This window comes from Natrix helvetica, assembly GCF_964273705.1.
Source record: "Natrix helvetica genome assembly, chromosome: 10".
Taxonomy (NCBI): Eukaryota; Metazoa; Chordata; class Lepidosauria; order Squamata; family Natricidae; genus Natrix; species Natrix helvetica.
The window spans coordinates 19833389-19953650 of NC_138561.1; the positions used below are offsets into that span (position 1 = coordinate 19833389).

At 42.9% G+C, this 120262-nt stretch overlaps 4 protein-coding genes across 4 annotated transcripts in view; all 4 read left to right on the forward strand.

Annotated features, from left to right (window-relative positions):
* Positions 1 to 9981, forward strand: part of MMP2 (matrix metallopeptidase 2) — a 21889-nt gene extending 11908 nt beyond the window's left edge. The window contains exons 7-13 of the mRNA XM_081963470.1: positions 1 to 67; positions 1544 to 1699; positions 2063 to 2192; positions 3942 to 4078; positions 5553 to 5712; positions 6715 to 6824; positions 7806 to 9981. The exon at positions 1 to 67 is cut by the window's left edge and continues 107 nt beyond it. Of these exons, the coding sequence (XP_081819596.1) occupies positions 1 to 67; positions 1544 to 1699; positions 2063 to 2192; positions 3942 to 4078; positions 5553 to 5712; positions 6715 to 6824; positions 7806 to 7909 (864 nt within the window). The 3' untranslated portion in view covers positions 7910 to 9981. The remainder of the gene's footprint in view (positions 68 to 1543; positions 1700 to 2062; positions 2193 to 3941; positions 4079 to 5552; positions 5713 to 6714; positions 6825 to 7805) is intronic.
* An 8163-nt stretch (positions 9982 to 18144) lies between these two features.
* LPCAT2 (lysophosphatidylcholine acyltransferase 2) lies at positions 18145 to 50649 on the forward strand. Its single transcript, XM_081963471.1, has 14 exons — positions 18145 to 18423; positions 29064 to 29203; positions 32124 to 32341; positions 32806 to 32918; positions 35185 to 35245; positions 35644 to 35702; positions 36803 to 36837; positions 37619 to 37673; positions 38194 to 38276; positions 38930 to 39055; positions 41308 to 41461; positions 48263 to 48361; positions 48985 to 49126; positions 50289 to 50649. Exons 1-14 carry the CDS (start codon positions 18211 to 18213, stop codon positions 50522 to 50524), a joined length of 1734 nt encoding a protein of 577 aa, XP_081819597.1. The 5' UTR covers positions 18145 to 18210; the 3' UTR covers positions 50525 to 50649.
* On the forward strand, positions 41588 to 44195 carry CAPNS2 (calpain small subunit 2). The gene has a single exon (XM_081963497.1). The coding sequence runs from the start codon at positions 42127 to 42129 to the stop codon at positions 43168 to 43170; it is 1044 nt and encodes a 347-aa protein (XP_081819623.1). The 5' UTR covers positions 41588 to 42126; the 3' UTR covers positions 43171 to 44195.
* Positions 50650 to 62608: 11959 nt separating the features above from the next.
* Positions 62609 to 96175, forward strand: SLC6A2 (solute carrier family 6 member 2; the record flags this gene model as incomplete). The annotated part of the gene is made up of 14 exons (XM_081963666.1): positions 62609 to 62885; positions 70562 to 70693; positions 72226 to 72457; positions 74961 to 75093; positions 76220 to 76354; positions 79758 to 79861; positions 82951 to 83075; positions 83634 to 83746; positions 84629 to 84757; positions 86869 to 86968; positions 88805 to 88905; positions 91820 to 91987; positions 94236 to 94307; positions 96101 to 96175. 14 exons carry the CDS (start codon positions 62609 to 62611, stop codon positions 96122 to 96124), a joined length of 1845 nt encoding a protein of 614 aa, XP_081819792.1. The 3' UTR covers positions 96125 to 96175.
* Positions 96176 to 120262: the final 24087 nt, after the last annotated feature.

The window sequence follows — 120262 nt, forward strand, 5'->3', positions numbered from 1 at the left end:
AAGATGTGGTGCTCTACCACTAGTAACTATGATGAAGATCGCAAATGGGGATTTTGTCCGGATGCAGGTAGAGATTTTTCTCCTCCTCTTCCTTCTCCTTATAAATGTTACAGCATTACTTCCAGTTCTCCGAAGTATCAAAAAACAAGGAATACACCACGGTTTTAATGGACCAAAATAAAGGTCAAAGAATTTTTTTAAAAAACCCTAGTTCTTACAAAACAGCTCACTCTTGTGTCATTTTCTATGTTTTCTTATGTTTCAAAGCTAGAAAAATAGGCTAAAGTTTTAGATTGCATCTCAAGATGTCCTTTGTGAATCAAAACATTTCTCTTACAAGCTTCCCTCATTCTCAGAACTATAACTGAGATCATCAAATGTCCATAAATGATTGCAAAACCCACTCTCCCTCAAAACATCCTAAGAAACTCACAAATGAGTCACCTGTGGAGTTAACTGTAAATCATTCCTTCTCACAAAGTTTCCCAACAGCTGGATCAGGGATGTTTGAACATGGCTGAAAAGTAGAGTTTAGATACCAGATGCCTTTTGTCTTTGTAGTTAATTTGGATTTTACAGTACTCTGTATATTTCATGAGTCCAGCTTTAGACACCTCTGAGTCTTGGTTTCTGACTTCGTACAAGTGACACCAACTATGGTTTATCAGCAAAACATGGCTTAACATACAAGTTGTTTGGTGGTTACACCCTTTTTTTTAGGGGCTTAGGTGGGCTTGGTTGAAAATGAACCAAAAAGCATGAAGTAGAGTCCTGGTCCTGACAAAACCCCTTTTATTAAATGAATGTGACTTCTCCTCATTCACATTCAGCAAGGCCTGGCAAACTGTCTTTCAAAGGTGAATTTATGATGACAGACTTATCTATCTTGGAAAGCTGCCATTTAAATATTTTCCAAATGAGGTGCTGGGCAAGGAAAGGCTGGGCACAGAGTCTCTGAGATTCATGGACAGATCTTCACACTCCTGAAACAAATCTTTGCCATTGCCTCTTGTTGCCTCTGTGCACCACATTTTCAGTCTCAGCATCCCATTTTTTGCCTCTGTGCGCCCCATTTTCGCTTTTCACGTCCCTGATTTTCTGCCTATTCCGATTCCCACTGCCTGGAACGGGCGGAAAATGGGGTACATGGAGGAGGCAATAGGCTATGGCAATCCCTGCAGCCTGAAACAGCTGATTGTTGGGAGGCCAATCCAACCGACAATCAGCTGCTTTGGCTAATCAGGCTGTGCTGAAACTGAAACTAAAATGGGCTGTTTGCTGTTTGCTGCAAGGAGGCAAATTGCTGGGAGGCAGAAGCAGATTTTCCCCCCTTGTTTTCCTCCCCAAAAGCTAGGTGCATCTTATACTTCAGAGTGTCTTATACTCTGAAAAATAAGGTATGTCCTTTTCTTTAGTGGTTACATCTTCTGTCTTAGATGCCTTCAAAGCCCCAGAAACTGCTCTTGCGAAATGGTTAGATTGACTTCACAAAGAAGTCAATGCCCATCAAGCATCCCTAAGGAGCTGATTTGTTTTCTTCCAGGGTACAGCCTGTTCTTGGTTGCTGCTCATGAATTTGGCCACGCAATGGGACTCGAACATTCTGAAGACCCTGGCGCACTGATGGCCCCCATCTACACCTATACCAAGCACTTCCGCCTTTCTCAAGATGACATTCAAGGGATCCAAGAACTTTATGGTGAAGTTTCCAGTTGGTTCAAACCTATCTGAAACATTTGAGTCCGTATCCTTATTAATCTTGGGGTTCAAGCTTTTCCAGGAGAACCTAAAATAATGGAATTGTTGTGGCGAACCATTTGAAGAAAACCAGATGCCCCATTCACTTTCTTTCCCCCTTCTATGTTATCTAATGCTTTTTTTTTTTTTTGCGTTACCAGGAAAAAAAAAGCAGAACAAGGATTCTTGATATTGCTTCTCTTTCAGATTTCTAGGCTTAAAAACAGATTGTCCAGATCACTGTTGACTTTTTTTTTAACCGATTTGGTTGTATTTAAGTACAATGACAATAAAGATTATGCTTATACTTTTTCTTGATTTGTAGGGGGTTCGACTGATGTTGGACCAGGACCAAAGCCAACCCTTGGACCTGTCACTCCTGAACTTTGTGGTCAAGAGCTTGTCTTTGATGCTGTGGCTCAAATGAGAGGCGAGATCTTTTTCTTCAAAGACAGGTGAGTCGGGGTCAGAGAAGGATCAATTCCAGCAATGGAATAATGCAATGCAACCCATAATCCAATGCATGTGCAACACCACTACCACCCATGCATGGCTCATCCCACTGTGCATGATCTCCACACTCCCCTCAGTCATGCTCACATGAACCCCCCAAAATGGGCTGTGGGGGCCCCCACCTGCCCCTGCACTCCCCTCTCCATGCACGGTAGAGACCCAAAAATCAGCTGCCCAGCAACAGGCGCATGTGCATGTGCGGTGGAGGTGAGCTGGGGTGACAGCTCATGTGCCCGCAGAGAAGGTTCTGCAGGCCACCTGTGGCAAATGTGCCATCAGTTCACCATCACTAACAGTGGTGGGATTCAAAACATTTTACTACTGGTTCTGTGGGCGTGGCTTGGTGGGCATGGCAGAAGGATACTGAAAAATCTCCATTCCCTCCCCACTCCAGGGGAAGGATACTGCAAAATATCTGCTGAACAAAACTCCACATTGGGGACAGGAAGGGCAACCGGCCATTAAAACACTCTGCTAGCTCCATTCAGGTGTCCAGACTCCAACCCGCAAGGGATTATGGGGTCTTTAAATGAAGATGACGAGTTTAGTTTTGGATTCAAGGCAGATAACAACATGCACAATGAAAAAAGTGCTTACAAGTAACAACCAAGTTTAACGTGTGACAATCGGACCGACGGGCTGAAAATGACAACTGAGCTTGTGTCACTGTTACAAGCTATAAAGCTGGGTTGGTTGGTTTGTTGCCCCCCACACAACAGAGAGCCAGCTCCCGTTTAAAAACAGGGTGAAAAAAAGAAAGATTATGCAGCTCAAAAGACTAATCTGACAAGCATTTTGCTCAACATTATCAAAGGGCAGCCTTGTCTGACTTATTATACGGCATTTCCAGATTTGTTGCTTGAGGAATGGGCCAGCTGGTTTCAGCTATTAGTTTTGGAGTTCTTTAAACGAAAGGAACTGCTCACCAGAGATGGAGGGAGAGGGGAAAAAAGATTACACAATAACGTTTTTATTAACATCCTGTCCCATAATTTCCTACATACTGCCGCTGAAATCAAAGCAGAGTTAAGGTGGTTGTTTTTTTTCCTCCCCAATGTTCATAAATCGAAAGAGGATATCAGCTCAACAGCTTCCAAATTGCTCCTTTCATCCCTCTAATGAACAGTTTTAATGTCCCTGGGTTTCATTTACAGCCAAGCTGTTTGATCGATGATTATTAGATTTGATCTTTTTTTTAGTTGCTGCGATCATAATCACCCGGAGTAATGGAATCCAATACAAAGGCTGCCTTTTGCCGAATGCGTATCCATCTGTTCGGCGTACTGCACAAGAGAAGGCTGAAAGAGTTTTAAGTGCCTTGTAAATCAGTTTATTTGCTAGGATAATTGAACCAGCCGCTATTTCGTCTCTCTTGCTTGCTTGATTTTATTTCATTTATTTATTTTTGTTCTTTGCTAAGAATGATTGCGAGTGCTGGAGAAAATTGTTATGAATGGCAAAACGTCTGGGCATCACACGGTAAAAAAATTCATGGGGCAACTCCCACCAATAAAAGATTGACGCACTGAATAATAACAGAGGCCCCTATAATTTAATGTTTATGTTGCTAGTAGAATACGAGCATTGTTGCGTGTATGTGTTTGCGCGTTTGTGTACACATGAATGCACTTGGCTCAGTTTGTTTAAAAAGCACATCTGCCGATAAAGTTTCTTGTCATTTTTGTTGCTAGATTCTTCTGGAGAACTGCGAATGAACGGAGCCGACCAACTGGACCATTGCTGGTGGCTGTTTTTTGGCCTGACCTTCCAGAAAAAATCGATGCTGTCTATGAAGCTCCTCAAGAAGAAAAATCGGTATTTTTTTCAGGTAAGATTTGGGCTGAAATCCACACACACATACGCAATGATTTGGATTTCTGTAATGTCAACTGCGCCAACTAGATGTTCTTCAGAAGATTTGGCCTCCAAGAACCAGAACTTGTAGCCAGGAAGATGTTCTTATGTCACTTTGTTGCTTTGTCCATGTTTATGTTATGTTAGGAAGAAAGAAGCAATTCATTTATTTAGTATTTAGCCAATGCAAATTTTTCATTCAATTGCCCTGTTTTTGAAAAAGTTGGAATGGATTTCCAGACGTTGTGGGTGATTCATCACTGGAGGTTTTAAAGAAGAGATTGGACAGCCATTTATTCCGAATAGCATAGGTTCTGCTATTGAGCAGGAGGTTGGACTAGAAGACCTCCAAAGTCTCTTCCAACTCTATTATTTTGTATTCTGCTTTGACCAAAACATGGTTATCTTTCAAAATTTGCCACAAGGGGCTGTCACCAAGAAGAGGGGTTTAGCCTATTCTCCAAAGCACCAGAAGCCAACACGAGAAACAATGGATGGAAACTAATCAAGAAGAGAAGCAACCTAGAACTAAGGAGACACTTCCTAATAGTGAGAACCATTAGCCAGAGTGTCAGGGTTCCAAATAGCATCCAAAAGTAAATCAGAGTCTAAGGCAAAGTATTCCTCAAAGTTCCAATTTTTAAGCAAGCCATGTTGGCACCTATGGGAAAACCTGAATCTGAAGCTTCTCAGTTTCCCCCTCCTAGTTGAAAGTTCAAGATCTTGCCCCCACACCCACAAGTCCATCACATGGTCCAATCTTCCACTGCCATGCTGGCAGCCTCTACCTATCCAGTTCCGGTCAGGTGCAGAGGTTCAAAGACGAAGGATGACCTTGGCTTTCTAGAAAGAATTTTGTTATGGCTACATCGCATCTCACTTTCTTACAATCCCCCCTCCCATTTTCCCACATTAGAAAATGCACAGCAGAATAATAGAAAGTGTGGCAGGCCAAAGAGCCAAAAGGAAAGATGGCTGCAGGCCTGATATAGAGGTTAAGAGGATTGTCCCTTCCTTGTGGCAGTTCCTCAAACATTGGAACACTGCTATCATGTCACCCTTAGATCTTTTCATTGGATGAGTTACACACACACACACACACACACACACACACACACTCGGCTTGGTCACTTCCTACAGCCCAATCTGAACAAGGCTTCTTGTCATCTTCTAGTCAAACCTAATTACACAAAACAGGCAACAACAGAAAGGAACAAACCAAGTAGGAGAACACTTTCATACGTGATGTACAATTTTGTCACCTGCAGAGGCAAAGTTAAAGAGTAGGGAGTTAATTTTGAAATGAAGTGCTTGGCCTGTCCTAGTTTACCTCCCTAATTTACTTAATTTTGCTTCACTGCCTGAAATCCAAGACCCTTGGAAAACCTCTTTCTCCTTCCTCTTAATCTCAACAAAGATCATGAAAACTTGATGCTTTCTTTTCCTAGGAAACGAATACTGGATTTACACAGCCAGCACCTTGGAAAGAGGGTATCCAAAGAGACTTACCACTCTCGGGCTACCTCCTGACGTGCAACGTGTCAATGCTGTATTTAACTGGAGCAAAAACAAGAAGACTTACATTTTTGCAGGGGACAAATTTTGGAGGTAAGGAATCCTGCAACCCCAACGCTGGGATACCACAGCGCTAGGCGGTTAGGAATGTTGCCCAGATTCACCCACACTTAACACCTGTTTGCATGTCCAAGTAAGTTCAGAAGGTAGAAGGTAGAGTTCTTTATTGGCCAAGGATGATTGGAGACACAAGAAATTTGTCTCTTCCAGTGCATAAGCTCTCAGGGTACATACAAGCAACAAATGACAAATCATGATCATCATCATAACATACAATCATAATATATCATAAGACCCAACAGTCGGTGCTAGCCATAGTGTTCTGATCAAGGCTTCCCAAGAGCATGAAGCAAACTCCTTATCCTGATAAAAACCCTTTTTATTAATTGACTGTGAATTCTGCTCATTCACATCCAGCGAAGTCTTTCAAGGGAGGATTTACAGTCACAGACCTTATCCAGCTTGGAGAGCTGCCAGGCTGATATCTGCAAAACTTGGCAAGGAGTCTCAGAGACTCACGAGCCAATTAAGTGAACTAATGGTCTCCTGCAAACTCCACTCCCCTTTTGCTCCTCTTTTATTTCCTCTGGGAGGGCCCATTCATCGTCCACTGTGGCCTTACTCCCAAGTTGACCCCTGTTCTTTAGCTGTTCCCTTCGTCGGGCAACTCTGCGCATGCGCACACTAGGAACAGGCTCCAGCTGTTCTTCTGCCTCACTGATGTCTGACTCTGAAGGCAGCTGATAACTGGCATACGTCTCTGGCTGCCTCTCTGCCTCCGACACAGAGCCCTCATCAGAGCCTTCCCCAGACTCCAGCATTGGGCCAGGTTCCTCCCCAACCTCCTCACTGTCCGAATCACAGGACACTAACTAAGCAATCAAGATTAATCATAATAGGATACTAACTAAAGGCAATCAGCATAAATCACGAGATACAAAGATAGTCATAAGAAGCTAAGAAAATAGGAAAGATGAGAAGGATATCAAGTGAGGAAGGTATATATGTTTTTTTTTGTTCCTGTGTGTTTTACAGATACAATGAAGTGAAGAAGAAAATGGACCCTGGCTTCCCTAAATTAATCTCAGATGCTTGGAACGGCGTCCCAGACAATTTAGATGCTGCCCTGGGAGTGAGCGGAAGTGGTAAGCTGCTATTTGTTTTCTAAGATTTTTTATATTGATATATATATATATATATATATATATAATCGGGAAGGGGGGAGATTGATTGCTGTACTTCAGCCTGCTACTGCATTATTTTTTGGAGATGTTATCTGCTGCCGTGGTCACTGAACAGGCCGACAGCTTTGGCAATCTGCCAGCTGCCACAGCAAATTTCTCTCTTCAGTGAAAATCTCCCACTGCTGTAAGGAAATTTAGGAAGGGTGACCTTTGCTGAACTCTGCCTGGCTGTCTGAATAACTCGTCTCCAGCAGAGTAATCCTAACCCCTCTTTTTTTTTTTTATGCAGCCCAGATTCTGCTTAAGGAATTCTGGCTTTATTCATAGACCTGGGGTGGGGGGGGGGAGAGAAACCTTCCTTTGAACTGAATCTTCTAAACTGCTGAGAACTTTTCACAGGGGTTGAGTTGGGGAGGAAGAGTGGAAGCTGAAATTGAAGCTTTTAACCAGTGGTGAAATCTAATCCCCCCACCCTTACCAGTTCTGTGGGCATAGATTAGGGGGAAGGGGGTTGTCATGTGACTGGGTGGGCATGGCCAACTTTTTTTCCCACTTTCAGCTATTTTTAAATAGCTTTTTAAAGCATTTTCCCCTGCCGTTTCGGGTGAACCGGCAGAGGGAAAATGCTTTTAAAAGCTTTTTAAAAAGCTTTTAAAATGCTTTAAAAAGCTTTTCAAAAAGCTTCCAACAGCTGTGAGTCACGTGATCGTCGGAAACTTTTTAAAAAGCTGTTTAAAGCATTTCCCCCTGCCGGTTTGCCTAAACCACTAGGGGAAAATGCTTTAAAAAGCTAAAATACACGAGAATGGTGGGTGGTAGCGTGGCTGATGGTTTTTGTGCTACTCCCATTGAACCCAACCACTGAGCTGACCCCCAGGTTATACAGACACCTGCTCTAGTGATTCCCAGAACTGCGGTTAAGGGTTTGTTTTCTCCTTTCAGGCCACAGCTACTTTTTCAAGGACTGGTACTACCTGAAATTGGAAGATCAAAGCTTAAAGATTGTGAAAGTCGGCAACGTGAAATCAGACTGGCTGGCTTGCTGAGCAAAGCGCCCCCCCCTCCCCTTTTCCTAACCAACCATTTATTCTCTGTTTTGATGTGTAAGAGTCCTATGTCTTACCCCACCATTAGAAATAGAGCTATATCCTAATTCAGGGGCTCGTCTGGCACCAGCCCAACCTACTCAATACCACTACTCGATACAACGGTTTCAGACCTGAGAAAGCAAGTGACTTGGAAGCAAGTCCCACCCAATCCTTCCTTCCTTCTCAAAGCCTTCAGAATTCCTAGATCTGACATTTCTTCTCTTCTTTGGTTTCAAAATTTAAGCGATCTAGACCTGACCTTATTGCCAAGTGTTCCAGATTGGCAAGGCTACTGCTAAGATGCCGTAACGGCCATCTTGTTCCCATTTTGGAAAGCAATCATTAGCCAACCTCACGCCCAGATGAAAATATATCCCAAAATGTAGAACGTTAGCATGCCAGAAAGTCGGTGGCTTCGACACGGACTCCCCACATGCCGCTCTTCTAAATTTAGAGAGAAGAAAACATGGAGAGTTTAGACTTTTTTTTTACAGCCTGGAAGTCCAGCAATATACAGATTTTGTTCTTTCAAGTCAGGTTGGACATGAAATGAAATTATACCAGCAACCCCAATCTCAAGAAAGGTCCAATTACAGAAAAGCCTTCAGGCCTTCCAACCTACCTGTAAGTCAACTTTGGAAAGGAAAACTTATTCTCAATAATATTCTGAATTTGCCCTCTGAACTTTCCACATTTCCTCAAGGGAGTCTTATCAGTTTCAGTTCAGATTCGCCCAAAGGGCCCTGCTTTTTGCACGAAGAGCTTTAAACTCTGCCGTTCCTCAGCGGTTCATTTGTGATTCCCGTTTCTTTACACGCCATTGTAAGAAAGGCCGATTGCAAGGCATAGGTTGCCTGGGGATATTGTGTGAAGCGCTGAAACGCGATGAAGTCACGCCGAAGAAACTCGCTTTTAAGATACAGGTAACCCTCGACTTGAAGGGTTGCGGTGGCTCAGTGGCTAAGATGCTGAGCTTGTCGATCAGAAAGGTCGGCCGTTTGGCAGTTTGAATCCCTAGCGCCACGTAACAGAGTGAGCTCCCGTGACTTGTCCCAGCTTCTGCCAACCTAGCAGTTCGAGAGCACATTAAAAATGCACGTAGAAAAATAGGAACCATCTTTGGTGGGAAGGTAACAGCATTCCATGCACCTTTGGCGTTGAGTCATGCCAGCCACATGACCACGGAGACGTCTTCGGACAGTGCTGGCTCTTCAGCTTTGAAACAGAGATGAGCACCTCTCCCTAGAGTCGGGAACAACTAGCACATATGTCTGAGGGGAACCTTTACCTTTAGCCCACGGCTTATGACCTGAATTGAGCCCCAAAATTTACATTGCTAAACAAGATGGTTGTGAAGTGAGCTTTGTCCCATTCTATGATCTTTCTTGCCACTGTTGTTAAAAGAATCATCGCCATGGTTTAGTAACATGGTTGTTAAATGAATCCGGTTTTCCCCTGGACTACGCTTGTCACAAAGCATGATTGTGTCATCCTGGGACATTACAGCGGTCATAAATACCTGCTGGTTTCCAAGCAGCTGAATTCTGATCAGGTGGACCATGGGAATGCTGCAACAATGGTGCAAAAAGTGGTCATAAGTCACTTTTTTTCAGCTCCTTTTAAACTTCCAATGGCACTAAATGAATGCTTGTAAATCAAGGACTGACTTTTTTAAAAAATAAGAAAGGCATATCTTTACATTTGCTTCACGTACTTTGCCACCGACAGATCATAAAAAGAAACACCGATGGAGTGACCCATGAATTTGAAGTTGACATGTTATATAAGAAAGGTCAAGTTTGAACGCTTCGTGTTTTACTCTTCTTGTCTTCATTGTACCGAGATGGCTTCCTCTTTCTTCCTCTCTCTCGTCCACTCATTTCTTCATGGTTAGATTTAAAGCATCAGGCAATGCAAACCTTCCACTGTAGACCCCCCATGGAAGAATGATGTTCATAGAAAGGATTTTTAAGTAAAAAAAAAAGTGTACATACCAAACATCAGTGTTACCAATAAAGGAAGAAAACCAATCTTCTGTCCGTGTCCAGTTCCTTAAGTGAGTTGAGAGCAGTGGTGGGATTCATGCGTCTCCTTCATGTGCCATTCCCCCTGCACATGCCCCAGAATCAGCTGGCCAGCGGAAGGCATACACACATGTGCGGTGGGACTGAGCTGGGGCGACGGCTCGCATGCCTGCAGAGAGGCTTCTGTGTGCCACCTGTGGCACCTGTGCTATAGGTTGGCTATCATGGTTCTACATGAAGCAGGTCTGTTGCCAATGACTCACTTCATTTGCCATCTCCATCTTCAGGCCAGTCCATTTGCATGGATGCAAATGTTCCACTGTGCTCTTCACTCCACAAATTGAAAAATGCAATGATGGAACGGAGTGGATGCAGTCTTGGAGTCCTAGTGGACAACCATTGAAATAGGAGCCAGCTGTGTGCAGCAGCTGCCAAAAAAGCCAACACAGTTCTAGGTTGTGTAAACAGAGGGAGAGAATCAAGATCACGTGAAGGGTTAATACCACTGTATAAGGCCTTGGTAAGGCCACATTTGGAATACGGCATTCAGTTTGGGTCACCACGATGTAGAAAAGTTGTGGAGACTCTAGAAAGAGTGCAGAGAAGAGCAACAGAGAGGATTAGGGGACTGGAGGCTAAAACATATGAAGAACGGTTGCAGGAACTGGGTATGTCTAGTTTAATGAAAAGAAGGACTAGGGGAGACATGATTGCAGTGTTCCAATATCTCAGGGGTTGCCACAAAGAAGAGGGAGTCAAACTATTCTCCAAGGCACCTGAGGGCAGAACAAGAAGCAATGGGTGGAAACTAATCAAGAGAAGCAACTTAGAACTGAGGAGAAATTTCCTGACAGTTAGAACAATGAATCAGTGGAACAGAAATTGCCTCCAGAAGTTGTGAATGCCCCAACACTGGAAGTCTTTAAGAAGATGTTGGATAGCCATTTGTCTGAAACAGTATAGGGTTTCCTGCCTAGGCAGGGGGTTGGACTAGAAGACCTCCAAGGTCCCTCCCAACTCTGTTATTGTATTATATTGTACAGTCTACCTTACTGCTTCCCGTCAAGGTGCATATACTGGCCATGCCTTCTGCTTAACTGTCACCGGGATACTGAAACAGCTATGAATTGATCTGTTTCTTTTTTGATGTCTTGATTTAAAAGGGAAGAGTGTTGTTCCTGTCCCCCCATCATCTTTTATGCAGTGCTCTGGGTGTGTAAAGAGATTAGAAGTCTCGTCTGATTACTTTCACAGCTCATTATTAGTAGTTTAACCGGTCCTTCTCCTGTGTGGCTCTCTGTTTTTATCATTCCCAAAGGTTTTCCAGTATTTATGAAGTTACTTAAAGTACATCTCTTTTGCCAAGCTTTTCATTGTTAATTACCTTAATGACCAATGTTAACACTGGCTTTGATTTTTGTGGGTCTTAATTATCCCTCATTTATAGTTGGCATTATTATTTTATTGCTAGAAGAGTGAATGTTGGAATAAATCAAAAGGCGGAATTATCCATTCCATAATCAATACATAATCATTGATCCAATTAATCCAATTAATTCATTTTGAAAGAGGGGGAAGACATCTTGGTCAAGGACACCCAAATAGAAACACAACTAACTCAGCAGTCTCTAAACTTGTCAACTTTAAGACTTCGACTCTCAGAAATCACCAGTCAACATGGAATGCCAGGAGTTGAGGTCCACAAGTCTTAAAGATAACTTAAGGTACAGAAGGACCTTGACAAACTTGAACATTGGGCGCTACCTAACAAAATTTTATTTATTTATTTATTTATTCTTAGCTCTTATAGACCGCCCCCTCTCCCGAAAGGGACTCGGGGCGGTGTACAGTCCATACAGAAATACATCATAAATAGCCATAAAATTAGACAATTAAAATTATTAAGTAGATAGATAAATAGATAAATAAGAGGAGGAAATGACATTCAATGACATTCAATGATGAAAAAAGTAAGGTTCTACATTTAGACAAGGAAAACAAAATGCGCAAATACAGTATATGTGGTACATTGCTCAATAGTAGTAACTGTGAGAGGGATCTTGGAGTCCTAGTGGACAACCATTGAAATAGGAGCCAGCCATGTGCAGCAGCTGCCAAAAAAGTCAACATGAACAAAAAGTCATGTAGTTCTAGGCTACATAAACGGAGGGACAGAATCAAGATCACTTGAAGTGTTAATACCACTTTATAAGGCCTTGGTAAGGCCACACTTGGAATACTGCATCCAGTTTTGGTCGCCACGATGTAGAAAAGATGTGGAGACTCTAGAAAGAGTGAAGAGAAGAGCAACAAAGATGATTGAGGGACTGGAGACTAAAACATATGAAGAACGGTTGCAGGAACTGGGTATGTCTAATTTAATAGAAAAAAGGACTAGGGGAGACATGATAGCAGTCTTCCAATATTTCAGGAGTTGCCACAAAGAAGAGAAGGTCAATCTATTCTCCAAGGCACTTGAGGGTAGGACAAGAAGCAATGGGTGGAAACTAATCAAGGAGAGAAGCAATCTAGAACTAAGGAGAAATTTCCTGACAGTTAGAACAATTAATCAGTGGAACAGAAATTGCCTCCAGAAGTTGTGAATGCCCCAACACTGGACCTTTTTAAGAAGATATTGGATAATCATTTGTCTGAAGTGGTGTAGGGTTTTCTGCCTAGGCAGGGGGTTGGGCTAGAAGACCTCCAAGGTCCCTTCCAACTCTGTTCTTCTATTCTATTCTACAACAAGTTTGGAGACCCCTGATCTAACTGAATGTAATTTTCTAGTCCTCAAGCCAAAATTCTTCCCCATGAATTCCCAATTTTTTGCCGACACTTTCCCTACCTTTACTTCATGCCAGCCAGGAGAAAGCATATCTAGGAGAGCAGGATGAAGAAGCCAACAACTTTCCTACCCTCCTCCAAGAAGTCCAATAAAATGGGGCATTGTTTCCAGGAATTCTCTTAAAAGCTTCTCATTGTCCAATTCCATGCCTCAATGATGTGTTTCCAGAGGGTAGGAAAACTGGCTCGTTCCAAATGATGACTAACCTGTTTGGCTACAAAGAGCCTATTGCTGGCGCCAACATAAACCTCAACTTTGAAAGAATAATTAATGATAATAAAGGCCCGGTTAAGAATTTGGCAACGGGGCAGACATCGTTCTAACTTACGTGGCTCTTTCCTTTAGCTATTTCAGATCTTCTGGATTGTTGCAGTAGGTAAATTCTTAAATTTCAGATTGTGTAACTTTGGCCCAAACAGAAATGAACAAGAGCATCCAACCTGGCTGATTTTTCTTTGAGGAAGAAGTCATAGTTTCGCTTCTCATCCAAGAAGCTTCATTAGTTCTGGTTTATAGCTTTCCAATCCCCCTGCCATCAGAACTGATGAAGCTTCTTGGATGAGAAGCGAAACTACTTCTTCTTCCTCAAAGAAAAAAACAGTCCAATTGCCTTTTGAAAAATAAAGCACCTTTGAGACACTCACTTTCACATCCTATTCACATTTCATTCTGTACCTAGCTGCACAAGTATATAAAACTCGGTTAACCTTGCAAAGCCTGAATGCACTGAACAGCGCCCCCCTCTGGTATTGTGAGTTATTTTTCAGATATTTTCTGAAGTCTGCAAATTATCACCTCCCACCTCTTGGGGATGCTTGAATTTGGATTCCTGCTCTGAGCCTATGTCATGGAAAGTCCCTATCCATTTTAAGATTCTTCCATCCTACTTGTATATTTCAACGTCGTATTTCAAGCACAGGAGGCTTGAACTCTGCAACAAAGACTTTCTAAACCCGCCTTCCCTAATCCAGGATCTTGCAGGAAAGAGGAAAACTACATCTCCCAGAATCCTCCAGTTGCTTTCAGATCAGTTTGACATCCTCTTATTCCATTGTTTGCAGCTCGCCTCACTGGCAAGTAAAATGAGCAAACAGTGACATCTGGAGGATGGATGTAAGATTGCAGCTTCCTGGCAACTTGTGCTTTGTTGTCCACTGGGGGGCAGTGTTTCTCAACCTTGGCGATTTCAAGATAGGCCGAATTCATACCTTAAGCCAGGGAATTCTGGGAGTTGAAGTCCACAAACCTTAAAATCACCGAAGTTCAGAAACACGGGGATAGGGCTATGCAAAGATCATCCCAGTCATTTTGAGAACTGGAAATAAAGTCAAGTCAAGATAACGTCTATAAGCCAAAGGTCACCAACCTTGGCAACTGTAAGACTTCTGGACTTCAACTTCACAGAATTCCTCAGCCAGCAAGAGACATTATTTTACACATTTAAGACCAAGATCCAACTGACAAAGTCTTTGGTTTCTAAACACCAATCATATGAAGGATCACTTTCCATGACATTATTTTGCATATTTAATTGAGTTGCTTGGGCTGGAAATAACATTTTAGCTTTTAATGTATTGTTTGTTTGTCTAATGTTTAAATATTATTATTTAATGGCTGAAATGGAAGGTTTCAAGGTTTTCAAATGCTGTTGCTTCTCCCCCTTCCCATCTCTAGTTAGCTGGAAATCTGAAGATTCATTTTTAATTCTCTAAGTTTCTTTATTTTCGCCCTGTTATAGTTGAAGGTGGATGACCGGAGGCTGGCTAGAACTAACTGAGAAAGAAATGTTGAGGTTGAGGTTGACGATTTAATTATAGTATCAAATGCGAGTCCATGGTGTCAAAACTGCAAAGTTACGATGCTTCACTCTCTACATAAGGTATTCCATCCACTCTTGTAAAAGGGCTTTCATACAGGTTCATCAGCCTGAAGATATATATGTAACCTTGAGTCACTCCATCCATCCGCTCCAAGAGTATGATTTTTAACATGATAAAAAGGATGCATCATTAAATCTATTGGAAGTGATCCTACTGAATGATTTAGGGAATTGGAAGCATATTAAAAAAAAAAAAAACAGAAGTTGACCTAAGTCACATGTATTTTCTCAGACCCAATTCTATCCATTCTTTCTCCCTTTTGGGGGGAGAATGGCTACCAGAGTGTCTGAAGGTTGCATGAAGCAGGTTAACCCCATGAGATGAAGAGTCTACCAAGCAAAACTCAAGTAGCACCCTGGACAGCACCTCTGAAGTTCAGCAGGTGGATTTTCAGAGAAGAAGTCCACTCCTTCTCCATCAAGGCAAACTCAAACCTGAAAGTTGCTCCTAACTCTGGTGGGACGACTGGGCCTTTAAAGGATTTTCTTATTTATTTATTTTATTTATTTAAACTTATTAGTCGCCCCCTCTCCCCACAGGGACTTCTCTTCCTCCTCACTTAAAGGAATCAGAAGGTTGCACTCCTATTACTGTCAAGACACTCATCAGGAAACTGAGGCTTTTGGCAGTACTGTGCATTTATCCTTTTCTAATACAATCTAAGAGAACAATGGCCAGCACTTGAAGTTGAAGCGCAAAGACAGAATAGAACAGAATAGAATAACAGAGTAGGAAGGGACCTTGGAGGTCTTCTAGTCCAACCCCCTGCTCAAGCAGGAAACCCTACACCATTTCAGACACCTATGGCTGCCCAATCTCTTCTTGAAAACCTCCAGTGATGAAGCACCCACAACTTCTGGAGGCAAGGTGTTCCACTGTCAGGAAATTTTCTCCTTGGTTCTAGGTTGCTTCTCTCTTTGATTTGTTTCCATCTGTTGCTTCTTATTCTGCCTTCTGGTGCTTTGGGGAATAGCTCGTCCCCCTCTTCTTTGTGGCAGCCTCTGAAATGCCAAGCTGGTTTTGGACCAGTGATTTTGGACAAGCTATTCATCCCTTTCCTTCTGAATCTAGATAAATCAAGGAGTGATGGAGGCATACCTTTTTTATCGATTGCATTACATATAAGGCCACGGCTATAGTTTTGGACCTATGGAGCATTGTTGTCAAGTCAATAACTTTCACTGCAATATATCCTGGGGTCAAATTGTACATTTCCAGTGAATCCATATGTGAACTGAAGCTGGGCCAATTGCTTAAATTAATAAATTTCTGTGAATTTAAAGAGCTGTGCAATTGTTTGCAGATCCTAAATAGGAAAACAATGAATATGGCAGTGCAGATTTTTCAACATCTTTGGGGTCGATGGTTTGACAGAAGCAACTCCTTTTTTTGAGTAGGTTTAATAGACTTTCTGAGGGACACAGTGGCTCAGTGGCTAAGACGCTGAGCTTGTCAATCAGAAAGGTCGGCAGTTCGAATCCCTAGCACCGCGTAATAGAGTGAGTTCTTGTTCCTTGTCCCAGCAGTTCAAAAGTAAGTAAAAATGCAAGTAGAAAAATTGGGACCACCTTTGGTGGGAAGATAACAGCGTTCTGTGCACCTTCGGCATTTAGTCATGCCGGCCACATGACCATGGAGATGTCTTCAGACAGCGCTGGCTCTTCGATTTTGAAACGGAGATGAGCACTGCCCCCTAGAGTCAGGAACGACTAGCACGCATGTATGAAGGGAACCTTTACCTTTACCTTTAATAGACTTTCTAGTTTAGCTTTTGAAGATTTTTCTCACTCTTCCTTGCAGAACTAAGGCCAGATGGCAGCAAAGAGTTACTTTTTTTTTTTTTACCCATCCAGATATATATCAGCTCTTAAGAGAAACACAAGGGACTTTAATTTGCTGAGCCAAAAAAAATATTATTTATTTCCTTTGGCTGATTTAATTACTAAGCATTATTTTTTTAAAAAAAAAACCCTTAGAACTATATCCTTAACCCAAGATTACTTTTTTTTAAAAAAAAAAAAAAACCAAAACTTTGCTGTTTTCTGCTTTTTGCTCTTGGAGGGCTTTATATGGGTATTTGTTACCTGCTGAAATGCAGGTGATCAAGGTAACGACTCTATTAATATCACACAAGGCCATTTCTCCCTCCCTGAGAAAGAAAAAAAGAAAACCTCCAGAGACCCAGATGTTACAATTGCCAACTCATCTAAAAAAGAAAGTTTTTTTAAAGGCCTAGACTGCTGAAACTGCTATTTTTAGGACTTGAGCATGATGTGCCTGAATCAGCAGAGAAACAAATATCCCGAAAAAGTGAACAACCCTTTCCCACTTCCTTTTCCTGTTCACACCTAAGGATGAATCTTCCAGAGCTTGGAGTTGTGATTCTTAGCAGCAGCTCAATCCAAACACAAAGTTGCTGCTTTCAGTCTCCTTCTTTGCTCCTCTGACAGTCTCCTGAACTGGATTAGAAAAATCCCAATAAATGAGAGCAGGCAAAAGAACAACCCACTCCTTCGCTCTTATCTTAAAAATGGGGGTGGGGGGGTTACTAGTACTCTTCCCAACTAACCCAAAGCACCAGATACAAACTGGGCGGATATGACCTCGTAGATGACACACTCTCTCTCAAGGACCTTGGAGTACTCATCTCAAATGATCTAAGCTCCAGAGCTCACTGTAACACCATTGACGAAAAGGCATTAAGAGTTGTTAACCTAATTTTGCAAAGCTGCTTCTCCCGTAACACTATACTGCTAACCAGGTCATACAAAACCTTCGCCAGACCAATTCTCGAATACAGCTCGTCTGCCTAGAATCCACACTGTATATCAGACATTAATACAATTGAGTGAGTCCAGAGGTATTTCACGAGAAGAGTCCTCCACTCCACTGCTCACAACAGAATCCCTTACGCCACCAGGCTCAAAATTTTGGGCTTGGACAATCTGGAACTATGCTGCCTACGGTCTGACCTAAGCCTAGTACATAAAATTGTCTGCTACAACATCCTATCTGTCAATGACTACTTCAGCTTCAACCTCAATAATATACAGGCAAACAATCAATACAAACTCAAGGTAAACTGGTCCAAACTCAATTGCAGAAAATACAACTTCAGCAACAGAGTGGTCAACGCCTGGATTGCTCTACCTGTCTCTGTTGTTACATCCTCAAACCCTCACAGCTTCCGCCTCAAACTGTCTGCCATAGACCTCACCCCATTCTTAAGACGCCCATAAAGGGGGCATACATAAGCACACCAGCCTGCCTACCATCCCTCTCCTACTGTCCCCATTTATTTGTGTTCATTTCTTTCATTTATATCCATGTTTGTATTTCTACCTGCTATCTTGTACGCGGTTGAGAGGCTTTCCTCGCTCCACCTTTACCTTTCGTCTCTCCCCCGCCCTCCCTCCAGGGCCAGGTCAGGTCGAGGTGTGTCGCGCAAGCGCCTGGGAGCCCCGGGAGGGGCGCTGCCGGCGCCGGGCTGCGCCTTTCTTCAAGCACCCGATGCTGCTTTGCACAGAAGCGGCGGCGGTGGCGACTTTGGAAAGCGCCCTGCCAGCTGGCGACATGGGGAAGCTGCCTTCGGCCACGCCGCCGGAGCAACAACAGCAGCAGCAGCGGCTCTTCCTCCTGCCCAGGCAAAAGTCGCTGGCCTCCCCCTTGGTGCTCAACCCCTTCGTGCAAGAGACGCGTCTGGACGCCAAGGAAAAAACCTGGGTAGTTTTGGAGACCGCGGGTGGATCGGGAGGGAAGAGAGCTTGGGCAGCTGCGTAAAGGAAAGCGCACGGGGGGATCGGGGGGGGGGGAAGGAAGGGGGGAGAAGTGGGGTGGGGGAGAAGCTGGTGCCCCCCTCCCCCAAGCTGGAGCAAGGCTAGAGGAAGGGCCAAAGATATAAAAGGCGGCACCTGGTCACTTCGTCCGTTTTATTTCTGGATTTGGTGGCTCTTCGGGGCTCTGTGAGCTGGGTGGGTTTTCTTGCAGACGTTTCATGACCCAACTAGGTAACCTCATCAGTACTAGAAGGGCGAGGGGTGTGAGGAGAGGAGGAGGAGGAGGACTGTGGGGTCCTTGGTGCTCTCTGAGCTGGGTAGTTTTCTTCCAGATATTTTATGACCCAACTAGGTAACATTATCAATACTGGAAGGGAGTGGGGTGTGAAGAGTGGAGGAGGAGGAGGATTGTGGGGTCCTTGGTGCTCTCTGAGCTGGGTGGGTTTTCTTGCAGACGTTTCATGACCCAAACGTAGATAACTTCATCGCTGCTGATCACCTTTCCTAGTTTGGGGCATGCAACCTCTTCCCAGAAAACCAGCCAGCTCAGAGAGTACCAAGAGGCCGCTCATTCCAACGTTTACAAACGTTCTTCTTCATTTCAGGGATTTCTTGCCATGTTCTGCGTTTTATTCCTCCGGGCCTTAGAAGTTGGGCTGAAAAAGAGGGATAGAAGGGTGAAAATCCCATCTCTGGAAATGGGGCCAAGACTGGGGGAAACACTTCTCTCTTTGCTTGTTCGTGGCTTTCCTTGGAATGCCCTAAATCTATCCTGGGGATGGCTCTGCGTCTCCTGGAAGCCAGAAACGCAGCTGGAAAGGCGGAGAGGTGGGCTATGGGGAGAGAGTCCCTGGAAGGCGCCGTGCTGGCATCTTCTTGGCAACTTCGGTCAAGAAGTTTCCGTCGAAGTTTCACAGCCCCCTTAAATCGGATGGAGGGTTGGCGTTGCAATGTGGGCGGTGTGTAATTGAGTTAGGGGAGTTTAAAGGGGAGTGAGAGAGGAAGACCTTTTCGACTTGCAGGAGGAGTTTTTTTATTGCTTTGAATTAGGATAATTCCTTTTTTGGGGGGAGGGGAGAAAAGCTTTTAGTGTAAAGTTGAAGCAGGAGGTTGTATACTCCTTGGGGGGGGGTCTGCTTAGAAGCGCCCCCTCCCCTCTCAATGGGTCCCATGATTTCTCTCCCCAAACTTCTTTACAGAGCACAGAGTTGGGTGGGGTTCTAAAGGTCATTTAGTCCATCCCCTAGCTCTGATCAGCAAATTGAAGTGGGGAGGGCAGCCCCAGCTTAGAGGGGGCGTGGTCTCTTCTTGAATGTATTAATGGTGAGAGTTTTAACATCCATTGCTGTGAGAAACTACAAAGACCGTAAAATGGAAAGAAATAGAGGGAAAAAACTGATCTGCAATAAAAAAGCAGAAAAAAAGAGAGAAAGATGTAGTGAAAATGATACAAAGACATCAAAAATTATTTTCTCTGTTTTAGCACCTCATTTAAGTCTCTTCTGTTGTTCTAAGCCAGAATAACTTTTCATATACAGGTATTTATTAAATTTGTAGCTCCCGCTGACTCTGGACAGAGAGAGAGAGAGAGAGAGAGAGAGAGAGAGAGAGAGAGAGAGAGAGAGAGAGAGAGAGAGAGAGAGAGAGAGAGAGAGAGAGAGAGAGAGAGAGAGAGGAGGGGAGAGAGAGGAGGGGGAGAGAGAGAGAGAGAGAGAGAGAGAGAGAGAGAGAGAGAGAGAGAGAGAGAGAGAGAGAGAGAGAGAGAGAAATCATAGTTAGCTTTTTCTCCCCATCTTGTTCAGTCGGTCTTTATTTGTCAGTCCTACCTCACAGGGTTGGAGTTCCACTTTTGTAGCTGCATATGGCAACTTTTCATTTGCAAAGCATATCTATTTTCAAAAATATGTCTTTTGTGCAAGAATCTGCCAAGAAGATTTGCTAGAATTTGGTGCAAAGTTCTGGTTTTTTTTAAACAAACAAACAAACCCAAAGGTGTCTAACCGATAGACTGCTTCGGCATGTAGAGGTTACATATCACAATGATTAACAGCCTTTTGATGGATGTTCCTGCTGACTTGCTCCATTCTTTAAAAAGAAAAAAGTTGATTAAACCAACATTCTTTCTGCAGCTTGTCCACGAGGAGGGCTGCACCTGTTGCACTTCTGCCTGAGGAAAGTGCAGGCTTTTTATCTCCAAATTGCTCTCCCCTCCTGCTTACAGTTCTTGCAACCCTCTTATGAAATAAGTTGCCTTTTCCCACAATTTCATAGGTGCGGAAGTGAATGTGAAAAATGTCCTTGGTTCGGTGAAGAACAGACAGGAAGGAGACAAACCCCAGATGCTTAGAAGTACAAGATCTGAATTCCAGAAGTCCTGAATTCAATATTTAACACCTTATTTTTTTAAAAAAAAATTCTGATAGAACAAGTAGATTGAACAGTAGATTGAACAGTATAGCCTGCTCAGTCATTGTCTCTAATGATTGGCCTCTGACCTTGGGTTTTATCGTGGTCTTAGTTTCCCCATTTCTCAGTTACAAATGTTTTTTAGAACTTCCCTTTTTGCAAATGTTTATACCAAGGGGACAGGATGTTCCTCGTTTAGTAGCAAGCAGAACTTCTTATGAAACAGGAATTGCTGGGGGAGTTGGACGGGTCTACCTCTTTTAAAGGGACACGGTGGCTCAGCGGTTAAGATGCTGAGCTTGTCGATCAGAAAGGTTGGCAGTTCGGCGGTTCGAATCCCTAACGCCGCCTAAATGGAGTAAGCTCCTGTTACTTAGCTTCTGGCACCTGGGATCAAATTGTACATTTCCAGTGAATTCATAAGTGAACTGAAGCTGGCCCAATTGCTTAAATTAAGATTTTTTTTTGCAAATTTAAAAAGCTGTGCAATTATTTGAGATCCTAAATAAGAAAACAATGAACATGGCAGTACAGATGTTTCAACATTTTTGGGGGGGATCAATGGTTTGACTCCTTTTTTTGAGTAGGTTTAAAAGACTTTTTGAGGGACGCGGTGGCTCAGTGGCTAAGACGCTGAACTTGTCGATCAGAAAGGTCGGCAGTTCGAATCCCTAGCACCGCATAATAAAGTGAGTTCCCGTTTCTTGTCCCAGCTTCTGCCAACCCAGCAGTTCAAAAGCAAGTAAAAATGCAAGTAGAAAAAATAGGAACCAGCTTTGGTGGGAAAGTAACAGCGTTCTGTGCGCCTTTGGCTTTTAGTCATGCCGGCCACATGACCACGGAGAAGTCTTTGGACATCGCTGGCTCTTCGACTTTGAAACAGCGATGAGCACCGCCTCCTAGAGTCGGGAACGACTAGCACATATGTGCGAGGGGAACTTTTACCTTACCTCTTTTAAAGCAACTCACTCAGTATTGCAAGTCGGGCATCAAACCCTGAGTTGTTTTAGTTGTAATCAGTTGCTATGAAGATGGTTTCCTTTGCTGTGTTGACAGCTGAAATTTATTGGCTTAGTAATCTCTGAAGTCAGGATTTCCCTTGCTTGTGTTGAGATTTATCTCGTTTGAGGTCTTGGTTCACGGCTGAGCTATACAAATACTGGCCTTAAACAGAGTTTACAGAAAGGGGGAATAATTTCTGCCCTGTTATTTCCTTTCCATGTCATTCCAAACTCGGTTGACTCAGCCTAAATCCCGGCAGGAAAGTTTTCGAAAACAAAGCTGGATGAGAATCCAGTCCTCGGATTATGACCACAATGGAGCCTGATTTTTTTTAACGTTGTTAAGTGAGACGGTTCAGTGAGTTTTGCCCCGTTTGACGACCTTTCCTGCTACAGTCGTTAAGTGAATCACTGCAGGGGTTAAGCTAGTAATGCGGTTATTAAGTGAATCTGGCTTCCCCATTGACTTTGCTTGTCAGAAGGTCGCAAAAGGGGATCACGTGACCCTGGGATACGGCAACCGTCAGCTGCCGGGCATCTGGATTTTGATCATGTGACCAAGGAAATGGTGCAACAGTCATAAGTGTGAAAAATGGTCTTAAGTTCCTTTTTCACTACTCTTGTATCTTTGAAGAGTCACTAAATGAACTGTCGTAAATCGAGGTCGACCTGTACAATGAATGCATAGCAAAAACAAAGTTCATGAAAACGCTGCTAGTTTTATTGGTAACTAGCTGTTAATCCGGCATTGCCCGGGTATTTGTTTACCCCAATCCTGTAGTAGACATTCACAAATGTCCGGAACAAACGTAATTTCTAATGTTGGATTTTCCCCCTTACCAGAGGGAGCCCCCTTGGGGAGTACCGTGAAGCCGCTACCATGGCAACTCCACCGCACTGTACAGTAGAAGCCATTTTATGGCAGTAGAGTAGAAGTCATTTGAAGGCACAACAGGCTGTATCTTAACAGAACACGGACATCGAGGGGGATTAGGGAGGGTCTTACTCCCACAGTATTTGTCTCCAGAGAGTAAGTCATCTGTGTACCAAGTTTGGTTGAAATTGCTCGAGGCGTTCCCGAGTTATGCTGGAACACACACACACACACACACACACACACACACACACACAGATAGAGGGGGGGGAGGGAGGGAAAGAGAGAGAGAGAGAGAGAGATTTAGGTAGGTAGGTAGGTAGGTAGGTAGGTAGGTGATGATAGATGATAGATAGATAGATGATAGATAGATGATTGATAGATAGATAGATAGATAGATAGATAGATAGATAGATAGATAGATAGATAGATAGATGATAGATAGATGATAGATAGATAGATAGATAGATGATAGATGGATGAATAGATAGATAGATAGCTATAGATAGATAGATGATAGATAGATAGATGATAGATGATTGATAGATAGATAGATAGATAGATAGATAGATAGATAGATGATAGATAGATAGATCGATGATAGATAGATAGATAGATAGATAGATAGATAGATAGATAGATAGATAGATAGATAGATGATAGATAGATAGATAATTCACTATATATTGCAGGGACCACTCAAAACTCTAGTTGGCTACTTTTATAACACAGATTTAATTCTAATGAAGCTGTAGTTTCCTCCTCCATTTCATAGCTTGTGGCTTTTTTTCAGAAAGCAGGAATAACCTGATATTCTAAGAAAGTAAGTCCGCATTCTTGAATGCGTTCAGATAAGACTTTCCCATTTTCTCCCAGAAAGTTTAAAATTCTTAAAATCTTGCCAGCCACCTAACCACAAAGTCCTTGCACCAAGTTAAATGTCTCACATTGAAGAAAAAAGAAAAATGAAAAATGAAAGATAAATAAATGCAAAGAAGAAGAAAGTTTTCTCTTGAATATATTTATTAAATAATATAGACCAAAAATTGCTGGTAATTTTTGTCTGCTTGTATGCTTATAAAATACATTATTGCAATCCAAAGATGGCCAATAGATGCCTTTTCACTTTTTGAATTTTTATTATTAGTGGTTTGCTTTCCCATTTCCTTTTCGATTCTCAATAGCAAATGTAAATTATTAAGATTTTTTAAAAAAAGAATAAGCATTGCAATTATATGACACCAGAGATATTGTCTAAGAGAGAGAGGTACTTCTAATGACTGGAAATATGGAAACCATGAAGGGATAGTTTATCATTCATGGGGAACTTGCGAAAAAAGGAAGAAAATACTGGATACATATGGCTATTGCTGCTTACTTCCTTAGATATCTTTCTTTCTGTCCTTTTTGTTATTTGTCTTTTTTTTTTCTTTGACCCTTTCATAATCTTTACATTCTTCTCAGTTTCGGTAGGTTTTTAAATCTTTGCAATATCGGAACAGCAGAGGGAATTCTCGGAGTTGAAATCCAGATATCTTGCTAAGTTTGATAAACTCAGAATTAGATGATTCCTGTATTGCTTAAAGGAAGTGTTGTGGTCTGCCACTGAAGCTGGCAGCAGATTCGGGCAGTGAGGAGGGTTGGGGAGGAACCTGGGCCAGTCTTGCAGTCTGGGGAAGGCTCTGACAGGGGCTCTGTGTCAGAGGCAGAGAGGGGGTCAGGGCCGTCCGACAGTTACCATCTGCCTTCAGAGTCGGACATCAGTGAGGCAGAAGAACAGCTGGAGCCAGTGTGCGCTTGTGCAGAATGGCCAGACAAAGAGAACAGCTAAAGAACAGGGGTCGACTTGGGAGTAAGGCCACAGGTGGACAATGAATGGCCCCTCCCAGAGGAAATAAAAAAAGGAGCGAAAGGGGGGTGGAGTTTGCAGGAGACAATTAGTTTGCTTCATTGGTTCTTGACTCTCCGAGACTCCTTGCCAAGTTTTGCAGATATCGGCCTGTCAGCTCTCCAAGCCAGATAAGGTCTGTGACTGTAAATCCTCCCTTGAAAGACTTTGCTGGATGTGAATGAGCAGAATTCACAGCAAAGTAATAAAAGGGGCTTTTGTCGGGACAAGGAGTTGCTTCATGCTCTTGGGAAGGCTCGGTCAGAACAGGAAGAGTGCAATAAATAAATAAATAAATAAATATGAACAGGTCAAAACCCGCCACAAGCAGCTGTTTTTAAAAATGCCTTCTGGACATTTTCAGGTGCAATGCAAATCAAAACCTGTCTTTTGTACTCTAAGAAATGGTATTTTCTTACCGCAAATTTGTCATTGTCTCGGGACACACCCTTTGGCATCCTGCAATCCTCCTGCCTTGGATCTGAAGTTTGCTTTGGACAGAAGATTGGGCAGGTCTGCAATCTGCCAGCCAGAAGGACATTTCATAATTTCCCTTCTAAGCAATCTGCATTCCACTTAGCGATATCATCAGAGAGATATTATCCTTGAAGGAAGAGATACACAGCTGTTGCTTTAGCTGCAGGTTACATATAGATATGGTGCACCTCACAAGCTCTCCAAGCATTTACAAAGTCTGAGAGTTGAAGGCCACACTGTTTCATAATAACTTGCAAATTCTGGGAGTTGACGGTCACACCTCTTCATAATAATTTGAAAATTATTTCAAATAATGAAGAGCCAGCGTCTCTGTGGTCATGTGGCTGGCATGACTAAATGCCAAAGGCGCATGGAACGCTGTTACCTTCCCACCAAAGGTGGTCCCTATTTTTCTGCATGCATTTTTACATGCTTTCGAACTGCTAGGTTGACAGAAGCTGAGACAAGTAACGGGAGCTCACTCTGTACGTGGTGCTAGGGATTCGAACTGCCGACCTTTCTGATCAACAAGCTCAGCGTCTTAGCCACTGAGCCACTGCGTCCCTCTGTGACAGTGGTACACCTTGTAAGAATTGTTCTATTTTGTAAAGAAAGCTTCAGTTTACCTTTCCTTTTGCAACGGTAGCTGTTTTGAACCTGGTTTGTAGGAAGGCAACGGTATGATTTAATTTCCTTTTTTAAAAACAGAAGAAAACCTTAGTCATTACTTCCCGTATCTGATATTTTAAAACTTGAAAATATGGAACATCAAGGTCTTTTCTTTACATTCGGCTTGCCATGGTGACCTCTTCATTTAACCCCAACACTGAACTTAACTTTGGACGATCAAATCACATCTGACATTTCAAAGAATATTTTCTCCTTTCTTCTCTCTGCTTCTTCCTTTTAACAATTACCAATATATGGTCTGCCTTAAGCATTTGAAGAATAATCTGTCATTTTTGTGAAGGTGCTGGGCTGCATATTAGTATACCGTTAAATTAATATTTAACTATTTCTGACATCTGCCAGGTGAAAACATATCCTGAAACAAAGCATCTTACTATTGAGAAGGTTTCTGAAATTTACATTAAACCTGCTTTGCTAGTGTTGGTTGAACATTAAATTACTCTTAATGGGACATTGTTTTCTATATCTCTCTGCTGTTGATTAATGGTCTATGACCTAACCCAAGCCATTAAAAAGTTACTTAACTTTTCCAAGTCTTTGTCCAATCAATATTTGCCAGTAAGTTATTTACTGTTGTTGGGGCCCACCGGCAGTCTGCAAAGCTGGCAGCAGAGTCGGACAGTGAGGAGGTTGGGGAGGAACATGGACCAGTCCTGGAGTCTGGGGAAGGCTCGGATGAGGGCTCTGCGTCAGAGGCAGAGAGGGGGCCAGAGCCATCTGGGAGTTATGTGCTGCCTCCGGAGACTGACATCAGCAAGGCAGAGGAACAGGGGGAGCCTGTTCTCAGTGCACGCATGCGCAGAGCTGCCAAAAGACAAGAGCAGTTAAGACAAAAGGGGTGACTTGGGAGTAAGGTTTGGAGATGATTGGCCCCTCCCATAAGACATAAAAGAGGAGTGAATGGGACGTGAGCTTTTGCAGGAAGCAACTTTTTTCGTTCTGGTCAGTTTAAACTCTGAAGCTCTGTTTTGACTCTGTGCTCCATTTGGCCTTGCAAAACTAATTGGCAATTAGGTTTTTGGCAGCGTTTCAAGGGTGATAAAGGTGGGTGCTTTTCAGCTTTATCCCAAAAGACTGTCACAGACTTCTGTCAGACTATTCACAAACTGTGACTCATTACGGGCTGTGAAGGAATGTAATTCACAGCCGTTTAACTAAGGGTTTTTGGGGACTAAGCATGTGATTTTTACTGTCTCAGGAAGCCTAGGTCAGAATAACTGTATTCAACGTTCATTGATGACAAATCTCTCCTTTATAAATGTAAAACTCTGGTTTTAAGCTAAGGATATTCACAGAATCTTATGGCAAAGAGTTCCATCTGCAATGCCTTTTGAGCTATAGCAATTTAACTTTCTCATCCCAGACTTCTGCTGGTTGTTGCGTCACCCACATTGAAATGTGTGGGGACCTGATTGTCCTTTTCACCAGTTTCTGAACTCAGTTCTCAATCTCTCACATACCGTTCCAGGAACATCGCTTTTTAGGAAAAATAAACCAGCCCTGTGGATTTGTTTTTGAAAGGCTCTTGAGAGAGAGAGAAAAAAATGTGTTTAGAAATATTTGGTGGCCAATTACTCCGGCTGAACTGAATGGATGGCTCTCAGCCCAGAGGAATGAGTAGAAGATGAGTTTGCAAAAACATTTAATCGTTTAAAGGACCCGTCATCTCCATTTTTACAACATGCAAAGCTTGTTAACTTTAACTTGAGTTATTTTATGATCCAGTGCAGAATTCCCGGCTTTAATCCAGCAAACAAGTTGAAATAAGTTTTGAGAAGAGAACGCTAAATGGGAATATTAGAAAGGTGGCTGGATCTGGGGTTTGAGTTTAACAGAATAACAGAGTTGGAAGGGATCTTGGAGATCTTCTAGTCCAACCCTTCTGAAGCAGGAGATCCTGTACAATTCCAGACAAAGGGCTGTTCTGTATCTTCTTAACAACAGCTACTGGAGGCAAATTGTTCCACTTATTAATTCTTCTAACTGTCAGGAAATTTCTCCTTAATTCTAGGTTGTTCCTCTTCTTGATTAGTTTCCACCCATTGCTTCTTGTCCAGCCTAGGTGCTTTGGAGAATAGGTTGACCCCCTCTTCTTTGGGCAGCCCCTCGGATATTGGAAGACTGCTATCTAGTTCTTCTTTTCATTAAACGAAAAATACCCAATTCTTGCGACCGTTCTTCATAGGGATGGGGAGGGGAGGCAAGAGGAGGGGAGGAGAGGAGACACAATCTGTCATCTTGTCAGTGGACTGCTTTTCCATCTGAAAATATTTTTTTTCAAAATGATAAGAACAAAAAATAAGGAGAAAATAAGTTATCTCCTTGATTAGCTTCCATCCATTGCTTCATTGCTTCAGGTGCTTTGGAGAATAGGTTGGCTGCCTCTTCTTGGTGGCAGCCCCTGAGATATTGGGAGGCTGCTATCATGTCACCTCTAGTCATTAAACTAGACATGCCCAATGCCTGCAACCGTTGATATATTTTAGCCTCCAGTCCCCTCATCCTCTTTGTTGCTCTCCTTTGCTTGTTGGAACGATGCCCCAATAGAACTTGTAGTAAGTGATGCCTTCCTACAGATATTGAGAGCAAGAGATAGCAAAGCAGGGAGCAGATGTTGGCTAAAGGCCCACTGACCATGGCCTCATTCTCTTGGGAATGGATGTAAAGTTTGAGTGAATGTGTTGACTGGATCTTGATGAAGGACATAAGCATCATATAATGCAAAATTTGTACTGCCTGAAGAGAAACCAAACCTAGTTGTTTGCCTCAGCTGTGAACTCCTCTGTTTGGACTTCAACTCCCAGAATCCCCTAGCCAGCATGAAGGCTGGAGGATTCTGGGAGTTGAAGTCCTCGCCCCTTAAAGTTGCCAAAGATGAGAAGCCTTAGAAATACAGAGTATAGAGTATTTTTTGATATATTGACTCGAGTGCACCAATCGGTACCAAAACTGGGTCTTTGAGAAGAGAAAACCTATTCCTGAAAGGTCATTAAACAAACTATTGTAAGTTGATGACTCTCTGTACTGAGGCAAGCAACTCTCACATTTCTCTGAATTGCAGAAGTTGAGCAGATCGAGTTGGCCCTCATTTTGATCTGATCTAACTTGGATCTCATCACTGGATCCGCAGGAAGTGGTGGAGTTGAGATTGTTCCCCGATGCACAAATTTAACCCCAGACTTCATGCTTCTGAAGTCAAGAATTCCAGAAGTTGTCCAGATGTCTCTTTAACGTTGTCCCTTCTTTCTCAGGTGTTCTTCTTGGGCCTTATCCTCCTCCCTCTACGCGTTGCGTTCATCATACTCCTTCTGTTGCTGGCATGGCCTTTTGTACTTCTCGCGACATCCTGCACCAATGAAAAAGGCTCGGCGCCCCTCCGAGGGTGGAAAAGGTAATATGGGACATATCGAAAGACTGTTGTTTGTACTTTTCATGGAAGCATCACCTGGTTTGTAAAGAGGAGAGAATGTCGAAACAGTTGAGATCACTGCGGCGTGGAGGTCATTTATTATGGGCAACACCTTAATTTTTCATTCTGCCTTGAAATACGTGTTGACTCTATACAAATCACCTCCCGTTTCTGTTTGTAAATGTAGCTTAGGAACCCAACTGGTGCTCCTATAACAGGAAATTTGGACCGATTGCCAACATTTTGGAGCAGAAGTGGATGAAAAGCTCACACATATGCAACCTTGGACTTAATTTTGTTCTTTTTCTCCTTTTGCAAAAATGAATAAATGACTCTAAGCTTCTTGTTTTAAGATTGGAAGACGTGTCTTTCAGTGTTAGCTGACCTGTACTGTTATGGGGTTAATGATAACAATGTTTATTTGATAAACTGTGTTTATTTCCTGCAGCATTCAGAAATCTCATCCAAAACTCTATCCTTCTGCCTAGCCACCCTTTTCTTTTGATTTTGCTAACTGATCTCTTGTGATAATGCATAAATATTAATGCTCTCCCTTGCATTTTTTCCCCAACGTCTCAACATCTTTTTGGGTAATGGGGTGACCCAAAATTTTACTTTCTTTTTTAATGCTTTTAATTGCAAGCTGTACACTTTTCATAAGGGACGTGGTGGCTCAGTGGCTAAGACACTGAGCCTGTCGATCAGAAAGGTCGGCAGTTCGAATCCCTAGTGCTGTGTAATGGAGTGAGCTCCCGTTACTTGTCCCAGCTTCTGCCAGCCTAGCAGTTCGAAATCAAATAGGCAATCTGTTCAGCAAAGATATCCTATCATGCATAGGATGCGTGGCTCAGTGGCTAAGATGCTGAGCTTGTCAATCAGAAAGGTTGGCAGTTCGGCGGTTTGAATCCCTAGCGCCACATAACGGAGTGAACACCCATTACTTGTCCCAGCTTCTGCCAACCTAGCAGTTTGAAAGCATGTAAAAATGCAAGCAGAAAAATAGGGACCACTTTGGTGGGAAGGTCACAGCATTCTGTGCCCCTTTGGCCTTTAGTCATGCTGGCCCCACGACCATGGAGGCATCTTCGGACAGCGCTGGCTCTTTGGCTTTGAAACGGAGATGAGCACTGCCTCCTAGAGTCAGGAACGACTAGCACATATGTGCAAGGAGAACGTTTACCTTTACCTTACACTTTTCACTTTGTATGTGCATAGCTTTGTGGGTTTTTGTTGTTTGTGTTGTACGTTTTGGTAATACTGTAATAGGCTGTTCTTTTCCCCTCACCCACCCACCCACCCCCATCCCACCAACTAATGAAAAGGGCTGGAAGTCGATAAATAAAGTTGCAAATGAATAATTAGGACAAATATTGATTCACTGGGTGGGAATTGCAATGGTTGAAGAAGCCAGCTGAGCTTATGTACATGTTGGAAATAGCTCCAGCATTTGCTTTGTAGAAACGAGGAGAGGAATTCTGCATGGAGCCATGTCTTAAAGAACTGGGGAAATAGGTGAACTGTGTGTGTGTGTGTGTGTGCGTGTGTGTGTGTGTGTGTGTGTGAACAACTCATATTTACATTTGAGTCAGTGTTGACTCTTAGCACAACTTCCTGGATCAGTTTTCTTGGCCAGATTTCAGAAGCGATTTGTCATTGCCTGCCTTCTAGGGTGGTGAGAGATGGACTGGCTTTGTGCCTAAGGCAAGACTAGAACTCACAGTCTCCTGGTTTCTGGCCTGAGTCCCTAAACCAGGGGATGGGCCTCTTCTTTACAACCTGTGGATTTCAACTCCCAGAATTCCTGAGCCAGCAGGTCCATAAGTCACAAAGGGGGCCATAATTGCTTGTCCGCTTCATCCACTGGCTTCAGGTTGTACTTGCGTATCTTTAATTACAGATAAAGCTTCCATCACTAAACAATGAGGTCATTAAATGAGTCATCATGTGTCAGTGACTGATTTTACCATTTTCGTCATGGTAATCAAGCGCATGTTAAGTTTGCTGATTCTTCCTATTGATTTTGCTGGTTGGGACACACAAACACAGAGAGAGAGAGGCAGAGAGAGGCAGACAGACAGACAGACACATACACACAGAGAGAGAGAAACACACATACACATACAGAGAGAAAGAGACACACACAGGCAGAGAGAGAGAGAGACAGAGAGACTCAGAGAAAAAGACAGAGAGAGGGAGGCAGAGAGGGGGGGCAGAGAGAGAGAGAGAGACAGAGAGACGCAGAGAGAAAGACAGAGAGACAGGGAGGCAGAGAGAGGGAAGCGGAGAGAGGGGGGGCAGAGAGAGAGAGAGAGGCAGAGAAAGAGACAGAGAGACACACACGAAAGAGATATCACGTGACCCTGAGATGCTGCATCCATTGTAAGGAACTGCCAGTCGCCAAGCTCTTGAATTGTAGCCCCAAGGACGCTGCAATAGTTGTGAAGGCTATTTGTACTTTGTCAGTGCCATTGTTAATTTCAGACGGTTGCTAAAGGTTTAGATTATAATTCAAGGACTAGCCTCAGTCAATATCAATACCAACATTAATATTAGCTTATCCATTTTAACAAACCTCCCTTGTATCATTAGTCCTTTTTTTTTGTATCTACATCTTCCTAACATTTGTTTTTAATTAGCTGGTCGTTGATAAAATATGCCCCACGTGAAAAAGTATCCCGTTTCTTCCTTTTCCTTGATTGTAGGTGTCCCTCTATCCATTTCTGCACATTCTAATATTTTTTAAATCACCTTTTCATCTGCAGGGATCTCTCCACTCTTCTATTGTTGTGCAAATGCAGTCCTGGCTACAGGCAATACATGTAAAATAAAATACGTATTCCCCTTGTTATACTTTATCTGGTAAAATGCCCAACAAAAACATCTCTCTTTATTTCTTTGCAAGGAGAATATCCAACATCGGCCTGCTCATCTTCGGCCGAGCCTTGTTCTTTGCGATGGGCTTCCAAGTCAAAGTCAAAGGGAAAGTCGCTAGTCCTCAAGAGGCGCCCATCTTGGTGGTCGCTCCGCACTCGAGCTTCTTTGACAGCATCGTTTGTGCCGTGGCGGGCTTGCCCTCGGTGGTGTCCAAGGAAGAGAATGTCTGGGTGCCCATTTTTGGCAGTAAGTGTCCTGGCAAAACTCGAGCAAACCGACATTTTTCCCACCTTCCTTTCTCTTCACAAATTTATTTGCCACTAGGTGATTACCTAGCATTGTCTGGGTATTTATTTACAGGGGGAAAATGTCCGGACGAAACGTAATTTCTAATGTTGGATTTTTCCCCTTGCCAGAGGGAGCCCCCTTGTGGAGTACCGTGAAGCTGTGGCAACTGTACAGTAGAAGCCATTTATGGTAGTACAGTAGAAGCCATTTTAAAGCACAACAGGCTGCATCTTAACAGAACACACACCCTGAGGGGGTTTAGGGGTGTCTTACCCCCACAGTATTTGTTTCCAGAGAGTAAGTCATCTGTATACCAAGTTTGGTTGAAATTGCTCAAGGCGTTATGCTGGAACACAGACATACACACACACACACACACACACAGCCATTTATATATAAATATATATAATTTTTTTTAATAGGGTTCATTGGTGCACTTCAGCCTGTACTGGTTTCACGGAATGACCCAGATTCACGGAAGCATACCATCCACGAAATAACGAAAAGGGCGACCTCAGGGGAACAATGGCCTCAGGTACTGTTTCTATAGCTCTGCCCTTCTTCATGTTCTCGGGAGTGTGAAGCCTGGAAGCCATCTTTTACATTTGGGCCTGCCACATTTTCTGCTGTGGGAAAATGGGAGGGGGGGATTACCATATTTTTCAGAGTATAAGACGCACCTTTTTCCCTCAAAAAAACTGGCTGAAAATCTGGGTGTGTCTTATACACTGAGTATGGCATTTTTTGCCTCCTGAAACCCCACCTCCTTCACCAAAATGGCCGTGCATAGCCTTTAGGAGGCTTATAGAGTGCTCCTGGGGGCTGGGGAGGGCAGAAATGAGCAGAAAACGGGCCGTTTTTTGCTCAGTTTTGCCTCCCAGCCCCCAGGAGCATTCTATAAGCCTCCTAAAGGCTATGCCTGTCCTTTTTTGGACAAAAAACAGGCCCTTCTTCACCAAAACGGGGGCGTTTTTGGGAGGTCTGCAAAGTGCAAAACCTTTTTTAAAAAATTTGCCTCTTCAAAATCTTGGTGAGTCTTATACTCCGGTGTATCTTATACTCAAAAAATATGGTATATGGAATATGTGAGATAGATAATCAAATATTCCTTTCTCAGAGAGTCAAGGCCACCTTGCCCTGCACCTGGAGGGGTGTGACTGGGAGGCATCTCCAGTTTTGGATGGTGCCTGATTGGACCATGTGATGGACATGTGGGTGCTGTGCAGGGACTTGAACTTTCATTTGAGTGGGAACAACCTGGGAGCTTTCAGATTCGGGTTTTCACAGATGTGCCAATATGACATCTCTAATAAAATGAAAGTTTGAGGAACTTCAAGCCTCGGGGTCTTAATTAGAACCCTGACTGGGATCTTCGGGAACCTTCAAGTGTCGGAAGAGTTGCTTTCCATACCGAAAATTGCTGAAACTATTTTTTTCTCGGGGAAGAAATGGTTTGTGGCATTGTTGCAAATCCTCTATGGCTTGGATTTAGCTCAATCTGCCCTTTTGGTTTTCTCTAAGCTTGCAAATCCTTCTACCCTGTTTGCAAAAATAAGGACAAATTTAGCGTAGGGGGAAAAAAAAGCAAAATAAATGGTCTTGAGTCATGGTCGGCATTGCATTCAGAACAGAACAGAGTTGGAAGGTACCTTGGAGGTCTTCTAGTCCAACCCCCTGCCCAAGCAAGAAAGCTTATACCACTTCAGACAAGTGACTGTCCCTTCTCTTATTAGAAAGCCTCCAGTCATGGAGCACCAGCAATCTCTAGAAGCAAGTCATTCCACTGAATAATTGTTCTCATGTTAGGAAAATTTTCCTTAGTTCTGGGTCGCTTCTCTCCTTGATAAGTTTCCATCCTCTTGTCCTGCCCTCGGGTGCTTTTTACATTTTGTATGGTGGAATTAAGGTGGTCAAGAGTGGTGTGGTGGCCTAGGGGTGCAGCTCACAGTCAGGAGGCTGTGAGTTCGACCCTAGGTAAAGGCAGATCTTTCTCCCTCTCGGCACGATGAGAATTTATCTGCTGAATAAAACTCTGCTCTGGCGACAAGAAGGGCATCTGGCCAGTAAACATGCAGCTCTATTTAGTTGCCTGCAAGGGATTATGGGGTCATTAAAAGAAGATGAATTAAGGTGGTCAAGCAAGGTGACCTTTCTCTCCCAGGTAGACCCCAGTTCCTACAGGAAATCACCCTGACTATCCTTTGGAAGAACAGGTACGGACGCTCAACTACCTTGGCCAACTAATGAGAAGAGAGGGCTCATCAGAAAAGATGTTAGGAAAAATGGAAGGCAAAAGAAGAAGGGGATGGCAGAGGATGAGAGGGTTAGATAGTATCGATGCTGTGGGCAATCAAAAATGCCAATTCTTTTGAAGAATTGTAGCTTAAGAACATCTGGAGGTTTTCCTTTAGGAGAAATGTGATAAACTTAGTAATATCTGTAGTTGAAAAAACTGTGGTTTTAGAGTGCCCACTAGTGGTACAAAGGATTTTACTAAACTGTCCCAATGTTTAAATTTTAGAGAGAAGTCAGGATTATCTGATGTTTGAGAAAAACATTGTTTCCAGTATGGTAGTTCTGAAAGAATTATCATCCAGTCAAACCTGAAGCAGGAATTGTCAAATTTGCAGAATAATTAAACATGAATGATCTTTCTTTCTTTCTTTCTTTCTTTCTTTCTTTCTTTCTTTCTTTCTTTCTTTCTTTCTTTCTTTCTTTCTTTCTTTCTTTGTCTCTCTCTCTTTCCCCCCTTCCTTTTTTCTTTTCTTTCTTTCCTTCTTTCTTTCTTCCCTGCATTCTAGGTAATGATTTTCCCAGAAGGGACGTGTACAAACCGATCATGTTTGATCACATTTAAACAAGGTGAGGAAAGCTTTGCCGGATGACTTATTTGGGGAAAGCAGAAGGAACAGTTCAGGATGTATGTCAGACATTTCAAAGCTTGTTGCGGACGTGTTAGGGTTTCCTGTTTCCTATTACAGTAATATAGGTGAGCAGTAAAACACATGGTGTCTGTACTGTTTGTTTGCTCTATGTGGTGCTTTATACTGTATAAATGGAATTTCTAATAGGATGCCATGAGGGAAAGAGAGAATGAGGGACTGGGTCAATTTAAAAAATGGCCTCTTTTGTGAGCATTGGGGAACTTTTTGTCACATTTATTTTATTTTGAGATAAATAGATATCATTTACTTTCTGCAAATGCTGGAATTCCGAGCTAAAGATGCAGAAACCTTCAAACACATTGCTTTCATTTTCAGGAGCTTTTATTCCTGGGGTTTCTGTTCAGCCCGTGCTTATTCGCTACCCCAACAAGTTGGTAAGTTTTGAATTTAGACCGAAGGAGATTCCCTCTTGAAATTCCTCTGCTCACTTTGGCCACTGGGAAAATTAGCTCAGTTGTACAGATGCCTCACGACCAGGTTACTTTGCAACACTTCCAAGTTACAACGGACCCACCTTGGGCTGCTTTGACCCAGATTCAATGTCCCAGACCCAATTCAAGCCTTTGGCAACACAACTACATTTTTTGGATGTAGCTCCTGCATTCATGTGATCGTGCTTTACGACAATTTTACTGAAGCCCAGGTTCTCCGATTTTCAGCCAAACCATATCCATAGCAAATCATTGGTTCCCTTAATGGCCAGAGTGTTTGCTTAATGACTGCCACAAAGACAGTTGCAAAATTTGAGTTGGTCCTGTGACCGACTTGTTTTGCAACCATCCCGACTTCAGATAGTGACGGGCAGGCTCCATTACGGTTGTATAATTCTAGCATCATTGAAACACAAGTTTTTGACACGCTGCCTCCTTCAGCTGAGACTGCTGTGGCTCAGAGCCTCCCTTAAAATGAGTTTCGTTTTGCATTCAATTTATTTCAAGGGATAAGAGAATTTTGGAGAAATTCAGTCTGTGTTCTTGACTTATTTAGTTGATGCAACATGAAATGGAATGATTTGATTTTTGGCAGTGAAGTCAAAAGTATGTTTGTATGAATGTCTTTTGTTCTGGCATTGCTTCCCCAGGGATTCCCAGCCTCCCTGACATCTGACATTAAAATTAAAATTCTGATATTAACATTCAGTCACTGCAGGCCACGTCAGGAATGTATCTGTTGTGGCTGAGAGACTCCCGTCTGTTTAAAAAAAATGGTTTCCTCCCCCCCCTCTTTGTCCCTTGAATAATTCTGCAAAATTGCCCACCCAATTTTTTTGCTCTTGGATTTGGTGGAGACCCTCAAGAGTTGTTTCTGGTTGCTTTTATTCCAAATAAACAACCACACCATTCTTCACTTCCCAGCCTCCAGCTTGCTACTGAAAAACCTTGACTTCCCAGCTCTGATTTGTTTTGTGACCACCTCTTCTTATTGTCGAATTAAATTATCTCTCTCTTTTTTCCCTTTCATTTAATTCCTCCAGGATACTGTGACATGGACCTGGCAGGGAAACAGCTTGTAAGTCAACTCCTCGGAACAGAAATGCAGTTTCTAAAAACTTATTTGTGTTAGGCGGTGTCTGTTAGGCGCAACGGTTTTGAGCATGGTTGCATTTTAAAAATTGTTACACAGATCAAAGGATTTGTGATGGCAATTGGTAATACTGATAATGATGGAGCTGGTGATCCTCTTCCTCCTCCTCCCTCCTCCATCCCCTCCCCTTCTTCCCCCTCCTCTCCTTCCCCCTCCCTCTTCCCCCCTCCTCCTCCCCCTCCCCCTCCTCCTCTGCCTCCTCTCTCCCTCTTCCCCTCCTCCTCTTCCTCCTCTTCCTCCCTCCTCCTTCTCTTCTTCCTCTTCCTCCCTCCTCCCCTCCCCCTTCTCCTTCTTATCTTCTTCCTTCTCTTCTTCCTCCTCCTCCTCTTCCTCCCCCTCCTAACTCCTTCTAGCATTGATGATGTTACCTAGTTGGGTAATGAAATGTCTGCAACAAAACCACCAAGCTCAGAGAGCACCAAGGATGATTTCTCCTCCTGCTGCTTCTCCTCCCTCCTCCTGCTTCCCTTTTTCCTTCTTCTCTTCCGCCTCCTCCACCCCCCCCCCCATTATCTTCTGGAGTACAAGAACAGATCAGGATTTCTGTTCTTAAACATTGCGGTTGTAAATGGAGGCACCCACATGACCGGGTCCACCTGTTTAATCACGTTTACACCCGTTGTTAAGTGAAGTCTTAGAGGAATTCATCCAGATGCTGAATGCTGCAAAGCAACCTTATGCATATTTTCTTTCTTTCGTTTTCCAGCAAACAGGCGTTCCTGCTGACTTTGTGCCAGATCTTTACGAAAGTTGAAGTGGAGGTAAGTGGGTGGGTGGGGGGGGGGGGGGAGAATGATGGCTGTTCAGTCTAGTTAAAAAGAATAAATTGTGTCCTTTTCTTACTTATTGGTGGGGAAGGGAAGGAGCAAGAAAGAGAGAGGGGAGGGGAGAGAGGAGAGGAAGGAAGGAGAAAAAGAACAAAAGGGAGGGAGGGAGAGAGAGAGAGAAAGAGAGAAAGATTGGCAGAAAGAAAGAAAAAAGAAAAAGAAAGAAAGAGAAAGGAAGGGAGGAAGGAAAGAGAAACAGAGAAAGAAAGAAAGAGAAAGAAAAAAGAAAGAAAAAGAAAAAAAGAAAGAAAAAAACCTTTCTGTTTGATGTTTTAATTCTAAGAGATTTTTTTCTCAACATGGTGCAAAATAAAGCGTGATTTCCTTTCCTAAGGCTGTAGCGCCCTCTTGTGGCAGACAATCTGATTTTCTCCTGGCTGAGAAATAAATTAAAAGGCTTCAAACTTTGTTGGACCATTAGGCACCTTTTACTGAGGCTGCCTTTGTTTTTCAGTTCCTCCCCGTTCATGTCCCGTCTGAGGCAGAAAAGAAAGACCCCGTGCTTTTCGCCAACAGAGTCCGTAATAAAATGGCAAGGTCAGTGTTTGTGGGAGGATATTTCTTTACTTGCAATGGAGATGTGTGAGCAGGTGGCTGCACCATCAACAGGCTGGTGGAAAGATTTTATTTCTATTTTATTTTTTAATACAGATCCTTCCTTCTTTCCTTCCTTCGTCCCTCCCTCCCTCCCTCCTTCCTTCCTTCTGCTTCTCATTTTCCTTCCCTTTCTTCCTTCCTTCTTTCCTTCCTTCCTTCCTTCATCCCTCCCTCCCCCTTCCTTCTTTCTGTTTCTCATTTTCTTTTCCTTTCCTTCCTTCCTTCGTCCCTCCCTCCCTCCTTCCTTCCTTCTGTTTCTCTTTTTCTTTTCCTTTCCTTCCCTCCCTCCTTCCCTGCCTTCCTTCCTCGATGAATACTTTTTCTGGATTCCTCCTCATCCAAAAGAATTACTTTTATAGCCTTAGGAGGCAAGAAATTTCTTGCAAAGACCAAAGTAATGACGTCCTCTGTCTTTCTCCCAACTAATCTTTTTGATGTTTATATTCTCCTGATTAAATATGCTTTTTTCTTTGGCTTTTGGGGAAGGTCTGCAGGTGCCACCTGCCTTAGTCCACTTGATTGTGGCTTTTGGGCAGCGGCTTTAAGTTTAGCGCTGAACGGATTTTGAGGATTTTGTTTTCTTTCAATCACAGCGTTTTGGATGTGCCAGTCACAGATCACACTTACGAAGATTGTCGGCTCATGATTTCGGCTGGGCAGTTAACTCTCCCCATGGAAGCTGGCTTGGTCGAATTCACAAAAATCAGCAAGAAGTTGAAGTAAGTAGGCCAACTCCATTTCACAGGGTGGTTGTCATGGGAAAAAGAGGAGGAATAAAAAATAAGAATAAAATAGGTAAAGTTCCCCTTGAACATATGCGCTAGTCATTCATGACTCTAGGGGGCGGTGCTCACCTCCATTTCAAAGCCGAAGAGCCAGCGCTGTCTGAAGATTTCTCTGTGGTCATGTGGCCAGCATGACTCAACATCAAAGGCGCAAGGAACGCTGTTACCTTCCCACCAAAGGTGGTCCCTATTTTTCTACTTGCATTTTTTACGTGCTTTCGAACTGCTATGTTTGCAGAAGCTGGGGCAAGGAACGGGAGCTCACTCCGTTACACGGCACTAGGGATTCGAACCGCCGAACTGCCAACCTTTCTGATCGACAAGCTTAGCATCTTAGCCACTGAGCCACTGCGTCCCTAAGAATAAACTAAAAATAAAAAAATAGGAGGAATTAAAAAATAGGAAGAAGAAGGAGGAAGAAGAATACAGGAAGCCCTCAAGTTACTCCCACAATTGAGCCCAAAATTTATATGGCTAAGTGAGACGTTTGTTAAGTCAGTTTTGCCCCATTTACGACTTTTCTTGCCGCAGTTGTTAAGTGAACCACTGCAATTGACAAGTTAGCAGCATGGTTGTTCAATGAATCTGGCTTCCCCATTGACTTTGCTTGCCAGAAGGTTGCAAAAGGGGATCACTGAAACTGTCATAAGTGTGGGAAACAGTCAGAGGTCACCTTTTTCAGTGTAACTTTGAACAGTCACTAAATGGACTGTTGTAAGTCGAGGACTATCTGTATGAGGTATGTCGAGTTATTTATAAAAATAATAAAAGTGGGAATGTAAATAAATAATTTCCTGAGACAAGTCCAGAAACTATTTCCTATCAGCTAGAAGAATTAATCAGCGGAACAGAAGTTGCCTCCAGAACTTGTGAATGCCCCAACACTGGAAGTTTTTAAAGAAGATGTTGGATAACCATTTGTCTGAAGTGGTGTAGGGTTTCCTGCCTTAGCAGAGGGTTGGACTAGAAGATCTCCAAGGTCCCTTCCAACTCTGTTATTCTATACTCTATAATATATCTGGAGGAATAGAACTGGATGTTCCTTGCAGTTGCCTTAGGATTTTTCTGCTGAGTCAGAGAGCTGGAGGGATCCAGGGAAAAGGTGATAATCATGGATCTTACAAGCCTGGGATTTGGTTACTAGAATCTGCTCTTCATCGGTTGAACTTTCTCTGGATATAAATAGAAATCGGTGACATTGCAGCTGACATGAAACCTTAGCAGGGTTGGGAGAAAACTCCCAGGAGGGCTCAGTTGGATCTCTTAGAGAGTTTTGTGGGCAACTTCAGTGATCTATCAAAGAGCTTCCAGCGGGAGGGTTGAGATATATTGCCCCTTTCCCAGAAACGTGGTGGATGCTTGTGTCCACAAGGAAATTTCTTGACACCACATTTATGTCTTTTTCTCCCCTGGAACAAGTAGATGCAAAGTTTTGGACTGAAGTGGCCTGCCTTATCTTTGCTTTTTGGTCCAGTGTCCTTTTTAGTTTCTTTCAATAGAAAGAAATGCGAGAAGGACTTCTCGGGGGTATAGGTAGATTTCTGAATTTCTGGGGTATAGGTAGAGACCAGGATGGGCTGAAGATCAACACTTTGGTTTTCAGAAGGCCAGATTCCTATTGAAAGAAAGGAAAGAAAGAAAGAAAGAAAGAAAGAAAGAAAGAAAGAAAGAAAAGAGAGAGAAAGAAAGAAAGGAAAAGAGAAGGAAGGAGAGAAAGAAAGAAAGAAGAAAGAAAGAAAGAAAGAAAGAAAGAAAGAAAGAAAGAAAGAAAGAAAGAAGAAAGGGAAGGAAGGAAAGAGAAAGAGATAGATAGATAGATAAAGAAAGAAAACCTTAAATATTTAAAGATCCAATAAGATATGGATTTGGCAACACTGAGTGGAGTTTTCAGGCACAATAATTGCAAAAGGGCTGAATTGCATAATTGCACAAATTTGTCCAAGCATCATATATATCTGGATAGAAACATCTTTTTAAACCATCTTTCTCCATTTTATGCACGTATCCCATAAAGAGGTCCAATTGCTATTTAAAGGGCTGTTTATCCACCTCGTAAATGTGAATTGCTTCCCTCTTAGTTAACTATTCTGGCTTCCAGGCTTGAGTTTCCCCCTTGAAAAGTGGAGGCCGCTTCATGTCACCCACTTCTCTTTCTCCCCTCCCCTCCCCTCCCTCCGTTTGGACAGCCTCAAATGGGACAGCATCCGAGAGCAGCTGGATCAATTTGCAAGGATCGCCAACACATCCAAAGGCGGCCGGATCGGGATCGAAGAGTTTGCTAACTATCTGAAGCTGCCCGTCTCAGATGTCTTGCAAGAGCTGTTTACGCTCTTCGACAGAGTAAGTGTGGTGTCTGCTCCTCCAAAGAGCAAAATAAACAAGCATTGTAGTGTTTGCAGAAATGAAGCTCGTGACACAGAGAGAGAGAGAGAAAGAGAAAAAAGAGAGAGAGACAGACAGACAGAAAGAGAGAGACAGACAGAGACACACACAGAGAGAGAGAGAGAGAGAGAGAGAGACAGGCACACACACACACACACACACACACACAGAGTCAGAGAGACAGAGACAGACAGAGAGGCACACAGAGGGAGAGAGAGAGATCTTGTACATGTGCATAAAGAAAAGATGATTGTAATATGTAATATAAAACCTATGAGACGTTCTGCAGTATTGAGCTGGGGGTGGCTTCTAGGATTCGTAGAAGAGCAAACAAACCAGAGAAAAGATTTAAGAGGGAGGGTTGCTTGAAAAGTCTTCCCCCTTCCAAGTTTGCAGAAGGAAAATTCCACCCTCGCTGGCCTTGGGCGAGGCTCCCCGCTCCCACAATAGATTCCAGCGGTGGAAAACATGACGTGTGCGGACATGAGGGATTGCGATTTCCATTGGCAGCAGAATCTGTTCTTGTAGAACACGCCCAGCTCTCTCCTCTCCTCTCTTCACACACACACACACACACTCGGAGCTTCTGAAAGACGCTGCAGGTTCTGGTTGGATTCTCCACCATGTTCCTTGCTCAAGCTTTGCTAGATGCAGCCACCGGTGGAGGTGGTGGTGGTGGAGGTGGAGGAGGTGGTGGTGGAGGAGGAGGTGCTGGAGCCTTCCTGAAGAACTTGACCGGAGGAGGAGGTGGTGGTAGTGGAGGAGGAGGAGGAGGTGGTGGTGCTGGAGCCTTCTTGAGGAACTTGACCGGAGGAGGAGGAGGTGGTGGTGGTGGTGGAGGAGGAGGAGGAGGAGGAGGTGGTGCTGGAGCCTTCCTGAAGAACTTGACAGGAGGAGGAGGTGGAGGTACTGGAGGTGCCCTCATACAAGGCCTCGGTGGACTCCTGTCAGGAGGAGGAGGAGGCGGCAGTGGTGGTGGAGGAGGAGGAACAAGTGGTGGTGGCGGCAGCGGTGGTGGCAAAGGGGTCAACGTTATGGGTCTTCTCGGAGGTCTTGTGAACATCATCAGTGAAGCCGCAGCCCAGTACAAACCAGAGCCCCCACCAGCTCCTCGCAGCCATTTTGCCAATGTGGAAGCCAACGAAAGCGAGGAACTTCGTCAGTTCCGACGGCTCTTCACCCAACTGGCGGGCGATGACATGGAAGTCTCCGCCACCGAGCTGATGAACATCCTCAACAAGGTGATGTCCCGCCATCAGGACCTGCAATCTGAAGGCTTCAGCCTGGACACTTGCCGAAGCATGGTGGCCGTCATGGACAGCGACGCCACTGGCAAGCTGGACTTCTACCAGTTCAGGTATCTCTGGAACAACATCAAGAAGTGGCAGTGCTCCTTCAAAGAGTACGCTGGCCCAGCAGGGAGAATTGAGATGGGGAACCTGCCCGACGCTTTCAAGGCCGCCGGGTTTAACCTCCATGAGCAACTCTATGCCCTGATGATCCGCCGCTACGCCGACGAAGACGGCAGCATGGATTTCAACAACTTCATCAGCTGCTTGGTCCGTCTGGATGGAATGTTCCGGGCCTTCAAATCCCTGGACCGAAGTGGGGATGGGAAAGTCCAGATGAACATGGAAGAGTGGTTGCAGCTCACCATGTACTCTTAAAACAAACAAAGGGGTGGGAAGACAAAGCAGTGGTTTGCTCCACCTTGGACTGTACCATTTATGGGGGGGGTTGAGGGAGGAGGGCTAGATGTAAAATGGCTCCTGCCAAGCAATTAAACCTTCCTGTTTACAGTGAGTGCTTTTTGGCTGATAGCACCTCTGGGTTTATTGAGATTAGCCAATGCATATATTTTTTAAGGAACATTTGCTTATTGCTTATGTTTTGGATTGTTGTTTGCAGCTGTGCCTGAATACTGCAATAATATTAAGGTTGCAAGCTCATATTAGCCATGTTGGAAGTGCCTGGGAACCTGTGGGGCAACTGGGAGGGAAAACCCAGTCTTTTGTTGCAAAATAAAAGATATCTTATGCATCTCCTTAGGTTAATGCCTACGTTGTGCAAAACGAAGCAACTGTTGTTATCGTTACTCCAAATCCTTCCCCTCTCTGCTTTAGGAAAGAGTGTTTTGATCTCCTTTCCTTATTTCGTTTCCAATATTGTTCTTCTCTTCTCCTCCTAAATTGATATTCAGGGATTTTTAAGCCTTGGATAATCCCTGGTCTGGGTAAGGGTAGTCCTTTTTGTGCTTCTCAAAAGTCTGAGACCGATTTTAATTTGCAGAGGTGTCTATAGTTGAAGATCAGCTGGGATCTCGGTTATGCATGGAGCTCCATTGTCCTCTGATCATGGATGGGCGCTCGGGATCCTAAATTCATTTTCGAAGGAATAAGATTAGGCTCTCCCAACCCGTTGCCCTCTAGATTCCGTATATCTGTGTGTCCATTGTAGTCCATAATGGACACTTGGGGGTGATGGACATAGCCCTCTGGGAGAGTTGGAAAACAACACATAGTGTAAACGCAACCAGAATTTCTGGATTAGGATTTTCTGGGTTTCTTTGCTGAGTGCTGATTTGTTGAAGGAAGGAATCATGGCAAACTTAGATCTTTTCTGACTTGTCCGTTGTAAATCTCACTCAGTTGTAAAGAAGAGAAAATAAACTTGGATGATAGCAAAAAGAGAATGCTGTGGATTGTTTGTTTGATCGTTTCGTAGCTGTGTGGCTTAAAGTGGCAGGGAGTAATATATACTTTGCTTTATTAGACCTTTCTTTTTTCCCAAAGGAATCCTGCTTTATAGGTGTGGGTTGACATAAAAACTCTTGACCATCTTAAGCTGTGAGCATTTGTGGCAGGTGGAGAAATGACTTCAACCCTAGATTAAACTTGGTTATTTGTTTTTGACCTGGAAAAAAATGTTTTATATGTGGTTGTCCTTGTGGTGACCTGAACAGGGCCAAAGAGGACATTTCTACCTCCTTCTGACACAGATCCTAACTCTGCCCTGAGTAAATCCTGTAGACATCTCAAAATGTGCTTTGTTTGTTCCTTTTCACTGATTTTGACGGGCCCTGTGACTCACATCTATGCCATTGTGCTGACTTGGTATGGGGCTTTTCCCGTGGTGGTTGAGTGTTTTGTGTGAACCTGCCTTCTTGACTCAACCCTAGTTGGACAAACTCAAGTTGAGATAAAATGAGAACCAGCATCTCCAAACCAGCTCAGAGGAAGAGGGCATATTCTCATTGCTTGCTCCGTGACAGCTGTGCCTTTCCTTGGCCAAAAGTCTCCGAGGATAATTTACTATTTCAGAAAAGTTCCTTGTTTTAGCTGAGGAGCCCAACTGGGCACCTTTTTAGATTGTGGACAGCCAGGTCCTGCAGCTGCAGATCTTGGTAAGATTCTGAATACTCAGGATTATTATTATTTTTAAAAATCTCTCCTCCTGGTTCTCCATAGCATCATGTCATTCTCTCTGGCCATTGAAGTCATCCATCCATCCATCCATTCATCTATCTATCCATCCATTCATCCATGTATCCATCCTTCCATTCATCCATTCATCTATCCATCCATCCATTTATCTATTTATCCATCCATCCATCCATTTGAAGTTGTTTGGGTTCTATCTGATCATTGTTACTATGTTAAATGCTTGATCTGATGTTGGGCCTTATGTTGGTTTGAACCATCTGTGTTTCTCAGGATAATTCCACCTCCTTTTAAAAGAAAAAGAAAAAAGAAAGAAAGAGGGAACATGTTATAAGGGTGGTGCAACCAAACAAGGAGATAAAAGATTCACCCAATGATTTTGCTGCAAATGTACTTGCATTATTTAGAGGGCTGCTTTAGACAAGGAATAAGTTTAATTTTGTTTCTTTGCCAAGTTTCCAGTGCAGGCCTTTCTGAAGAGGTGGGGTACTGCATTCAAATACTATTGTTTTTAATTGTTCATCCCTGCTTTAAGTATAGACATGTGTATACATTTTTGTTCTCTCTGTCTGTCTCTCTCTCTCTCTGTGTCTCCACTCTCACTCTTCTCTCTCTTCTCTCTATCAATCTATCACCCTCTTCTCTCTCAATCTTTTGCCCTCTCTCTCTTCTCTCTCTCTCTAGCTGTCTTTTGCTGTTTTTTCTGTCTCTCTCAATCTTTTTCTCTCAGTCTCTCTTCTCTCTTTCAGTCTTTTGCTGTCTTATCTCTCTCTTCTCTTTCTCTCTCTTGATCTTTTGCTCTCTCTCTGCCTCTCTTCTCTCTCTGTGTGTGTCTGTGTCTCTCTCTCCTGCATATTCCTTTGAAAGGAAAACAGGGGCTCCCTTGAGAGTCGAGCACTTCTCTTGATCATTTGATGGGCTGGTTTCTTGGCAACACATCCAAGGATCCTCCCTCTGCTTTGGGGCTAAGATGTTGTAAAGCCTAACTGCTCTCGCTTGCAGTTCTGAGGCTACCTTTCCAAGTAATAACATGGGCTGACTTTGCCTTGGTGGGTTGGGATCAACTGTGATCAGCCAGGTGCTGCTGTCTGCTATATCACAAGAACGGCTGCTGATCTTTGCAGGTCAAAATAAGCATCGCTGGCAAATGTGCGCAGCGAAAGTCCAGCACTTCCCTTCCCTTCCCTTCCCTCCCCTTTCCAGGCAAGCTTCCAAGAGGCAGGAATGTCACGTGGAGCAGAGAAAGTTGGCGGACGGCAATCCTGAACCCAGCCGCTTCCTTTCCAAAGGAAAGTCGAGAATTTGCCCTCGCAAATCAAGGGAGGTCAAAACCCATGGACTTCCCTGGAGATCTCTCTAAAAAGAAACATTATGGATGCTCATTTTAGCACCCTAAAGAGTGACCCCTTTTCCCCTTCTAGAGAGGCATGGGGACCTCTGTGTTCGTTTTCCCACCAGGTTTTTGCATCTCTTCCAAACGAAACGTTCTTGATTTGGAGGGGGAAGAGAGAAGCAGAGGTTTCCTGGTGGCTATAAACTCTGCTGGAGGGGGGTCAATTAAAATTGTAGGAGGGGGGCTTCAGACAGATGTCCCAAAGAGCTTTGAATTTGGGAGAGTGTTCTAGTCCAGCAGTCATCAACTGGTGGCCTGTGAGAAAATTTTGGTGGTTTGCAGAAAAATTATTTGCATTTTTTATAGTGCACTAAATCAGGGGTTCTCAAACTACGTCCCCTGGGATGGATAAGTGCAATGAATGCTTGTGTTGCTGCAGAGAGTCTCCCCCTTCGGGGTCTTTTTGTGGGGGTCAGAAATTCTGACCCTAACCCTAACCCTGCTTCAGCCTCCTGGTGCAGGGCTTTGGGGGAAGGCTGGAGGGAAGGGCCACTGGTGGTGAAGAGCTGGAGGGCCTCGTTCCAGTGGGACTGTATCATGGCCTGGAACTGGCTGACCAACTCAGCCCACTGGGCCTCCAGGCTCTGGTACCTGGCCTTTCACTCCTGCAGGTCTTCCCTCTGCTTGAAAAGCCTATGCTCGTAGTCCTCAGTGAGGTGCTTCTGCTCAGCCTCCTTCTTGGTCAGATCCAATTTGAACTGAGCTGTTTTGCCAACTCTTTCTCCAGGTGGCTGCTTAGCTCCAATGACTGCTTCCTCTTGGGGCCCTAAGGAGCTCGGGCAGGTAGGCGAGGAGTGGTTGGGAGGGGAGGGGCGAGTAGAGCCCAGCAAGGCGCCCCTCAACATAGTGACATTGAGTTGGACACGCCAACCCCGTCATATGGCCACCTAGCCATGCCCACCCAGCCGGTCATCAGGCAGATCATATTAGTGGTCCGTGGGATTTAAAATTATGAATTTAGTGGTCCCTGAGGTTTGAAAGATTGGGGACCCCTGGACTAGCCTTACCAGCCCAGGTACTTTCAAAACTGCCTGTAACTTCACAAGTGTGATTCAGGTTCGTGTTTTAGTTTACATTTCAGTGGTTCAGTTCAGAAAAGGAACTGGATCGAACAAATGTCCAGGCTTACGTTGCTGGAAAAGTTAACAAAACTTTATTTTTGTTAAAGCAAAGACATTTTTTTCTTTGCTCCATTCCCCCCCCCCCAGCAGAAGTCATTCTTCTTGCATTGGAGAAGGAAAATAGAAGTTTTTCAAGGGCTGCTCCCATTGTGGGTTGCATTCCATTCTCCTTTGAAACCAGGAATGTAATCATCACCCTAAGGCTGGCCTGCGAGTCTGTAGGTTTAACTCTTTCTTTGCTGCAGCTGGCAGACTGAAAGAGGGTGCAATTATTTCGGCAGGAATGCCAAGCCAGAAAGATTTTTTTAAAGGGCGCCACCCTGCGGTGCATAACTCTGCAAATGTTGATGTCTCCTTCAAGGATCTTATAAAATCTGATTCAGACTTTTGGGGATCTTGCCAAGGATCATTTCTCACTGCGTGGTGGTTGTTGCTGTTGTTATTTTCATCATCACCGTTATTTTCAGGGGACTGGAGGCTAAGACATAAGAAGGACGGGGGCTGGAATTGGGTATGTTGAATGCAAAGGATTGGTTTCTTGATGGCATGGTTGTTTTGAAGGACATCAACCGAATGAAGCTGCTGTGGCCTAGGGGTGGCGCTCTCGCCTCACAATCAGGAGGTTGTGAGTTCAATCCTAGGTAGAGGCAGATGTAGGGTCTCCTGCTTGGGCAGGGGGTTGGACTAGATGCCCTGCAAGGTCCCATCCAACTCATCTGTTAATCTGAATGGATGAGGGAAAGGGACATGTCAGCATCACTGAGCAAATTCAACAACGTCTGTGATTGTCTTGTGTTTCCTTCAGAACCGTGACGGGACCATAGACTTCCGAGAATATGTGATTGGTTTGTCAGTCCTGTGTAATCCTGCCAACACGGAGCAGACGATCCAGATGGCATTTCAGGTAAATCCTCTTCACTGAGGACTCCAGGTGTGCTGGAGCATGGATCTGCAATGACAGGTAGGGGGATATCTCTGTGCAGAGCCCTGCCGCCAGTCACATCAACCCCTGGAAAACAGTGGATGTGAGGACAACCTTGTTCATCTATAAACAGGGATCTGGTCTCCAAACTTGGCAACTTTTTAGTCTTGTCCACAAGTCTTAAAGTTGCCAAGTTTGGAGACCCCTTGGTTTACAGCACTCTAAAGGGGACTATAGCATCCTTTTAGACTAACAAGTCTAAACTTGTGTGATCAAGAGCCCGTTATGTGAAAGCTTCACAAAATTGTGGGCCACATATTTATATATTTCCTTTCTCCTATGGGTGGTCTGTCTTTTTTCTCCATCTCGGATCCTCAAGAAGAATCCTAGAAATTGGACGGTTCTGTACTGTTTCTGTTCTGAGCCAGGCTTCCTTAGAAAGAAAGAAACGGAGTCTTAGTCCCGGGAAAACCCCTTTTATCTACACGACTGTGAATTCCTTTCATTCACAGTCAGCAAGGCTTAGCAAACAGTTTTTCCGAGGAATATTTATCAACATGAACCTTATCTCAGCTTGATTTGGAGGTGTCTCGCTTTGCTTTCAGCTTTTCGACATTGATGAAGATGGCAGCATCACAGAAGACGAATTTGCCCTCATTATCCGTTCATCGCTTGGGCTTCCTGACCTTGACGTTTCAAACCTCTTCAAGGAGATTGATGCTGACAAATCTAACAAGCTCTCCTATGGTAAAGTAGCCAAGTGGGATTGAAGGAAATGAAGATTCAGGAGGGTACAGTTGGGAGGAGATTTGGGGGTGTCATGTAATGGTATCTGGGAAAGAACTTGGGAGATGGGATGAAGAGATACTGCCAAGAGAACAATCAGATAACACAATAGCAGAGTTGGAAGGGACCTGGGAGGTCTTCTAGTCTAACCCCCTGACCAGGCAGGAAACCCTACACTACTTTGGTCAAATGGTTATCCAATCCTTTCTTTAAAACTTCCAGTGTTGCAGCATTTATAACTTCAGGAGGCAAGTTGTTCCACTGATTGTTTTAATTGTTCTCACTGTCACGAAATTTCTCCTTAGTTCTACGTTGCTTCTCTCCTTGATTAGTTTCCACCCATTGCTTCTTGTCCTACTCTCAGGTGCTTTGGGGAATAGTTTGACTCCCTCTTCTTTGTGACAGCTCCTCAAATATTGGAAGATTGCTATCGTGTCACCCTTGGTCCTTCTTTTCACTAAACTAGATAAGAGAACCGCTTAGCCCACAGCTGTATAACTGGCAAGGCAAAAGCCTCTCAGAAGAGATCCCCCCTAGTCTCTTCACCTGTAAAGGAGATGTAAAGGAGATGGGGAGGGGGAAGAATTTTAAGTTCAGACTTGCAAAGTTCTGTCAACGTAGCCTCACAATAAATTTGACTTAGGTCATCTGGTTGTGATTCCTATCTGGTTTAGCTAACACACACAAGTTGCCTTCTCCTGGTTTAGTGTGACCTCAGACCAGTCCCCAAGTTTGAAATAATCTTGTTCACTCTCTCAGAATTTGTTGCATAAATTCAAATCCAGAAAGCACAGACAGATAACTGATTCAGCTGGATTCATTAACTTCTTTATATACATAAGAATAGATGAATAAATTTACAATATCAACAGGTGATTTTTCCAAGTAAACACAAGGCAGGAGAATTACAGGCAAACCCAAGTGGTTAGTTTCATATCAGCAGACAAAACTGCTAGTTTACTTCTCAGAGAAAGCAGACTGCTTAAGTTTCTGTTTCAATTCTCTGCACAGACTCAGTTTAAGCTCCCATTGGCTGGCTTAGTTGCTGTGCCTATTAATTGGCTGACCTTGTTCACATGTCTCTCTCAGTCATGAATATTTTAACACATTCTTTTATTTTTAGAAGAATTCAAGGATTTCGCTGAGAAGCACCCTGAATATGCCAAGCTGTTTACAACGTATCTCGAGCTTCAACGCTGCCAGCTGTTGACAGAGGCGGAATTCACTTCTGGGGAACTCACCCCTACCCCTACCACCCCAAGCTGTCTATCTTCTTCTGAAACAACGCCAAGGAACAAAGTCTGCCCTCTGATGACTGAAAATGAGCATTCAAATATTTCAGATAAAAAAGAAGACTGAATGTAAAAAAGCCTAATATATTCCTTAATTTAAGCTGAGGAAGGATTCCTTTTATTAAATACAAATCTGGGTGGCATTTTTTTTTAAAAAAACAGACCAAATAAAGCAAAAGAAATCCCTTTCGGGATGCATGCGTTCATGTGTTGTATGTCGGGAACTATTTTTCAATAAAGAAATTTGGGGAAATCTCTTGCTACTTCTATTGCCTTTGCGGCGATGTTCTGTTTCCAGAAGAATCACTTGCTCCGAGATGTCATTGGAGGAGAAAAAAAGTGTATGCTAGGCTACAGTATCCCTAAATCAGAAACGCCTTTTCTGACTAAGACGTTTTATTCAAAGACGACACTTTGGTGAGCTTTCGCCCTTAGGCTTTGGAAGGATGATGATGAATAAGGATGATGAACTAAGTGAGGAACGGTTAAAAGAACCAGGTATGTCTCGCCCAGGGCTGTCAAACTCAAGATCCCTGGGCCGGATCTGGCCCATGAGATGCTTACATCTGCCCCGCAGGGCCACCCTGGAAGCAGCAAAGATCCAGCTTGGGTCCCTCTGCCAGAGAAAACGGAGCCCCCTGAGTTCCATTTTCACTGGCAGAGGATTGCAGGAGGCCATCGCGGGTGAAAACGGAGCTCACGAGGGCCTTGTGTGCCTCCCCTTAAACTCCATTTTCACTGACAAGAGGGTTGCAGGAGGCCGTCCCAGCCAAAGATGGAGCTCGCGAGGGCTGCACATGGCTGTCTGCTATTACCGGTCTAAACCTCTGCACAATTACCATGAGGCAGGTTCACTTATCATCCCGAAGCTATTTAAGAAACAATCAATTAGCCAATAATCCACCAAGGGCGGAGTTGTAAAAGCCCCTGCTTTCTGCAACTTTCTGTAACTTTCTGCAACGTGCACAAATGAATGCAAGTTGCATCCTAAACGAATGCAAGTTGCATCCTGATATTGATGTCATTAACATGGTCCAGAAGATTCTCATCCTTGAACTAGAAGCTTTTTAGCCTGGTGTCATGATGGAGAATGAAATATCCTGTGTCTATCTTGAGGGAACTGATTTAATTATCCCCGGTGAGCAATCTAGGGGTCTGGATGCTTAAGAGAAGTGAGGCACCATTGCCCTCTTGTGGCCATCAATGGCAATTGCGCTGATGATGTTACCTAGTTTGGGTGATGAAACGGCCAGAAAACAAGCAAGCTCAGAGAGCATCAAGGACCCCACAGCCCCCCCTCCTCCTCCTTCACAAACTTCCCTCTCATGTAGCACTGATGATGTTACCTAGTTGAGTCATGAAATGTCTCCAAAGAAACATGCAAGCTTAGAGAGCACTAAGGACCCCTCGGCCATCCTCCTCTTCTTCTTCTTCCTCCTCCTCCTCTTCCTCCTCAGAAACCTCCCTCCCATCTAGCACTGATGTTGTTTCCTAGTTGGGTCATGAAATGACTGCAAGAAAACAAGCTTAGAGAACACCAAGGACCCCTCAGCCATCCTCTTCCTCCTCCTCCTCCTCTTCCTCCTCCTCCTCCTCCTCCTCCTCCTCCTCCTCCTCCTCCTCCTCACAAACCTCCCTCCCATCTAGGACTGATGTTGTTTCCTAGTTGGGTCATGAAATGTCTGCAAGAAAACAAACAATCTCGGAGAGCACCAAGAATGAAGAATCATGCACTGTTAGTTTCCCAGATAGTGGTGGTGGTTATGATGGTGGGGAGATCAATAGGAATCTTGAAGACCATGTCAGAGACAGATCCTCACAGAGAAAATCTATGCATCTTAAGAGCCATCAAGGACTTGATGGCCCCAGAACCAGATGTATACAGTACAGGGCAGACAATCCATCTCTTAAAATCAATCTTAAGATGATTCTTTGCTACATGTCCACTTTCCCCGGAGACAAAGAAGACAAGCCAACAACTCAACCGGCCCTCCCAGGTGCTGCATTTGGGTTTGCTTACCTTAGCAAGCAAAACATTGGGACTCTCTGCTCTGCTTGGGAGTTGGGGACTGGGGGCTGCAACCTATGAAGAACGGTTGCAGGAATTGGGTCCGTCTAAGTTTAGTGAAAAGAATGACTGGAGTGACATGATAGCAGTCTTCTAATATCTGAGGGGCTGCCAGGAAGAAGAGGGGGTTCGCCCATTATTGCATTTCTCAGGCCCTATTACGACCTTCAAACTGAAAGAATTCGGAGATCTGCTTGATTTATAGGACTGTTCTTATGTTCTTCCATTACAGGTTAATTATCCCCTTAAAGGTAAAAGTAAAGGTTCTCCTCGCACATATGTGCTAGTCGGTCCCGACTCTAGGGGTCGGAGCTCATCTCCATTTCAAAGCCGAAGAGCCTGCGCTGTCCAAAGACGTCTCCGTGGTCTGTGGCCGGCATGACTAAATGCTGAAGGTGCACGGAATGCTGTTCCCTTCCCACCAAAGGTGGTCCCTATTTTTCTACTTGCATTTTTACATGCTTTCAAACTGCTAGGTTGGTAGAAGCTGGGACAAGTAACAGGAGCTCACTCCATTAGGCGGCGCTAGGGATTCAAACTGTCAACCTTTCTGATCGACAAGCTCAGCGTCTTAGCCACTGAGCCACCACCTTCCCTCAATTAACCCCTTAAGACGAGACAAACCATGTCTTAATGTGATATATAATCTGCGTAGAAGTTCTCTTCCTTGTTGTATTGAAATGCCCCATTTCTTAGATCAGCTACATTTCCAATGACTTTTCCTTCTAACTCTTTTCTCTGATCATCCATCCACCTTCATCTAACATAAACCAAGATTTATTTGGCTTGGTTGTACTATTCCTCAATCCTGTGGGTATTTCCCAAAAGGATGGTATCTTGGTTCCCCATCAGCCCTAAGGACAGAGTTGTCTACCTGAATCCTATAAAGCATCTCAACTCTTTAATCCAATTGCTGTTTTCCCTTCATTTGGTCTCAGTCCCCAGAAAATCATCCAGGAGAGCCAAGAAGTCTGCTTAGAAATAATCAAATATTATTAAAATATTGGTCCGAGCCAGAGTTGACAAATGGCTTACTCATCGTCAACCTTGGATGGTGAATTTGCAAGCTTCTTTCTCAGCCTTGATGGTTGTAATTCAATCAACCCGAGAAGACTGGAGCATTTGATGTTCTCCAGGAGATAGATACAAGTGGCAGGGCTACAGTTGAGGAGAAGAGCATCTGGGTTTTGCCAGCACAAATGCAACCATTTGTCCTGCCTCTAGTTTTAAAGGTGGGCAGCATCTCACCTTCCACACAATTTTGAAAGCAAGGGTGGAGTGCTGGAAATGCCAAAGATGCCTCTCTTGTTTCTGAAATAATGAACATGGAAAAATCAGAAGCCGGCGATGTCAAAGAGGAAAGGGAATAATAGGTGATCTCATCCACCTTTGGCTTTGCCTCTTCCCTCCTGTTGCCTCATCCTCACCCATGATTGGCATGGAGACCCCAATGAACGATGCCAATGGAATGTGACCCTTGGCCAAAGTGGAGATTTCCTCCATGGTAGACTTCTCTCCTTTCACTTTTATCCAGAATTCACTGTCCAATCAGTCATCCATCTTGTTGCCTTCATTCCATCAGAGAGGCACACAACCATAGAAACACAAATGTGAAATTGCTTTCCTGTCCACTCTCAATACCATTTTCACCTGTTCAGCTTGACTTTGTTCCAACTCTGTAGTTTGCATTAATAACTTGATTCTTCCATATTGGTGAGTTTTGCTGTTCAATAGCAAAAGGCTTTCAAACCCCCAGAACCTACCGACCTACCTTCCTCACCTCTATTCCTTCCTTCCTTCCCTTTCCTCTCTCCCTGCCGCCATCCTGTTCCTCCTATTCTCCTTCCTTCCTTTCTTCCTTCCTTTCCTCCCTCCCTGTCTCCCTGCCTCTATCCTGTTCCTCCTCACCTCTATTCTCCTTCCTTCCTTCCTTTCCTCCTTCCCTGTCTCCCTGCCTCTATCCTGCTCCTCCTCACCTCTATTCTCCTCCCTCCCTCCCTCCCTTCTTGCCTTCCTTCCTTCTTCTTTCCTCCCTCCCTGCCTCTATCCTGTTCCTCCTCACCTCTATTCTCCTTCCTTCCTTCCTTCCTTCCTTTCTTTCTTTCTTTCTTTCTTCCTTCCTTCCTTCCTTCCCTCCTTCCATCCATCCATCCTTCCCCTCTCCCTCCTCTTTCTCTGAAAGGGACTTATTTATAGATGTACCTACTCTTGAAGCCCCTAGAGCAGTGTTTTTAAAACATGGCAACTTTTAAGGTGTGTGGACTTCATCTCCCAGCATGGTGAGAGTTGAAATCCACATATCTTAAAGTTGCCAAGTTGGGAAAACTTCTCCAGAATGTCTTGTTCTGAATGTCAGATTATGATGAACCAAATTTATCACTTGGTTCCTGTTTTTCTATTCCAAGTGATGGAAAACACTGGTATCTATCTATTGCAAACTTCTCTCTCGCTTTGCGGAGTGTCAGATGGCTCTTTCTGGTACCTGGGCTGACCTGAAAAACCTCAAGTTTTCTTTGAAAATTCATGAAGGGGGGCTAACAACAAGCATTCCCCAAGAAGCTGAGCAGCCAGAGAAGGCAAACAACCCACCGACAAAAATAACAAGAGCCAAAAAACAACAACCTCATTTTATTTCCAGGAAGTGGAAGAACAGTTTCAAAAATGGAGGAGAAACATTTTTCGGTCCCTGCTTTAAAAAGGAGGAACAAGGGAAGAGAAAACGAGAAACCATCTCAGTTGTGGTTTGCTGAAGGATTGATTGGCAAAATGTGGATTGTTGCGTTAAAAAATGAAATAGACCATTGAAAACTCAAGGCAGCTATGCAACTTTTTGAGTCTCTTCCATTCCTTCATCCAGAACTTTGTCCTTCAGCCAAGACTCAAAATATGAAGATCCTCACACCACAAGCTTCATCATCAGCCAAGGTCGTGTTTTTCATTATGCACATCTTCTTACAAAATGACACCAACTTCTTCTTTTTAAAGAAAGAAGAGTTATGCCAAAGAGGTTGTGCTGAAAATCAGCCGTTTTCTCCCATTTTACAAAACTTGATGTCATGCCTTAATAGATCCCTTCTGTTGATTTTTTTTTTGCAGGAAACAGTCTCTACAACAATCCTTGACAGAGGAGGGTAAAACTTGTCACTTGTGGCCAAGCTGAACACAGGTTGTTCCCATTCTATGCAGGTAAATGGAACATAAATAATTGGCATCACTGTGAATCATCTGTCTATCTATCTATCTATCTATCTATCTATCTATCTATCTATCTATCTATCATCTATCATCTATCCATCCATCCATCCATCTACCCATGTCACTTCGGCCCAGTCTACCCAATGCAAAGAGGAAACATGCCAGCAGCTTCCCAAGAACATGAAGCAAACTCCTTATCCCGACAAAAACCCTTTTTATTCATTGACTGTGAATTCTGCTCATTCATATCCAGCAAAGTCTTTCAAGGGAGGATTTACAGTTACAGACCTTATCTGGCTGGGAGAGCTGCTAGGCCGATATCTGCAAAACTTGGCAAGGAGTCTCAGAGAGTCACAAACCAATTAAGCGAACTAATTGTCCCCTGCAAACTTCCCTCCCCTTTGGCTCCTCTTTTATTCCCTCTGGGAGGGGCCATTCATCGTCCACCTGTGGCCTTACTCCCAAGTCGATCCCTGTTCTTTAGCTGTTCCCTTCAGTTGGCAACTCTGTGCATGCGCACACTGGGAACAGGCTCCAGCTGTTCCTCTGCCTCACTGATGTCTGACTCTGAAGGCAGCTGATAACTGGCATACGGCCCTGTCCCCCTCTCTGCCTCCGACACAGAGCCCTCATCAGAGCATTCCCCAGACTCCAGGACTGGCCCATGTTCCTCCCAAATCTCCTCACTGTCCGAATCTGCTGCCAACTCCACTGGCTGCTGGCGGGCCACAACGCAGTTTGGGGAGTGGCATCAAGCTGGCCATGCCTGCCCAGTCGGCCATGCCATGACCTCGAGGTCAACCACAGCCGTGATCTGGCCCTCAATGAAATTCAATGAAATTACCCTCTTGGCGTAGCTCATGCCCCACCGCAGATGCTTGCAAGGAAGTCCGTGTCTCTTAGCACTGATCTCATTTCTGTTCTGCTCCAGATGTATAAAGGAAAGGAGTTAAGGAGTATCTTTAAAAAAAATCTATTTTTGAACTACTTTTCGTTTTGGCGCAAATGATAATTCCACCCCAAGGGAACATCATTTCTTATCACATGCTCTTTCTGTCAAACGAAGGGGGTGGGGGTGTCTTGTTCATTTTAAAGCCTCTTCTAACTCTGAAAGAACCCATGTTTAAACAGCTGCTACCTTTCTAGCCAAAAGCTAGTTGACTTTATCACCCCTGGCATTTAATGTTTGCAGAGCAATGTAGCAGGTCTTGTTAGATTAAAACGATTCCTTGGATCGCTTTCCCTGTTGGGATTTGATTTGATCTTTCAGCCTTTGAGCATCCAAAATTACAGAAGCATTTTCAATCGTTGCAACCTCGTCCGTCCGAGCAAGGAGAGAACACGATGCAAAACACAAAAGAGCATGTTGCAAATTGGGGGAAATGGTTGTGGTTGAGTTTTGGGATGCTTCTGTGAAGACTTCCAAAGGATTTCATCATCCACACGCTCTTGAGGAGAAGCACTGGGGTAGGACGACCCAAGAAAACCCAAGTAAGTTGTAAAGTTGGCCAAGAGATTAAAGTCTCTCTGTTTTCCCTCTTGCAATTGTGTACTCTTTGTGCATTCTCAAATTGTCAATCCCTCCTAAGCAGTTGAAGATGAATCATAATGATGCACATCCAAAATTGTGGTCAAACTTGAAACTGTCAGACCTGGAAGCCATCTTTTACCTTTGGGACTTCAGGCCTGCCACATTTTCTACTGTGGGAAAACGGGAGGGAGGATTATACAGAGTGTGGGTGATATATAGCCATAATAACATTCTTTCTCAGAAACTCAAGGTCATCTGATCCTGCAGCTGTGATGAGATGACTGGACTGCTATTTTGGATGGCACCTGATTGGACCATGTGATGGACATGTGGGTGCTGGGCAGGGACTTGAACTTTCTTTTGGGTGGGGAAAACCTGGAAACTTTCAGATTCCAGTTTTCCTAGATGTGCCAATATGACATCTTAATAAAATGGAACTTTGAGGAATCTCAAGCCTTGGAGTCTTCTTTGGTTGGGGGTGTTACTTGGAACCCTGACATTAACCTGAATCCCTTTTAAAGAACTCTAGCAGCTCCCCAGAACTCCAGGGTGCTGTCCGGGGTCCTGAGCGCCAGTGTTGACCCAAACCCAGGCAGTGAAAAGACTCAGGGAAGATGGAGGGAAAGCAACACTAAGAAGAAAGAGCTAAGAGTCACTGTGATATCCCTGAGCTGTTATAAGTCCTAGAAAATTTTTAAAAAGTTCCTTGTTTCCATTCTATGCAGGTAAATGGAACATAAATAATTGGCATCACTGTGAATCATCTATCTATCCATCCACCCACTCACCCACCCACCCACCTACCTACCTACCTACCTACCTAACCATATCTTCTGTCTGTCTATCTATTTATCTTTCTATCATTTTATCTTTCTATCTACCTATGATACATCTATAAAAAAGATGTTGAGACTCTAGAAAAAGTGCAGAGAAGAGCAACCAGGATGATTAGGGGACTGGAGGCTAAAACATGTGATGAACAGTTGCAGGAACTGGGCTTGGCTAGTCTAGTGAAGACAAGAACTGGGGGACACATGATAGCATCTTCCAATATTTGAGGGGCTGCCACAGAGAGGAAGGGATTCAACCTTATTTTCCAAAGCACCCAAAGGCCGGACAAGGAATAATGGATGGAAACTGACCAAGGAAGAGATTCAACCTAGAAATAAGGAGGAACTTTCTGAAGTGAGAACAATCATCCAATGGAACAGAAGTTGCCTTCAGAGGTTGGGAGAGCTTCATCACTTGAGGGTCTCCTGCTTGAGCAGGGGGTTGGACTAGATGACCCATAAGCTCCCTTCCAACTCTGTTAATCTCATTAATCTATAATTCATCTGTTATCTACCATCCATCCATCCATCCATTCACCCACCCGTTTTCTTTCTCTTCTATCTATCTATCTATCATCTATCTATCTATCTATCTATCTATCTATCTATCTATCTATCTATCTATCTATCATCACATTTATATGACTACTCATTTCACAAGAAGCAGCACACAACAATCAATAAAAGAACAATAACCAAGGGCCCTGCCCTGAAGATACTTAGAAAAAGTCACTAAAGACCCAGATCTTCTCCCAGGTTGCCTAGCAGATTGGACACAAAATTTTCTCCTGTATGATTTGGCCCTGTTTTCTATGATTTCCCCCCCTTCCTCCCCCCCCCCCCAAACTCCAGACTGAATGCATACCATCTGTTACTTACTTTACTTTATTCTCCTGGATTTTTTTCTTAGGACAAAGTGCCCAGAGTTGGTTAAAGTTGGTTGCTCTTTAAATTGCTTTCCCTAAATGTAAATAAGCCAATAAGCCAAACAATCGAAACTCTTGTCAAACCCCATTAGGTGCAACGTGGTCCTGACAGATTCAAGATTAAGCCTGCCTTTGGGGTAGGGTGGGGTGGGAGCAAATCCAATTGAGGACTTATTCTTCTTTTTTTGTACCTTGAGGGGGCAGCTGATATTACATTTGCCAGAGCTGCTGCGTTCTCCCACCCAGGAGCTCAGGGGGAACACAAAGCAGAGCCATCATCCACTCCTAACCGAAAGAAACCAAGGGAAGGATTCAAGAAGTCTTCAAAGCCAAGGGTCTTTTTTTCCTCCTCCCCTCCCTCTTTTTTCCTCTTTCCCTGCCTTGGAAATCAGATGCACTGGCCTTTAGGAGAAGCAGAGAAGAGAAGCAGCTGCTTCAGGCGAAAACCATCTCTGGAAGAAGCCTTGCTGCAGGGCAGGACATCTGTGAAGCTTCATCAATCCAGTAATTCAATCATGGAGGGAGGTTTAAAACGCTTCTCTGGTGCCTTGCCTACAGTGTCTTCCTGGTCCTGAGGAGGGAGAAGACCATTCGGACAGGACTCCGGCCATCCCATCTGCTTTCTGCCTCCCCCTCCCTCCCCATCTCCAACTGGAGGAGGAATGGACTATCTCTCTAGCATCTCCTGAAATAGTCGAACAGGCTAACAGGTGAGTCTTTTGTAAGGACTTCTCCTTTGGCTTCCTCAGGACAGGTAAGTGAGGTTGGGATGAGGTTGAGAGCTTGGCTGGCTGGCTGTTGGTGCCATCAAGAAGGTTTTCAGCAAGAAGAGGCAGAAGAGATCAGTGGGTGGCAGAAAAACCCCACAGACAATGCATGTGGTGTTTCTGGGTGGGTTTGCACCCAGGTTTGAGCAATTGAGGAACAGTTTTCCCCTCCTAGCCCGCGGGACTGCCCACATTTCTATAACAAAATTGGTAACCTTGGTCATAATTTCATACATGCAAGTTGTTTAGTTTCTTGGGCATTTCTGGATTTCACACTTGTGTGTGTGTGTGTGTGTGTGTGTGTGTGTGTTACTAAAGACACTTTAGCCAGCCTGTCCCCAACTGAGCCACAAGAAAGGAAAAGAAAATGAAATTCAATACAATACAATAGCAGAGTTGGAAGGGACCTTGGAGGTCTTCTAGTCCAATGCCCTGTCTAGGCAGGAAACCCTATACCGTTTCAGACAAATGGCTATCCAGCATCTTCCTAAAGACTTCCTGATGGGTTTATTTCAAAATGAAACCTGGAACCCAAAACTCCATTCTGATCACTCCCAAAGCAAAATAAGAGATATTTGTATAATGAAAAGATTTACAGCTAGCCTTGGATGAATGTGATGCTTGAGTGTTGATCGTAGTTATTGTCCGGTAAGGCAAAAAGAAAATGATACGGACCAGATAACCTTTAGACTTAAAGAACAATTTTAGTGGGGAAAATGCTTTGTGTTCTGTCCTTAAACCTGACAATTAAAAAAGGGAAGAAAGAAAAACAAATCTAATGACTGCAGTGACTTTAAGGAATGCAGGAATACACTTTTTTAAAAGGAAAAAAAAATGGATCAGTAAAGTTGGCTTCGTTATTTCACTGTTTCTTGCCCATTGATCCAGGTGAATCTGGAGCCATTTGAGTGCTGTTCTTGCATTGTTTTCTGACTTGTACATACTGAAAACATGTAAATGGCAGTTTTCAGCTCAGATTGGGAAATTGCTGCATTATAGAAAGACACGTTTAGGCACCCTTGTGAATTTCTGCAAGGCGGATTCTGTCCAGGCAAGAAAGGAATCGCACCCACATCCTTGGTCCCCCTGGCAGAATGAATTCCAGGCAGTTTAAAGCCACACCTCAACTCTAGATTATGAATTGGATTATATCAAATTGGGCACAAAAACCTCCCATTGAAAAGGAAATCCCGGTTGCTATTTTCTCCCCATCCTGCAGTTCTGGAGAATGTTTACACAATTCGAGTTGCTTGGACAAAAAATTCTGCCTTTGATTTGGATTTCTTATTCTTTAAAAAAAAAATGGGGGACTGCTTCCTTGTCCCCGTTTGGGCACTTCCTCGATTGTCCTTCGGTTGCTCTTCCTGAAGGGAAAAATACTTTTACACAGCCCCAGAATAGCAGAAGCATGAAGCTCAGGGAATTTGGGGTATGTTTTGAGTCCAAGCAGGCACTTTTCTGGTGGAAGTGGTTAGCTTTAAGGGAGGCGAGGCCAAACACCCCTCCCCCCTTGGTGTGTGTGTGTATAGATAGATAAATGGAAAGATAGATAGATGATAGATAGATAGAGTGAGAGACAGAGAGAGAGAGAGAGAAACACACACAGAGAGACAGAGAGAGACAGACAGAGAGGGACAGAGAGAGAGACAGAGACATAGAGAAACACAGAGAAAGACAGAGAGAAACAGAGAAAGACAGAGAAAGACAGAGAGAAACAGAGAAAGAGAGACACAGAAACAGAGAGAGACAGAGAGAAACAGAGAGAGAGAGACACACAGAGAGAGAGACAGAGAGACAGAGAGACAGAAACACAGAGAGAGAGAGAGAGAGAGAGAGAAACAGAAAGAGAGAAAGAGGGAGACACAGACAGAAACACACAAACACAGAAAGAGAGAAACAGAGAGAGACAGACAGAGACAGAGAAACAGAGAGAGAGAGACAGAGAGAGAGAGACAGAGAGAAACAGAGAGAGAGACAGTCAAAGAAACACACAAAGAGAGATAGAGAGACACACACAAAGAGAGAGACACACACAGAGAGAAACAGAGAGAGAGAGACACACACACACAGAGAGAGAGAGAGAGAGAGAGAGAGAGAGAGAGAGAGAGAGAGAGAGAGAGAGAGAGAGAGAGAGAGAAACAGAAACAAACACAGAAAGAGACAGAGAGAAACAGAGCGAGATAGACAGGGAGACAGAAACACAGAGAGAGAGAGAGACAGAGAGAGAAACAGAAAGAGAGAGGGGGGGGGGACGGGAAAGACATTTTTGAGGATCCCTTTGGAAAGCCCCGTCTCTCGCTAGCAACTATCCAGTTCCGCGCGCCGAAGTTTTGAACTGCTATGAAGACCTAAGCTCCGCGGCGACGCCTGGGGATGGGGGCTCGCTTAGAACCCTGCCCCCTTCGGGGCTAGGGGCTAGGGAGTTCGTTGAGATTGGAGCAACGGGGGTGGGGTCACCACTCCGTCCTCCGCACCCCTTCCCCAAGTTAGAAGAGTCCTCTGTCTCGGCTAAAAGGAGAGGAAAAAGGACAGCTCCCTCCTAACTCTTGATTTGGGAAGGGGGAGGGTCAGGAAGAAGCGACCGACTTGGGGAGCCCCCTCTCCGGCGGTCGGGTAGTGGTCTCTGGAGGCGGAGGGGAGGGGGGAAGGACGCTCCCCTGGGCCGGAGGTTCTGCTGGCCCGGCGCCCTCCTCCCTTTGGCGGGCGCGTCTTTGCGCTGCGCTCTTGGAGAGAGGCTGTCCGGCAAAGCGGCTCCTGCTTTCGCTCGCCTCGCCCGCTCCTCTCGGCTGAGTTGCTTTCTTTATCCCATCCACTCTCGCCCCTCCAGAGCGAAGATGATCAAACCTCTGGTGCAGGCGGAAGAGCCCTCTGCGTCCCCCCCGAGCAAGAAAGACGTGGAGCTCTTGCTGGTGAAGGAGCAGAACGGCGTGCAATACACCAGCAGCCACCTCCTGGAGCACGCCGGCCCCGGGTACACCTCCGCCGGTGCCCCGCTGCAGGAGCGCGAGACGTGGGGCAAGAAGATCGACTTTCTGCTCTCCGTGGTGGGCTTCTCGGTGGATCTGGCCAACGTCTGGCGGTTCCCTTACCTCTGCTACAAAAACGGAGGAGGTAAGTCCGGAGACCGGCCCAGTTCACCCAGCGTGAGTGGGGAGGGGGACCTGATTTGCAGCCCACTCCACCCCAAACCTGTGTCGTATCCCATCATCTCCACTTCAGTGGGGAAGACAGAGGGAAGACTTAAGGGAAGACGGTCCCCTTTGGTGTTTTCTTGGTTTTGTGTGTGTGTGTGTGTTTCTGTGTTTCTGTGTTTCTGCGTTTCTGGGTGTGTTTCTGGGTGAGTTTGGCACACCTGGGGTCAGATGCCACTCTCCTTGAGAAGGGCATACAGGGAGGCTTTCGACAAAGTCAGTTTCTTTTTTCTTTTTAACAAGGTTTTATTTTTATTTTCTTATATATAGTTACAAGTATACATTCACATAGTTCTTGTTTATCTTTATCACTTTTACATATTTATTTTTTCCAAATAAAGAGTTAAAATGTACATTCTGGGTTGCTTTGCTTACCATCCCTATATCTATTTTGTATTGTCACCACCCTATTTTGTCTTTTCTTTTCATCCTCCCTCCCTTTACTACTTCCTTCCTTCCTTCTCTCCTTACCCTTCCTTTCTTCCCTTGCATCTTCCCTACTCCTCTCTTCCACTTCCTCCTACTGCCCCATCTCCTTCTCTTTCTATCCCTTCCCTCCTTCCTCTCCTTTCCTCTTCCTTCCTTCTCTCCTATTTCCTTTCTCCCCCTCTCTTCCTTTCTTTTTCTGTTCTTGTGGTTTTCTCTTTTTAACTCTGAACTGGTGTATTTTCAGGATGGTATTCCCGCAAACCCTGTTACGATTTGATGCTTATCTTTACAAAGTTACAGTTTCTATTTGGGACTTCTCTGGAGAGCTGGCTGAAGATCCAGAGATGGCACCCTTGTTTGAAGGAACCTTGCAAAAACAAAAAACAAAAAAAACCCAACAACCCACAAGGATTTCATCTCTTAGTGCACTAGAGCTCTGAACTCATAATCTATCTCAGCAGGGCAAATTAAAAACTTCAACTAGACTTTATTTCTGATTTCCTTCCCAGCTTCTTTTGCAAGCTCGGATCAAAGGCAATCTTGCAGGTTTCCTGCCCTGGCCAGCTAGACCACTCTTGAAATGCATGCAGAGATGGTGGTAGACTACTCCTGAGCATAGAAGCTCCAATAACCATCATTTCGCCTTTTCCCTACCATGCAGGGTGTTTTTTGTATGGTTTCAATTTGTTTTGGTTTTGGTACAGTCCCCATTTTCAGTGATCTCCTTTGGAGCATCCCAAGTTTGTTTCGGATTGTTTGCCCCAAAATATTGAAATGGGTTCCAAAGTTGCTTTTCTCCCAGAAATGGAGATGGAAGGAGGATGAGGATCCTAACTGCTTCCATATTGTAGTCTGGCATGAATTTTGTGAATGTGGTGAGCTTTGTGGACTTTGCTGAAAAGTGCCTCCTTCTGCTGTGGCCTGTGGAGAGAACATTGTAATCCCCTTCTAAGAAAGCACTGAGGTTCTTTGGGGCCACCCTGAGCTTAATGGCTCCAGAAAACGGGGTGCAACAATGTCCATCCAGATGCAAGTCTAAAGTCTTCCAGCCAGCATGGCTCAAATTCGGGACTTTTGGAAATTGCTGGCTTGGGAAACGTTGGGCTCCAGCAATGAACACACAATACACACACCTTCCCCAGTTCTAGGTTATACAGCAACCAGTTTTGTTTTCAAAGAAAATAAAGACTGGTATTGTTTTTAAAAAAAGACTAGGGATGAGGCTTTGGTTAAGAAGAAACTGGACTATCGCTAGTTACTTCAGCTGTAGTAAAAGATTGAGGGATGTACCTATATTTTCCTGAAAATAAGACATTTTTTTCTTTTGACCCCCTGAAATAAGCACCTGGCCTTATTTTCGGGGAGGTCTTACTATTTTTGAGGTGTGGGAGGCGGCGAGCGTGGTCACCTCATGGATGCTGCCGTGTTTTAATATTTTCGGAGAGGGTTTATTTTCAGGGGAGGGCTTATTTTAGCATTTGCGCTGAAAAGCCTGGTGAGACCTATTATCTGGGGAGGTCTTATTTTCGGGGAAACAGGGGAGTTCACCACAATGGCTCTGGAAAATCTCATGTTCTCCCGAGAAAACAATGAGAAAACAGTCTGAAATCCTGGCGTTTTAGTATATTTTATTTATTGGTGTAGAAAATACAAATGAAATGGACTGGTTCTTGATAGCACGGCTGCTGATGTACCTTCCTGTGTTCTCATGTAATATACAGTACATCTCATGTACACTCATGTTAAGGCTATCGATTCTCGATAGGTTTGTCCCTACTAAGGAATTTCCCTGTGATTACTTTTGTATTGGTTCAAGAATGAACAATTGGTATAAAGAGCAATGTCCCCATTGCTAAGTTCCTTCTTTGGCATCTTTCTGAGTCATTGCTAAATGCTCTGGTCGGGATTTCTAGAAGGGATTCTGTTGATGGGCAAAGGTGATGAGTTGTCTCATTTGGCTTTTCAACCAGACCTGTTAGGCGTGTCCCCATCAAGTGGGGAGGACATTCCCCAATCCAGGTTCTGCAGGAAAGCTAAGGTTGGTTTGACTTTGAGATTCTGCCTAGGTTTTGCTGGGTTGGTCTTGCCATACTACGTGTGGAGACCTCCCAAGTTAAAATAAGTTGAAATAAAGGAGCAAATGGGAAGACACCAAAACAGAAGGAGGTAGAAGCTGAAAGAGAGGGGGAGGAGAGAGAGAGCGAGCAAAAGATTGAGAGAAAGAAAGAGAAGAGAGAAAGAAAAGACAGCAAAAGACTGAAACTGAAAAATGCAGTGTGTGTGTGTTTGTGTGTGTTTGTGTGTGTGTGTGTGTGTGTGTGTCTTTCTTTCTTCTTGGCAGCCAGAAAAAAATATTTGTGTTCTCAAAAATTGGATGGCAGCTTTAGAGTCGTGGAGTTCACCTGGTGATGGCTCTGGAGACAACTGGATTTGTTGCTGATGTTTTGCCAACTGTATAACACCTAGCAAATCTCCTATTATTTAATTGGGGTCTAATGGATGGGCTGACTGACATGCCTGCACCCAGCTGCAGGTGTGTGTGTGTGTGTGTGTTTATCTCTGTGTGTGTGTGTGTGTGTGTGTGTGTGTGTGTGTGTGTCTGTGTGTATCGGACCTTAATCACATCAGAGTCAGGTTCAGTGAAAGCCAACTAATCTTAATTAAGAAGTCATGTTCTGTTCAATGAGATCTACCTCTGAAATCTAGTTACGCAAAGGGACAATCTCAGTATCTCCTTAGCTCACGGATTGTTTTCTTGAACACATCATTCCATTATGCCTTGTTTACCGATGCTGGCCTGGGGCTGACTTTAAATACAACACTATTCCACCAGTGTCACTATATACTGTATGTGAAGAAAAGTCAGGGAGGAAGATCAGCCACCAATCAGTTTATTTACATTTATTTTATGAAACAGGGTTGTTGTTTTTTTCTGATCTGGGATCCTTCAGGTATGGTAGAATCACAACTTTTGGAGATTTTTAGAGAACGCCTCACTCTCTGTGTGCAACTGCTGGAATAACTTTGGGAGTCTATGTGTGTACCCATATACATCATGTATGTGTACCCTTATGCATCATATATGTGTACCATTTGCATCATGCATTTGTACCCATATACATCACACATGTGTACCTATATTCATCACTGCATATGTACCCTTATACATCATGTATGAGTACCCGTAAGCATTATGAATAGCTTCAGACCATAAGGTGGACCACTGAATCTTTTGCAAAAATAAATCTTTATGAGCCCAGCGATCGAAAAAGTCCAAGCTACTCAACAACTTGGTTGCTCTGCGTTAGAGGAAATGCTTCAGATGATGACAATGTTCTTTTAAAACTGTGAGAAAAATATGAAACATCGCTTAGAAGCCAAGCATTCAAATTTTACCTTCCCAGAGTAATTAGGATCTGTTGATGATGATTAAAAGCAGGCCCTGCATCACTTGTAAAGCACTCACTGCTGGCTTGTTTGGATCTGGCTTAGTTCCTGTATAGAGATAACCATTTGTTTATGGTTTAGTGATATATATGTAGCTTATTCATATTAAAAAAGAAAACCTTAATCCAAAGGTAAGAATCCATAATATATTTTTAAGAGCCAATTTCTAAGATATGGCCAGATGTTCAGCCATCATTGAAGTCTATGAAATCTTGAAAGCTGCCTCTTCTCTTTTCACAGGGGAAACACACACACACACACACACACACACACACACACACACTAAGCTGGAGAAAGAACAAATACATTTTTGTATTCTTTTTTTTTTTTTGAGGTCTCCAAGCGCTCCTTCCCAAAATGTTGAGGTGTGGATGAAAACTCTCTCTTTGTGCAGTTTTTGCCTTTTCAGGTTACAGTTCCCGAAATGAATGCTTTTGATGTCCGATCACGTGGTTTGGAAAAACAAGAGGAGGAAGTGCTGGGCAGCGCATAGGAGGGAGATTGTAGGATCAAAGTGAAGCAGCTGGGTGTCATTTGCATCGTTGCAAGGCCTTTGTCCAAGCTGGGGGAATGTAGGAGTGAGGGCTGATGGGTGAATCAAGGAAGACTCATTTAATGGGACATTAAGTCATTGCAGTTCTCTCTACCCAAGATGAACAAGATGTAAATTGATCGTGCTTTGAGGGACTTTGGCGGTTTTCTACTCCAACACACACCCCCATCCAAGGCAGGAGTCCTTATATTTTTGTTTCATCTTTTAATGACCCCGTAATCCCTTACATCGGGGTGGAGTCCAGGCAACTGAATGGAGCTGAGTATTTACTGGCCCGATGCCCTTCCTGTTGCCAATGCAGAGTTTTGTTCAGCAGACATATTCTCAGTATGCAGCCACAGAGAGAAATATCTGCCTCTACCTAGGATCGAACTCACAGCCTCCTGATTGTGAGGCGAGAGCGCCACCTCTAGGCCACCGCACCACTCGCAGGAATCCTTATATCATCCTGGACACATGGTTGGCTGATCTATTTTTGAAAACCTCCAGTGATGGAGCTCCCACATCTCGAGCTGTTCCATTGGCTAATTCTTACCGTCAGAAATTTCTCCTTCGTTTGCAGATTGGATCTCCTTCTTGCAAGCTTCCATCCATTGCTTCTTGACCTGCCCTCAGATGCTTTAGAGAACAAATCAGCTTCCTCTTCCCTCTGTGATAACATCTCAAGTATTGGAAGATGCTATCAGGTCTCCTCTAAGCCTTTTCTTCATGAGGCTAAACATATTGTTCTGACCTAAGCTTCCTGAGAAAGCATAAATCACAATCTTAGTCCCAAAAACCTTCTTTTATTTATAGGGCTGTGGATTAAAGCCTTACTCCCAAGTCGATCCTGTTTTCTTAATTGTTCTTGCCTTCTGGCAGCTCTGCGCATGCACACACTGGGAACAGGCTCCCACTGTTCTTCTGCCTCACTGATGTCTGACTCCGGAGGCAAATAACTACCAAATAGCCTTGACCCCCTCTCTGCCTCCGACACAGAACCCTCATTAGAGCCTTCCACAGACTCTAGGACTGCCCCATGTTCCTCCCCAACCTCCTCACTGTCTGAATCTGCTGCCAGCTCCACAGGCCGCCAGTGGATCACACCCAGTTTCCTTAGCTGTTCATTGTTCAACTCATCCTGTACACCCCTAATCATCTTTGTTGCTCTTCTCTGTACTCTGAAGTTCTTAGAAATTCAACATATTTTTTTTGTATTATGGTGATCAAAACTTTCTTTACTTGATACTTTCCAAACCTGGAAAACAAAAATGGACTATCTTGGAGGTCACCCATCAAAAGACTAATATGTGAGATCAACCAAGGCCACCTTATTGGGGTTTCGGAAAATGGCACCTGAGCGTTAGTTGATTGCTTTTTTCAACCTCAACTGGAAAAGTCTGCTCCTTTTGAATAAAAGTCAGGAAATAATTTTAAAGGATAGAATTTTTCAATAAATAAATAAGCCATGTTGGCCATCAATACCTCCTTAGAGTTTTCATCTGGTAGTTCCTTCCTTGGACCTTTTTGAACACATCCTGCAGAGTTCATTCCTTCCTCCCTTTCTTCCTTCCTCCCACCCTCTTCCATACAGTACAAGTGAATTAAACCTGTCCAGATTTATTTTCTTTGAACTTGAACATCTCCCATTAGCTGTAGCTACACTTTGATATTTAAATTAGCTGTACCCTGATGGGAGAAAGTATTTGGTTTCCCAGGGACGCTGCTGCTGAATTTACTCAGCACAGTTCTGGAGCTATCACTCCAATACAGCCGTAATTACACACACATAAACACACACACACACATGGGGGGGAGAGGGAGAGAGAGAGAGAGAGAGAGAGAGAGAGAGAGAGAGAGAGAGAGAGAGAGAGAGAGAGAGAGAGAGAGAGAGAGAGAGAGAGAACGCTTAGTAAAATTAATATCCTATAACCTGCTCTGGAAATACTGCTCATTTAATTGAATTTTGTCTGAGTGCGGAGAGCTTAGCAAACAAATGGTTAAATAGTCAGAAAAGAACAACGCTGTGTTTGTACTTGGATTGAGGAGAACTGGGAAACAAGGGTAATCTGATCTGAATTTGGAGTATCTTGGACTGGTTTGTAAGATCTTGAATATCTGGTGCTGCAGTTTAGGGGGATACCTGGGGAAATTGGCAGGTTTTCCACTGACAATCATATTCAATCCATCTGCAGCGAATGCCTTCCGTCTGCTGATGGCTTGCTCCAATCCATACCATTGTCCTCAGCCAACCTGGGACCTACAGCCACAAAAGATCATTCCCTCATCCTGATATTAGCACATCCTGTTGGTCTAGTATCTTTGTAGACACTTTATGGATACTGAATACTGTTTTTCCTATCTTCATTAATAGGCCGATGGAAATAAGAATTAATGGGCAAAGAGATTTTTAAGTTTTAAGGCTGAGTTTGCTACTTGGACTTTTCTTTCTTTCTTTCTTTCTTTCTTTCTTTCTTTCTTTCTTTCTTTCTTTCTTTCTTTTTTTTCTTCCTTCCTTCCTTCCTTCCTTCCTTCCTTCCTTCCATCCATCCATCCATCCATCTTCCTTCTTTCTGTCTGTCTTTTTCTTTCTCCCTTCCTTCCTTCCTTCCTTCCTTCCTTCCTTCCTTCTTTCTGTCTTTCTTTTTCTTTCTTTCTTTCTTTTTTCCTGTCTTTCTTCCTTCTGTCTGCCTGTCTTTCTTCCATCCACCTTCCTTCCTTCCTTCTGTCTGTCTGTCTTCCTTCCGTCCACCTTCCTTCCTTCTTTCTTTCTGTCTTTCTTTTCCTTCCTTCCTTCTTTTTCTTTCTGTCTATCTATCTTTCTTTCTGTCTGTCTTCCTTCCTTCCTCTCTCCTCCCTTCCTCCTTTTTCTTTTGCACATATATTGCAGCAACATCAGAAATATATTGAGGTAGAAGGCTACCAAAATCTGTCTTGTAGAGGTGGAGAATGATGAAGAGGCTAGGTCTAGAAAAAAGAAGGAACAAGGATGTTCTAAGTACTCTTCCTTTCTATGTTTCTGCAACAGCTGCTTCTTTGTGATCTAAGATGACTTTAGAAACAACCAAAATAAAGAAACTCCAAGCAAATTCTTTAATGCAATCCTCTTCAGGGGAAGAAAAGAGAGTTTAATGCGTATGAATGCAAGCCATCAGTTCTTTCATCTGTATTTATTTTTGTCTTTCCAGGTGCCTTCCTCATCCCTTACAGCCTCTTCCTCATCATTGCAGGAATGCCTTTGTTTTATATGGAACTTGCTCTAGGCCAATATAATAGAGAAGGGGCTGCTACCGTATGGAAAATATGCCCATTGTTTAAAGGTAAATCCAAAGTCCTCAATCTATTCCAGGCTTTTATTTTTGTTTCGGATCTCTTGGTCATTTTGATGATATTTTTTTTAATGCCACCCTAGTTTTACGCTACCTCTTTTTTTCCTTATCTTAACCATTGGTTTACAAACATACTTATGAAACTTCCTTTAGTTTCAAAATCAATGTTCCAAAATGTTCTGACACGATTGCTAATATTTCTTTTGTACTTTTAAAACTTTCCATGCTTTGTCTCATAACTATGCCCTAGGCCTCATTGATTGATATAAAGCAGTGGGCCCTTACTTGGTTTCCACAACCTCAAGTCTACCACTGACTCTGTAAACTGCTTAGAGTGGGTTGCAAAGCACTGTGAAGCGGTATATAAATAGAATGGAATTTTTTATTGGCCAAGTGTGATTAGACACACAAGGAATCTGTTTCCGGTGCCTAAGCTCTCAACGTACCTACAGCAATTGCAATATCATTAACATAGTCATTGCAAAATGCATCCATCATAAAACATTAGGTACAACACTTCCTGATAGTCATGGATGCTAAATAAGCTATCAACATAAATCATACTAGGATACTAAGTAAACAATATAAATCATAAGGTACAAGCAACAAAGTTATAGTCATAAGAAGAAAGGGAGACAGGGAAGAGGGAAGAGGAGAATAATGATGGTAACACTGCCTTTTTAGATAGTTTAACAGTGTTGTGGGGATGAGTTGTTTAGCAGAGTGATGGCATGGGACTGTTCTGACCCAGCTCCCCAAACACAACCAACCCTCTGTAGTGAACTCAAATATTCCTTTATTAGGAGTACTTGAAGCCCCGGCAAAACGTTTCTCTCCCACTGCAAGCTAACAAGTCTGTCCGGCAAGGATATGGATAGTTGTCTGCCGCATCTATTCATCTCCACCCTCTAGCTTTTATCCCTAGAGCTAGGGTGGGGCTTTGCTAGCAGCTGATGGCTCTTCCATCCCAAGGACCAGCCCATAGATTTCCACTGTTCTCCTCTCCTCTGCCTTCTGCGCATCCGCACATCAGGCACTGGATCCAGCTGTTCCTCTTCTTCCTCATCAGCCACCTCCAGACCTGGGGGCTGCTGACAGCATCTGAGGGCTGACAGATGGCCCAGGCTCCACCTCTGTCTCTCTCTCTCTCTGTCTGCCAGCTCCATTCCGTCTTTCCCCTTGGTTTTTTTTTGATGCTGACCCTCACTTCCACGCCTCCTTCTCCTTCTCCTCCTCTGATTCGGCTGCTGGAGGGGCCAGCGTTCGACAGGCCACAACAAGGATATAAGTCTAAATGCTATGGCTATTGCTACTTAGAATGGCAGATTCTTAATTCTTCCATGTGAGCCAACACTGTAACGGCAGAGATCCTGTTCCTTACAACGAACCACAACAACTCTGTGTCAGATTTGGGCCTGGTGCCAGAGAGCAATGATACTTCTTTCATCTGATGAACGAGTTGATTCCCAATGAAGTTCAGTGACCAAGTTCCTGCATAATCTCTTTTGTTCCTTTGTCTTCAGGTGTGGGCTATGCTGTGATCCTCATAGCACTCTACGTTGGCTTCTACTACAACGTTATCATTGCCTGGTCTCTCTATTACCTGTTTGCCTCCTTCTCCATGGGGGAGCTTCCCTGGATTCACTGCAATAATCACTGGAACACCCCCAACTGCACAGACCCCAAAGTCAATCACTCTATATTCTTCAACGTTAGCTCCAAGCTCAAGAACACTCCCGCTGCTGAATTTTACGAGTAAGTCTGAAGCTTTCCAGGGCTTGCGCCCTCTATCATTCCTGGTGTTTTGGCCCTCTAGCGGACAGTGGATCTGGCAGCAGATTCGGACAGTGAGGAGGTTGGGGAGGAACCTGGGCCAGTGCTGGAGTCTGGGGAAGGCTCTGATGTGGGCTCTGTGTCGGAGGTAGAGAGGGAGCCTGAGCCGTATGCCAGCTATCAGCTGCCTTCAGAGTCAGACATCAGTGAGGCAGAAGAACAGCTGGAGCCTGTTCCCAGCGTGTCCATGCACAGAGTTGCCAGACAAAGGGAACAGCTAAAGAATAGGGGTCAACTTGGGAGTAAGGCCACAGGTGGATGATGAATGCCCCCTCCCAGAGGAAATAAAAGAGGAGCAAAAGGGGAGGGGAGTTTGCAGGAGACAATTAGTTCACTTAAATGGTTCGTGACTCTCTGCGACTCCTTGCCAAGTTCTGCAGATATTGGCCTGTCAGCTTTCCAAGCCAGATAAGGTCTGTGACTGTAAATCCTCCCTTGAAAGACTTTGTTGGATGTGAATGTATTTCTTGGGTCTGATGTCATTTCGGGCTTGTTCGCTTTGTTAGGTTTCGGGTTTTGTGCTTATTTTTCTTGATGATGATGCTTTGCTTGTTTGCCATGCTTTGTGAAATCAAAATTTAGAAGAGAGAGAGAGAGAGAGAGAATTGAGAGTGGAAGACATTACAAGAAGAGACAGAGAACAGAGAGAGAATTGAGAGTGGAAGAGACGTTGCATGGAGAGAGAGAAAGAGAGAGAGGGAGAGAGGGAGGGAGAAAGCTGTCCAAGAACAACAGAATGAGAAGAAATGACATATCAGGCAATATAAGTGAGTGCACCTCCCTTTTGGCATTCAGCCTGCGGTGGTGCTCCATAGATAGCTTCGTGCCTTCTAGAAAGGTTATCCAAAACTGTCTTAAAACAAGGATCTTCCTGGGAAATATTTTGACCTCAAGGTCCAACTTTGCTAAATGGATGCCTGAAGTCTGTAGACCTCTCTCCTATCTGTTTTGGAGCCGAGTGTCTAGGTTTATTATTTCTGGCTCCATCCTAAAGACCATGACGGGAAAAACAAAGGCAGTTCAACCCTTGAAGGCACGTCACGTTCTTTTAAATTCTGCTTCCTGTTTAGACTTCACTTCCTACAGAGTATGCTTTCAGCATCGGTCACAGGGAGAAATAGAGCCCACCAAGGGGAGACAACAAGAGACCCATCCTTCTACCCCCAATAACGATGTCTTGCTTAGCAAGTCCTCGAAGATCATTCTGATGCATTCTTGAACAAAGGCTGTTGTATCTCTAGAAATGCTGGAGGATTTTGTTTACCTTTAAGATACCTTCTTAAGCTGTTGGAAGAAATGTCCTTCTGGGTTCAGTTCCAAGTGGTGGGAAGGGGGGAAGACACTGGAAACACAAATGCTGCTTGGAAAGATGGTTTAATGGTGGACAGGACCACATGGCTTGAGTTCCTGAGCAGAAAAGGGGGATCACATGCTTCCAGATGTTGGGTGAAGAAGAAAAAGAAGAGAGATGCTGAACGTCCCTGGTTTTATGCCCTCTCTGGCCTTTGATCTTGATCTTGTATTCTGATTGGTTGTCAGACTCCCATGGGGCCATGCAGGGGTAACTCTGTAGGCTGTGTTTTGAGTCCAAGTTTGGTTGAGCATTGCTTCTTCCCAGGTGCCCTGTGGTGAGATGGTAAAGGGCTAATACTATCATGCCTTAATCCCATCACCCTGGAGCTGAAGGGGGGAGATTTTTGTTATGTAGAATAATTTGGCTTGGGCCTTTTAATGGCCTATTGACAAAGGTGGGGACTATTAAGAGTGAGTCTGTTTCCTGCCTAAAAATATGTTTCTCCATTTCTTATCCAGGGAAATATAATATTCTGCCTTTTCAATGCTTCCCAGGATATTTCATTTTACTAGGAGAGGGTTGGGTGCTAACTTCCTACCAAGCAATGGCACCCAACAAAGATTATTTGGGATGCAGAGGTCCTCTGTTCAGGATCTCTATGTAGGATTTGAGTCACAGTGTACTGGACTCAACATCTTCTATCACCCATCTCCTCCCACATATGACTTCAGGACTGTAATTTTGTTGCTGGTATCTTTACGATTTATATTGATATTGATTGTTTCCTGATTGCTTATTTGTATCCTATGACTATCATTAAGTCTTGTACCTTATGATTCTTGCTGAATGTATCTTCTCTTTTTATGTACACTGAGAGCATCTGCACCAAAGAGAAATTCCTTGTGTGTCCAATCACACTTGACCAATAAAGAATTCTATTCTATTCTATTCTATTCTATTCTATTCTATTCTATTCTATTCTATTCTATTCTATTTCTCTCAAAAAGGGAAGCCCTGATTCTTTAACATCCCAGTTAAAGTAGGTGGTACTTTCACTGCAGAATAGGGACAGACAATCACATTCTCCACTATATTAGATGATCTAATTTTTCCTCTTCTCTCTTTGGATAGGCGGAGAGTTTTGCAAATTAGCCGTGGAATTCATGAAATCGGCCAGCCCCGGTGGCAGCTGGTGCTGTGCCTGTTGGTGGTAGTGATAATCCTGTTTTTTAGCCTGTGGAAAGGTGTGAAGACTTCTGGAAAGGTAGGACAATTTTTGTTTTTAACTTATAACTTTAAGGTATTGTTTTGATTCCATTTGGATAGCCAGAAGCAGTGTGGAATTATCATAATACACTATACCAGGAGTCAGCAATCTGCGGCTCTGGAGCCACATGTGGCTCTTTTATCCCTCTGTTGCAGCTCCCGGTCACAGGACGGTGCCAAATTTTGAGAGGAACTTCCGGGTTTGGGGAGGGGGGGAGAAGCACAGTGTGCCAGAGGAGACTCTATGGCAAGGAGCGGGTTTTTCAGTCAGTTCCACAATTGATAGGACTTTCAGGTAGGGCAGGTAGAGCAAAAAGGATGCCACACTAGGAGGAGACTCTATGGTGGGGGAACTGGACTTCCGGTCAGCTCCAGGGGCTTCTGGTTAGGACCTTTGTGACTCCCAGTGTTTTTTTTTCTGAGGGAAATGGATCCAAATGGCTCTTTGAGTGCTTAAAGTTGCCAACCCCTATACTATACCAATGATAGACATTTTCTTAATAAATTAGGATTACCACATCAAGGCAGCCAAAAGTCCACATGACCACCAATAGGGGTAGTCCCAAAGATGCTTTTTCCAAAAGGCAACTGGACTTCCTTGGCTTTTTTAATCTTCGAAAACATTTCGCTTCTCATTCAAGAAGGTTCATTAGTTCTCACTGTTCTTCAGTTAGAATTGAAGAAGCTTCTTGGATGAGAAGCGGAATGTTTTCAAAGATAAAAAAAACCAAGGAAGTCCAGTTGCCTTTTGGAAAAAGCACCTTTTCGACAGCCATGCCCTGAATGGTTGAGAATCCCCATAGACATCAACACTGGTTGAATGTTCTTAACGGGTATGAAGTGAAGATCATGACTTTTATATCCCAGATATGGTAACTCTACACCAGATATTATTTAAGGGGTGCAAATGGTGTGCTATCTTGGATATAATGCAGAATAAATGATGGAAGATCATTTTTTGGAAGCCATGGAGATTCTCATATCAACCATACTAGGCAAGGTAAAACAAATAATCTGGTTCAAGCGATAACAGCTTTCTGTGTTCCTAACAGAGAACTTGTATTTGTAATCAACATTTACTGCTGATGGATGGATCCCATTGTTTTAATGTGTTGACCTTACAGGTTGTATGGATAACTGCGACATTGCCTTATGTTGTGCTGACGGTGCTGCTAATCCATGGGCTAACTTTGCCTGGGGCATATGAGGGAATCAAGGCGTATCTCAACATCGATTTTGGACGATTGAAAGAAGCTCAAGTAAGTCTTTGACCCTCCTACTGTCTGCTCACTCAGTTGTTAAATTCCCATTCCAGAAATGATTGTAGTTACGATTCTCATGGAGAGACCAATGCGAATCTCCTTTGAACATTTGGTCTCCTCATGAGATTTTTAACTACAATCATTCTTATTATTATAAAATATCATATTGAAAAACAAACTTTGTTTAAAGATGCCTTATTTATGTTTCTTGGTTTGATTATCCCAGCAAAGCATTTCAGAAGTAACTAGGACAGTCTGTATTAAAATATGAACCTCTCTGATTCTAGTTTGGATAATAATCTCTCAGGCAACCTTATTGTCTAGTCCAATGAAGAGAAGGACTAGGGGTGAATTAGATAGAGTTTTCCAGGACTTGAGGAGCTGCCAAAAGAAAAGGGGGTCAACCTATTCTCCAAAGCACCTGAGGACAAGAGGTAATGGGTGGAAACTTTGCATTGGCATCCTTCAGTCTCAAAAGGCTATGGTATCATGCTCTGGAAGAGGTCAAAGCTGGAGTGTCTTCTTCAGAGCACGAGGCCTGGGTAGGTTAATATGAAGGATAGACTGTTACCCAAGCAGCAGATTCCCCCTCTCCACATGGCTGAAATAATCCAATGGAAAGGCAGAGCCGATACGATGAGTTCCAGCTGCATTGCAAGAGTTACCAGAATGTGGTTGTACACAATCACGAACTGCTTCTAGGACTCCGGCTCCGGATTTTGCCTCGAGGGTGACTCCTGAAGCCTTTTCCAGTAGTGGATGCAGCCACAAGGCAGTGGAGGTTTGTAATCAGAGTTTCCCTTCTCCTAGAAGATGGTTCCGCTTGATCTACCGTTGGGGCGTAGAGCCCTCTTCCACCTTCAAAACCGTTGACCGTCTTCTCCTGTAACCCTGGAAAGGGGCCCTTACGAGGTGCTCCCAGCCGGGCCAGCTGGACCAAGGTTTTTTAAGGAGGTGTTACTCCTCCATCACTCACCCTTTGTCCTGGCTTGTGACAGGCAGAGCCTGGCTTCCCAAACGTTGGGCCCAGGATGGCAGGTTTGGGTGGAAGATTATCAAAGAGACATTCAACCTAGAACTAAGGAGAAATTTCCTGACATTGGGAACAATTCAATCAACGGAATGGCTTGCTTCCAGGCACTGTGGGCGCTCCATCACTGGAGGTTTTCAAGAAGAGACTGGACAGTCACTTGTCTGAAATGGTATAAGATCTTCTGCTTGAGCAAGGGGTTGGACTAGAAGACCTCTAACCCTGTTATTCTCCATTCTATGTCTTCAGTTGCTTGAAGTTATTAAGAAAATTATGATCCATAACATCTTGAATGGACTGAAGCTCATTCCATGGTTGGAGCAAAGGGGCCAAATGATGAAACACACATCCCAATATTGTGTTTGCAAACTCTAGCTTTTAAGTTCTGGTGCGCAATATTGTAACCCAAGTATGAAAGAGGGAGCTTGCATGTGTTGTGACATCACAGTCCACATCTTGTCATTCTGGTATTCTTGCGGTGAGGAACAGCAGTTTATGCTTGAAGGTATCTGAACTAAGCAATTGATAATGGATTCTGTAGAAGGCAGGTTGTATTTTCAGGGAAACTACCAGCAGGGAAGGAACATTATGAAATTCAATGTAGAGAAAAGTAAAGTCTTACACTTAGGCAAGAAAAACCAGAAGTACACATACAGTATAAACTGAGTGAAACCAGGCTTAATAGCAGTGACTGTGAGAGGGATCTTGGAGTCTTAGTGGACAACCAGATAAATATGAGCAAGCAGTGTGCAGTGGCATTCAAAAAAGCCAACACGATCCTAAATTGCATTAACAGAGGGATACAATCAAGATCAAGCAAGGTACTAATACCATTCTATAAAGCCTTAGTAAGGCCACACCTAGAATACTGCATCCAGTTTTGGTCACCACACTATAAAAAAGATGTTGTGACTCTACAAAGAGTACAGAGAAGAGCAACCAGGATGATTAGGGGACTGGAGGCTAAAACATATGAAGAACAGTTGCAGGAACAGGGCATGGCTAGTCTAGTGAAGAGAAAGACCAGGGGAGACATGATAGCAGTCTTCCAATATTAGAGGGGCTGCCAGAGAGAGGAGGGGGTCAACCTATTTTCTTTTTCTTTTCTTTTTCCCACATTTGTTTTTATTTTTAAACATAAAAGACCACATTAAATTTTTTTCATCCATTACATACAGCATGTCGTTTGGTTACAAGTGTTTTTGCATCCATATTTTCAATTACATATACAATCACAGATTTTCCATCTAATATAACCAAAAACCTCACTTTCATTGTACAGCATATATTCAATTTCGATTATTTTCCAAAGCACCCAAAGGCCAGAAAAGGAATAATGGATGGAAACTAAACAAGGAGAGATTCAACCTGGAAATAAGGAGGAATTTTCTGACAGTGAAGACAATCAACCAATGGAACAGAAGTTGCCTTCAGAAGTTGTGGGAGCTTCATCACTGGAGGTTTTCAAGAAGAGACTGGACTGCTATTTGTCAGAAATGGTGTAGCGTCTCCTGCTTGGGTGGGGGTGGTTGGGTGTTGGACTAGATGACCTACAAGGTCCCTTCCAAATCTGTTAATCTGTTAATTAGCAGAGCAGGATGTCTGAAATCCAATGCCTTCTTCACAAGAAGGAGGAGCGGTTACTTCTCAAATCAAATCTGCCAGGAAGAATGAGTGGGGTTATGCCATTGTTCTCCAAAAGGAGCTTCCTGCAAACGTCTTGGTGTCTGTAGATGTTCTCCAATTGTTTTCTTTGTCTCAGACTATAAATCTATAATTTATTATGTGCAAGCAAGCATCCTACGCCAGCCCTGGGCCAGAGCAACATTCACAGCAAGGCGAGACTGGAGCTTAAGAGGGGAGACTGGCTGGCTGGCTGGCACTCCTTGTAAAAACATTTAGTTCAGTAAAAATAGTTTGGGATAGCCACCCTGGGCAGGACGAGTCGCGGGTGAAGTCAATGAATAGCATTGCTGCAGAGTAAACAGTTGAGAACGTTTTTGGTGTAAAGGATCAGCAGAGAAGATTTCTTCACAGGGTTAATGTAAAGAAAGATGAAACAATAAGGTGATATTTTTTCCCACTGAGAATGGATAAACCATGACGCATTGACTGCGTAAAAATGAGACTTCTCCAGAAGAAGGGATAAAGCCAGTATTTGTTAATATTTATTTATGCTTTTGTGTGGCCTGTCCTTGGTCCTTAACACCAATAAGACCAATCAGCTTTCAGTGCCATTGTGACTTCAAACAGTTGCCAAACAAAGGGTCAAGGACCTGTATTCTTGTCCAATTTTTCTTGCGCCTTAATGGAAGAAAAACAAAAACAAACGCCTTAAAAATGCATTCACAGTTAAGTCTCTTTTTGTAGGTATGGATTGATGCTGCCACACAGATATTCTACTCCCTAGGAGCTGGGTTTGGGGTCTTGATTGCCTTTGCAAGCTACAATGAATTCCACAACAATTGTTACAGGTAAGTTGTGCTGCTTTAATTGTGTGCATACTGTATCTTTAATCTTTCTATTGCCTTTTTTTAAAAGCTATTTTCGTATAAGGAGACATTAGCTAGAAAATAAGAGTGCGCCAAAGGGAAACCACTCCTGTCGGAAAACACGATGGCTGGATACCATCAAAATTGACACAAGCCAGAGCATTGAACAACTCCAGGAAGTAATGCAAGCTCAGAAGATGTGGAGAGAGCTGGCCAACAGAATCGCCAAGAGTCGGACACAACCGAATGGAGTTCAATTCTTCTTCTTCTTCTTCTTCTTCTTCTTCTTCTTCTTCTTCTTCTTCTTCTTCTTCTTCTTCTTCTTCTTCTTCTTCTTCTTCTTCTTCTTCTTCTTCCTCTTCCTCTTCTTCTTCTTCCTCCTCCTCCTCCTCCTCCTCCTCCTCCTCCTCCTCTTCACTCACTCACTCACTCACTCACTCACTCACTCACACACTGTTTCTGATCTAAAGAAACTTCATGAGAGGACTTCTGTCCCAATACAATGCCTTGGGATTTCATGGAAGTAAAATAAGACGGGAAGACTGTAGGCTTCTTCAAGCAGCTGTTGATAAAAATAGGGTCGCCAACATGATTGCCAACGTCCGATGATGGATATGTCACAAGAAGAAGAAAATGAAGAAGACTGTAGACTACAAAAGGATGGAAAGGATACCAAACAATGGATGGAAACTAATCAAAGAGAGAAGCAACCTAGAACTAAAGAGAAACTTCATAACAAGTGAGGGCAATTAGCCAGTGGTACAGAAGTTGCCTTCAGAAGTTGTGGGTGCTTCATCACTGGAGGTTTTAAAGAAGAGACTGGACAACCACTTATCTGAAATGGTATAGGGTCTCCTACTTCAGGAGAGGGTTGGACTAGAAGACCTCCACGATCCCTTCCAGTTCTATTCTGATTAAGCTATTCTCCAAAGCACCTGAAACCAAGACAAGAAACAATGGATGGAAACTAATCAAGGAGAAAGTCAACCTGGAATTAAGGAGAGACCTCCTCACAGTGAGAACAGTTAACCAGTGGAACAGCTTGCCACCAGAGGTTGTGGGTGCTCCATCAATGGCAGCTTTTAAGAAGAGACTGGGCAGCCATTTGTGAAATGGTATAGGGTTTTCCGTTGGACTAGAGGACCTCCAAGGTCCTTTCCAACTTTGTTATTCTGTTATCTGATTGATTAGACACATTCCCTTTCTCACGCCCCATAACTTTGAAGAACACTGTTCCACCAAAACTTCAAACCCCAAAGACTTCCCCAAGGAGAAAGAACATAAGCCAACAAATTTCATAAACACAAACGAATTTCTTTTCCATCGTATTAAAAGAATTTTTTTGGGGGGGAAGGCTAGATCTTTGTGGTGGGTGGGCAGGCCAACCCAAATTTCATTCAAACAAAGTATTTTCATCGTTGGGTTTACTCTGTGGCGAGATCAGCTCCTGCACCTGTTAACGCAGAACTGAATCGATGTTTTCGTTTTAGCATCCGTTTTGCTTTCGGTTAGAATTTGGTCCAGATCACTTGTGATGTGCATCATGCGATAGCCGTGACACCTCTAATCACACACGTTTGTCCTAATGGCAGCCATCTGCCTTCGGAATCAGATTGCCATTAATTGTAGCCAATCACTAGGATGCAAACACTGTTGACAAAAAAGGAGAGAGACATGAAACGTTTCCGGCGTAATTGCTTTTATCCCTGTAATCGGAGGAGATTTGCCATGCAACGTTTTAAAATGCGCTCGAAAAATAAAAAGGCAACTTCACCCAAGGTCTGTTGAAGGAAGGATGACATTCTCTTAAAGGCAGTTTTTCCCAGTTGTGTTAACTTTGGGTTACATTCTCAAACCCCCAAAACTTCAACCTTAAACCGTGGACCTCACCCCATTCCTAAGAGGTCCGTAAAGGGGGCGTGCATAAGCGCACCAGCTTGCCTACGGTCACTCTCCTACTGTCCCCATTTATTCGTACCCATTTCCTGTTTTCATATCCATGTTTATACTTATACCTGTTATCTCGTACATGTTTGACAAACCAAATAAATAAAATAAATAAACTTGCTTGGTGATCTGCCTTCTGGCGTTTTGCTAGTGTTTCTCTTCCCCTTGCCAAATAAGAGTAATTTTGCTCTGGTTCTAAAATATTTATTTCTCTTTAACCCTCCAAAACAAGGTTTGCTTCTCAGAGAAGTGGAAAGATTTGGTCTTCCCTTGTTTAATCAGCTCAGTTCGAAATTGCTGGTGAGGCTAGCAATTAATCCAAGACACCTTTTTTTTTTTAATGTATCAGGTTTTTTGAATTTGGATTCTGAAACAGTCTGAAATCAAAGCAAATGAAATAAAACATTTTTTTTAAAAAATGAACAATGAAAACAATATTTTATCCCAGATCTTGCTTGTTCCTCACTTCACTTGTGATTGTTGCTTCTTCTTTAGCCCGGTGTTTTGAATATTTTATTTATTTATTTATTTATTTTGTCAAACATGTACAAGATAACAGCTATAAGTATAAACATGGAGATGATCAAAGGAAATTTCCTTTGTTCTGGAAATGCCATAAGAGCTTATTTTTAACTGTAGTTTGTGTACCACTGAATCAAAGGCTTTGCAGAAGTCTATGTAAATTGCATCTGTTGCTTTACCCTGGTCTATTGCTTTACCTATGCTCCAATTGTTTCTGCAGTGTAGGAGTTGCAGATTTCAGGACATTTTTTTTCCTGAAACCAAACTGCTTGTTAGAAAGCAGGTTGTTGTCTCTAAGAGGAGGGTGATGGATTGGTTTATAATTGATTCCATAACTATTGCCTGACAAACTGACGTCATAAATATCAGTTTGGCCTCTAAAAAGCTAAGTAAATGTGGAGGGGGGGAAAGGGAGAAATATATAGCATGAAGATATAAATATAGATATAATCTATAAATATATAGATTCATCTATTTCAGTTTTGCATGTTGGTCTACAAAAACGTCACCAAACCCAGCTTCCCCCACCTCTTTAAAAATATTGAAAATGCCTTTTCCTTATTATCCTCTTTTTTCCTTCTTCTCAATTTTTGTTCTCCTAGGGATGCCCTAATGACTAGTACGATCAACTGTGTAACCAGCTTCATCTCTGGCTTTGCCATTTTTTCAATCTTGGGCTACATGGCTCATATATACAAAGTCAGTATTAAAGATGTAGCTACAGAAGGTAAGGCAGTTCCTTCCATACAACCCCATCTGTTTCCATGAACGGTTTCCCAGAAAAATGAATAAATAAATCCTGAATTATTTGTTGGCTCATCACTTCCCCTCTTTGTGGTATAAGAAGAGTGCCTGGTTAAAGAAACTAGATGTGTCCGGAAATGTTGAAAAGTTACTTGTCCTCTGAATTAAATGTCTTGCTTGTGGGACTTACTCTGTTTTATTTTTTATTTTTTTAAAAAAGAAGAAGCAACCACCACCACCACCACCACCACCCCAAAAAAATCTTATTCTAAACTGGATTCAGAGAGATATTTCAGTTTAGGGATGATTCTCTGAAGGGTGGGACATAGTGACACCTATTGACCAGTCACAAGTATTACAACAGCAAAATCTATTATGCGTCTTCAGTCTGATCAAGGCAAGGAGAAGGGACGGTGTGGAATGGTTACGCACGTTTGCGTTGATTGAAGTGTATAAACCTTACGTTTATAAAATCAGGAAATGCGTGTTTTAATATCTTAAGTTTACAAAATCCGGAAACCCAAATGTTCTTGTTTCTTAGGAGCTGGGCTGGTTTTCATCCTTTATCCAGAAGCTATTTCAACCCTCAACGGATCAACATTTTGGGCAATTGTGTTTTTTATAATGCTCCTTAGCCTGGGCATAGACAGTTCTGTAAGTATTCTGTAAGACCTGTGGTGGTGCCATGGTTAGAATGCAGTATTGCAGGCTAATTCTGCCAACTGCCAGCAGTTCAATCCTGACTGGCTCAAAGTTAACTCAGCCTTTGACCCTTCCGAGGTGGGTAAAATGAGGACCCAGATGGTTGGGGGGGGGGCAATAGGCTGACTCTGTAAAGCACTTAGGGAGGGCTATAAAACCACTGTGAAGCAGTATATGTCTATTACTATTGTTATTCCTTCCTCTTTCCTTTTTCCTTTTGATAACATTTCAGTACTGAACTATTTTAATTCCAGAATCATCACCATCATTGAACAACTCCATAATGCCTTGCCAGGGGAGGGGGTGTCTTGGCAACTAGCAGAACAGATGGAGCTAGCAGAGTTGTTTAATGGCCAGATGCTCTTCCTGTTGCCAATACGGAGTTTTGTTCAGCAGATATTCTCAGTATGCGGCCAGAGAGAGAAATATCTGCCTCCATCTAGGATCGAACTTACAGCCTCCTGAATGTGAGGCGAGAGCTCCACCTCTAGGCCACCACACCACTCCATTTTAATTCTAGAATGATACTGTATATATCAGTATACAGGGGAGGGACAGTCAGCAGAATATAGCTAAGATGGTGTGGTTGGAACTCTGGTTTTGTGTGTGTGTGTGGATGCACACTTCATATAAAAAACATCCACTATTCAGGCTGCTGTCTTTATTGTTTTAAACAACCCTAAAGATGCCCCTGCAGAGACATTTTTGGTACTTTGACTAACCAGCATTAGAACTGTATGACACAGGAGGTGAATATTGGTTTGTTCCAACCTGCCCATTCTTACGCTGCCAATCTTTGATGACATGTCCATTTTCTCTTTCTCCTCAACTTAGATGGGTGGCATGGAAGCAGTCATAACCGGTTTGGCAGATGATTTCCAGATCCTGAAGAGAAACAGAAAGCTGTTCACACTTGCTGTCTGTATTGGCACTTTCCTCCTTTCTCTCTTGTGCGTATCCAATGTAAGTGCACTCTTTGGAAGGCTTGCCTTTGCCAGTAAAATGACATGAAATAGAGAGGGAGGTGTGTTAGTACCAATAAAACAGAATATTTGTAGCTCAGGGTTGAACTGGGGGATCCTGGGTGCTTTCTGAAGACAAATATTGTTTTCTTGCAGATGTTTCATTATCCAAATAGGTAACATCATGTGCAATATTTCTTCCTTCCTTCCTTCCCTCCCGCCCTCTCTCCCTCCATTTTTCCTTCCTTCCTCCTTCCCTGTCTCTCTACATTCCTTTCTACCTTCTTCCCTCCCCCTCCTTCTCCTCCTTCCTTCCTTCCTTCCTTCTTTCCTAGCACCTGGAAATCTCACTAATGATATTGTGATATCACAAAAGATGCTAACCTTCCTTCTTTCTCCTTGGTCTTTTCTCAGCTTGGTGATTTTGTTGCAGACATTTCATTACTCAACTGGATAACATTATCAGTGGTTACTTCCTCCCTTCTAGCATTGATGTTGTTACCTAGTTGGATCATAAAACATCTGCAAGGAAACCAACAAGTGTAGAGAGTTCCAAGGACCCCATGGAGCTGTGTTAGGCCCAGTTCTAACATCTTGACCAATAGTTAAAAGGGGTTTGATGTACAGCCTCTAAATCTTATCTCATGCTTGACTGTTGGTGGTGCTCAATCTTCCTACAATGTCCTTCTTGATTGTTTCCTAATTGCTTATTTGTACCCTATGACTATCATTAAATGCTGTACCTTATGATTCTTGATGAATGTATCTTGTCTTTTTATGTACTGAGAGCATCTGCACCAAAGACAAATTCCTTGTGTGTCCAATCACACTTGGCCAATAAAGAATTCTGTTCTGTTCTGTTCTGTTCTGTTCTGTTCTGTTCTATTCTATTCCTAATGCACATCATTTCATCATTTTCAGACATGTCAGGAATATTTATGCCCTTGCCTCCCTAAATGTTTTCCTCCTTTCTTCCCCAGCTGTCAGTTTGGTGATCTAGTACCTATCTGGCATGCCTTTTATGTTGAATGTTCTTGCCTTGTAAGAATCGATTTTCTTGTAGCTTAATTATCTCATTTAATCAATGCTTTGTGGATATACTGTAGCTTCCTTAGGTTTTACACCAGGGTGGTGTTTTACAAAATAAATTGGACGATTCTATGCATAAGCCTTTCTTCCACTTTGTGCATTTGTCAAATGTTGGTGTAAAATTGTGTGTGTGTGTGTGTGTGTGTGTGTGTGTATGAGGGTCAGGTCCATTTGAACTCACCTCTTGTTTGCCTCTTGCCTCTGCACCGTTTTCTCAGCTCCAGGCAAAAATCTGCCCTTGTTTTGATGGTAAGGGTTAAAGGCATACAATATGCAGATTTAAACATGGAACAATTAAAAATTGCACAACTCCACCTGGGTCACAAAACCCAGTGAGAGGAATCCCAAAGAGGCAGAACGGCCTTTTGGTTTCCCAAAGGTGCTTTTTTTAAAAAAGGCAACCCGGCTTTCTTTGTTTTTCCTTGAAAAATGGAAGAAGCTTCAAGGAACAACGAAGAAAGTCCAGTTGCCTTTTAAAAAAAAAACACGCTCCTTTGGGATAACCATGACTGGGAATCCCCATACACAAACATTTGGTTTTTAAAAATTAGATCTTATCGCGCATCAAAGGATGAAAATGATCCATAGTGTTTTCCCAAAAGTAAGACAGGGTCTTATTTTCTTTTGACCCTCCAAAATAAGCACTTGGCCTTATTTTTGGGAAGGTCATATTATTTTTGAGGTTCAGGAGGCGGTGAGCGTGGTCACCTCATGACTGCTGCTGTGTTGCAATATTTTCGGGGAGGGCTTATTTTCACAGGAGGGCTTATTTTAGCACATGTGCTCAAAAGCCCAGTTGGGCGTATTATCCGGGGAGGTCTTATTTTCAGGGAAACAGGGTATTTTATATTCCCTCTGTCCTTACTGATGTCCATTCACGTTTTGCTAGTGTTAAAATGGGTGCTTATATATTTCAGGAAACGGGCAAAATAATTTCTCACTGGCCCAAGCTTGGAACCTTCCACTGTGTTTTTCAAATTATGGTCTATTTATTTTACAAGCTGTTTCCTTCTCATCTTATAGGGAGGGATCTACATACTGACTCTGCTGGATAATTACGCTGCTGGGACCTCCATCTTGTTTGCTGTTTTGGTGGAAGCCATTGGTGTTTCCTGGTTTTATGGTGAGTGGTGAGAAGGGTTTAGCACTTTTATTTGGGGACTGCAGACAGACAGACAGTCTGTCCCAAAGCTGGGTTTAAACGGTTCCCAGAGTCATCATGAATCCTGTGGAGAAAACTGCTCCAAGACTCCCTTTGGAGGAAGATGTATCTGAGGTATAGTTGGGGATCCATCCAAGGTCATGTAGACGTATGTATTTGAAGGGTACCTTGGTGCTGTCTGAGCTTCGTTGTTTTCTTGCAGACATTTCATTATCCAACTAGGGAACATCATCAGTGCTAGAAGGGAGTGGTGTTTGTGGAGAGGAGGAGGAGGTAGAGGAGGAGGAGGAGGTGGTGGTGGAGGGGAAGGAGAAAGAGGAGCAGAGGAGGAGGAGGAGGTGAACGAAGAGGAAGAGAACTGTGGAGTTCTTGGTGCTGTCTGAGCTGGGTTGTTTTCTTGCAGACATTTCATTATCCAACTAGGGAACATCATCAGTGCTAGAAGGGAGTGGTGTTTGTGGAAAGGAGGAGGAGGTAGAGGAGGGGGAGGAGAACTGTGGAGTCCTTGGTGATCTCTGAGCTGGATTGTTTTCTTACAGATGTTTCATTACCCAAACTAGGTAACACCATCAGTGTCTCAACCTTTGGGCTGATGATATTATGTAATTTGGATAATGAAACATCAGCAAGAAAACAACCAGAGAGCACCAATGACCTCTCATTTCAACCCTGAGTTACAAATATTCCCATAACTTCAAAAGGTCGTAAATCATGGTCTACCTGCATTCCTGTCTGCAGAAACCTTCAGGATGAGCTTAATGTCAGGGTTCCAAGTAACACCCCCAACGAAAGAAGACTCCGAGGCTTGAAGTTTTATTAGAGATGTCATATTGGCACATCTGGGAAAACCCGAGTCTGAAAGTTTCCAGGTTTTCCCCACCCAGAAGAAAGTCAAAGATCCATCCCCTGCAGCCACAAGTCCATCCCATGGCCCAATCATTTCATCGTCCCAACTGGAGGCAACTCCCAATCACTCCCCTCCAGGTGCAGGCTGAGTGTCCCTGATTCCCATAGAAAAGAATGTTGTTATGACTAATCCTCCACCGACTCCTTGAGATCCCTCCTCCCGTTTTCCCGGGCACTAAATGTGGCAACCCAGAAGCTCCAAAGACAAAGATGGCTTTTAGGGCTGACACTTGTCTTCATTGCACAGTCTTCTTCATTTTAGTTTTTTGGGAGGAATGACCACTCAACATCCAAGAATAATCTTTTGCCTTCTGAATGGCTCCTGTATGTCAACAGACCCTGGACCAAAACGTAGGCCCCCTGCTATGAAAGAGGCATTGGGAGATTCATCCACACACATGACTTTCCCGGTGTGTACATAGCCATAACTCAGGCCACCCGAGGCCTTCTGCAAATTGAAATAAGCGCACTTGGATAACCGTAGATTGTTAGTGACCATATTCATTATGACTGCGATTTGCAGGGTTTGCGGACTGCCGCAAGGCAAACCTGGGGGAAATGGCTTCTTAATCACTCCTGCTCCTGCCAAGTTGCGAGCGACAAAAAAAAAAAAAAACCTTTTACTGGCAAACCTCGGAGACTGGGAGCCAGGTTTTCACGAGAGCTTCAATTATACTGTTCCCATCTTGTTGGATAAATGGGCTGTAATTGCAGGGCATCTGAGACTCGGCTAGGAAAGGTAGTTTCAGTTCGCTCCCTCCATCAGGTGCTCAGCTGACAGCTTGTTTCGATCCATAAGCCTGTCGTTGTTGGGAACCAACTTGGAATGTTCTACAAAAAAACATTTGAAAATGTTTTTATTTCTCTTCAACCCCTGTGGTCAATTTCCAGGTGTGGACCGATTCAGCGAAGACATCCAGCAAATGTTGGGTTTTAAACCAGGCATCTACTGGCGATTGTGTTGGAAATTTGTGAGCCCTGGTTTTTTACTGGTACGACACTTTATTCTTCCTTAGAAATGTTTCCCTGCTTTATTTATCTTGGGCCTTCTATCTGCAACGCTTCCAGTTGGGCAGGGTTTCTCTTCCCATGAAACGGGCACGACAATTGGAGGACTTCAAAAAATATGCCAAAATAGGAGCAACCGAAGTCACCCGCTATCATTGCTTTAGGGACGTTCCTTCAAATACCTGTATTGTATAACCTCTACTATACCGAAATTCCTACGACAGACTGCAATTTTGTACAATACGATCGCGTATAACATAGGTCATTTTTAACTGCAAAACTACACTGAAATATTCAGATAAAGCACTCGAATCTTGGTTTGAAAATGTAAAATGAAGTCCTTTCAGATTTTTCTTTCATCCCAAGAGAGCAGCCGTGAAGGAAATTTAGATTTATGGCAGTATGGAAATCCATAGAAATGTGGAATTCAATAGAGAATCTGAATTCCCAAACATCTCTGCCTTAATGCCTATTTATAGCTGATGGTTCTCTAAATTTGGCTAATGTCCAGACATTTGTAGACTTCAGTTCCAGTAGTCCTGTGATGGCAAACCGGTGGCATGCGTGCTGCAGGTGGCATGCAGAGCCCTCTCTGCGGGCACATCGACTGTTGCTCCAGATTAGCTCCACTGCGCATACATGCACACACATCTCCTGCTGACCAGCTGGTCTTCGGGTCTCTGCCGAAATTTGTGAGCCCTGGTTTTTTACTGGTACGACACTTTATTCTTCCTTAGAAATGTTTCCCTGCTTTATTTATCTTGGGCCTTCTATCTGCAACACTTCCAGTTGGGCAGGGTTTCTCTTCCCATGAAACAGGCATGACAATTGGAGGACTTCAAAAATATGCCAAAATAGGAGGAACCTGGTCTTCGGGTCTCTGCCGCATATGCGCTGGAGGCAGGGCACATGCAGGAGACACACCTGCGCATGCGGGGGGTGCTTGCATTGCAGGGGGTGCTTGCATTGTATTTGGGGGGCTCGCGCAGCGCCCATGCACAGTGCCCCCGTGGCCTGTTTTGGCTTCCAGATTGGGGCAGGAGGCCTTCCAAAAATGATCCAGGGGGACAGAGGTTGGGGGAGCACAAAGGGGGGGGCTCACGTGTGCATGCGCGGGGGCACAGAGGGAATCATGCGTGCATTGCTTTCGGCATGCGACAACAAAAAGGTTAGCCATCCCTGCAATTGTCCATCCGCTTACATGCCCATTGCTGAAAATTCTACGGATTGAAAGGTAGATGCTTGGAGCATACTAGAATTCCTAACAGGAATATTTCTGATATCCTTTATTTATTTACAATTTTGCAAAACATCCTGATCACATGCCATTTTCAGTGCATATTGAAAGAGTTGTGCAGAAAATATATGCTGATTTCATCGGTAGATATGGGATCGTTCCAAGTCAAGCATCTCTTTCCAATACACCGTAGGACGCTGCATCATTATATATATATATATTTTAGCAAAAGTGAATTCAGGAATATTCCCAATGATTAGGAGCATTGGAAACAGATGGAATCAGGGTTTCATCCTCATCTTTGCTTATGAAAAGTCCATGATGCTCCCAAGTCAAAATTGTAGAATTCAGCTAAGCTCCTTTTCATATTAATGTAACCTTAATCGATTGTCTTTCTAGAAAAATTCACTAATTTGGGGTGACCTGGTTGAAAATCTTTGGTTTTTAAAATTCCATTAGAATAGAGATTAGAAAAACAACAACCGAGCCTTGCTAGAGCCGCGATAAGTTCCTGCTAAAACCGTTCCTTCTGCAGTTAACATCTTTAACTTGATGTTTGAGTGACGGGTCAAATAACTAACATTACGGGCAGATCAAAACGCTTTGGGCCTGTTTGTACAACCTAATTGCACTTGGCACTCAATATTAAATGGGAAGGGATGGTCCCCTGTCCAAGTGGTGTGACTTGCTTTGGTTTTAAGTAGATGCAAAAGCTTTGATAAAGCAGAGAAGCTGAGTGAGAGGCTTGAAGAATCTCCTAGAATTCTGAAAGGAAAAAAAAAAAACCAGCTGTTTGAATTTGGGTATAAGACCCAAATGCTAAAATGATAGGATGGAACTTGCATTGAAGTATCTCTGTATGCCACTCACTCATTTATTTATTTATTTATGGATTAAAATAAAATATGTTCTTCTGTAATATCACTACTTAGCTATTGATGCTCTATCTATCTATCTATCTATCTATCTATCTATCTATCTATCTATCTATCTATATCTATCTATCATCTATCTATCTATCTATCATCTATCATGATAATTATCATCTTTCTTTCTCTTATCTATCTCTCGTCTCTATTCTGTCTGTCTCTCTTTATTCATAATCATCTCTCTAGCTATCTCGTTCATCTATCTATCTATCATCTATCTATCTATCATCTATCTATCTATCTATCTATCTATCTATCTATCTATCTATCTAATCTAATACTGTAATTATCATCTTTCTTTCTCTCATCTATCTCTCATCTTTCTCTTCTCTGTCTGTCTGTCTCTCTATTCATAATCATCTCTCTTTCTCTAGCTATCTTTCATATCTATATCCATCCATCCATCCATCCATCCATCATGTAATTATTCTCTCTCTCTCATCTCTCTCATCTTTCTATTCTTTGTTTGTCTATCTCTATTCATAATCATCTCTCTTTCTTTAGCTATCTCTTTCATCTCTGTCTGTCTGTCTTCATCATTATCTGTCTGTCTGTCTATCTACCTACCTACCTATCTATCTACCACCTTAACCATCTAAAAAGTAGCCATAAACAAAAATGTATGCCACAAGAATCAGATGTGAGTCACGTTCTCTTTCCATCTCAGTATAAACCTGTGATTCAAAGGAAGTTAATTTTGTTTATCTCCTCCTCCCCCTCCCCCCATTACAGTTTGTAATCTTAGTGAGCGTCATAAATTCCAAACCATTGACCTACGACCAGTACACCTTCCCCACCTGGGCCACTTCTGTCGGATGGGCCGTGGCCTCATCTTCCATGATCCTTGTGCCTGCATACATTCTCTACAAATTACTAAGGACGCCGGGGACCTTTCAACAAGTGAGTGGCCGAGCTACGAAATGTCATGGAAATGTTCTTTGCGAAATGAAAATTGCCAGCGTTAAGCTAAGAGTTTGCTTTCTTTAATTCTGCAAATGCTTCGTAGATGGGTGACCTTTTGGAAACCGAGTCAAAAGTAATTTTGCATTTCAAGAAAAGGATTTGGAACACTCCTGCATTTCCTCTTCTGGACATTTGGAAGCTAAGCCATCCCAGATCTATTAAGGGACAAAGTAGACACAAGGCAGAAAAATCAAAATTTGAATTTCCCAATGGCTTTTCTTTGGCATCAACACAATTGCAGGGTTTCAGATTAAATTAAGGAAGTGGTCTCTGCAGGCAGGACACTTCTCAGTGGTGCTACGGGGATAAAACACTGGACATTACCCAGGAGGAGGAGGGAGAGGAAGAAGAGATAGAAGGGGAGGAGATACAGGAAGAGAAAGGGGAGGAGGAGGAAGGGATCGAGGAGGAGGAGGATATAGAGGGAGAGATAGAGGAAGAGAAAGGGGAGGAGGAAGAGGAAGAAGAGATAGAAGAGGAGGAGGAGGTAGAGAGAGGGAAGGAGAAGGAGGAGGAAGGGATTGAGGAGGATGAGATAGAGGGGGAGGGGATAGAGGAAGAGAAAGGGGAGGAGGAGGAAGATAAGAAGGAAGGGAAGGAGAAGGAGAAGAGGAAGAGGAGGAGATTGAAGAAGAGAAAGAGGAGGAGGGGATTGAGGAAGAAAAGGAGAAGGAGGAGGAAGAAGTGGTAGAGGGGGAGGAAGAGGAAGAGAAAGGGAAGGAGGAGGAGGAAGGGAAGGAGAAGGGGAAGAAGAAGGGATTGAGGAAGAAGAAGAGGAGGAACAGGAGATAGAGGGGGAGGAGGAGACTGAGGAAGAGGAAGAGGAGAAGGAAGAGGAGGAGGAAGAAGAAAAGGTAGAGGGGGAGGAGGAGATAGAGGAAGAGAAGGGGAAGGAGGAAGAGAAGGAAGGGAAGAAGTAGGAAGAGGAGAGGATTGAGGAAGAGGCAAAGCAATTTTCAGTTTCCATTTTTGCAGAAATGTTTGTTCTGTGGCAAAAACCTGTGTCCCATTGACCTCCCTCCCAATTGCTCTGCACACACCCCACACCTCAATTACCAGTTCTAGATTGCCCAGAATTAGGACAGGTGGCGGACAATAATTTTCTTATCATTGCCACTGGAAAAAACCTTGCACTCTAAACTCTAGAAATCCATTACATTTGGGAGAGCACAGACCCCTGTCTTGTGTTCTATTGAAAGTTTTCAATAAGATATCAACCTTTGGGGTTATTTTAAATTCAAAATTTATACCTTATTATAAAACAGATGAAAATTGAAAAACAGTGTTTTTTTTCTTAACCGGTTGACCGTCCCTTGCTATTTCTGATGGCAGAAGCCGTTCCTGCCCAACTCCAAATTCTGAATTATCCTGAAAGGTTTACCCTGGTATTATGTAAACTGGGATTTCCTGTTTTTCCGTGCAAAAGCAGGGGTGTAAAATGTTGACGGAGAAGACCTCACAGGTGTATAATTTGCTCAGGAAAACTTTCAGGGAGCCTGATGCAATCCAATCGTTTCGTTTCTTGGGCCAAAATCTATTTTCATAAAGGAAGAAGACCTGCATTGTGATTACATCATAATCACTGAAAGTTTCCTGAGCAAATTATATTTTGGGGAGTGGGGGTGGGGGTGGGGGAATCACATATTTCCTGAGGTTGTGCTTTAGCTTATTTCTGAAGCGCTTTCCTGCCTTGCTTTCAAGGTAGATGAAAGTTTCTTTGTACGAATGATCCTTCTCTGCCCCCAGATATTCCTTAACCTATACAGCTGTGATGGCAAACCTATGGCATGCGTGCCAGAGGTGGCACGCAGAGGCCTCTCTGTGGACATGTGCACCGTCACCAGCTGCTCTTCTGGTTTCCATCCAGAACATCTGCGGGCCCCGGAGTGCCAGAAAACGGCCTGAAAACAGCCCACAAAACAACCTGAAAGTGGCCTGAAAAATGGCCTGAAAATGGCCTTAAAAGCGGTCAAAAATGCCCCCCAAAACAGGCATGTGCATGCTGGCCAGCTGGTCTTTGGGTTTCATGCACACATGCACATACATAAATGTACATTCCGGTTTGGGAATTTGATGCTGAAAAGGTTTGCCATCATTGCTATGTAGCATTCCTTCCCATCGTGAAAATCTTGGATTAAATTTTCTTAAAATGCCTTTCCCCCTGCCCCCTTCTGCTTTCTGTTAGAAAATAGCATACTGCATCACACCACACAATGAACAGCCTCTAGTAGACCAAGGAAACGTGAGACAGTTTAAGGTTCGTATTCTCGGCTTCTCGGTTCCGAGGTGTGTAAACCCGGGCGGGGAGGGATATTCATGCAAACTTTTATCGATTTATTCTTCCAGTTAAGAAATAATGTTTTTGCTTGCCCAAGTCACTCGGGACGACCCTGGGTGGCTTACAGAAATAAAATCCCATTTAAAAAATCCCAACGAATCCTTATTTCCTTGGGACAACAATCAAACCAGGGGTGAAATGCTACCAGTTTGGACTGGTTCACACAAACCAGTAGTAAAAATGCTAACGGTTCGCCTGTACTGGTAGTAAGAATGCTAACAGTTCGCCTGAACCGGTAGTAAAAAAAAATGCTACCGGTTCAGGTGAACCAATATTTCTGACGATCAGCTGTGAAGCGCGAAATCAAACCAACCATTTGATGGGCTCCACCCCACGCTGGGTCCAAGGGCAAAACCATATCTTCAGAGCCTTGCAAAAAAAAAGTGGGGGGCAATCTTATCTCCACATAGATGATGTTCCAGAGGGAGGGAGCCACCATGGAGAAGGCCCCTCTTCTTGGTTGGGTGGGTTGGGTGGATATAATTGGGAAAAGATGGTCCTTTCGACTTTCAGCCATGGGTATATGTGCAATGTGATTATGAATCCTTCCACAACCCCAATTTGGGTTGTGTGCTTGGAGATAGCGTGTTGTGGCCCTCCAGCAGCCAGACAAGCTAGCAGCAGAGTCAGACAGTGAGGAGGTTGGGGAGGAACATGGGCCAGTCCTGGAGTCTGGGGAAGGCTCAGATGAAGGCTCTGTGTCGGAGGCAGAGAGGGGGCCAGGGCCGTATGCCAGTTATCAGTTGCCTTCGGAGTCAGACATCAGTAAGGCAGACGAACAGTTGGAGCCTGTTCCCAGTGTGCGCATGCACAGAGTTACCTTGCAAAGGGAACAGCTAAAGAACAGGGGTCGACTTGTGAGTAAGGCCACAGGTGGATGATGAATGGCCCCTCCCAGAGGAAATAAAAGAGGAGCAAAAGGGGAGTGGGCTTTCACAGGAAACAATTCATTCCTTCGGCCATTAGATTTGTTTCAGGAGTGTGAATATCCGTCTGTGAATCTCAGAGACTCTGTGCCCAATCTTTGCTTGCACAGCACCTCATTTGGAAAATATTTACATGGCAGCTTTCCAAGCTAGATAACATCTGTTGTCATAAATATTCCTTTGAAAGGCTGTTTGCCAGGCCTTGCTGAATGTGAATGAGAGGAATTCCCATTCATTTAATAAAAGTGGTTTTGTTGTGACCAGGACTCTTACCTCGTGCTTTTTGGGAAAGCCTAGGTCAGAACATAGCAACACAACTCTAGTACTTACTGGGACAGAAAAGGAACGTTGCTAACCATAACTTTGCAACTTTTTCATAATTTGAATTCCAATGGAATCAATTTTAGTTTTGGGCTTTGGCTTCGGCCATGATTCTTGAGGGCCCAGTCTCAGAGACAGTGTTCAAACAACACTGCCCAGACTAAGTTGTGCTCCCTTGCTGAAGGCTTGTACATCTTTGTTGCAAATATTTCTGAGTACATTCCTCCCCCCTCTAAGAAACTTGAAAATCCAGAACTATTTCCTTTGGACTGAAGTCAAGAAAATAGGTAAAGGCAGCTCCATCAGTCTCCCATATTTGTTGCTCAGTGGAATTGAACATGGCTGGTAGGCTAGATCTTCATACAAAATAAGTGAACCAATTGAATGTATCCATTGTAAAATCCCAAAGGTTTTAGCAATCATGTTGTTCAGCTAAATTCTGGTTTTTCCTGCTTCTCCTTGCAGCTTCAACATTGGATATCCATATGATAATTGTGACATTTGACAGGAAAAGTCAATATGTTGAAAAACACCATTGGGAACACCTTAGAAAACTAGTGATGAAGTCTGGGCCATCCTTGGTTGTTAATTGGCTGGCTGGAAGGCTGATTCAGATTATTAATTCCAAATTTCTACTGGCGAAGATTCATCTTCCTCTCAAACACTTAATAGTTCGTGGTTCTTTTTTCCCCCCAGATGAACTTCCTTGATAACTTGATTTTTTTTAATTATTATTTTTTATTTAATAGTAATGAAAAAAAAAAGCAACAATTCCTTTTCAACAAGCTAAACATGCTCCTGGTCAAAAAGGACCGTGCTTGCTAATGCCAGCAGCAAAGATGAGAGATGCCTACTTTTGATCAAAGGCCATTTTACTTGGAGTAGAGAGAGAGGGAAAGGGAAAAACAACAACAACAACAACAACAAGAACATTTTGGAAGAAGAATGTTCAAAAGAAAAGGAGTGGTTGTATTTCTTTATTCAAGGGGGGGAAATGGTAGAAAAGATTGCTTAGCACGTTGGATCTGGAGTTTTACCCAGACATGATCACCAACTGATTATGCACCCAGCAAGCTGGTAGGACAATCTTGGACATCTAGACCAATTCTGGTTTGGTGGAGAAATCTGGAGTCAGATCTCCTATGAAGAAACTTCCTCTTGTGCTTCAAAGTCTTTGGCAAGTGAAAACTTTGTAAGAACATTTCCAATCAACTGTCAAATTCCTTTCTTTCATTGCTCGAGCAGATGGTGACTTTCTTGCGTGGGTTAGGTAACGTTATGCAGATACCAAACACAATGCTTTCCTTAACAAGAGCCTAGGATGACATTCCATTTCAAACTTGCAGCCACGTGCCACAGCGAAATAAACAAATAAATGGCTTCAGAGTAGCCCTATTGTCCAGCTATGTTTTGTTCCTTATTCATGCCAAATAAAGAATCCACAGAATGGATTCCTTTAAAAAACAACAACAACAACCAGTCAGTCTGGTACCATAACAGACATTTTAGTCATTCATGCCATCAAGCAGTATAGCTAAGTTCGAATTAACTTTCCAAGGCGCTGGGAAGAGAAATGTTGCAATTTAGCAACTTTCACGGGCTGATCATTAGAGAAAGGGGAAATCCAAAAGCACGGAGGCTTTGTCTTAGGTTTTATGACAAGCGTTTTCTATACCAGTCTGTATCTTTTCAGAGATAATGCTCTCCCATTGCAACCACCATCAAAAACCACCCAAAAACTAGTCGCTAGAAGCTGGATGTTAACACAAGTGGGCAGATCAATAGTCTTCTCATTCATGGAAGGGTTACAAAAACTCTGACAGCAAAACTCCAAAAGAGAATTCCGAAAAAATGAAAGATTTCGAATCACCACGAACCCCCCCCCCCAAAAAAATCTTTCTTCTATTGGATATAGAAGCTTTTTTTAAATACACGAGGGACTATGTTTTTCTATTTATCTGTTATATGTTTATAATGTCATCACCAGGCTTAGAAATAATCAAGGCACCGTTTTCCTTTCAATTCCAGGCTTGATTTTTATCTCTCAGTTTAATCTACCTCCCAGGGAAGTTGTGTCTCATTTCTTTTGCAGATGGTCAGTGTAAAAGACCCATCACATGCAATGAAAGCCTGCAGACAGCCCCTTCTGAGAGTCCCTTTTGGCCCCAGCTTCAAAGCCCATTAAGAGACCCAGAATGATGGATCTCAAAATAGAATAGTTGGAAGGGACCTTGGAGGTCTTCTAGTCCAACCCACTGCTTAGGCAGGAAACCCTGCATCACTTCAGACAAATGGTTGTCCAATGCCTTCTTAAAAACTTTCCAGTGTTGGAGCATTCACAATTTCTGGAGGCAAGTCGTTCCACTGATTAATTGTTCTCATTGTCAGGAAATTTCTTCTTACTCCTTGGTTGCTTCTCAAATTAAATTAAAGGAAGGAAGGCAAAGTCATACCAAGTCAACCTTCTCCAAATCCACTTCATTGTCTGAAAATGGGAAAAAATGTTCACAAAAACCCCCTTCCTCTAATTCAATATTGCTTCAGCGTGGGGAAAAAATGTGCAACCTTATTACAAGTTGTTTTGAACTTTGAACCTCTTCAGTTCTAGTCTAAAATTGCCGAAGTCACTTTTCAATGGAGACACGTTCCTAGATGCCTTGGGAAGTTTATCACTGGTAAAACTCTATTAAAAAAAAGCTGCTTTCCCCCATCTATCTCAGTAGACATTTTTCAAGGTTGCCTTACAGAGAATGCTGTGTCTTTCATGTTTCTTTGGTTTCCTTTTGCTTAATTTGCAATGCCTTTTTTTTAATAACCAAAGGGAAAGTAAGGGTACGTCTGCGTATATCAATCTTTTAAAAGCCTGTTTTCTGTTTTCTTTTTCATAAAAGGGTGGGGAAATGTAGATTGTAAAACAAACAAATGAAAAACGTGTTCTGATCAAAATTTCTCCCTTCTTTCTAAATTGAATCCGCTCGGCGGTTCGTTCAGTTTGGAAGGATGGGCTGTCTTTTGATTCTTTGTGTAGTGTAATAAAAGGAGAATAACCTGTTTGTATAGACAGCACTGTGCAATGTTTTCCAAAGCTGCCTTAACCAGATAGATAGTCTTGTGTGGTTGTATGCTATAATCAAAAAAAAAAAAAAGTATTTTTCTGTGTAAGTTTTATTGTTGAAAATTGTTCGTAATCCTAAAATGGGTGGAGAGAATTTAACTGCCATTCTTGTCTCCTTTCCACCTACAAACACATCAGGTTGTGATTCTTTATGAACTAAACCACAGGAGCCCAATCTTCATTTCTCAAATTGGTATACAGCGTATATTAAATTCTTTATTTTAAGAAGGACACTGCCGATTTTTCACCTTGATGGAGGGTGAGATTTGAAAGTAGATTTGTTGGGAATAAAAAAGAGACATGAATATGAGAGGTGGAAATAAGGATCAATGGGTTAAAAAAGATTTTGCAGAATCCAAGATTTTATCTTGCAATAGCCTCTGTTTATTTTTCAAATAAACCTAAATTCGGAGGTGAATAAGAGCTCCCAAATAAGGGGCGTAGTGGCTCAGACTCTGAGCTTGTCAATCAAAAGGTCGGCAGTTCAGCAGTTCGAATCCCTAGCACCGTGCAATTGAGTGAGCTCCCATTACTTGTTCCAGCTTCTGCCCACCTAGCAGTTCGAAAGTGCGTAAAAATGCAAGTAGAAAAATAGGAACCACGTTAGGTGGGAAGGTAACAGCGTTTCATGTGCCTTTGGCATTTAGTCATGCCGGCCACATGACCACAGAGACGTCTTCGGACAGCGCTGGCTCTTCGGCTTTGAAACGGAGATGAGCACCGCCTCCTAGAGTCGGGAACGACTAGCACATATGTGCAAGGAGAACCTTTACCTTTAAGAGCTCAAACACCACTAAAAATGCAATCTGAACATGGTGTAACCAAGTGTCTTCAATTCACACTTTCCTCTGTTGACTTTGGCTCTCTGCCAATGGTCCATCCCAATTCATATTTTGGGTTGTCTAAAAATAGCATTTTAATATATCTCACCCATACCACTGCAGCCTCCCTCCTCAAGATGTGGAAATCTCCTTTCCAAAGTATATAACCAGAAATAGCTTCTTTTCTTTCTCATTTATGGACATTAAGTGTGATGCTTGCACTGGTTGACTATATCCAAGATGTTTGGTTACATTTTTGAGTATCAAAATATTTGTCTTCCCCTCCCCCCTTGTCTCCTTGTCCTGTGGGTCCTTGAAGATAAATGGGTTATGTTTGGCTTTGTTTCCCAAGCTGTGCACTGTAAATATTGTGTTTCAAAGTCTTATTTAAGTTTACCTAGAAATATGCACTATGAAGAAATATATAATAATGCTAATAATAATAAAGAATATCTTCTGTATCAATAAACTCTGCAACTGGTCTTTTTATATAAACAGCAATTGATGTTCCTGTGTGTCTAAGTTGAAAGCAAATTGTTACCATCTGGGCTAAAACAATGATTTGTTATGAGCAGAATAAGAGCTGGTTTCAAGGCACACTCTTTGTATTCATTCCCACATGCTTTCTTTGTTTTCCTTCTTTCCACATCAAGCACTGTTCCTAAAACTGCAATTCTTCCCCCTCGCCCTTATTTGAGAAACAGGAAGTGAAGAAGGAAGGAAGGAAGAAAATGAGGGAAGGAGAAAGTAAAGAAAGAAGAAAGAAAAGATTGTAAGGAAGTAAAGAAGGAAGGAAGAAAAGGAAGGAACAGAAGGAGGGAAGGGGGAAGTAAGGAAAGAAGAAAGAAGAAAGGAAAGAGTGTAAGGAAGGAAAGGGAGGGAGGAAAGAAAAGAGGAAAAAGGAATGAAGAGAAGGAGGGAAGGAGGAAGTAAGGAAAGAAGAAGGAAAAAGGAAAGAGTGTAAGGAAGGAATGAAGGGAGGGAGGAAGAGAGAAGGAAGGAAGGGTTATATAGAACTTTGGATTACCGTAATTAGAAGACTGTTGGATGGGAATCCCTGTTAATTCATTGCAAAGATTCTCATTATTTTCACAACATTTTTCACCATTCTCTAACCTATCTAGTTTTTGGCCATGCTTATCAATGTTAAGCAAAAAAAAAAAAAAATTCCTTGCAATTTCTTAGCCTTGCAATTTTTTTTTGTTCATTATTCTCAGAAAACATGTTTTGTTGATGTTGTTTGTTTGTTTGGCCACATATCTTTCCACCATACTTGCAACCTTCTTCGCCCTTCATCTTTCTTCTTGGGAGGGTGGGGGTGAGGTGGGGTAGGCAAAGAACCACAATTGGGGTTCCTTTCCACTTTTTCTTCTTCCCTGGTGCGATGTGGAAGCTAAAATAAAGACCATTCACACAATCCTTCACCATCCCATAGATATTTTCACAGTAGTTCCCATTGCCTTCAAACAACAACACAACAACAACTAATTGTCAAATTTCCTCAAATTGAATAATAATTGGTGGAAAGAATTCAGAAGGGGAAAAAAATCTATTTAGCACTAATTTTGACCTAATGCATCTGATTCATGACAGGGCAAGGCTTTCTTAATCTCTCTTGAGCAAATGACTACAAAATTATTGTACTGTAGATGCTGAAAGAGTTGCGGGCTGTAACTGGGACTCATAGAAGAGAGAGACGAAGAAAAATTGTAGCTACAAATAACAACTATCAATAACATTGTCATCCTAAACATTGCATTACGTCAATAGTGACCTCAAAAGGACTTGTTCGAAGCCCAGAAAGACAATCATATCCATCCTTTTTCTTACCGGTGTTGGAAAATATCATCTGATGGGCAGATTCAAATGTTGGAAAACATTCAGCAGATGGGTAGAAGATAGAATATTCTTCATTGGCCAAGAATGATAGAACACATAAGGAATTTGTTTCCGGTGTAGAAGCTCTCAAGTACATAAAAACAACAAAGGAATAAATCCTAAATCATAAGATACAAACAACAAAGGAATAATAGGAGAAGGTAACAGGAAAGGTGAGAAGGATAGTGACAAGTAAATAGAATAGAATAACAGAGTTGGAAGGGACCTTGGAGGTCTTCTAGTCCAACCCCCTGCTTAGGCAGGAAACCCTACACCACTTCAGACAAATGGATATCCAACATCTTCTTAAAGACTTCCAATGTTGGGGCATTCACAACTTCTGGAGGCAAGCTGTTCCACTGATTAATTGTTCGAACTGTCAGGAAGTTTCTCCTCAGTTCTAAGTTGCTTCTCTCCTTGATTAGTTTCCACCCATTGCTTCTTGTTCTACACTCAGGTGCTTTGGAGAATAGCTTGACTCCCTCTTCTTTGGGGCAACCCCTGAGATATTGGAAGACTGCTGTCATGTCACCCCTAGTCCTTCTTTTCATTAAACTAGCCATACCCAGTTCCTGCAACCGTACTTCATATGTTTTGGCCTCCAGTCCCCTAATCATCTTTGTTGTTGCAAACCATACTTAAATTACAGCTTCCTGTATCACCACACAATATTACAATATTACAATAGGTAGTTTCTTAATTCTCTAAGTTCACAAGGAGTAGGTTTGATTCAGGCCATTCCACTGAAATGCTCTAGTTCCTTCACTGATGTTCTTCTCCTGGGGTGTGATTAATGACATATAAGTGGAGACTCGCCATTTTGATTTATGATCCAATGCATGAAAAGGCCCAAAGGTTTTTGGGAATATAAGGTTACAATTTCATTCAAATGGAACCCAGCTCTTTGGTGACTTGATGGATGCATCCCTCTTGGAAGTATTTGGCCACTGCTTTTTCCTGGAGTGATTTCCAGCTGCTCTTGTTATAAATGCATCCACTTAAATAAAGAGATCTGACTTGGCCAACAATGAACATTTAAACTGCTCATGATGCTACTTTGAAGGATGCAGTTAGTAATTTGCCTTTTCTATTCTGGCCCATTGGTTAGCTTAAAGGCCTTGGCTTTTATGCTGCTTCAACAGATTGACTGTTTTCAACCATTGGCAGCCGAGCAAATAAGCAAGCCTTGCTTGATATAGCAGGACTATTCTTTTGTTCTTCTGTTACAGATTCATTAACAACCCCTTAAGATGAGGTTTAAAAGATACGGAACGCATTGGCTCAGTGGCTAAGACACTGATCTTGTCGATCAGAAAGGTCAGCAGTTTGGCAGTTCGAATCCCTAGTGCCACGTTACGGAGTGAGCTCCCGTTACTTGTCCCAGCTTCTGCCAACCTAGCAGTTCGAAAGCACATTAAAAATGCCAGTAGAGAAATAGGAACCACCTTTGATGGGAAGGTAACAGCGTTACGTGCACCTTTGGCGTTGAGTCATGCCGGCCACATGACCAAGGAGACGTCTTCTGACAGCGCTGGCTCTTTGGCTTTGAAACAGAGATGAGCACTGCCCCCTAGAATCGGGAATGACTAACATATATGTACGAGGGGAATCTTTATCTTTACCTTTAAGATGAGGCAAAAACCATGTCTTAATGTAATTAAGTTAGGTAATATGTGATCCAGGAAGAAGTTATTTTCCTTCTTGTATGGAAAGTCTCGTATGTTAGATTACTGTATTTTTCAGAGTATTAGACACACCTTTTCCCCTCAAAAATAGGCTGAAAATCTGGGTGCTTTTTATACACTGAATACAGCATTTGTGGCCTCCTGAAACACTGCCCCTTCATCAAAATGGCCGTGCATAGCCTTTAGGAGGCTTTCAGAGTGCTCCTGGGGGCTGGAGGGGGCAGAAATGAACAAAAAACAGGCTGTTTTTGCTCACATTTGCCCCCCCCCCAGCCCTTAGGAGCACTCTATAAGCCTCCTAAAGTCTATGCATTCCCTTTTTGTGAAATGAAGGGCCCGTTTTCGGGAAAAATGGATCATTTTTGGGAGGTCTGCAGAGTGCAAAAACCTTTTTAAAAAATTTGCCTCTTCAAAATCTTGGTGCATCTTATACTCTGGTGCGTCTTATACTCTGAAAAACACATTAGCTACATTTGAAATTACTTTTCCTTCTAGTAGTAGAAACGGCACTTAGACATATACCAGTCCCTACGGGGAGAGGGGGCGGTCTATAAATTTAATAAACCTAAACCTTAATAAACCTAAACCTACCACTTCAAAGTGCTTGATAGTATTTTCTGAACAGTTGACAGAGTCAGCCCATTGCCAACAACAATCAGAGTCTTCATTTTACCGACCTAAGAAGGATAGAAGGCCGAGTCAATCTTGAGCCCCATCATGATTCAACTCTTGGCAGAGTTAGCCTGCAATGCTGCATTCTAAACACTGCGCCACCACAGCTCTATGAATAAAGTTTTAACTTTCTTGTGGACGTGATTTCACAATTTGATTTATCTCATGGGCCTGACCCATGCTGATGTCTCCTGCCCCCCACCCCACCCCCATTTAGGGAAGCCATTATTCATAATTCTTTGTAACTCCTCAATGACCAATGGAAAGAAACATCCTGGTCACTACACAGCACTCACACTTTCCAAATGTTGCCCATTGTTACCTCTTTTATCTTTTCAATCAGGAGTAGAAGCCATGGGTGGAAATTATAGGGCAGTAGGTTCTTGCTGTTTGTTAGAGAGGAAGTGACCAGAGGACAATTGCTACTTAACAAGGGAACTAGCTGCTGCACAGGAAGTGAAGAGCTCTATTTTACTCAGTGGATTTAATGAGAGACCGGGTTGCTTCCAAGGATGCTGTAGTTTGAAGTAGCTTCATGAAGACACCATATCGGCTAGATCTTCAGAATCTTTTCTAAGATTCTAGAATTGATTTTAGGTTGAGCTGCACACAAGATACGAGTCCTGTTTCTTTCCATTGGGAACAATATAAATCCGAAGAGAAGAGAAGAGAAGAGAAGAGAAGAGAAGAGAAGAGAAGAGAGAATAGGAGAAGAGAATAGAGAACAGAACAGAATAGAATAGAATAGATATTTTTATTGGCCAAGCGTGATTGGACACACAAGGAATTTGTCTTTGGTGCATTTGCTCTCAGTGTACATAAGCAGAATAAAATACATTCATCCAGAATAAAAAGATACAACACTTAGTGATAGTCAAGGTTACTAATAAGCTATCAAATCTTACTAGTAAACAAATAAAAGAATATAAATTGAAAGATACAAACAACATGGTTATAGTCATAAGTGGGGAGAGATAGATACTAGGAAGGAAGAGAAGAATAATAGTAACGCAGTCTTAGTAAAATATTTGACAGTGTTGTGGGAATTAGTTGTTAAGTAGAGTGATGGCATTCAGGGAAAAACTATCTTTGTGTCTAGTTGTTCTGGTGTGCAGTGCCCTATAGCATCATTTTGAGGGCAGAACTTGAATCAATTTATGTCCAGGATATGAGGGGTCTGTATATATTTTCACAGGCCTCTTTTTGACTCTTGCAGTGTACAGGTTTTCAATGGAAGGCAGATTGGTAGCAATTGTTTTTTCTTCAGATCTAATTATCTGTGTTTGTCTTGTTGGGTTGCAGAGACAAACCAGACAGTTATGGAGGTGCAGATGACAGACTCAATCAGTCCTCTGTAGAACTGAATCAGCAGCTCTTTGGGTAGGTTGAGCTTCCTGAGTTGGCGCAGAAAGAACATCCTTTGTTGTGCTTTTTCATGATGTTTTTGATGTTAGGTGTCATTTTAAGTCTTGAGATATGATAGAACCTAGAAACTTGAAGGTCTCTACTGTTGATACTGTGTTGTCCAGTATTGTAAGAGGTGGTAATATAGGGTTAGTATAGGAAAACACCTTTCTGACGGCTCCCAACTAAGCCTCCATAAGAACAAACACCTAAGATGCATAATAATAAAGAAGGCTTCCAACACTTTCATAACTTCAGGTATCAAAAAGGATGGGAGAGCTACTTGCTTACGGATCCAAGGTGGTGCAGTGGTTAGAATGAAGTATTGCAGGCTAATTCTGCCAACTGCCAGGAATTCGATCCTGACCGGCTCAAGGTTGACTCAGCCTTCCATCCTTCTGAGGTGGGTAAAATGAGGAGCCAGATGGTTGGGGGCAATAGGTTGATTCTGTAAACCACTTAGTGAGGGCAGTAAAAGCACTATGAAGTGGTTTATAAGTCTAAGGGCTAAGTACTTAAGTTGGTGGGACCAAGTTAGTTGGACTTGGTTGCTAAGAAGAAACTCTGGAGCAAAATCATCATGGAGTGTCTTTTTTTAGAACAATACCATTCAAAAGTAGGTCAACCCCATGTTTAGCTCAAGAAGAAAAACTGAAGCATCCTCAACTGGCTAATAACAAGCTAATACAATCCTTGGGCTTGTAAACAGAGTCATAGAATCAGAGCCAAGTGAAGTATTAGTATCTCTTTATACATTCTTGGTAACATCTGCATTCAGTTTTGGTCACATTACAAAAAAGATGTTGAGATGTTGGGAAAAGCACAAAGTTGAGCAACTAGGATGATTAAAGGCCTGGAGTCAAAAGCATATGAAGAATAGTTGCAGGATTTGGGTTTGGCTAATCTAGAGAAAAGAAGGACTAAGAGGGACATGAAAGCAGTATTCCAGTATTTGAGGGGCTGCCATAAAGAAGAGAGGGGTCAACTTATTTTCCAAAGCACAAGAAGCCAAGGCAAGAAACAATGGGTGGGAACTAATCAAGGAGAGAAGCAACCTGGAATTAAGGAGACACTTCCTAACAGTAAGGACAATTAACCAGTGCAAGGGCTTGCCTTCAGAAGTTGTGGGTGCTTCATCATTGGAGGTTTTTAAGAAGAGAGTGGACTGCCATTTGTCTGAAATGGTATAGGATCTTCTCTTTGAGCAGGGGGTTGGATTAGAAGACCTTCAAGGTCTCTTCCAGCTGTATTCTGATGGATTGATTGCTGTCCATCTTCCATTGAGGACCTTTCAATAAAAAGATCTCACCAGCTCTCTAGATTCCAGAGACGTTTCAGAGAACATGGTTGAAAACCAGCTTTGGAACTGAATACTGAGCTAGAAAGCATAGTAGGTATGTGTGTGTTTCAAAAGAAATGGATAGATAGAGTTAGTTGCCCATATCATGCCAGGTTACTGCTGAAAAGGTCAGCTAGGTTTGGTAGTCCCTCCACTGCAGCTGTTCTTGAAAACTCACACTACCTTTGTTGCCTCCAGCAAAATTCTCTTATTTATTCAAGCTTTATGGGCACAATGTAAATGTTGATTTTATTATGTGGCCTATTTCTCTTCACAGGAGGTGAATGTCAAGCAAGCTTTATTAATAAAAAAAGACACAAACAAAACAAAGGTTGACATTTTCTTTCTTTCTTTCTTTCCTTCCTTCTTTTTTCCTTCCTTCCTTCTTTTTCTTTTTCTTCTTTCTTTCTTTCTTTCTTCTTTCTTTCTTTCTTTCTTTCTTTCTTCTTTCTTTCTTTCTTTCTTTCTTTCTTTCTTTCTTTCTGCCTTTTTTCTTCCTTTCTCCCTCTCCCTCTCTCTTCTAGAAAGAGAGAAAGAGGAAAAGAGAGCAAGAGAGCGGGGGGAGGGAGGAAGGGGCAGAAAATATTTAAACCATTTTGAAGCCTGTTGAGAATGTGGCAGTGAAATAGAAACCTCTTTTACAGTGGCACTGTAGAGGCCCTATCAAAACACTGAATAAAACATATGTAATAATAATGTTCCCCCTAAAACCATATGTAAAAGTGGAACACAAAAAACAGATGAAACAAAAAGAATCATTCATACAATATCATGTCTCTCCATCACACCTATCATTTCATCCTGCTCCTATCCACATATATAGATCTAGGCTGAATTGTTTTATTCCAAAAAGGGCCAGGTTATATGTGAGTTTTGAAGTACATGAAATGCAAGAGACCCAAGAGCCTTTCATCTAATGCATGGTCCAAGATAGTGTGCTCTGTCTATCTGTCTGTCTGTCTGTCTGTCTGTCTGCCTGCCTGCCTGCCTGCCTGCCTCTCTCTCTCTCTCTCTCTCTCTCTCTCTCTCTCTCTCTCTCTCTATCTATCTATCTATCTATCTATCTATCATCTATCTCTGTATCTCTGTATCTCTATCTCTTCCTCCCTCTCTATTTATCTCTCTATCTCTATCTATCATCTCTCCTTCCCTCCTTCTCCTCCCCCCCTCTCATATTTGACAATGAGATGGTATATGCCTTATATCTTGTATAGTACGGGGAAAAATCAGGCAACTAGAGGACAAGTTTCAGCATAGTGTTAATTTCAAACCCACATGGATAAAAACAGTTTTCAGTTGCTTGATGTTATCATTAAAGAGTTGAGGAAAGATGCACCATCAAACAAAAGGCAAGAGTGTATTAAAGCCTTCTGGAATCTGGACACAATTTGCCTTTACAAATGACAAGGGACATGAGAAGACCTGACATTTTTATATTTTCTCTGTCCAATTTCATTCTTTTTCACCCAGTCCTCTCCCCTGCTGCCCGGCCCACTATGATCCGATGCTCAGAAAGGTCGAGCTCACAGAATTCTTTCAAATTTAGTTAAACAATAAAAGTCAGAAAAGCCATCGCCAACCTCAGCATAATTGTTGTGGCTTAATCCAATTGGAGGGAAGAAAAGAGTGTTTGTATCACAGACTCATTCAGACAATTCCGAGGCTAATCGAATTGGCGAGATGTTAATCTGTCTGGTCCCTCAGCTAAAAGCAACTTTGGTCAAAGAAAACCTTACCAACTAATCCAATTTGAATATTTTAAGACTATATAAAAAAACAAAGTCTTCAAAGGCCACTTTGGCTGAGAATAGTTGTTGTGGCAAATGTAGATTTTCATGAAATGCTTTCTCGTCTACTCTGAGCGTCTGATTGAAAATAATGGTTAATTTTGCTAGCAAAAGAAGGCCTCGGGGAGAGGGAAAGGATTAAGTGCTTTGTTTACAGCAACTAATACAAGGAGTTTGAAATCTTGCCCCCTCCCTGCCTTTACACCCAAATCTACAAAAAATGGAATTTGGGAGGAGGAGGAGGAGAAGGAGAAGAAAAAGAAAAAGAAGAAGAAGAAGAGGAGGAGGAGGAGGAAGAAGAAGAAGAAGAAGAAGAAGAAGAAGAAGAAGAAGAAGAAGAAGAAGAAGAAGAGGAAGAGGAAGAGGAGGAAGAAGAAGAAGAAGAAGAAGAAGAAGAAGAAGAAGAAGAAGAAGAAGAAGAAGAAGAAGAAGAAGAAGAAGAAGAAGAAGAAATCTGGTATTTAATGCTAATATACTAATTCAATTCTTACAAATTAATGACATTTACCAGAGTGTTTAACATATCCATTAACCAAAAGTGAACAGAACAATAGCATAGGTCTGAAGGGAGTCTTGGAGGTCTTCTAGTCCAGCTCCCTGAGCAAGGCAGCATCCCTTATTCCATCCCAGGCAAATGGTTGTCCAATCTTTTTTTAAAAAAAACTCCAGGAGGCAAGCAGTTCCATTGGCTATTTGTTCTCACGGTCAGGAAATTTCCCATTAGTTCCATATTGGATCTTGGCTGGAATGAAGATAACTACATTCAGTCCCTCTGCTGTCCTGTGCATTATGTGATTCTTGTAGTGACTTATGTCTTAAAAGGACAATGGCTTGCATTGGTTAGTTTCTCACAAATTCCTTAAAAGTAAATATATCCATGGCATAATATTTAATGTGGAAGCACAACAGGTACTATATATAACATTTTCTTATCTTTATTTCATTAATTATAACTGATATGGTGGCTAAAATCAGATGTTTAGAGAGCAATATATTTGCGCCAATATAATCAAGGTTATTTTTCCCAGGAAGTTTTTTTGATGAAAAGTCCTTGTCTTACATATGGTCTTTTTCTGAACAATCTGTCCAAAAGATCAGATTAGCTCATTACCTTATCATGAAAGGATAACCATCAATCTTCACTTCTGAACCCTGAACCACATATATAGCAAACTACAGAGATGGTTGAAGGTTTATATGCTTTTACTGCCAAGTGGGAAAATTCTCCCAAAATAGGCAAAAAGTCATGTATAAATTCATATTCTCTCTCTCTCTCTCTCTCTCTCTCTCTCTCTCTCTCTCTCTCTCTCTCTCTCTCTCTCTCTCTCTCTCTCTCTCTCTCTCCCTCCCTCCCTCCCTCCCTCCCTCCCTCCCTCCCTCCCTCCCTCTCTCTCATCTATCTATCTATCTATCTATCTATCTATCTATCTATCTATCTATCTATCTATCATCTATCTCTGTTTTTCTTCTCTCTCTCTTCCCCTCCTCCTCCTCCTCCTCCTCCTTCATTATCTGTCTGTTCGTCGTCTGTCTATCTATCTAACTATCCCCATTAAACAATCCTAAATTATAACAGCAGGTCTACCCACTGCAAGAATTTAGAAAAAGACTTAAGAACTGGTACTTGTGCTCCCCTTCCAAAAGCATCTCCATTTTGTCTTATGAGAATTTGACTGGCATTTTATTTTTCCCGGAAATGATGGGTGGAGATCAAAGTGCTTCTTAATTTGCTTGAGGATGATTAAAACAAACAAACAAACAAACAGATATCCAGAAGAAGCTTCCTCACATTGCCTGGAACCTGCACCCTTCTAATTCAAGGAGGTTTTCCATAAGATGTACTCTTTATGAACATTTATTTAGCTGCGGGCAGAAGAATTGGGTTTCCCCTCTCCCAATCATATTAGAGACATAATTTTAAAAGCCAGGATCGTAACATTGGATTAACAAATGCAATATAAGCTTGCGATAAGATTTACAAAGAGTCATAAAGTTGCAGGAAACCAGATAGATGGGAAAGCAGTAATGAACACCAGATCCTTGCCTTGCTTTTCAAGGAAATCCATCTCATGGTGGCCAAGATGTTCCGTTCCCTTACTGATGAGCAAGAGCCACAAAACTGGAAGGTCTTTCTGATCTTCTGGCTACATAATGTTCTTCAACCTACAGGCTTCAATTCCCATCATTCTCATCATTGCATTTTTTGGACTTGAGGGACTTATCAAATCACTGACTTATGGGCATCTGAAAACATAATTGCTGCTGAACGGTGCAAGCCTTTATGTACAAACATACCACTCTAAAAAGCCTTAATAAGACCATGCCTAGAATACTGCATCCAGTTTTGGTCACCACACAGTAAAAAAGAGGTTGAGACTCTAGAAAGAACGCAGAGAAAAACAACCAGGATGATGGGGGAACTGGAGCAGTGGTGAAATTCAATTTTTTTTTACTATTGTTTCTGTGGGCGTGGCTTGGTGGGCATGGCAGGGTAAGGATACTGCAAAATCTCCATTCCCACCCCACTCTGGGGCCAGCCAGAGATGGCATTTGCCAGTTCTCTGAACTGCTCAAAATTTCCGCTACTAGTTCTCCAGAACCTGCTGGATTTCACCCCTGGACTGGAGGCTAAAACATATGATGAACAGTTGCAGGAACTGGGCATGGCTAGTCTAGGGAAGAGAAGCACCATGGGAGACAGGATAGCAGTCTTCCAATATTGGAGGGGCTGCCACAGAGAGGAGGGGGACAACCTGTTTTCCAAAGCACCCGAAGGCCAGACAAAGAATAACAGATGGAAACTGACCAAGGAGAGATTCAACCTAGAAATAAGGAGGAACTTTCTGACAGTGAGAAAAATCAACCAATGGAACAGAAGTTGCCTTCAGAAGTTTTGGGAGCTCCATCACTGGAGTCTTCCAAGAAGAGATTGGACTGCCATTTTTCTCATAAATGTTATCATGTCTCTTGCTTGGGTGGGGGGGTTGGACTAGATGACCTACAAGATCCCTTCCAACTCTGTTAATTTGTCAGTTCAAATCATCTGAAGAGTTTTGAAGGCCTCCAATCCGACCTTGTGATTCCACTCAACAGCTTTCAAAGGTCCAGACATGAATAAAATGAAATCCTTGCGGTCAGAATCTCTATAATTAATCTCTACAATCATGGAGTCTGCAATCTTCTGGTAGCCGGATATCACATTCACACCGTTTGGTTTGCCTAGAACCATGGGAGGATGGCTGTGTCATGCATGGAAGTGGGGACAAGCTTTGGAAGCCATTTATTTTTAAATATTTATTTTCTTTAAATAACACTGATGTTTTGCCATGACGTAAAGCTTCCAGAGATTTCAAATGGAACCAGGGTTAAGCTAGCATCACTCGGCCACACATCATCTTTTCCTTTTTCTTTTTAATATTTGAAGTCTTGAAGGCTGATAGCTCCGCTGGTTACTTTACCCTTAAAGGATACACAAACAACTAAAGAACATTCTTTTTAATACATTGTAATGACATTATAAACACGCTGAGTGCATTGCCCTCAAGTGCCTTGTAAGAAATTACTTTGTAGTTTGTAATTAGAATTTTAGGCCTCTCTTCAGAGGATAATGGCTGTATCCCAACTTGTTGTCTGGATTGGCACCAAATTCCTTCCTCCTTCCTTCCTTCCTTCCTTCCTTCCTTCCTTCCTTCCTTCCTTCCTTCCTTCCTTCCTTCCTTCCTCCCTCCCTCCCTCCCTCCCTCCCTCCCTCCCTCCTGTTGTTCCTTCCTTTGACTTTTTTGAACACTTTCCTTCCTTCCTTCCTTTCTTCCTGTTGTTCCTTCCTTTGACTTTTTTAAAGGCATCTTATGGACTTTCTTCCTTCCTCCCTCCCCCCTCCCTTCCTCCTTCTCTCTTTTTCTTTCTCCCTTTCTCCTTTTCACTTTTCTTTTCCTTCCTTCCTTCCTTCCTTCCTTCCTTCCTTCCTTCCTTCCTTCTTCCCTCCTTGCTTCTCTCTTTTCTTTTCTTTTCTTTTCTTCTTTCTTCCCAAATATAGGATTGCCATTTTGGGAAAAGAGATTGGCTAAAAAGTTGGATAAAGTACATTTGGAATAGCCAGCCACTTTGGCCACATCACATGTTTTTTTGTCCCTGAAAACTCTTTTGCTGAAATACTGTAGAATCCAACTCAACACTTTCACTATTGATGGTCAAATTCCTTAGCTCGCGTTTTGATCTTATAATTTACCTGCTGGTAGTTAAGTTTCCTCAAATTCAACAGGCACTACCTGTGCTTATCTTTATTTATTTTATTTTGCTTTAGTTATTTTTTTAAAAAAAATATCATCGGACTGGCTTTCAAACAAGGCTTATAATCCTTAGCACAAGAATTATAGAAGCCAGGAGATCACAAAGCAAAAGAAAACAAACGCAGGCTAAAAACACTGTGTAATTTGCTGGGGGAACTTTTTAAATGGCACAATTCAACAAATGTTTCTGAACCGATCATTAAAATGTGAAAATTCTGCAGCGGCTGTTGACAAGTATTGACTTTTTTTTCTTTTAAATGCCGGGCACTTGTTAGCTAGCATCGGGAAGATTGCAATGAGGACAGCTAAATGTCTTTTAAAACGCAAATAAATAAAAGAGGAACGAGTCAACCGTTGACTGCTTTAAACCCAGCCAGTTGTGGTTTTTTTTTTTTTTTGCAAAACCATCCAAGTTTTGCAAACACAGAAACAAAAAACATACATTTAAAACCCCCAAATTCGTTGTTATTTTTTTTCTTAACCAAAGTGAGAGATGTTTAAAGTGAGGCTAAATTTAGGTCATTTGATCATGGGCTTCTTCAGGCGTTTATGCTAGCAACCCACAAAGGATCAGAAGTTCAGAGGGAAAAATATGCCAGCCTCCGGTCCCTCTGTTGATCAGAGGTTTCAAACTATGTTTTAAAATGCATTTTATTTATTTCTTTGGAGGAGAGAACTGCATTTTTAAATGTAATTTTTTTTACTGTGAGCACACTGGCTCGCATTATAGATGAAATTCTGTTGCCTGCTCTCAAGAGAAAGTGTATATCTACACACACACACACAGACACACACACGTTACATACATACATACGTAAATATGTACCTGCACTATCTATCATCTATCTATCTATCATCTATCTATCTATCTATCATCTATCTATCTATCTATCTATCTATCTATCTATCTATCTATCTATCTATCTATCATCTATCTATCTATCTATCTATCTATCATCTATCTATCTATCATCTATCTATCTATCATCTATCTATCATCTATCTATCTATCTATCTATCTATCTATCTATCTATCTATCTATCTATCTATCTATCATCTATCATCTATCTATCTATCTATCTATCTATCATCTATCTATCTATCATCTATCTATCTATCATCTATCTATCATCTATCTATCATCTATCTATCATCTATCTATCATCTATCTATCATCTATCTATCTATCTATCTATCTATCTATCTATCTATCTATCATCTATCTATCATCTATCATCTATCTATCTATCTATCTATCACCATCCATTTTGAATATATAGCAGAAAGAGGAAACTTGAGAGTTCACAAGGTTGATGCTATATGGAACAAAACATGACTTTCATTCATTGGCATTGGCATCCTTCAGTCTCAAAAGGCTATGGTATCATGCTCTGTAATCAGAGTTTCCCTTCTCATAGAAGATGGTCCTGCCGCTTGATCTGCCGTTGGGGCGTAGAGCCCTCTTCCACCTTCAGAACCGTTGACCGGCTTCTCCTGTAACCCTGGAAAGGGACCCTTACGAGGTGCTCCCAGGCGGGCCAGCTGGACCAAGGTTTTTTAAGGAGGTGTTACTGCTCCATCACTCACCGTTTGTCCTGGCTTGTGACAGGCAGAGCCTGGCTTCCCAAACATTGGGCCCAGGATGGCGGGTTTAAAACATGACTTTACATGTTAAGAAAATCCTTGATCCTACAAACAAACAGCTCACTCTCTGTTCTCCATGTTCTCTGTGCATTGACACCCCCAACAAAATTTCTTTCTGGAACTAACCACCAAATGGTCTATGATTGTACAAACCCTTTGAGTTCCTGGCTCAGAATGTCAACAGTGACCAAGCCACCTTTCTGGATCTCTAAAATTAACTGACTTTTGAAGCTTTTCCCCCAAAGGCAAAATTCAAATCCCAGATAGAATAATGTTAATCGGGCCCATACAGTTTCAAGTGCTTTGGTATTGTTATCTTACTGGAACCTCATACAGTGTATCGTAGTGATCATAGCTAAAAAGTAAATGCTTGGTATTTTAAATAAATGACACGTAAGTCAATAGGAAGGGATTAAATGCCAGCATAGCCCTAAGGTAGGTAAATGTCATGTAATGTCAGAGCGAAAGGGTTCAGATATCTACCAAAATTGTTAATATGGGCTTCAAATGCCCTTAGGTTGGTGGGTCAAATGCATTATGGAAATAAATGTTTTCTGTTCCAGCTTTTCTGCCCCTGAAATAAAAGAAAAACAAGAGGGACAATTTATTTATGTAAAAAAGATGTTGAGCCTCTACAAAGAGCAAAGAGTGCAGAGAAGAGCAACAAAGAGGATTAGGGGACTGGAGGCTAAAACATATGAAGAACGGTTGCAGGAATTGGATAGGTCTAGTCTGATGAAAAGAAGGACTAGGGGAGACATGATAGCAGTGTTCTAGTATCTCAGGGGCTGCCACAAATTAGAGGGAGTCAAGCTATTCTCCAAAGCACCTGAGGGTAGAACAAGAAGCAATGGGTGGAAACTAATCAAGGAGAGAAGCAACCTGGAACTAAAGAGAAATTTCCTGACAGTGAGAACAATTAATCAGTGGAACAACTTGCCTTCAGAAGTTGTGAATGCTCCAATGAAGCTTTTAAGAAAAGATTGGATAACCATTTGTCTGAAGTGGTTTATGGTTTCCTGCCTAGGCAGGGGGTTGGACTAGAAGACCTCCAAGGTCCCTTCCAACTCTGTTGTTCTATTCTATTCTATGCTGATTCTATTCTATGCTGATTCTATTCTATTCTACTCTACTCTATTCTATTCTATGCTGATTCTACTCTATTCTATTCTCTGTTCTGTTCTATTTATTTAACATAAGGTGATGTTACGTTAGCCAGGAGACTACAATAGCAGTACAAAGTAGCTGGGATTTTTTTGGAAGGAGGTAAGTAGAGTTAGCATGGAGAAATAAAACAAAAGTACTCTTCAAAGACTACAATATTTTTTAAAAAAAAATGCTTCTCCAAACTAGGATCCTTCAAAGGCACTGCACTCCTTCCTAAGCCAGCCTGTTTAATGCTTGCTTTTGATATTTTCCGATGCATAAAGCAAACCTCCCTCTTATGCGCCGTGCTTTGTGTTCTTCAGGTATAAAATTATTGCCTAAAATATGCTGACTAATTATAATGAAGCAGCCATTGCTGATTTGTTTTTCAGGGCCGCCCAATTGCAACTTGGCCTTGCGTGCCGAAGAAAAATCTGGCTATTAAAGGGGGGAAGAGACATGTATTTGCAGGAGTTACGATGCCATTTCAAGGGCACAATAGCTTCTGTTTTTACAATAAATATGTCCAGAAAGTCCTCATGCCTAACTAATTAAAAAGAAGGAAAGAACTATCTGCTAAAAGAGTATCCAATCTATAGGGCAGGGATGTCAAATACAAGGCCTGGAGGCTGGATCTGTCCTGCAGGGTGCTTAGGTCACAGGTGCATTGCTCCCGGTTTGGCCCGGATCAGGTAAACCGGTAGTGGTGGTGGCGGGATGCTCCGCCCACCCACCCGGACGCTTCTGCCCATGTGCAGAAGAGCCGTGTGTGCACGAGCAAACTGGTAGTAAAAAAAATGGAAACCCACCACTGGCTTAGATCTGGCCCATGGAGCCACCCTGGAAACAGTGAAGTACCAGCCCTCAGTGTCTCTGCCAGTGAAAACAGAGCTCGGGAGGGCTACGGGTGACCCTCTCAAGCTCTGCTTTGGCTGGCAGGGGGTTGCAGGATGCCGTCACAGCCAAAACAGAGCTCAGGAGTCAGTTTTTGTTGGCCAAGTGCTCAGGCTGCCATAGGCGTCCCCGACACGAGTGACGGCGAGCTGGCCATGCCTATCTTGGCCATGCTCATCCCGGCCCCCCAAGATCAAACACAACCCTGATGCGGCCCTCAATGATATTGAGTTTGAAACCCCTGCCATAGAGGAAGGAATAAGAAATAGACATTAAAGGTAAAGGTTCCACTTGCATATATGTGCTTGTCGTTCCGGACTCTAGAGGGTGATGCTCATCTCCGTTTCAAAGCCGAAGAGCCAGTGCTGCCCGAAGACATCTCCAAAGACTAAATGCTGAAGGTGCATGGAAAGCTGTTACTATCCCACCAAAGGTGGTTCCTATTTTTCTACTTGCATTTTTACATGCTTTCGAACTGCTAGGTTGGGAGAAGCTGGGACTTAGTGTCTTAGCCATTTAGCCACCACATCCCTGATAAGCAGACATGAAGGATTGGCGACAGGGAAAGAGTAACGGGTTCCAATAGCACAAAGTAAAAAGTAGAGTTTATTATGGTTCAACCATACTTAAGTTCTTATTGTGGCCCTTTCCCTAGAAATTGTCAACTTACACAAAGCAACAATGTGAATTGCTTTGAAGAAATAGGAGTTAAGGATGCAGCTAAATATCTTGTTGGGAAACTGCCAGCTAGGCTAGAAGGAGGAGTCAAGAGAGGGTCTAGCTTAGAATCCTTGCACAGCTGCAAGCTACATAAGCGTGGCCTCCATGAAGCTTTATCTGCTGGTTCCCAGGGGAAGGCAAGAAGTCCAAGGAGATTCCTGTAACATAGGTGGTAGACAATAAAGCTACTGACTTTAGTTATTGGTAAGTGGCTCTGGTTGTTTGTGCCTGCCATGTCTATTTCCAATTACCCCAAAGAAACGGAGAACTGCTTTCAGCATCAGATTTCAGATGTTTCTCCAAATAGCAAACCTCACAAAGAGCTCCTTCCTTATTTCAAATGCTTTGGTCTGCAACCCAGCGCACAGTGCATCTTATATTGCTGTTGGCTGGATTTTGACACACACACCCCCTCGATTGTTGAACAAAATAAGAATTGGTTACCAAGAAGCAAACTATTTTGCCTAAAGCATGCCAGCTAGACATGGTCCCTTAGAGGTTTTCTGTTCGGCAGCCGGACAAATGTGCATTTTTTTGAGTCCCAGGCACATGTGGCCTATCCCGGTGCTTGATAAGACAGAACATGCATCACTGTGTATCATCGTGACCCACCGTGGATGAAAGCAGTGGCTGACATCTCTTTGATTACAGTAAAGTGACATTATAGGAACCCGAGCAATTTCTTCTAATTTGGATTCTAGCTGTGTAAAATATAAATTCAGGGAAGAGATAGATGACCAGAAGACTATTATCTAAATAGGCAATTTCTTTGGGCTGGTGCAACCCATGAGACACTTGCCATGTTTAATCATTTCTCAAAGATAATCCTACAGGATGGGCTTCTGCCATCCTTCCCTGGCAATAAAGGTAGTCCTCATTTAGCAATCGCAATTGGAATCGGCAGCTCTGTCCCTGAGCAAAGTAGTCACTAAGTGGGAAATCGTGTGAACCTGACTGTGCTTCTCTTTTCTCCACTTCCTACCATTTCAAATTCTTACCTCGGAGCAGAGGTGGGTTTCCTACGGACCGGTATGTCCAAACCAGTAGTATGTGCATGTGCAGAGCAATTTTTGTCGCGTCCCTGAGCGAACAGGCAGTAGCAGCAGCCGGAAGCCACCCCTGCCTCAGAGCTGGGATAATGAACAAGAAGGGAAATAATGTGTGCATTTACATTTATTGGAGAAGAAAGGATTATAAGAGAGTACGTAGGCCCACAGTAAGAGATACACAGAGAAGGCAATGTGCAGATGAGAACATCCAAGAATGCACTATGCAAGCAGTCCAATGGTTTTGTGTGTGTGCACCTGCTTACTCTCTTACAATCCCTTCCTCTCCAATCTCTTTCCTTTGCAAGGATGGGTGAGAGAAAAATCAACAAACCCGGTACCGGACAATATATCCTGACTATAATGGTAATCATATGACTAATGGTCAGTGTAGACATTGGCCATAAAGTTGTTTTTAGCACCGCTGTATCTTCAGTTGGTCATTAAATGAGGCAGTCAGTTATTGTCCTCAGCGCCCTTCACAGTTTAAAACTGGGAGAAGATGCAAAGAGTGGCAAAGGAGATAGTCAGAGGATGGGAAACTGAGTTTTATCATGAGATACCAGGTTTGTTTAGTCTTCAGAAAATGTAAGTATTTTATGTTGCAGAGAAACAGATTCTTGGTAAATGATAGAAAGGACATCATAATGATACAGGCAACCAATCTGCAGAAAAGACAGTAAAATTCCCTACACTGAATGGAAGGAAAGGCCAAAAAGTATTTACTCTTAATTTCTCCCTTAATCAGAAAGTTGGACTCAGTTCTTCAAATGGCTCCTCTCTATGATTTTATAACGGTTGTGATACAAACCTTTTTTTCAATCTTGTATCTCTGCTGCCATCTTGTGACACAATCAGCACAATCTTATGCAAGACTTTTCTTTGTTATTTAACAGTTCTCCACATTAATGTGTCTTCTTTTTATGTCCCCTCCTTTCTGACTTCTGTTTCTGTTGTGTAGGCATGGATAAAACACATCCCATATAAAAAAAATACACAGTTTCTTCTTTGTCCTTAATAGTGAGTGTTGATCTATCCATTTCCGCATCGAATCCTCAGCATTTTACGAAGGCAGGTCATGTGGAAATGGTTCAGTTAAGTGGTCCATCTAAGTCCCAACAGAAGGAAAAGTAAAATATAAAAGCCTTCTCAGGTTGAACACCATTCCTGGAAAGTTCCTAGGGATAAACATCAGACTTTCTTGGCAAGAAAAGAAAGGATCAAAGAAAACGCTTTAATGTTGGGGCCAATCGTGTCTTTGGACTTTGCATTGTCATAGTTTCACCTGAAATTCTATCATTCAGTGGTGGGATTCAAAAAGTTTACTACCAGTTCTGTGAGCATGGCTAACAGGGGAAGGATACATGCGTAGCAGGGGAAGGATACTGTAAAATCTCCTTTCCCTCCCCACTCCAAGGGAAGTACACTGTAAAATCTCCATTCCCTCCCCACTCCAGGGCAAGAATACTATCAAATCTCCATTTCCACCCCACTCCAGGGGAAGGATATTGTAAACTCTCCATTCCCACCCCACTCTTGGGGAAGGATATTGTAAAATCTCCATTCCCTCCCCACTCCAGGGGAAGGATACTGTAAAATCTCCATTCCCTCCCCACTCCAGGGGAAGGATAATGTAAAATCTCCATTCCCTCCCGATCAGCTGGAACTCAGGAGGCAGAGAATAGATGGGGGCAGGGGCAGTCAGAGGTGGTATTTACCAGTTCTCCGAACTACCATGTTTTCCCGCGCTTGGCCTTATTTTCAGGGAGGTCTTTTTATTTTTGAGGTGCAGGAGGCGGCAAGCGTGGTCACCTCATGGTTGCTGCTGTGTTGCAATATTTTCGGGAATGGCTTATTTTGGGGGAGGAGGGCTTATTTTAGCACTTGTACTCAAAAGCCCAATTGGGCTTATTATCTGGGGAGGTCTTATTTTCAGGGAATCATGGTACTCAAAATTTCCGCTACTGGTTTTTCCAGAACTGGTCAGAACCTGCTGAATACCACCTCTGGTGTCGTTCCCTTTGAGGAATGTTTGTGTCCTACAAGATCTGTCCTTTTTCTTCACTGTCATGTACTATAATGGTATGTAAGAATCACCTTGGGGGATGGATGTTAGAACCTGCCTAAGATTATCTTTATACCAAATACCGCCCCAAAATCTGCTCCAAGGAAGGATCGTGTGGGTA

Bases quoted from the DNA above. Each gene is read 5' to 3' on its own strand.
- LPCAT2 (XM_081963471.1), top strand. From the start codon at position 18,211: ATGCTGCTTTGCACAGAAGCGGCGGCGGTGGCGACTTTGGAAAGCGCC. The intron at 35,246-35,643 runs GTGAGGAAAGCT...TTTCATTTTCAG, and splicing joins TTTGATCACATTTAAACAAG to GAGCTTTTATTCCTGGGGTT. The intron at 41,462-48,262 runs GTAAGTGTGGTG...TGTTTCCTTCAG, and splicing joins TGTTTACGCTCTTCGACAGA to AACCGTGACGGGACCATAGA.
- CAPNS2 (XM_081963497.1), top strand. From the start codon at position 42,127: ATGTTCCTTGCTCAAGCTTTGCTAGATGCAGCCACCGGTGGAGGTGGT.